At 39.1% G+C, this 144,179-nt stretch overlaps 2 protein-coding genes and 1 non-coding gene across 4 annotated transcripts in view; all 3 read right to left on the bottom strand.

The window, feature by feature from the left end:
- Positions 1–4,832: 4,832 nt before the first annotated feature.
- On the bottom strand, positions 4,833–4,908 carry TRNAP-GGG (transfer RNA proline (anticodon GGG)). The gene has a single exon. It is a non-coding gene; the product is annotated as a tRNA-Pro (tRNA).
- A 41,662-nt stretch (positions 4,909–46,570) lies between these two features.
- Positions 46,571–111,063, bottom strand: LOC136395331 (arylacetamide deacetylase-like). The gene is given in 7 exon segments (XM_066369890.1): positions 46,571–47,025; positions 47,028–47,166; positions 48,827–48,998; positions 51,493–51,562; positions 96,783–96,989; positions 108,735–108,765; positions 110,935–111,063. Coding segments are annotated over 7 exon segments (1,203 nt in total).
- A 16,229-nt stretch (positions 111,064–127,292) lies between these two features.
- LOC136395330 (arylacetamide deacetylase-like) overlaps positions 127,293–144,179 on the bottom strand; it is a 16,901-nt gene continuing 14 nt past the window's right edge. Inside the window, exons 1-5 of one of the 2 annotated variants that reach the window (XM_066369889.1) lie at positions 144,000–144,179; positions 140,435–140,612; positions 138,112–138,181; positions 136,756–136,927; positions 127,293–130,757 (exon numbers count right to left, since the gene is read on the bottom strand). The exon at positions 144,000–144,179 is cut by the window's right edge and continues 14 nt beyond it. In XM_066369889.1, the coding sequence (XP_066225986.1) occupies positions 130,161–130,757; positions 136,756–136,927; positions 138,112–138,181; positions 140,435–140,612; positions 144,000–144,137 (1,155 nt within the window). In that variant the 5' untranslated portion in view covers positions 144,138–144,179 and the 3' untranslated portion in view covers positions 127,293–130,160. Of the gene's footprint in view, positions 130,758–136,755; positions 136,928–138,111; positions 138,182–140,389; positions 140,613–143,999 lie in introns of both variants that reach the window. The other variant, XM_066369888.1, reaches the window with a different exon arrangement.

The following is a 144,179-nucleotide window of genomic DNA, read 5'->3' as shown; positions in this document are numbered from 1 at the left end:
TACAGGCAAACAAAAATAACGATACAACATATCAGAATCTGGGATGCAGCAAAAGCAGTAGTAAGAGAAATGTTCATATCACTACAGGCCAATATGAACAAAGAAGAGAGAGCTCAAGTAAACTACTTAATTTCACATCTTAAGAATCTAGAAAGAGAAGAATAAAGACAACCCAAAACCAGCAGAAGAAAAAAATAATAAAAATCAGAGCAGAAAAAAACAAAATAGAGACAAAAAACTCAAGAAAAAATTAATAAAACAAGGAGCTGGTTCTTTGAAAAGATCAATAAAATCGACAAACCCTTGGCAAGACTCACCAAGGAAAAAAGAGAAAGGACTCATATAAACAAAATTCAAAATGAAAGAGGAGAAATCACCACAGATATTATAGATATACAAAGAATCATTGTAGAATACCATGAAAAACCATATGCCACCAAATTTAACAATAGCACAGAAATGGATAAATTCCTAGAACATTACAATCTTCCTAAACTGAGTCATGAAGAAGCAGAAAGCCAAAACAGTCCCATATGCAGGGAGGAAATAGAAACAGCTATTCAAAACCTCCCCTAAAACAAAACTCTAGGGCCAGATGGCTATACTAGTAAATTCTATCAAACACTCAAAGAAGACTTGGTTCCTATTCTACTCAAAGTGTTCAAAAAAAATTGAAGAAGAAACAGTATTATCAAACACATTTTATGAGGCCAACATAACCCTCATACCAAAACCTGGCAAGGACAACACAAAAAAAAGGAAACTACAGACAAATATCTCTAATGAATACAGATGCTAAAATACTAAACAAAATACTAGCAAATCGAATACAACAACACATTAAAAAAATAATTCACCATGATCAAGTGAGATTCATCCCAGAATCACAAAGGTGGTTCAACATATGTAAAACAGTTAATGTAATACACCATATCAACAAAACAAAGAATAAGAACCTATGACTATATCAATAAAAGCAGAAAATGCATTTTATAAAATACAACATCATTTTATGTTTAAAGCAGTTAACAAAATGGGTATAGAAGAAAAATATCTCAACATAATAAAAGCATCTATGATAAATCATCAGCTAACATCATATTAAATGGAATAAAACTGAGGACTTTTTCTCTAAAATCAGGAACAAGACAAGGTTGTCCATTCTCTCCACTCATATTCACTGTAGTGCTGGAAATTCTAGCCAGAGCAATCAGACAAGAGAAAGAAATAAAAGGCATTCATATTGGGAAAGAAAAAGTAAATGTTTCACTTTTTGCAGATGATATGATCCTGTACATCGAAAATCCCAAGGACTCCACAAAAAAACTACTAGAAACAATAAACCAATACAGTAAGGTCACAGGATACAAAATTAATAGAAAAACGTCCATTGCAACAAAAAAAAAGTCCATTGCCTTCCTATATGCCAACAATGAAACATCAGAGAATGAGCTGAAAAAAACAATCCCCTTCATGGCTGCAACATAAAAAACAAAATACCTAGAAATAAACATAACAAAGAATGTAAAGGACCTATATAATAAAAACTACAAGTCATTGTTAAGGAAAATTGAAAGAGATATAATGAGATGGAAAAATATTTTTTGTTCTTGGATAGGAAGAATAAATATAGTCAAAATGACTATATTACCCAAAGCAATATACAAATTTAATGCAGTTCCCATCAAAATTCCAATGTCTTTTTTTAAAGAAATGAAACAAAAAATTATCAGGTTTATATGGAACTATAAAAAAACCCAAATAGCCAGAACAATCCTAAGGAAAAAGAATGAAGCTGGGGGCATTACAATACCTGGCTTCAAATTATATTATAGAGCCATGACAATCAAAACACATGGTATTGGCAGAAGAATAGACACTCAGACCAATGGAACAGAATAGAAAGCCCAGAAATAAAACCACATGGATATGGTCAAATAATTTTTGATATAGGGGCCAACAATACACAATAGAGAAAAGAAAGCCTCTTCATCAAATGGTGCTTGGAAAACTGGAAAGCCACATGCAAAAGAAATTCGACTACAGTTTCTCCCCTTGTACTAAAATTAATTCAAAATGGATCAAAGACCTAAATATAAGACCTGAAACAATAAATTACATAGAAGACATAGGTACTAAACTCATGGACCTTGGTTACAAAGAACACTTTATTAATTTGACTCCAAAGGCAAGTGAAGTGAAAGCAAAGATAAATGAATGGGACTATGTCAGACTGAGAAGCTTTTGCATATCAAAAGAAACTGACAGCAATAAAAACAGACAGCCAACTAAATAGACATGATATTTTCAAACAACAGCTCAGATAAGGGCCTAATATCCAAAATATACAAAGAACTCATAAAACTCAACAAACAAGCAAACAATCCAATAAAAAAAATGAAAAGAGGACATATACAGACACTTCTCCCAGGAAGAAATACAAATGGACAACAGATATATTAACAGATGCTCATCTTCACTAGTTATTAGAGAAATGCAAATCAAAACTACAATGAAATACCACCTCACACCTGTTAGATTAGCTATTATCAACAAGACAGGTAATAACAAGTGTTGGATAGGCTGTGGAGAAAAAGGAACCCTCATTTACAGTTGGTGGGAATGTAAAGTAGTGCAACCACTATGGAAGAAAGTATGGTGTTCCCTCAAAAAATTAAGAATAGAAGTACCATATGACCCAGCAATCTCTCTACTGAGAATATACCCTCATAACTCAAAAACACTGGTACATAAAGATACATGCAGCCCCATGTTCATTGCAGCATTGTTCACAGTGGCCAAGACACGGAAACAACCAAACAACCCTTCAATAAATGATTGGATAAAGAATAAGTGATACATATATAGTATTAAATTGTATTCAGCCATAAAAAATGATGACATTGGGTCATTTACAACAACATGGATGAACCTTGATAACATTATACTGAGTGAAATAAGTAAATCAGAAAAAACTAAGAACTATATAATTTCATACATAAGTAGGACATAAAAATAAGACTCATGGACATGGACGAACGTGTGGTAGTTACTGGGGGTGGAGAGGGAAAAGGAGGTGGTGGGGAGAGAGGAGGGGCACAAAGAAAACTAAATAGAAGGTGAGGGAAGACTATTTGACTTTGGGTGATGGATATGCAACCTAATCAAATGTCAAAATAACCTGGAGATGTTTTCTCTAAACCTATGTACCCTGATTGATTAATGTCACCCCATTAAAAAAAAAAAAAAAGTGTCATTCCAGAGCTGGTATTCACTTCTTTATGTTTCTTTTTGTGTTTTTTTTTTTTTTTTTCAGGAGAAAACTACTTTTAATTGAATAATGAAGCAATACAGCTCAAATACGACTTTTTCTGACAATATATATTGTAATTTGTTGAATAAAATCACCTTCCTAAGTGGTATTGTGAAATTGAGGTATCAGAGGAACAATAGTTTCCCTCCTTTATTCTGATTCAGCAATAAGCATATTAAAAATAAGAATTTCCTCATGAATTTAAATTGTAAATCTGTAAAGCCTATTCCTATTTCTAACTACTGACAAGAGGAGATTTTTTATATTAATTTTAATTTATTGTGTTTACATGGATTCAAGTGTCTCACGGAATACAACTCCCTCACCCCTCACCTCCATGTCCACCCCACACCACCCTTGTCCCCCTCTGCTGAACACCCTCCCCCCTTTCCTCTAGAATTTGCCATCTTGCTATCTATATCTCTGTATTATATAGATAGATAGATAAATAGATAGATAGATAGATAGATAGATAAATAGATATAATTTCATGAATCCCTTTACCCTCTCTGACCCCATCCCCTAGTCCCCCTTCTCTCCAACCACTGCCCCTCTGGTTCCTGTGATCCTGCCTCTGCCTCTATTCCATTCCTCAGTCCACATTTTTAATTAGATTCTACATATAAGTGAGATCATATGATATTTGTCTTTCTCTGCTTGGCTTATTTCACTTAGCATAATAGTCACCAGGTCCATTCATGACATTGCAAAAGGTAAGATTTCCTTCTTTTTCATGGCCCTATAGTATGTACTCTATTGTGTATATGTACCAAAGCTTTCTAATCCACTCATCCACTGATGGACAATTGGGCTGTTTCCAGATCATGGCTATTGTAAACAATGCTTTAATAAATATGAGGGTGCATATCTTCTTTTGAATCAGTGACTTGGTATTCTTAAGATATATTCCTAAAAGTGGGATAGCTGGGTCAAAAGGCAGTTCCATTTTTAGTTTTTTGAGGAAACCCCATACAGTTCTCCACAGTTGCTACCCAAGTCTGCATTCCCACCAGCATTGCATGATGGTTCCCTTTTCTCCACACCCTCACCAGCACTTGTGTATTGTTTTGTTAATGAGTGCCATTCTGACAGGTGTGAGGTGGTATCTCATTGTGGCTTTAATTTGTATTTCTTTAATGATTATTGATGTTGAACATTTTTTCACATGCCTATTGGCCATCTGTATTTCCTTTTTATATATATATATATATATATTTTTCTGAAGCTGGAAATGGGGAGAGACAGTCAGACAGACTCCCGCATGCGCCCGACCGGGATCCACCTGGCACACCCACCAGGAGGCGACGCTCTTCCCAGCAGGGGGCGATGCTCTGCCCCTCCGGAGCATCGCTCTGTTGCGACCAGAGCCACTCTAGCACCTGGGGCAGAGGCCAAGGAGCCATCCCCAGCGCCCGGGCCATCTTTGCTCCAATGGAGCCTTGGCTGCAGGAGGGAAAGAGAGAGACAGAAAGGAAGGAGAGGGGGAGGGGTGGAGAAGCAGATAGGCGCTTCTCCTGTGTGCCCTGGCTGGGAATCGAACCCGGGACTTCTGCACCCCAGGCCGACGCTCTACCACTGAGCCAACCGGCCAGGGCCTATGTATTTCCTTTTTGAAGAAGTGTCTGTTCAGTTTTTTTATCCCATTTTTTAATTAGATTGTTTACCTTCCTGTTGTTGAGTTTTAGAAGTTCTTTATAAATTTTGGTTATTAAACCTCTATCAGCTATATTAGCACATATATGTTCTCTCATTGTGTGGTGTTTTTTTTTATTTTATTTATATTGTCTTTTGCTGTGAAAAAGCTTTTTAGCTTGATATAGCCCCATTTGTTCATCTTGTCCTTTCTTTTACTTGCTTGTGGAGATAAATTAGCAAAGATGTTGCTACGAGAGATATCGGAGAGTTTACTTCCTATGTTTTCTTCCAAGATGTTTATAATTTCATGACTTACATTTAGGTCTTTTTTGTATTCACTTCTTTTGATTAGGGCCAGAATTATGTTTAATGACATTTCTAAAATTCTCAGCTCTTTTCTTTTTACTAAACTGTAGCCTAAGGCATCATTATAAAATGAAAATATAGCTAATTTTGAAAGACCTAAGTTCCCTTAAAACTCAACTGCCTTATGAATTTTGAAAGGAGACTAAGGGAGGGCTTTTTACTCATTTGCAAGTTTCTTAAAACCAGAAGTTTTTTTGTTTTGTTTTGTTTTTACGTGTGCATTTAAGGCTCCAAATAAGTTGAGGTGTCTGCATAAGATGATCTTTTATTCTAGTGATGAGTTCCTTTAATGAAAATTCATTGAATTTATTGAAGGGCGTATCTGAGTGAGAAATCACTCTCACTAATAGAGCCCTAAATGAGTGACTTGATCACACAAACATACATATCACTCAACACTTCCATTCTGAGACCTCAGATTCTCAAAAGGCTAGACTTCCCATGAGTTCTCCAGAGATAACTCACTCTTTAGTGAGCCCCACCCCACTATATGTCAATGATAGGACTCAGCAAAACTGCTCCTGGAGAGACATGTTCTGACTACTTCTGGATAAACAAGAAATACTAGAGGGGGTGTATGTCATTCAAAGTAAAACTTAATATTCTTTTTAACTCTAAGCTACCAAAGCTTAAAATCACATTCTTCATATCCTGGCAGTTTCTAAAATTATGCTATCTGGTCATTAAATTCCCTTCTTTCTCCCAAAGTGGCTGATCCTATGCCATGATCATTATTCATCAACTTTTGTCTTGGGCTTTAAATTCTTTGCCTATAAAAGACCTGAAATTTAGAGAATGTATTTCATTTAAAAAGCCTTCTCCCTAACTTGTCATTTGTGGATCAGTTCAACAAGGTGACATATGAATTGGCTTTTCAGCTATGATCAGTTTAAATTTTACTAATTATCTGTTCTTTATACTCTTTATCTCTACAATAAGATGCAACATGTCTATTTAGAAATCTAACTACAATTTTATAACTTTTAAACCCTTTTCAATGAATTAAGTACCAAATTTAAACATATAGTAAATCTCAAACAAAAAAATTGGCAGTGAGATTAATTGTGACTACTTAGAATGTAGGAAACATCATATCTCGGTTACAGCTTAATCAATATTTTGGAATTGGAGATGGGTATGAATTGGAAACTTTATACTTTATAATAATTTAAGTGAAACATCTTACTTGAATATATATATTTAAGCATGTAGGCTGTTAGAAAATTTTAACATAATGCCTAAAGTTGATTTATTTATAGTAGAACAAAAGGTTTACTCATCTTCATTAAAGATCTTTTTGAACATTTCTTTAATTATTAAGGCTTAATGCAAATGTGATCTTTTTTTTCTTTTGCCAAAAAATTTTTTTGAATGGTTTAGTCCCATACTTGTTCACAATATTTATCAATTCTAGATGGATGAGCACACACACACATAATAAATCCCTGAAAAAACAGTTCTTGTTAGAAAGTGTTTTTCCAAACTAATTTAATAATTTTCAAGTATATGTAAAGAGATGTTTAAAAGTTTTAATCAAACTATGAGGCCACAACAAGAAGATAAGAAGTACAATAGAACTAAAACTATTTATTGTTAAAATACTGATCTATATAATTGGTATGAAAACAATAAGACATTAGTTGTGATTAATATCATTTCAATTTTCTTTTAAAAATAAACTATTAGAAGAAAAATCAACTAGTGGAAAATAATGAAGTAGAAAGTATGAAAACTATATACCTCCAGAGTTAAGGTATGACTTCAATATAGTTATTCTAGCTCTGTAAGAAAAGAAGAGCAAATATTAGCAAATAATTCAGATGTTTACCGCTCAATCAACTTTCTAATATTATTCAAAGAAACTGAAATTTCTTTCGCAGTCAGAAAAAAGCAAGATAAAATTCAGTAAAAAAGAAAATAAGTAAAACTAAAATCATTCATTTGAAATGCAACTCTTCACCAGAATAAAAGAGGCGACATTGAGGATTTTTTTTCTTTCATTTGTTCTAACTCTGTGGTCACCACAAATCTGTTACCTAGCATAAGCTCAAATGGTAAAGTTATATAATAATCTTGTTATATATATCCAACAAAATCAAGTTTTGATGTCTTTTTTAAAATGGTTTAGAAAAATGTCTCCACCTACTTCAGTTGGGCATGCAAAAATATTTAAAACTGGAAATATATGCCTCAACATCAACATCTTTAAACACATAGAAAATAGTTTCTTTAATTCTAAAATTAAAAATGAAAATATTATTTAAATATATTTATTTTTAAGAATTTCAATATTTTTATTTTTATGAAATTTATAAAATTTGGATCTCTGAGAAAACTGTCAATAAACACTATAGGAAACCATTTGGTTTAGGGTTTTTCTGCGTTCATTCACATGAATAGATTTTTTTATTTTTTTTATTTTAATTTATTGTGTTTACATAGATTCTAGTGTTCCCATGAATGCGTTCCTGCTCCCCCGTGTTCACCACAATATCCTCCTCCCCCCCTTCCTGCAACAACCTTCTACTTTCCCTCCAGAATTAGCTTTTCTTCTCTCTATAAAGCTGTGTTATGTGTATATAATTTCGCCAATCTCTTTCCCTTTTCTGATCCCATCCTCTCATCCTCTTTCCCTCTGTCCGCTTTCCCTCTGGACCCACATATCCCACCTCTGTCTCTACTCCATTCCTCAGTTCATATTGTTCATTGGATTCCTCAAATGAGAGGTCATATAATATTTTTTATTTTCTGCCTGGCTTATTTCATTTAACATATATGAACAAATAAAAAGACAAACCACACAATGAAAGAATATATTCAACAATATATCTGATAAGGAGTTAATACCCAAAATTTATAAAGAACTTGTAAAACTCAACACCAGGAAGATAAACAGTCCAATCAAAAATGGGCTAGGAGCTGTCACAGGGAGCAGGAATTCAGGAAAGTTCCCCACAGGAAAAGTCCGCATGGCACTGGAATTGTTGTCACCATTCTATATTTTGCAGCTCATGTCCAAGTCCCAATGACCACTGCTTCTAGCTGGTAATGATTCAGGTAGACTGGAAAAAGCCATTTGCAGCATGCGTGGATATGAAGCTTCTGTTCTCCTCTGCCTGGAGAGTTGAGACCAGGTAGCTTTTTCCTGGAGCTCTGTGACTGTGGCCTGGTAAAGAGAACCTTGGGATACACTAAGCTGGGTGGCAAAGGTAAATTCATAATACAAGTTGGCTAAAGGAGGAAAGAGAGCTCTAAATTAGGAGTAGGTCCCAGCCTGAAATATGAGTGGGGCATTGAGGTAGGAGGGATAAAGGAAACACTATATATTAAGCAAAGCAGCAGAAAATAGGACTATCAACACCCACAACAGAGATCTTTGAGGGAAGAATAAAAAACCTGACTATTCAGGCAAAACATAGTTAAGTGGCCCTTGTGCGAATGAGATCAGTTTACCTGCTTCTTGGAAGAAATACCCTAGGCTCGTCCACAGTGTTGTAGATGGGGCCGACGGCCCTGGGCACCTTCAGCCTTCAGTGGCAAACCCCAGCTTTCTGGGCAAGGTTAGGTCATAGGTGGCTGGAGCAGGACTGGAAGAGACTGAACCCTCCCTTAGAGGAGCGAGGGGGAAGCCTACCTTCCAGTGTCCCTGTTTCCTCACAGCAGAGGCGTGTAAGCCTGGCAAGCTTTAGCTCAATGACCTTCCTTTCCACTATTGAAGCAGGACCCAGATGGCATCCTATGAGACCCCTTTGGGGCGTTGGAGCCTTTAAGGGTGTATCCTAAAAGCTGGTAGTTCCCCTGATCTCTATTGGGCTTTTTCTGCCTCTAGGTATCTTAAAAGCCATTCTCAGAAGATCTCGCTGAGGGGTTTGAGGATCCCCATCCGCCTATATAAATCTTTTCCATATATCTGGAGCTGTTTGGAAAAAAGACAGAACAGTGTTATTATCTAGATCTAATAAAGAGGGTAGTAGTTTGCAGGCGAAAAAGATTTGGTGTCTTCTGTTCATCAGCATTCAAAAGAAATGTAAATTTTTTTTTTTTTTAAGTAAAAAGCATGATATAGTAGACCCGTCGGAGTCATTGGCCTGGTGTGCAGGATTCCCGGGTTCGATTCCTGGCCAGAGCACACAGGAGAAATGCCCATCTACCTCTCCACTCCTCCCTCTCTCCTTCCTCTTCGTTTCTCTCCTCCCGCCCGCAGCCAAGGCTCCACCGGAGCAAATCCACCCTGGGCACTAAAGATGGCCCCACAGTCTCCGCCCCAGTTGCTAGAATGGCTCGGGTTGTAACAGAGCAACACCCCAGATGGGCAGAGCATTCCCCCCGGTAGCTGTGGTTGGGTTGCATTTTTCAGGGATTCGGCATGGTGAGGGGGCCAACTTGGACTTGGGGAACATGTTAAGAACACTACTCTTTTAGGGATTCTTGCTGTATTGGCCAAGAGTTTGCTTAAAGGATTTTAATCACTGTAAAAAAAAAAAATAGAGGACTGGATGAAGAAGATGGGGCACATATACACCATGGTATACTATTCAGCTAGGAGAAATGGTGACATTGGATCACTTATAGAGAAATGGTGGAGTCTTGGTAGCATTGTGCAGGGTGAAATAAGCGAATCAGAAAAAAACAGGAACTGCAGGATTCCATACATTGGTGGGACATAAAAGCGAGACTAAGAGGCATGGACAGGAGTGTGGTGGCTATGGGGAGGTGTGGGGAGGGAAGGAGGGAGAGGGGGAGGGGGAGGGGTACAGAGAGAACTGGATGGAGGGTGGCGGAGGATGATCTCGCTTCGGGTGATGGGTATGCAACAGAACTAAATGACAAGATAACCTGGAAATGTTTTCTTTGAATGTATGTACACTGATTTATTAATGTCACCCCATTAAAATAAAAATTTATTTAAAAAAATAAAAAAAATAAAAAAATGGGCTAAAGAAATGAATAGACACTTCTCCAAAGAGGACATACAGATGGCCAATAGACAGATGAAAAAATGTTCAACATCACTAATCATTAGAGGAATGCAAATTAAAACCACACAATGAGATATCACCTCACACCAATCAGAATGGTGCTCATTAACAAAACAACACAAGATAAGTGCTGGTGAGGGTGTTAAGAAAGAGGAGCCCTACTGCCCTGCTGGTGGGAATGCAGACTGGTCCAGCCACTGTGGAGAACAGTATGGAGATTCCTCAACAAATTAAAAATGAAACTGCCTTTTGATGCAACCAACCCCCGTGTAGGAATATATCTCAAGAACACCACATTAATGATTCAAAAGATGAATAAATTTTGAAGGCATTTCCTTTTCACTTTCCTACAGAATGAACTGGGTAATTATTACCTGCAAGAAGACACTAACTATTACTGTAGCTTATTGTCCTTAGAAATTGATCTGATGGAAAGATGGCAAGCTGGTTGTGAGCTCTATTGCTAATGCTATCATGATTCCTCTGTTTGCTTAAATATTAAATGCCAATGTTTGTAGGCTGTAAAAGGTGTCTTGTGGTAAGGATATCTTTCTTGGCATATTCTTCTTTTCCTGCTGTTTTAGTTTTTATTTATTTATTTATTTATTTATTTATTTATTTATTTATTTATTTATTTATTTAATATTGATTTTAATCTACTGTGCTAACATAGATTCAAGTGTCCCACCCAATATATATCCCTCTCTGTCAACCTCGTGTTCCCTTTGATACCCCCTTTGACCCCTGCCCCCAACATGCTCCCCCTTTCCTTAAGAATTTGCTGTCCTGCTCTCACTGTGTTATGTGTATATAATTTCACTAATCTCTTTCCCTTTTCTGATCTCATCCTTTCTTCCTCTTTCCCTCTAACCACTTTCTTTCTGGTACCGTTGATCTCACCTCTACCTCTCTTCTGTTCCTTAGTTCACATTGTTCATTAAATTTCTCATATGAATGAGGTCATATGAGATTTTTCTTTTTCTGCCTGGATTATCCCACTTAACATAAATAATATGCTACAGGTCCATCCATGTTGTCACAAAAGGTAGGATTTCCTTCTTTTTCACAGTCATGTAGTATTCCATTTTGTATTATGTACCACATCCTTTTCATCTACTCATCCACTGATGGACACTTGGGCTGTTTCTAGATCTTGGCTATTGTATACAATGCTGCAATAAACATGGGGATGCATTTCTTTTTTTGTATCAGTGATTTGGTATTCTTTTTTTTTTTTTTTTCTTCTTTAATAATTTTATTTTTTTAATGGGGTGACATCAATACATCAGGATACATATATACAAAGATAACAAGTCCAGGTTATCTTGTCGTTCAATTATGTTGCATACCCACCACCCAAAGTAGGATTGTCCTCTGTCACCTTCTATCTTGCTTTCTTTGTGCTCCTCCCCACACCCTTTCCCTCTCCCTTTCCCCCCTCCCCCCCGTAACTACCACACTCTTATCAATGTCTCTTAGTTTCACTTTTATGTCCCACCTACATATGGAATAATGCAGTTCCTGTTTTTTTCTGATTTACTTATTTCGCTTCGTATCATGTTATCAAGATCACACCATTTTGCTGTAAATGTTCCAATGTCATCATTTCTTATGGCTGAGTAGTATTCCATAGTGTATATGTGCCACATCTTCTTTATCCAGTCATCTATTGATGGGCTTTTTGGTTGTTTCCATGTCCTGGCCACTGTGAACAATGCTGCAATAAACATGGGGCTGCATGTGTCTTTACGTATCAATGTTTCTGAGATTTTGGGATATATACCCAGTAGAAGGATTGCTGGGTCATAAGGTAGTTCTATTTTCAGTTTTTTGAGGAACCACCATACTTTCTTCCATAATGGTTGTACTACTTTACATTCCCACCAACAGTGTATGAGGGTTCCTTTTTCTCCACAGCCTCTCCAACATTTGCTATTACCTGTCTTGCTAATAATAGCTAATCGAACAGGTGTGAGGTGGTATCTCATTGCCGTTTTGATTTGCATTTCTCTAATAGCTAAAGAAGATGAGCATCTTTTCATATATCTGTTGGCCATTTGTATTTCTTCCTGGGAGAAGTGTCTGTTCATGTCCTCTTCCCATTTTTTTATTGGATTGTTTGTTTGTTTGTTGTTGAGTTTTATGAGTTCTTTCTATATTTTGGATATTAGGCCCTTATCTGAGCTGTTGTTTGAAAATATCATTTCCCATTTAGTTGGCTTTCTGTATATTTTGTTATCAGTTTCTCTTGCTGAGCAAAAACTTCTTAGTCTGATGTAGTCCCATTCATTAATTTTTGCCTTCACTTCTCTTGCCTCTGGAGTCAAATTCATAAAATGCTCTTTAAAACCCAGGTCCCTGAGTTGAGTACCTATGTCTTCTTCTATGTACTTAATTGTTTTAGGTCTTATGTTTAGATCTTTGATCCATTTTGATTTATTTTTGTACAGGGGGAGAGACTATAGTCCAGTTTCATTCTTTTGCATGTGGCTTTCCAGTTTTCCAAGCACCATTTATTGAAGAGGCTTTCTTTTCTCCATTGTGTGTTGTTGGCCCCTTTATCAAAAATTATTTGACTATATATATGTGGTTTTATTTCTGGACTTTCTATTCTGTTCCATTGGTCTGAGTGTCTATTTTTCTGCCAATACCATGTGTTTTGATTGTCGTGGCCCTATAATATAGTTTGAAGTCAGGTATTGTAATGCCCCCAGCTTCATTCTTTTTCTTTAGGATTGCTTTGGCTATTCAGGGTTTTTGAAAGTTCCATATAAATCTGATGATTTTTTGCTCTATTTCTTTAAAAAACGATATTGGAAGTTTGATGGGAATTGCATTAAATTTGTATATTGCTTTGGGCAATATAGCCATCTTGATTATATTTATTCTTCCTAGCCAAGAACAAGGTATATTCTTCCATCTCATTATATCTTTTTCGATTTCCCTTAACAATGGTTTATAGTTTTCATTATATAAGTCCTTTACATTCTTTGTTATGTTTATTTCTAAGTATTTTATTTTTTTTGTTGCAATCATGAAGGGGATTATTCTTTTCAGTTCGTTCTCAATTGTTTCATTGTTGGCATATAGAAAGGCTATTGACTTTTGTATGTTAATTTTGTATCCTGCGACCTTTCTGTGTTGGCTTATTGTTTCTAGTAGTCTTTTTGTGGATTCTTTGGGGTTTTCGATGTATAGGATCATATCATCTGCAAAAAGTGATAACTTTACTTCTTCTTTTCCGATATGGATGCCTTTTATTTCTTTGTCTTGTCTGATTGCTCTGGCTTGAACCTCTAGTACCACATTAAATAAGAGAGAAGAGAGTGGACAACCCTGTCTTCTTCCTGATTTAAGGGGGAAAGCCTTCAGTTTACTGCCATTTAATATGATGTTAGCTGATGGTTTATCATATATGGCCTTTATCATGTTGAGATATTTTCCTTCTATACCCATTTTGTTGAGAGTCTTAAACATAAAATTGTGTTGTGTTTTATCGAAAGCCTTTTCTGCGTCTATTGATAAGATCATGTGGTTTTTGTTCTTTGTTTTGTTGATATGGTGTATTACGTTAACCGTTTTACGTATGTTGAACCATCCTTGAGATTCTGGGATGAATCCCACTTGATCATGATGTATTATTTTTTTAATATGTTGTTGTATTCAATTTGCTAGTATTTTGTTTAGTATTTTAGCATCTGTATTCATTAGAGATATTGGTCTGTAGTTTTCTTTTTTTGTGCCATCCTTGCCTGGTTTTGGTATGAGGGTTATGTTGGCCTCATAAAATGTGTTTGGAAGTATTGCTTCTTCTTCAACTGTTTGGAAGACTTTCAGTAGAATAGGAACCAAGTCTTCTTTGAATGTTTGATAAAATTCGCTGGTATAGCCGTCAGGGCCTGGACTTTTATTTTTGGGGAGGTTTTTAATGGTTTTTTCTATTTCTTCTCTACTGATAGGTCTGTTTAGGCTTTCTGCTTCTTCTTGACTCAGTCTAGGAAGGTTGTATTGTTCTAGGAATTTATCCATTTCTTCTAGGTTGTTGAATTTAGTGGCATAAAGTTTTTTGTAGTATTCTACAATACTTCTTTGTATATCTATGGTGTCCGTGGTGATTTCTCCCCTTTCATTTTGGATTTTGTTTATATGAGTTCTTTCTCTTTTTTCCTTGGTAGATCTTGCCAAGGGTTTGTCAATTTTGTTGATCTTTTCAAAGAACCAGTTCCTTGTTCTATTAATTTTTTCTATAGTTTTTCTGTTCTCTAATTCATTTATTTCTGCTCTGATTTTTATTATCTCCTTTCTTTGGCTGGTTTTGGGTTGTCTTTGTTCTTCTTTCTCTTGTTCCTTAAGGTGGGAAGTTAAGTGGTTCACTTGGGCTCTCTCTTGTTTGTTCATATATGCCTGAAGTGATATGAACTTCCCTCTTATAACTGCTTTTGCTGCATCCCATAGATTCTGATATGTCGTATTGTCATTTTCATTAGTCTGTATATATCTTTTGATCTCTGCACTTATTTCTTCTTTGACCCATTCATTTTTTAAAAGTATGTTGTTTAGTTTCCACATTTTTGTGGGATTTTTTCCCTCTTTTTTGCAGTTGAATTCTAGTTTCAAGGCTTTATGATCAGAAAATATGCTTGGTACAACTTCAATTTTTCTGAATTTGCTGATGTTGTTTTTGTGGCCCAACATATGGTCAATTCTTGAGAATGATCCATGTACACTGGAGAAAAATGTATACTCAGTCACTTTGGGATGAAATGTCCTGTAGATGTCTATCATATCCAGGTGCTCTAGTGTTTTGTTTAAGGCCAATATATCTTTGTTGATTCTCTGTTTGGATGACTGATCTACAGCCGTCAGCGTTGTATTGAGTCTCCAAGTATGATTGTATTTTTGTCAGTTTTTGTTTTAAGATCAATAAGTAGCTGTCTTATATATTTTGGTACTCCTTGGTTTGGTGCATATATATTAAGAATTGTTATGTCTTCTTGATTCAGTGTCCCCTTAGCCATTATGAAATGGCCATTTTTGTCTCTGAGTACTTTTCCTGTCTTGTAGTCAGCATTATCCGATATGAGTATTGCTACACCTGCTTTTTTTGGATGTTATTTGCTTGGAGTATTGTTTTCCAGCTTTTCACTTTGAATTTGTTTTTATACTTGTTACTTAGATGAGTTTCCTGTAGGCAGCATACAGTTGGATTTTCTTTTTTAATCCATTCTGCTACTCTGTGCCTTTTTATTGGTGAGTTTAATCTGTTTACATTTAGTGTAATTATTGACACTTGTGAGTTCCCTATTGCCATTTTATATCTTGCTTTCTGTTAGTTTTGTGTCTTGTTTGATCCTTCTCTTTCATTTTTCTATCTTTTGTTTTTATTTGGTTGTATTCCATACATCTTTCCTCTGTTGCTATCTTTTTTATCTCATGTGCTTCTGTGGTGGTTTTTTCAATGGTGGTTACCTTTGAGTAATGAAAAGGGTCCCTACCCTGTTCATTGTAGCGAACTATTTTGTGAGTACTTTTGCACTCCATCGTCCTTTACTACTGTGAATCTCCATCTTCTCCCCCTCTTTATTTTTGTTGTTGTCACAGTTTAAATTTGGTTTTATTGTGTTCTTCTTGGAGCTTTTACTTGTGGCTCTGTTTTTTTTTGTTCTTTGTATCTGATTGGAGAACCCCCTTTAGTAATTCCTGGAGTGGGGGTTTTCTGATGATAAATTCCCTCATCTTTTCTGTATCTGTGAATGTTTTTATTTCTCCTTCATATTTGAAGGATAGCTTTGATGGGTATAGTATTCATGGCTGAAAGTTCCTCTCTTTCAGGACTTTAAATATTGGGGTCCACTCTCTTCTAGCTTGTAGAGTTTCTGCTGAGAAATCTGATGATAATCTAATGGGCCTTCCTTTATATGTTGTATTCTTCTTTTCCCTGGCTGCCTTGAGAATTTTTTCTTTGCTGTTGGTTTGCGTCAATTTCATTATGATATGCCTTGGAGTAGGTTTGTTGGGGTTAAGAAAACTCAGAACTTGCTTCTTGAACTTGAGGCTTTAGTTCTTTCCTCAGGCTTGGGAAGTTCTCATATATTATTTGTTTGAGTTTGTTCTCCATTCCATTTTCTCTCTCTTCTCCCTGTGATATACCTATTATTCTTATGTTATTCTTTTTGATGGAGTTAGATAATTCTTGTAGGGCTATCTCATTTATTTAAATATTTGAGTCTCTTTCTTCTTCTCTTTGTTGTGCCTCAAGTTGCTTGTCTTCTATTTCACTAATCCTCTCGTCTATCTGACCTGTTCTATTAGCTAAGCTTGTTACTTCGTTTTTTAGCTCGTGAATTGAGTTTTTCATCTCTGTTTGATTTGTTTTTATAGTTTCAATTTCCTTGGACATATATTCTTTGTGTTCATTGAGTTATTTTCTGAGCTCCCTAAATTGCCTTTCTGTGTTTTCTTGTATATCTCAGAGGATTTTTAGGATTTCTATCTTGAATTCTCTGTCATTTAGCTCCAAGGTTTCCAATATATTAAGTTTTTTCTCCATAGATTTTTCCTCATCTAGCTGTGTTACCTCTCTTTCTTTTGTATCCATGATATTCAATTTTCTCTTCCTTAATGGCATCTGAGGGTGGTTTTGTTGATAGTATTAATGAGATTTAATAAAGAATAAAAAGTTAAAAAAAAATAAAAAAATTATAAAAAAACCAAAAAATCGAAAAGAGTTTTTTTAAAAAAAATTAATAATGAAATAAAGAAAAATAAAATAAAATAAAAATTTTAAAAAAAGAAAATTATTCCCCCCCCCTCCTTTTTTCCTCTCCTCTCCTCTCCCCTCTTTCTTGAGAAAATCTTGTGGTGAACTGTGAATTATAACAAACAATGCCTGTGATGGAGGGCCTGAATTTGGGAAAAGTAATAAAGGGGCAAAAAAAAAAAAAAAAAGAAAAAAAAAGAGGGTATGGACCCACAAAAAGCAAATAAGGAAAAAATTTGGGTCAAGAATAAAATGATTTGCTTTTAGGTGTTGGTTGTCTAAGAGTTATGATGAGAGGAATAAGAGGAAAACAGAAAAATGGGGGGACAAATTAAAAAATTACTATTGTATTTAGTGGAACAAAAACTAGATAAAATGGAGAGCCAGGGATGGGAGCACTGCTAGTGAGTTAAAAAGGTGAAGTAAAAACCCCCCAAAATGCCACAAACATAAGTTTGAGTCCCAGATAAGATAATTTGTTTGTTATTGAGGTTTGAATGAGAGGAGATGTAAAGGAGAAAGGAAGAAACTAATATACAGGGAGAAAAGAAAGAGAGAGAGAGAAAAAAAGAGGGAACCACTAAAAGAAGAAAAAAGAAAGGAGAGAGAGAGAGTTAAGGGTTTTGGAGTGCAACCCTGATAGAGAGAAAGGAAGAGGAGAGAAAAGATAATGGGAGATGTAACACTTATGGGTAGTGTAGTTCAAGGAGAGGAGAGAGTAAGACCGGCCGAGAGTTAATCGGCCAAATTGGAGGAGGAAAAAAAGTATCAAAAATGAAGATAAGAGAAACAAATGAACAAGTATAATAAAATGGGATAGGTTATAGAGTCTGCAGATTATTCTTGATTTTGAGAGGTTATCTTCTTGCTTTTTCTTTTCTCTCCCTCTTCCTGGTCGGTGACTCTGTGCCTCGGGTTCTGCCTCTTTGGCATGCTCAGGTAGAGGTTTGCAGTTCATAAGTCTCTATGGCAATGTCATGTATTATGCTTTAGTCTCGTTGGCAGTCGAGGCTCATTAGCATTTATAGTCTCTGACAGTGAGAGAGTCCGTGTTCCTGGAGCCTTTCTCCTAGTCTTTCCTTCCTCAATTAGTAGCCTGATAATCCAGCTATGGGGTTGCTGCTGCCTCTGCCTGGTTAGTAAGAGGCTCAAAGAGCTGGCAACTCCCCACTCTGTTTCCACTCAGCACAGGGCTCTGGGTAAGGCTCAGTCAGTCAGAGCTGCTAGCATAATCAGGCGGGCTTTCCGCCCACTCAAAGACCTCTGGCTCTGCCACTCTGTCCGGTAACACAGGCGGGGCGCCCACTTCCAGGGCGCTTGGAGGAAACTCTCATTCACTTTCTGCGTGCACAGACCAGGATATCCGGCCAGCAGTCTCACGCTCTGAGTGAAACCCACAACCGCATGGAAAATTTGCAGTGTTGGAATTGAGTCTCGCTCCGTCCCCGTGCGCGGCTTTTGCAAGGTGCTGGGGTGGCCCGAGATTCCGCTTTGCCCCACACAAAGGGCCCTGACTCTGCCCCTCTGTGCTATAACATGGGCGTGCACTGCCGAGGCACTCGGAGGAATCTCTCATTCACTATCTGCACGCGCAGACCAGGATATGAGGCCAGCCTTGTTTCCCTCTGAGTGAAACCCCCGCCCACACAGAAAATTTCCGCCGTTGGAATTAGTTCTCGCTCCCGTGCACGGCTTTCCCAGAGCAGTGGGACTGCCCAGAGATTCTGCTTTCGGCCCACAGAAAGGCCTCTGACTCTGCCTCTCTGTGGGGTAACACGGGCACCCACTTCCAGGGCTTAGGAAGAAATCTCTCGCCCACTAACTGTGCACCGACCAGGGTAAAATGGCTGCCCCGCTTGTCTTTCTTTGTTTGGGTTTGGCGCGAGTGTTAGCTTGTATTGTCCGGGTTGCCACAGGATCGGTTTTTCCTTGGCTTGGATCTCCGTGACACAGCCTGGTTCGGCCGTTTGTGCCGCGGCCTGGATCTATTCACCCCCTTTGCCCGCCTCAGTTTCTATATTCACAGTTACCAGAGAAAGCCGCCCTGTTTAGGTTAGTGAGGAAGGCGGAGCATTTCTTACTCCCTATTTCCTTCGGGGTTTGGTTATATATTTAGCCAATTTTCACTCGACCATACCTTTGAGTGTATTGTGAAGCATCTGGAGGCTCCAAGTATAGGTTTTCTGTTTCTGTTTGAAGATCTTGTTGAGTTTTGGGGGAGATTTATCGGTATCGCTTCCTACCCCGCCATTACTCTGACATCATCTCCGATTTGGTATTCTTAAGATATATTTCTAAAAGTGAGATAGTTGGGTCAAAGGCAGTTCCATTTTTAATTTTTTGAGGAATCTCCATATTGTTTATCACAGTGACTGCACCAGTATGCATTCCAACCAGCATTGAAGGTGGATTCCCTTCTCTCTAGACCCTTTCCAGCTCTTATGATGTGTTGTTTTGTTGAAGAAAGCCATTCAGACAGGTGTGAGGTGGTATCTCATTGTGGTTTTAATTTGCATTTCTCTAATGATTAGTGTCATTGAACATTTTTTCATCTGTCTATTGGCCATCTGTATGTCCTCTTTGGAGAAGTGTCTATTCATTTCTCTTGCCCATTTTTTTATTGCATTGTTTATTTTCCTGCTGTTGAGTTTTACAACTTCTTTATAAATTTTGATTATTAACCCCATATCAGAGTTATTGTTAAATATGTTCTACCATTGTGTGGTTTGCCTTTTTATTCTGTTCATATTGTCTTTAGCTGTGTAAAAGCTTTTTAGTTTGATACAGTCCCATTTGTTTATCTGGTCTTTTATTTTACTTGCTCATGGAGATAAATTAGCAAATATATTGCTGCGAGAGATGTTGAAGATCTTACTGTCTATGTTTTCTTCTAAGATGCTTATGATTTCATGACTTACATTTAAGTCTTTTATCCATTTAGAGTTTACTTTTGTGTATAGTATAAGTTGCTGTTCTAGTTTTATTTTATTTTTTTGCAGGAAGCTGTTTAATTTTCCCAGCACCATTTGTTAAAGAGGTTGTCATTTTTCCATTGTGTGCTTTTACCTCCTTTATCAAATATTAATTGTCCATAAAGGTGTGGGTTTTATCTAAATTCTCTGTTCAGTTACATTGATCTATTTGCTTGTTCTTATGGCAGTACCAAGCTGTTTTGAGTACAATGGCCTTGTAGTATAACTCGATATCAGAAAGTGTTATACAACCTACTTTTTTTTTTTTTTTCAAGATTGATGAGGCTATTCATGTTCTTTTTTGGTTTCATATAAACTTTTGGAATATTTGTTCTATATCTTTGAAGCATGTCATTGGTATTTTAAATGGAATCACATTGAATTTATAAATTTCTTTATATCTTTCTTGATTTTTTATTAATGTTTTATAATTTTGCAAATACCGCCTTTAATTTACTTCTAGGTACATTATTTTGTTGTTGTTGTTGCAATAGCGAAGGGGATTGTTTTCTTAATTTCTATTTTTGACAGTTCATTGTTGGTGTATAAAAATGCCTCTGATTTCTCAGTATTAATTTTATATCTGGCCACTTTGCTGAGTTTATTTATTAGGTCCAGTATTTTTTTTGACTAAGACTTTAAGGTTTTCTATATACAGTATCATATTATCTGCAAATAATGATAGTTTTACTTTTTTTTCCATTTTGGATGGCTTTTATTTCTTCTTCTTGTCTGATTGCTGTGGCTAGGACTTCCAAAACTATGTTGAATAAGAGTGCTTAAAGTGGACACCCCTGCCTTGTTCCTGATCTTAAGGAGATTGCTTTTAATTTTTGCCCATTGAGTATGATGTTGGGTGTGGGTTTGTCATAGATGGCCTTTATTAAGTTGAGATATTTTTCTTGTGTTGTCACTTTGCTGAGAGTTTTGATAATAAATGGATGCTGGATTTTATCAAATGCTTTTTCTGCATCTCTTGATACCATGTGAATTTTCTCCTTCTATTTGTTCATGTGATGAATCATGTTAACTGATTTGTGAAATTGAACCAGCCTTGCCTCCCAGAATAAATCCCACTTGATCATCATGTATAATTGTTTTCATATATTGCTTGATCTGGTGTGCTAATAGTTTGTTAAGCATTTTAGTATCTAAATTCATCAAGGATATTAGCCTATAATTTTCTTTTTTTGTGTTATCTTTGCCTGGTTTTGGAATCAGAATTATGCTTACCTCATAAAAGAAGCATGGATGTCTTCCCTCCTCTTGAATTTTTTGAAATAGCTTGAGAAGAATAAGTGTTAGTTCTTCTTTGAATATTTGCTAAAATTCACCTGTGAATCCATCTGGCAAAGGCTTTTGTTTGTTGCTTGTTTTTTTAAAACTGTTTTGATCCCATTTGTTGTAATCGGTTTGTTTAGGTTTTCTGATTCTTCCAGATTAATTTTTGAAAGATTATATGTTTTAAGAAATTTATCTATTTCATGTAGATTGTTTAATTTTTTGTCATTCAGTTCTTCATAGTATTTTCTTACAATCCTTTGTATTTCTGTTGTGTCAGTTTTTATTTCTCCATTGTCATTTCTAATTTATTTATTTGAGTCATCTCTCTCTTTTTCTTGGTGAGTCTGGTTAAAGGTTCATTGATCTTGTTTACTTTTTCAAAGAACCAGCTCCTGGTTTCATTGATCCTCTGTATCTATTTTTTAGGCTCTATGTCATTTATTTCCACTCTGATCTTTATTATTTTCTTCCTTCTGTTTCTTCTGGGCTTTACTTGCTGTTCTTTTTTTTGTTCCTTTAGATACAGGGTTAAGTTGTTTATTTGAATGTTTTCTAACTTCTTATGGTATTCCTGTAATGCTACAAACTTCCCAGTCAGGACTGCTTTTGCTGTGTCCCATAAATGTTGAGTTGTTGTATGTTTATTATCATTCCTTTCTAGAAAATTTTTTAAATTTTTTCTTTGATCTCATTGTTAACCCATTCATTAGTTAATACTATGCTATTTAGTTTCCAAGTGTTTGAGTATTTTTCAGTTTTTCTGTTATGATTCATTTCTAGTTTCTTGTTGTTGTGATCAGAGAAGTTAGTTTATACAATTTCAATCTTTTTAAGTTTACTGAAACACCTTTTGTGCCATAATATGTTGTCTATCTTGGAAAATGTACCATGAGCCATTGAAAAGAATGTATATTCTGCTGCTTTAGGTTGAAAGGTTTTGAAGGTATCTATTAAATCCAGTTGAGGCCTCACTTGTGGTGGTGCAGTGGATAAAATGTCCACCTGGAATGCTGAGGTCGCCGGCTCAAAATTCTGGGCTTGCCTGGTCAAGGTACATATGGGAATTGATGCTTCCTGCTCCTCCTCCTGTTCTCTCTCTTTCCTCTCTCTCTCCCCTCTCTAATAAAAATGAATAAATAAAATCTAAAAAAGTAAATAAATAAAAATTTTTTAAAAATTCAGTTGATCTATGATAGTTTGTCCTTTAAATCTGCTGCTTCTTTGTTAATTTTCTTTTTTGAGGCTGTATCTAGTGATGTTAGTGAGGTACTGAAATCCCCTACTTTTATAGTATTGTTGTTGATCTCACCCTTTATGTACATCAACGTCTGCTTTATATATTTAAGTGCTCCTGTATTAGGTGTGTAGATATTTATAACAGTTATATCTTCCTGTTGGATTGCTCCCTTTATCATTATGTAGTGACCTTTTTATTCCCTACTATAGCCTTTGTTTTAAAGTCTATTTTGTCAGATATGATTATTGCTACCCCAGCTTTTTTTAATTTTATTTCCATGACATATTTTTTCCAACCTTTTACTTTCAGTCTATTTGTATCTTTTGTTTTGAGGTGTGTCTCTTGTAGACAGCATATGTATGGGTCCTGTTTTCTTATCCATGCAACTACCCTATGTCTTTTGATTGGATCATTTAATTCACTTACATTTAAGGTTATTATTAATATGTAGTATTTATTGCCATTTTATTCTTAAAAGCTACATTCCTCTTTTACTACATTTTCCCACTTTGTTTTGTTAACAACAGGCCCCTTAACATGCCTTGCAGCATTGGTTTGATTGTAATAAATTTCATGAGTTGTGGGTTTTTTTTTTAGTCTTCTTCTATGTACTTTATTGTTTCAGGTCTTATATGTTAATCTTTGATCTATTTTGAATTAATTTTAGTACAAGGGAACAAACTGTAGTCCAGTTTCATTCTTTTGCATGTGGCTTTCCAGTTTTCCGAGCACCATTTGTTGAAGAGGCTTTCTTTTCTTCATTGTGTATTGTTGGCCCCTTTATCAAAAATTATTTGACCATATACATGTGGTTTTATTTCTGGGCTTTCTATTCTGTTCCATTGGTCTGAGTGTCTATTCTTCTGCCAATACCATGCTGTTTTGATTATCATGGCTCTGTAATATAATTTGAAGTCAGGTATTGTAATGCCCCCAGCTTCATTCTTTTTCCTTAGGATTGTTCTGGCTATTTGGGGGGTTTTATAATTCCATATAAATCTGATAATTTTTTGTCCCATTTTTTTTTTAAAAAAAAGACATTGGGATTTTGATGGGAACTGCATTAAATTTGTATATTGCTTTGGGTAATATAGTCATTTTGACTATATTTATTCTTCCTATCTAAGAACAAGAAATGTTTTTCCATTTCATTATATCCATTTCAATATATAAAAAATTCCCTTAACAATGCTTTGTACTTTTCATTATATAGATCCTTTACATTCTTTGTTATGTTTATTCCTAGGTATTTTATTTTTTTTATTGCAACCATAAAGGGGATTATTGTTTTGAGCTCGTTCTCTGATGTTTCATTGTTGGCATATAGGAAGGTAATAAACTTTTGTCTATTAATTTTGTATCATGTGACCTTACTGTATTGGTTTATTGTTTCTAGTAGTCTTTTTGTGGTGTTCTTGGGGTTTTCTATGTACAGGATTATATCATCTGCCAGAAGTGAAACCTTTACTTCTTCTTTCCCAATATGAATGCCTTTTATTTCTTTCTCTTCGCTGATTGCTTTGGTAGAACTTCCAGCACTACAGTGAATATGAGTGGAGAGAGTGGACAATTTTGCTTGTTCCTAATTTTAGGGGAAAGTTCTCAGTTTTATGCCATTTAATATGATGTTAGCTGATGGTTTATCATAGATGGCCTTTATCATGTTGAGATATTTTCCTTCTATCCCCATTTTGTTGAGTGTTTTAAACATAACATGATATTGTATTTTATCAAAGCCTTTTCTAAACCTATTGATAAGATTATATGAATTTTCTTTTTTGTTTTGTTGATATGGTATATTACGTTAACCGTTTTACGTATGTTAAACCATCCTTGTGATTCTGTGATGAATCCCACTTGATCATGAGGAATTATTTTTTTAATGTGTTGTTGTATTCAATTTGCTAGTATTTTTTTTAGTATTTTAGCATCTGTATTCATTAGAGATATTGGTTTGTAGGTTTGTGTGTGTGTGTGTGTGTGTGTGTGTGTGTGTGTGTGTGTATGTGTGTGTAGTCCTTGCCAGGTTTTGGTATGAGGATTATGTTGGCCTAATAAAATGTATTGGGCAGTATTGCTCCTTTTTCAATTTTTTGGAATAATTTGAGTAGAATTAGAACCAAGTCTACTTTGAATGTTTGATAGAATTCACTACTATGCCATCTGGCTTTGGACTTTTGTTTTGGGGGAGGTTTTTAATAGCTGTTTCTATTTCCTCCCTGCTTATGGGTCAGTTTAGGCTTTCTGCTTTTTTATGACTCAGTCTAGAAAGACTGTAATGTTCTAGGAATTTATTCATTTCTGCTATATTGTTAAATTTGGTGGCATATAGTTTTTTATAGTATTCCACAATATTTTTTTGTATATCTATAATATCTGTGAATATTTCTCCTCTTTTATTTTGGATTTTGTTTAAACGAGTCATTTCTCTTTTTTCTTTGTGAGTCTTGCCAAGGGTTTGTCAATTTTGTTGATCTTTCAAAGCACCAGTTCCTTGTTTTATTAATTTTTTTTAGAGTTATTTTGTTCTCTATTTCATTTATTTCTGCTCTGATTTCTATTATTTTCTTTCTTCTGCTGGTTTTGGGTTGTCTTTTTTTTTCTTTTTCTAGTTCCTTAAGATGTGAAATTAAGTGGTTTAATTGGGCTCTCTCTTCTTTGTTCATATAGTCCTGTAGTGATATGAACTTTCCTTTTATTACTGCTTTTGCTGCATCCGAGATTCTGATATGTTGTGTCATTATTTTTGTTTGCTTGTATACATCCTTTGATATCTGTGTTTATTTCTTCTTTGACCCACTCATTTTTTAAAAGTGTGTTGTTTAGTTTCCACATTTTTGTGGGTTTGCTTACCTCTTTTTTGCAGTTGAATTCTAGTTTCAAGGCTTTATGATCAGAAAATATGCTTGGTATAATTTCAATCTTTCTGAATTTGTTGACATTATTTTTGTGGCCCAACATATGATCAATTCTTAAGAATATTCCATGTATACTAGAGAAAAATGTATGCTGTGGCACTTTGGGATGAAATGTCCTGTAGATGTCTATCATATCGAATTGTTCTATTGTTTCATTTAAGGCCAATATTTCTTTATTGATTTTCTGTTTGGATGAACGATCTAGAGCTGTCAGTGGTGTATTCAAGTTTCCAAATATGATGTATTTTTGTTGGTTTTTGTTTTTAGGTCAGTCAGTAGCTGTCTTTCATATATTGGTGATCCTTGGTTTGTGCATATATATTAAGAAGTGTTATGTGTTCTTGATTTAATGTCCCCTTAATCATTATGAAATGACCGTTTTAGTCTCTGATTACCTTTGCTATCTTGTAGTCAACATTGTTAGATATGACTATTGCTACACCTGCATTTTTTGGATGTTGTTTGCTTGGAGTATTGTTTTTCAGCCTTTCACTTTGAATTTGTTTTTATCCTTATAGCTTAGATGTGTTTTTTTGTTGGCAGCATACAATTAGATTTTTTTTTAATCCATTCTGCTGGTGTTTTCAAACCATTTACATTTAGTGTAATTATTGACATTTGAGGGTTTTATAATGCCATTTTAAATATTGCTTTCTGATAGTTTTGTACCTTGTTTTGTCCTTCTCTTTTATTTCTCCATCATTTTTTTTTGTTTGGTTGTAATCCATACTTCTTTTCTCTGTTACTGCTTTTGTCAAACCATGTATTTCTGTGTTGATTTTTTCAGGGACAGTTATCATTAAGTAATGGAAAGCATACATATCATGTTCATTGTAGTACATTATCATGAGTGCCTTTGTACTCCATCTTCCTTTGTTACTGTTAATCTTTGTCCTCTCCCCTTTTTTGTTTCTTTGTCACAGATTAATCTTGTTTTTATTGCAATCTTGATGGAGCTTTTACTTGTAGTTTTGTTTTGTTCTTTGTGTCTAGTTGGAAAACCCCCTTTAGTATTTCCTGAAGTGGGGGTTTTCTGGTGATAAATTCCCTCATCTTTGCTGTATCTGTGAATGTTTTTATGTCTCCTTCATATTTGAAGTATAGCTTTGATGGGTATAGTATTCTTTTTAATATTTTTATTTATTTATTTATTTTTTCACAGAGACAGAGAGAGTGTCAGAAAGAGGGATAGACAGGGACAGACAGAGAGGAACGGAGAGATGAGAAGCATCAATCATTAGTTTTTTATTTTTTCATTTCGCATTGCAACACCTTATTTGTTCATTGATTGCCTTCTCATATATTTCTTAACCATGGGTCTTCAGCGGACTGAGTATCCCCTTGCTTGGGTAAGTGACCTTGGGTTCAAGCTGGTGAGCTTATTTTGCTCAAACCAGATGATCCCTTGCTTAAGCTGGTGACCTCGGGGTCTCGAACCTGGGTCTTCCGCATCCCAGTCTGATGCTCTATCCACTGTGCCATCGCTCTGTCAGGCGGGTGTAGTATTTTTGAGTAGAAGTTTCTCTCTTTCAGAAGTTTAAAAATGGGGGTCTACTCTCTTCTAGCTTGTAGAGTTTCTGCTGAGAAATCTGTTGATAATCTAATTGGCCTTTCTTTATATGTTGTATTCCTATTTTTCCTGGGTGCCTTGATAATTTTTTTTCTTTGTCCTTCATTTGTGCCAATTTCATTATGATGTACCTTGGAGTTGGTTTGTTAGGGTTAAGATAACTGGGTGTTCTGTTTGCTTCTTGAATTCGAGGCTTTAGTTCTTTCCACAGGCTTGGGAAGTTCTTGTCTATTGTTTGTTTGAATATGTTTGCTATTCCATTTTCTTTCTTTTCTCCTTTTGCTATACCCATTATTCTTATGTTGCTTTTTCTGATGGAGTCAAACAATTCTTGTAGGGCTATCTCATTTTTCTTAATTCATGAGTCTCTCTCTTCTTCTCTCTGTAGTGCCTCCAGTTGCCTATCTTCCTTTTTTTTTTTTTTTTTTTTGTATTTTTCTGAAGCTGGAAATGGGGAGAGACAGTCAGACAGACTCCCGCATGTACCCAACTGGGATCCACCCTATACACCCACCAGGGGCCAATGCTCTGCCCCTCTGGGGCATTGCTTTGCTGTGACCAGAGCCACTCTAGCACCTGGGGCAGAGGCCAAGGAGCCATCCCCAGCTCCTGGGCCATCCCTGCTCCGATGGAGCCTCACTGCGGGAGGGGAAGAGAGAGACAGAGAGGAAGGAGAGGGGGAGGGGTGGAGAAGCAGATGGGCGCCTCTCCTGTGTGCCCTGGCCTGGAACCGAACCCAAGACTTCTGCATGCCAGGCTGACGCTCCACCACTGAGCCAACCAGCTAGGGCCTGCCTGTCTTCTATGTCACTAATTCTCTCCTTTATCTGGCCTGTTCTATTGCCTAAGCCTGCTACCTTGTTTTTTAGTTCATTAATTGAGTTTTTTACTTCTGTTTGATTTGTTTTCACAGTTTTAATTTCCTTGATAAAGTTTTCTTTCTGTTCATTGAATTGTTTTTTGAACTCTCTAAATTGCCCTTTTATGCTCTCTTGTATATCCCTGAGTATTTTTAGAACTTCAGTTGTAAATTCTCTGTCATTTAATTCCAAGGTTTCTAAGGTATTGAAATTTTATTCTATAAATTTTTTTTTCATCTATCTGAGCTACATCATTGTCTTTTGTATCCATAATATTTTATTTCTTTATCTATAATGACATTTGAGAGTGGTATTGTTAATAACACTTATAAGAGTGAATAAAAATCTCATCTCTCTCCCTTTCTGTCTGTCTGTCCCTATTTGTCCTTCTCTCTGTCTCTGTCACAGAAAAAAGAAAATAAAGTAAAAAAAAAAGAGTGGTTAAAAATATTTTTAAAAAATGCAGTGAAAATCAAAATTCTATTTTGCTAATTGGAACAAGAATACATAGAACAGAGGGCCTGGGTTTTGGGGGATTGACATAAAAGCAAATAATGAGGCAAAAACCCAGAAAAATGCCACAAATAAATTTGAGTCAAGAATAAAATAATTTGTTTATAAATGATGGTTGAATGAGAGAAATAGTGTATTAGAAAAGAAAAAATGAAAAGAAAAAATACAATAAAAAATAAAAATTCTATTGTATTAAGTGGCACAAAAGTTATAGAATGGAGAGTCAGAGTTGGGGGAAATGCTAAAGAGATAAAAAGCAAACTAGAAAGCACACAAAATGCCACAAAGAAAAAATTTGAATCCAGAATAAAATAATTTGTTTGTGGGTGAGATTCAAATGAGAGAAAAAGTGAAAGAGAAAAGAAAACAAAGAGAGAGAGAGAAAAACTTGAGTTAAGTTTTTTGGAATTTAACACTCATGAAAAAAAAAAAGAATGGAAAATGTAACACTTGTGGGTAATAACGTTCAAAATGAAATGAAAAGAATAAAATGAAAAGAGGATAAAATGACCAAGGTGGAAGGAAGAAAAGAAAATATACAAGAAAAAAATGGAAAAAGTTATAAAGACTGTAGTTTTTTTTCTTCTGATTTTGAGAAGTTATCTTCTTCCTTTTTCTTTCTTCTCTCTCTTTTTGACCAGTGGTGATGTACCCCAGGTTCTGCCCTGGTGGCACTCTTAGGCAGAGATTTGCTGTTGTGTCACTATGGTGATGACATAAACTAGGCCTCAGTCCCGTTGGTAAGTGGGGTTTGTTAGCATTTTCAGGCTCCAACAATGGGAGAGTCTGTGTTCCCTGAGCCTCTCCCCAAATCTCTCCTTCCTGAACCAGCAGCCTGGGGACCCAGCTGTGAAATTGCCCCAGCCACTGCCTGGAGATCAAGAGGTTCTAAGAGCTTCCAAATCCCCCCTCTATCTCCAGTCAATGTAGGGTTCTGGGTAAGGCTTTGCCAGCCAGAACCGCCAGCATAATCAGGCTGGGCTGGGTGCCGATTGCCTTTCAAGTGTATTTCTATGACCTTCTAGGCATGTCTAGTGTGCCATAACACTCTGCAGGTCTGCTCTCCAGAGGCTATCTGCAAGGTGCCTGCAAGCCCTTCCCCCTACCACTTCCACAGTTGTCTTCCTCAGGAGTGTGCTTTGTTAGCCTGTATGATTGGCAGAAGTGCTGTGCCCAGATAGGTCCAGGTGTATGGAAGCTGGCTTTCATGTACTGCCCGCATGCTGTTGTTTGGGAAGTGGATTATTCAGAAACTCTGATCATAGCCCATACAGAGGGTCACTACTGACAGTCTCTCACCCGGCCCTTCCATCCAGGAATGTGGGCACCCATGCCTGAAGCTCCAGTGGATCTATTCGTTCACTGACCGAGATACTGGGAATAAACAAGGCAACTGCTCACCCACCTCTGCCAGGGTCTGCCGCTGGTGTTAGCTCCATGTGGGATGAGCCCCAGGCACACTCTCTCCTCAGCTTGAAAGTCTCTGCCCTAGCCCAGCTTTCTTCATGCCCCCAGTCCTCACTTTCTCTCAGTTTCAAGTGAAAGCAGCCCTTCCTCAGATCAGTAAGAAAAGCAAAATACTTCATTCTGTCTTATTTCCTTCAGAGTGGATTATATATTCAGCCACCTTTTGCCCAATCTTACCTTTGTTTGATGTATGTGTATTTCAGATGCTTCTGAGATTGTTTTTCTGTCTCTAGTTGTTGAATTTGTTGAAGTTTCAGGGAGAGGTATCGGGAGCACTCCTTACTGTGCCATTTCTCTAACGTCACTCCCAATATTTCTGTCTATGTTTACCAATATTAGACTCCACTTTCAACAATAATATTTAAAAAATAAAGAAAAACTTGAAAAAGCATGCCAAAATATAAAAAAGTTTAAAGACTAGAAGATAGTTATAAACTGTGAAGCACAATCAACAATATTGGGTGAGTTCTTGGCATTTGGTAGCAACAAGCTGCCAGGAGTAAATAAAACGTTTTCAGTTCACCAGTCACCATTTAATGGCTTTCCTCCTACTATTTTCCTAAGGTTTCTAGGCCGATTTTTCTCAAGACCTAGTTAAAATGTTCAGAGCACAGAGGAAATTTAAATTCTTTCATCTTGCTCCTGTGCCTTAGGCCTTCTCTGGAGTTTATATATACTTGAGCACATTCTTAGTATATCAGGTATTTGTACAGCTCAAACAGTCCCCTGTACTCTTGTGCCTCCCTCCCACTGCACACCACCCCTGCCACCCCAGCCATATGCACTTAGAGCTAGACCCAGCTTGATCCTAGTTGGTCTATTAGAAAGAATACATACTACTATTTGCAGTGGTTATTTTTCAGAGTGTTAAATGTTGTTTACACTATTGAGGCACATCAGAAATATGTTCTGGGTGAAGGTTTATATGATTGAATAAGTAAGCATAATTAACCTTTAATGACCTATATGATCTATACACTAGTCACAATAAAACTGTGGAGCTTTGGGGCAGACTCAGGAACCTTGAGACTTTCCCGAGGTTACCTAGGTAATGAATTGTTTTATACTTATTCCTCCTCTCCCTAGAATCCTCCTTAAGGAAGGGAAGAGTAGCTTCCAATATCACTAAAGAATTGATAAGACAGACTTCAAAACTGGCCTATCTGGTGTTTAATTTCCATCTTTGCCACTTTCTAGCCATGTGATCCTGGGAACCCCCTGGGAACCCCAATAACCCATTTCATTGGTTTTCTTCTTTGCAAAATACAAGTTAATATTACTATATACTTCATAATGTTGTAAGAAATATATATACTTATTCATACACATATGTGCAGACATATACTTGTATATATTTATATTTCTATACATATACTCTTATTTCTGTGATATACATCTAAGATAAAATAAGGTCTGACACATTTTAAGAACTCTATAAGTAGTACTCATTATTACTGGAAAATTGAATCATTTAAGTAGTGTTGGGGTTCTATCTGTAAACAAAAAATATTCTTCATTCTCTAAGAGAGTGTTTCTTAAACCTTATGCACATTGAAATCTCTTGAAGAAATACAGGTTATCTCTATTTTCCCTTTAGCAATATAGAATCAATTTTCTCTGTTCCTTCCAAAATGTTAAAACGTATAAGTGCACTAAGGGAGTAGCATATGGTGCCTCAAATTCTCTGCATAAAGTTTTATTGTTTAAAAATGTCCTTGCTTCTTCTTTTGCAATAGATAAGAGAACCAATGGGCACTGGTTTTTATGAATGAAAATCACAATAACAGAGTATATTGTGACTGACTACCAGGGTTTCATTTCAAATACTTATCCCAACCTTTGCCAGTATTATAATAACAACTCAGTCACTATTTAAAATTTTCCCCTTATTATAGCCCATTTGTGAAAAAAATCTAAGGAAAATTTTTAGCAATAATATATTTATTAATAATTTTTTTGTTTATTAGTTGAATTACTTGTTTGGTTTTTCACTTATAAAAGGTAATATTGGTAAGAAAACATAGATTAGCCATAGATATGACACTCTCTTTTTTCAATTACAGACTAATTAAAGAAGAATAGATACAACTATGTTTTAGTTATTTTTTGTAAAGAAATGTCAAGGTATAAAAATAATTTAAAAAAGCCAATGACTCTAATATGAGTGAATAAAGGGACAAGATAATCTCAAAGAATAATAGATACAATGAAGCAATCAAACAGTTGGGATTAAGTTTGATTTATTTGAAGAACAGAATAATTCAGGAACTGTGATAGGTACAGGACAGGGGGGGTATAATTTTAAATAGAGTGATGATGTAAATCTTTTATGAGAAAGTCATGTTTGAGGAGGTGAATATCTGAGGGGGCAAGGTGGGAAAGGGTTATTGAAGACAAAGGAACCGCAAAGGCCCTGTGATTGAAATTTGAGAAATATCCAAGAGTTCTGAGTAGTTGGAATATAGAAGCAAACAAAATATAGACTAACAATAGAGATAAATAGTCTCCCAGATAATGTGTATAACATAGTGTTGCAGGAGAGCATAACCTCAGAGGATGGACAATCAGACAACTTATAGGAGGAAAAAGAGAATTTATTAAGTCGGTGGAGCACATGAGATTATAGCTCCAAAGATATGTGCTCCTCAAATTAAATTTCTTACATCTTATATACCCTTTATAGAACATAAGTTTACATTCATGGGTTTTGTAATTTCTTTGTCATTAATTACATGATTTCAGGATGGGAGGGGGCTTATAGGATGCCAGAGGATAATCATTTGTAAATCGCCCATTAAGGAGAAAGAAAGGGGAAGAGAAAAGGGCTACTCAAGTCTCCCTTCCCTCTCCTTTATTCTGGCTGTTTTACCTTTTTTCACCCAGGTGTATAGAAGGTAGGGGGTCCAAGCCTCCTTCCTCCTTTTATTCAATACTTTCTAAGTATGAAAACCTCTTTATTTACTATATAACAGCACTTTCTAAGCAGGAATACGATCGGCCATCTTGAGATTTTGTAAATTACACAAAAATTATATTTACAAACTCTCTCTGAATGCTTGACCTAAATTATAAAAATATTCTTATTTAAAGGTGAGTCTCCTTCTGCAGTAGTAGGCTGTTGTAAGAACTAGCTTGCAGTCACTCTAAGGTTTTGTTTTATAATCTGTCTGAGATGAGAAGACTTTAAAGAATTTTGAGCAAGAGTGATGTTTTTTTTTCATTTTAAATAAAGATCATCTTGTTTGTTGTGTTAATGTAGTATCTAAGGGGATAGAGTAAAGCCAGAGAGAACAGTTAAGGTGTCATGGGAGCCTGACTAGGTGGTAGTACAGTGGATAGAGCGTCAGACTGGGACATGGAGGATCCAGGTTCAAAACACCAAGGTTGCCAGATTGAGCATGGGCTCACCAGCTTGAGCAAGGGGTCACTGGCTTGAGCATGCTATCATAGACATGACCCCATTATTTCTGGCTTGAGCCCAAAAGTCACAGATGTGTGATAGATATGTGTATTTCAAACTGCCCTCTTGATGTTCCGCTTATCTGTCAGACCTCACCCTTATGGGACTATCGCCCCTGAGACAGAGAAAATTCCAAAAAGCTGACAAGCCACCCCATGGAGGGGCTCCGGACATACCAGGACTTTTGATTCAACACCCACATGCTTGAAGCCCCCCAAGGAGGAGCATTCTGGACATACCAGGACCTTTGCCTCAGTGTCCCCTCAGGCTCTATATAATTCGCCCCTAGTCTGTAACCTGGTGCACTTCTCCTGGAGGAGTGCCCCAGCAGGTCTTTCTCCTCTAATAAAGCCTGCACATCTGGTGATCAAGTGCCGTCTCATTCTTACATCTGGTGCCAAAACTCAGGACAGGGTACTAACTGCCTGGATGATCCCTCTTTGCCGTCCAAACTTACAACCAGGGAAGCAATGGGCAGTGGCAGCTCGTCCCGGGCTTACTCCCTGATTCTGTTTGGATGTGTAATTGTGGGTTGATTGGCCGGCAGTCTAATCCTGTCCTGAACCCCTGCTGGACCAGAAAGGTAAGGAGTTTTTCCCTTCCCCTTCCCTGGTTGGCCTCTAAATTTCTCTCTAAAAACACCCTTTTCTGGTCGGATGGTTTTCTCTGACACACCTCACATTTTGAGGGGTTTGACTTTCAGTCTCAGTGGACTGCACGGAAGACTAGGTGCCTAGCCAAACCTCTCTACTCTCTCGGACTTCTTGTCCTTGGAGCTCCTTGACAGGTGGTAATGACCTCTTTCAGGGATGACTCCCCCACATAGAGATTCTCACCTCTTGGGACAGTGACAAAAGGTGGGGATGCCCCCTCTTGCTCATCTGTCTCCATTATGGGCTCTTCAGGGTCTAAGCCTTCTGACCAGACCCCTCTAGGATGTCTCATAAAAAACCTCACTAAGTTAGGCCTCTCTGCCCTTAAGTCAAAAAAACTCATTTTCTTCTGTAATACAGCATGGCCTCAGTACAAATTAGACAATTACTCCCATTGGTCTGAAAATGGGACATTTGATTAAAATATCCTAACAGATCTTGACAACTTCTGCCACCAGACAGGGAAGGCAACAGAAATCCTTTACATGCAGGCCTTCTTCTATCTCCGATCTAGACCTTCTCTTTGCTCTTCATGCTCTACCTATCAAGTTCTGCTGGCCAGAACTTCTACCTCATATTCTACCCACTCTCCTCTCCCTGACCCTCCATCTGATAATTTTGACCCTCAAGACCACTCTGCTGTCCCTTTCGCTCCTGCTCCTCCATCTCCTTCTTTTACTGCTCCACCTCCCTATCAATCACAATCAACTGAAAACACCCCATTACCTCCTTCTAATTCTTCTCCTCCAATTTCTCCCCCTCACCTGCGCCCATGTAAGCCACCCCAGCCAGGCATGTACCCTCTCCGGGAAGTTGCGGGAGCTGAGGGAATTGTTAGGGTCGCTATCCCTTTCTCCCTCTCTGACCTTGCCCAAATTGAGTGCCACCTAGGGTCATTCTCCTCAGACCCAGACACTTACATGTCTGGCACGATTTAAGTATTATTCTCACCTCCTCTCTGTTGGCCAGCAACAAGGACTGCATATGGACCACTGCTCAACAAATTGCAGATGAGGCAAACAGTAGGAACAACAACCTCCTTATGGGTTGTGTAACTATTCCTTCAGACGATCCCAATTGGAATTACCAGCTCAATTATGCTGATCGAAAACTCAGAGATCAAATGATTGATTACCTACAACAGGCCCTCAACAAACTTGCCAATAAGGTTGTCAATTATGATAAAATTAAGGAAATCATTCAAAGGCCCCAAGAGAACCCTGGGGAAATTCTGGAATGCCTTTCACAGGCTTTTCAAAGGTACACTTACCTAGACCCAACAACTCCAGCAGGGACCACCCTCTTACACTCACACTTTATTTCCCAATCTGCTCCAGACATCAGGCACAAGCTTAAGAAATTTGAGAATGGGCCTGAGACTTCCCAAAGAGACCTCTTAAATCTAGCCTTTAAGGTCTTCAATAATCGGGAGGACATGGAGAAGGAGGAACAACAAAAGAGGAATCAGGAGAATTACCTAATGCTAGCAAAGGCCCTAAAAGGGAACCCTGCTATGGACTCAAAGACCCAACCCTTCCAGGGTCAGCCTTTTAAATCCCAGCCATGGGATCCTCCAGGTCCTTGTTACTGTTGCAAGCAGCCAGGCCACTGGGCTAAGAAATGCCCTAAGCCTTGTCCACCACCAGGGCCTTGCCCACATTGTCACCAGGAGGGTCATTGGAGGATCGATTGCCCCAGTCGCCAGAGAGGGATCGGGTCAAACCTCCCCACTAATACCCAGTCAGTGACTGATTTTCTAGGCCTGGCAATGGAGGACTGAGGAAGCCCTGGGACACTGGCCCTGGTACGAATCACCAACAGTGAGCCTAGGGTAAAACTACACTCCAATTATTTCCATTTACTTCTACTCCATCATCACAACAACACACTTCCAATATTGTTGGTCACAAAACCACTTTTGTTGGCAAGTGGTTCATCACCCCACATGCCGACTCCCAACTTCTCTCCCCTCCCCTTCCTTCCTCTTTAGTAGACCCTCGGTTTGGGACATTCAACATCCATCCAAAGCTAGACATCATACCCTTGTTCAAATTTCCCTTAAAAATCCCTCCTTCTTTCCTAACGTACCCCAATATCCCATTTCCCACAAACACCTCCTAGGACTGAAACCACTTATCACTAAATTCCTTAATGCAGGACTTCTTATCCCTACCAGTTCGCCATACAACACTCCTATCCTTCCTGTAGTCAAACCCAACGGCACTTATAGGCTTGTGCAGGACCTGCGAGCCATTAACTCGGCAGTTCTTCCCATTACTCTTGTAGTTCCTAACCCCTACACTATCCTATCTACCATACCCACCAATACTACACACTTTACTGTACTGGATCTTAAGTATGCCTTCTTTACTATTCCCTTACATCCCGACTGTCAAAACCTGTTCGCATTTACTTTGACCGATCCTAACACTTTACATTCACAACAGCTAACCTGGACGGTCCTATCTCAGGGCTTCCAGGATAGCTCCCACTTTTTTGGATAGGCATTAGCTAATGACCTCAAATCACTAACTTTGTCCCAGCACACCATCTTACAGTACGTTGATGATCTCCTTCTCTGCAGTCCATCCTTAGAAATTTCTAAATCAGACACCATTCAACTACTCAATTTCCTAGCTCACATAGGCTACTGGGTAGCTCCTGCTAAGGTACAGCTCTCCCTATCACAGGTCACATATTAAGGGTTACAGTTTACCCCAGGACAGAAGGCCATCACCACTGATAGAAAACATTTAATATCCTCCATACCAACATCCTCTACCAAAGAGGAGCTTCTCTCCTTCCTGGGAATTGTGGGTTTTCTCAGATCATGGATCTCTAACTTCAGTCTGTTAGTGAAACCTCTCTATGAAGCCACTAAAGGGGTCCTCACCGAACCCCTAGATCCTAAATTCCCAATACAAACACCCTTCACCAAACTCAAACAGGCTCTCCTTCAAGCCCCTGCCCTACAGCTTCCAGACTTAAACTCAGAATTCATACTCTATGTTACAGAAAAACAAGGGCTTGCCCTGGGTGTCCTTGGACATCAAAAGGGACCCTCCTTTGCACCAGTTGCCTATCCCTCTAAACAGCTTGTCCCCACTTGTAAGGGATGGGCACCCTGCCTCAGAGCTCTGGCAGCCACCACCCTGCTAGCCCTTGAGAGCAAAAAGCTTTCACTAGGACAAAAGGTCATCATTAAATCTCCTCACAATCTACAGGACCTGGTTACTCATAAGACCTTAGCCCATTTACCACCCTCTCGATTACAACAAGTTCATATCATCTAACTTGAAAATCCTGAGTTTTCCTTCCAGCCCTGTTCAAGTCTAAATCCAGCCACATTTCTTCCTACCTCCTCTTTACCTCCAGCCCACTGTTGTATTGAAACTCTCACATGTTTTGCTACCCCCTTCCCTCACCTTTCTTTACACCCCTTTCCTCTTCAGACCTCACTCTCTTCATTGATGGGAGCGCACTTATGACCAGACAACAGTCCACTCAGGTAGACTATGCAATTATCACTGACCAACACCTCATCCTCGAGGCTCAGCCCCTACCACAGGGTACTACCTCACAACAGGCTGAGCTTATAGCCTTACAAGAGCACTAACTCTCAGCTCTGGCAAAATGGCTAATATTTACACAGACTCAAAATATTGCTATCATATTCTTCACTCAGCTGCAGCCATTTGGAAAGAGCGTGGATTCCTTACTACCAAAGGCAATCCCCTCCAAAACCACATGTACATACAAAGTCTTTTAAATGCATCCCTACTTCCCAAGCAAGTAGCCATTATTCATTGCAAGGGACATCAAAGAAGCAACTCTCCTATAGGAAGATCCTGGAAAGAAAACTCAGGATTTTCAAGAAAGATGATATGAACTTGTTGTAATCGAGAGGGTGGTAAATGGGCTAAGGTCTTATGAGTAACCAGGTCCTGTAGATTGTGAGGAGATTTAATGATGACCTTTTGTCCTAGTGAAAGCTTTTTGCTCTCAAGGGCTAGCAGGGTGGTGGCTGCCAGAGCTCTGAGGCAGGGTGCCCATCCCTTACAAGTGGGGACAAGCTGTTTAGAGGGATAGGCAACTGGTGCAAAGGAGGGTCCCTTTTGATGTCCAAGGACACCCAGGGCAAGCCCTTGTTTTTCTGTAACATAGAGTATGAATTCTGAGTTTAAGTCTGGAAGCTCTCTTATACCCATCGGAAATAATTTAGCCAATTAAGTAGCCATGAAAGTTGCAATTCAGCCTCCTTTCTCACTTCACTTACTCCACAGTATTCCACTAAGGAGAAAACTTTCTACTCCTCTCTCCCACAAAAGGAGGAATGGTTTCTCAAGGATGGTAAACTCCTCCTTCTGCAATCCCAGACTGAGACCCTCTTATAGTCCATACACGAGTCTTTCCACGTAGGCTATCAACCTCTTCTAATCTAGATCTCCTCCTTCCTCACGGGCAACAATATTTCTGCCACCCTTAAATGCATAACCTTGTCCTGTCATATCTGTACCTCTTGCATGTCACCGGGAGGAATACATCCCAAATCTTTCCCCGCCCACCAGGCTCGGGGACAACTACCAGCCCAAAATTGGCAAATAGACTTTACACATATGCCTAAATATAAGGGACTCAAATACCTCCTCACCATAGTAGATACCTTTTCAGGATGGATTGAGGCATTCCCCACAAAACGGGAAGATGCTGGCATTGTTGCCACCATCCTAACTGAACACATTATTCCCCGATTTGGTCTCTCTTCTGCACTCCAATCTGAAAATGGCCCTGCCTTCATTTCTCATATTACCCAATCTCTCTCCTCCTACCTAGGACTCAAGTGGCAGTTATACATTTCATACCATCCTCAGTCCTCAGGGAAGGTCAAATGAGCAAACCAGGTCCTCAAAAATCATCTCACAAAACTCATCCTAGAACTATACCTACCATGGCCCCAGCTTCTTCCCTTAGCCCTCATGAAAATTTGAGCTATGCCCAGGAAACCCTTAAATTTAAGCCCCTTTGAAATTATATATGGTAAGTCCCCTTGCACCCTCAGATCCCACCATGGGGTCCTACTTTCCTGCTCTGGCCCACATGTGAGCCAACCTACATGCGGAGGTCAACAAGCTGTTACCCAGACCTTTTTCAGCAACTAAGACACATTTTTCCTTTCTACCCAGAGACCAGGTATACAAGAAGACCCGAGGAAAGACACCTCTCCAACCAGTTTGGACAGGACCCCACACAGCTATTTTTACAGCTGAGTACTCCAACAGCTGTAAAAATAGAGGGAGATACCCATTGGACTCACCTCTCTCACATCAAACCCTATATCAGCAAACCTCCTAAATCCTATCTTTCAACCCCTACAGGTCCCCTAACCCTAAAGCTCTCCTGTATCCCTGAAGAACTAGAGGAATGAATAACATTCACCTCCTAATGCTTCTCAGTCTTTTTACCCTTCACATAGTAAGGGGACAAGATCGCTGGGTCTTCTTGGCTGAAGAAGAGCCTACAAATGGACATGAAATATTTCTTTTAGCCCAAGCTAACTGCCCTCTCCAGGGCTGCCAGGAAAGAATATCTCTAACTTTACCATGGAAGAACTTTCACCCCCTGCTCTACAGCCCGCCTTATCTCTGCATTCCTGATCTCCAAACTAAATCCAGTTGTAAAGATAAGTGCACTGATGGTCAGTTCTTTAAAAATTGTGTCTCTCTTCAGTTTACCACCTCTGCTAATCCTTGGATCTTTGATATCTGGGATCCCTGGGATAATAAGTGGGTAAAGCCATCTTTAATATATCTCTATTTGTCAAACTTTGGTCTTCCAGACAGAAAACTCAAAATATATCGAAAATGGGTGAGGAAAAAAAAAACCCTCTAAGGTTCTCGAAGAATTAACCAATTCTATCCTTACCTATGAAGATGAACTTAAAAATCAAGTATCTAATTCCTACTCTCAACCTTTTTCATGGCTAGGACCTATCAAGCAGGGCTCCCAAGTTTTCAACCTCACTTCTGTATATAACATTTCTCACTGCTTTCTCTGTGCCTTCCTTAATAAGCCTCCCATCACTGCAGTTCTTTACCCTATCCACTCAACATTACCAAAAATCCAGACCCTTTTTCTCTTTCTGGAGTTCCTTTCTTCCAAGAAGACCCCACCTTAACCCTCTCAATTTGCTACATCAATCGGCCTAACCCATTATGCAATAAGACTATCCCAATCAAAACTTCTCTAACCAGCCCTAATGGAACTCATTTCTGGTGCAATGGAACCATTCTAAAAACTTTATATACCTCTTTCCCCCTCCCTTGTGTCCCGGTAATAGTTGCACCACAACTAACCTATTATGGAGAGAAAGAATTTTCAAACCAGCTGAGAACAAGCAGGAATAAATGGGCTGCCTTCCTCTCGGTCCTCCTTGGTCTTACCCTTGCCACCTCTACAGTGGCTATAGGGATAGGCGGGGCTGGCTTAGGCCATAGTATATAAACTACTAACCAACTAAAGGCAGACCTGGAATAGGCCCTTGATAATTCAGCCACCTCTCTAGCCTCTCTCCAAAGACAACTGACCTCCCTAGCTCAAGTCGCCCAACAAAACCAAAGGGTTTTAGATCTACTAACAGCCGAGAAAGGCGGTACTTGTCTCTTTTTACAGAAATAGTGTTGCTATTATATCAACGAGTCTGGCCTGGTTGAGAAAAATATCAACTCTCTCTGAAAACTTCAGGAATGAATCTGCAGTGATCAGGCTGGTACCAGCCCCTACTCTGAATAATGGTGGAAAAATCCTGTGTTCTCCATGCTAGCACCAATTATAGGACCAATCCTAATTCTGTGCCTAATTTTAATACTTGCCCCCTTCTTTATCAAGTCCCTATAGGCCTGGATGAAAGAAATCTTTAGGATTACCTATAATCAAATGCTCCTACAACTCCTATTCCCCAATACCCCAAGGAGAACTTCACTAGGGAAATATCAAATAGGTAGGAATGACAGCAGGAAGAAGCTGTCCCTCAGCCCAAGAAGTTCCCTCCTGAATGTTCTCCAAACCCTCTTCCTTTTTACCACACATATTCAATCCTTCTAAAAAACCTACACCAACAGGTTTCCTGTATCTTAAAATCTCCACATGTCCTCTCACTTGAGGGGAACCAGACCAGCACGTCTCATGAGGCTCTTCCAGGAGACCATGCATCACCATGTCACTCTGTCCACTTGGCACTTGTAGCAAGCAATTCACAATTACTGGCTCACAAGATTTTTCTACTTCTTCACTCAGGTGTTCGAGGACATTACCTGGTTCAGACCTCACAGCACAGAAATTGACGACCTTCTTAAATGGATGGGGGACTTGGCTTGGCAAGGTTCCCTTCTCGAGTTCTCTTCAGAAGAAGCAATAATTTTCCAATTTTTTCTCCTTTTTCTCCTCATCACCCCTTACCATATATTATAAAATTAATAACTGCGTTTCTTTTATATGTAACCACAGAGTTGAGAAATGATAAATATGTGTATTCCAAACTGCCCTCTTGATGTTTTGCTTATCTGTCAGACCTCACCCTTACTGGACTATCACCCCTGAGACAGAGGAAATTCCAAAAAGCTGACAAGCCACCCCACAGAGGGGATCCGGACATACCAGGACTATTGATTCAACACCACATGCTTGAAGCCTCCCAAGGAGGAGCGTTTCAAACATACCAGGAATTTTGCCTCAGTATCCTCTCAGGCTCTATATAACTCGCCCCTAGTCTGTAACCCGGTGCACTTCTCCTGGAGGAGTGCCCCGGCAGGTCTTTCTCCTCTAATAAAGCCTGCAAATCTGGTGATTGAGTGCCGTCTCATTTTTACAATGTGAAGCCCAAGGTCACTGGCTTGAGCCCATGGTCACTGGCTTGAGCAAGGGGTCACTTGCTTTGCTGAGAAAGCAATTACTGAACAACTAAGGAGCAGCAACAAAGAACTGATGCTTCTCATCTCTCTTTCTTCTTGTCTGTCTGTTCCTATCTGTGCCTCTCTTTATCTGTCAAAAAATAAAAATTAAAAAAAATGTCATGGGAATAACAAAAGTGAAAAAATGATGTATCATAAGGTTATTAACAGCAGAGGTGTTAAGAAATGGTTGAATTTTTCAAATATTTTGAAGATACAACCCAAAAGATTTAATAATGCATTGATACATGACAGCAAGAAAACAATCAAGTTTAATTGTAATGTTCTTTTCACCTGAGCCAACAGGAAAAGTTTTGGAGTTTCCATTTACTAAAATGAGATTACCTATGATTAGTGATTATTTCAGGTAAAAAAAAAATCGGAAATTTAAATTTCAGATGCCTTTATACATCCCAATGTTGTCAAGTGGGCAATTGAATAGATACTGTACTAATCTGGAATTGAGGAAATCTAAGGTGGAGATGTGAGTTGAGGTTTTTAGCATATGGGCTATGTAAAGCCTTAGTACTAAGGGCCATCACCAGAGAAGTGAGTTTGAACAGAGAAGTCCAAGTCATAAGACTGGAAGCACTCCAATAAGAAGAGTTCAGAGCTAAACACATCCACTCAGCTTTAGAACAAGTTGCTTAAGAGTGAGGAGTCTAGGATTATTTAATGTCTTGAAGCCAAGTGAATAAAGTATTTTAAGGAAGAGAGAATGACTGACTGAATTTAACCATGTAGAGATCATTATTAACCTTGACAAGACAATATTGATAATTTATGAACAAAAATGGACTAATTGGAGTAAGTAGAAAAGAGAATGGAGTGAGAGGCAATAGAGGCAGCAAATACAAAACAACACTAGGGTGTAAACTGAAAGAAAAATGATGTCAAGAAAATTTTGTTGATTTTTGCTTGCTATTTGTTTTTTAAGATGTGTGAAGAGGAACGTATTTGTATGCTAATAAGAATGATCCAGTAGAAAGGAAAAAAATTGATGATGCAGGGCTGAAAGGAAGGAAGGAAAGCCCTTGAAAATCCACAAGAAGATAAAACCAAGGGCACAAATAGAGGAAAACAATACTTACAAGAGAATGCAAATTTTTCATTCATATAACAGTAACAGAAAGAGAGATAGAGTATGTGGGTGAGGCTAGCAGTGCATGGGTCAGCATGGGGTGTTTATTTGTAGAACTATACTTGAATTGTTTCTATTTTCTTAGTGAAATAAAAAGCAAACTCATCAGCTGAGATAAAGCCTGGTAGAGGAGGTAGAGAAGAGTTGAGTAGTTAAGAAAATAAAAAGACCCAATTGATGGAAAAACTGTGGTATAATTACTGGAAATCATTAAGAGGACATGTAAAGTTTGTAGTCTCGATTAAAGGGGGGAATTTCAGAATTTGTTTTTTTCCCATCAACCAGGTTTATCTTCACAGATAGATGTACAGAATAGGCAGAAAGATGGATTTTTTCAAATTGGGATTATGGTAAACAAGTAGGGATTTAAGGGAATTGATGATGTACACAAAAGAGTGGTTACTCTCACTAATCATAGAACATATTTCAGGTGAGAAGGATAAGACATATAAGAGAAGTGAGAAAGAATGAAATGTTGCTATAATCAATTACTTTTAAATCTCATGTTTCAAATAAAATTTCAAATCTTATTGAATTTAGGGACAGAATGGGAATGAGTGGTATTGAGAATATAGAGAGATCACAGTTGTTGGTCATGATGTATTATTCTAGGGCAAGACACTGAGAATATCTTATTCAGTGAGAGAACAATATTATTGGAAGAGAACATGCTTAACAGTTGAAAATCCAAGGTGCTTAAAGGATTTTCTAAATAAGTGCTGAGTTCACCAATGCAATCATGAGATATTTTCAGTGAACTTCAAGTTAAAAATCTTTTGAGACATGAGGTGGAATGACCCAGGGCTCTGCAGATGACTGCAAAGAGAAATAAAGGTTGTGGTGGTGTGGTCTGTTGCAATCTTTTTCTGTAAAGAGTCAGACAATTAATATTTTAGGCTTTGACAGGTGAGTAAGTCCTTCTGCAAATTCTTTTTTCTCTCCCATAGTGTTTTATCATGTATAAATCACTCTTAGTTCAGGGTTGTACAAAAACAGGCAACAAAGGGATTTGGCTCACAGGCTGACCTGTGACCTGTAAACAAGGCTGGAGTTGGAGGGAATGAGCTGTAAGGAGCAATAAGTGAAGCCCTACCTCACCTCCAGCTCTTGTTGTATCAGGGAAATTAAGGGAAGCAGTGTCCTCAAGTTCTATATCTCAGTTAAGGCATTTAGCTATGTATGACATTAACTATATAGATAGCATTTAAGAAAGGGAAAGATAAAAATTTAAGGAATTCTCTCCCTTCCCTCCCCAGTTCTTTGCTGATATGATTAAAATTCAGATAAAAATACCTACACACACTTGGTTGTTTTAATAAATGCATGTTTTATTTTATTTTGAGAAAATCCAGAAAAAACATTTTTTAGGTTTAATTTTTTTATTCTCCCTAAAAGGACTGCCCTGTTTTAAAATTACATCACTTCCATTAAATTTTACTAAAAATTAAACTAATCTGAAATTTTTATTTTTAACAAGATATAACAAAACTCTCAGAATGTTACTTTCACAAATTTCAATAAATAAACTCTCTGGCTCACTCCTCTTGTCTTTTTATGACCCTGTGATTTTAGTTGTCAAAGACAGTATTTGTTTAATGTGAAAATATAAAAAGTGATATTCAGCTCTCTGATCAATAAGATATTTGTTTGTAAGCATTCACTTTAGCATCATTGCCTCCCACTTTTGAAAAGGGATCAGATGAAGCAGTAGCAAGTACCAGTAAGAGATAAATTCAAGAGCTCATTTTAAAGAAATCAGCACATTCCTTTGTTTGTACATGGTACAGCGATGAGTGATTTGAGATAACAGATCAACTATATCTATTCATTACATTTAATATGAACCCTCAACTCCTTTTGTTATCCTACAATTGCTTAACAGTTTATTGCTATTTCTCTGTGCGTGTGTCTGCGTAGCATGTTCTTCCAGTTGCTTGTTATTTTCTTAGTCCTCAACCTAAAATAATGTAATTTGCCCAACTATAAAACTATCATTTTTTAAAAATTTTTTGCTGACATAGTCCTACAAAATAAAACATTAGTCTACTGGTTGAAGTTTCTGAGATAGCTACTGGTTTCCTGATATAATGGAATAGCCTCCAATGTAACTCATCTTTTGCCATAATGTATTTTTGCTTAGATAGAATATTCAGGTGAATAGTTATAATAAAATGACATCGTATTGAAGCAATCACTTTAAACTTTTTAAAAATGTTATTTTATTGATTTTAGATAGAAGAGAGAGAGAAGTAGAGACAGGAACATTAATCTCCTCCTGTATGTGCTCTGACTAGGATCTAACCAGCAACCTCCGTGCTTTGGGATGATGCTCCAACCCAGGGGTAGTCAACCTTTTTATACCTACTGCCCACTTTTGTATCTCTGTTAGTAGTAAAATTTTCTAATCACCCACTGGTTCCACAGTAATGGTGATTTATAAAGTAGGGAAGTAACCTTACTTTATAAAATTTATAACGTAAAATTTGCAGCAAGTTAAAGCATATAATAATAATTACTTACCAAGTACTTTATGTTGGATTTTCATTGTTTGGCAGAATAAATCTTTATAAACCAAGTTATTATAGTTAAATCTATCTTTTTATTTATAGTTTGGTTGCTCCACTACCACCCACCATGAAAGCTGGAATACTCACTAGTGGGCGGTAGGGACCAGGTTGACTATCACTGCTCTAACCAACCAAGCTATCTGACCAGCGCTGAAACAATCACTTTTGAAAACAGTTGGCAATTAAATCAGTAATTAGAAGTATTTCAGACATAAATGTGTATTGATTAAAATCTTGACATTTCTTATTTAAGCAATATTTGTTTACAGTTATTCTCCTGCAATTGTAAATAATAACCAACTAAAAAAAGAGAAAATAAACAAGAAAATAAGATATTTTAAGAAGATTAACAACATTAAGATAAAAAATCATACAGAACTAGCAGATACATAGTGTGGAAAATTGAATAAAATTTCTCACAGTAAAAAAGAAAAACAGAGAAATGACCAATATAGTAAGAATTATGAATTATATATGACCCTTACATAAACTATTCCATGGCAGGCCAACTTTTTTATTTTTTACAGAGAGAGAGTCAGAGAGAAGGATAGACAGAGACAGACAGACAGGAACGGAGAGATGAGAAGCATCAATCATTAGTTTTTCGTTGCACATTGCAACACCTTAATTGTTCATTGATTGCTTTCTAATACGTGCCTTGACCACGGGCCTTCAGCAGACCAAGTAACTTCTTGCTTGAGCCAGCGAGCTTGGGCTCAAAATGGTGAGCTTTTTGCTCAAACCAGATGAACCCTTGCTCAAGCTGGCGACCTCGGGGTCTCTAACCTGGGTTTTTCACATGCCAGTCTGATGCTCTATCCCCTGCACCACCGCCCAGTCAGGCTAAGGCAGGCCAATTTTTAACATCCAGGTTTTCTGATGTCTTGAGATGTACTTCATTTTTAAAATAGATCATTGTATATATTTTACTATAAATTTTCACTCAGCCAACTTATATACTGGTTTATCATTTTGTGACAAACTTGAAATTGCTGAAGGAGAAATAATCCATGAAATCCATCCTCAATGTGACTATGGGTTACCCTAACTCCAGTGTTCCAAAGTCGGGTGATGTAAATGATTCCATCATCTCTTAAGACATCATATTGACAGGTGATGATATGGGTTCAAGATAAACCATGCAATTTGTTGTCATCAGCCAACAGGGGAGCTGCTCTCACATCCAGGAAACCTGGATATTTTTTGGATAGGTCAGAGCTTCCATTAGTTGGATTATTATAAACATGTCCTTTTCTAAACCTCTCAGGAAGCAAGGAACTCCAATTAACAATTGTGAATAGATGACTTGATTCCACTGGTACATGTTGATGGGCAAGTATGGCTTTCTCAAGTGATCTATCTGTTGTAAAATATTCACTCCATGCCTGACCATGACCGACTTGTACAGAAGTAGAAAATGTGAATTATCTTGATATGATGGTGTTTTTACATCAAGTATCTGAAGGACAAGATAAATTAAGCACTGGGTCTTGACTTGGGTCTTGACATCTGGATCATCTAAAAGCTGAGAAATAATTAAAATTACTTGCACAAAATATTGTCATTTTAAAACAATAAGATAAGCTATAAATAAATTCATAATCTCAGAAAGACTTCAGTACTAATTAAAATACATCATCTCAACAAACTTTCAAATATTCAAAATGGGCATCTTGAACTAAAAAATCTTTCATTCAAAATACTTTTTAAAATAAAAATATAGTTTACATACCACATTATATGAGTTTCAGGTGTACAACATAGTCATCAACATTTATAGACTTCATGATCACCATAATAATTCTAACAAAAATATGTCATTGTACAGGGTTATAATACTATTGGCTATATTTCCTATGCTGTACATGCTGTACATTACATCTCTATGACTATAACTGTAGGTTTGTACTACTTATTCCTCTTCACCCACCCACATATACCCTTTCCTTTGGCAATGATTAATTTGTTCTCTATTACTATGAGTTTATTTCTATTGTGTTTTTTTGTTTTTAATTCCACATGTAAGCAAAACTCATATTATTTGTTTTTCTTTGTCTAACCTATTTAACTTTGTATAATACTATCTAGAACCATTTGTGTCATTATAAATGACAATATTTTATTATTTTTTATGGCTAAGTAATAATTCATATACATACACACATACATATATACACAAATAAAATATATACATATATGTCTACACACACAACACACACACACACACACACACCACATCTTCTTTATTCACACATCTTGGCTATTGTAAAAAATGTTGCAATATACCTTTTTTGAATTAGTACTTTTGTTTTCTTAACATAAATATCCAAAAACTGAATTTCTGAGACATACGGTAGTTTTACTTTTAGTTTTTTGAGAAAAAGGATACTTCTAATTTAAGGGAAATCATCTATCTTATACTTCTCATGTGATTTTTTTTTTTTTTTCTGAAGCTGGAAATGGGGAGAGACAGTCAGACAGACTCCCGCACGTGCCCTACCAGGATCCACCTGGCACGCCCACCAGGGTGACGCTCTGCCGTGACCAGAGCCACTCTAGCGCCTGGGGCAGAGGCCAAGGAGCCATCCCCAGTGCCCGGGCCATCTTTGCTCCAATGGAGCCTTGGCTGCAGGAGGGGAAGAGAGAGACAGAGAGAAAGGAGGGGGGGAGTAGAGAAGCAGATGGGTGCCTCTCCTGTGTGCCCTGGCCGGGAATCAAACCTGGGTCCCCCGCACGCCAGGCTGACGCTCTACCGCTGAGCCAACTGGCCAGGGCTCTCATGTAATTTTTATAGCAATAGAATAATACTTTGCTGAAGATTATTAAATCTATCTAAACTTTTAACAGCATGGTAAAATTATTGTATGGTTTTGCAAGTATATAACATTATTCATTTAACTAGTATATTTTTCTAACACATAAAATTTTAAGTCAAGAATCTATTATCATTTTACTAAAAAGAAAAATAGTCATGACAGGAGCACAGATTGGCATTTTTGATGTTTGAGGCATTTCTTCTCAACAGTTTCTTTAATATTTCCAAAAAATATTATATTTATATTTTTATATATTTATAAATTTTATATAGTTATATATTTACATATACATTTCAGCATATGTATAAAACTACTGTTTATTATTAGACAATTTAAAAAACAACAACATAGAAATGATGAGCAACATACCTGTTGCACTACTGCTGCAGCTAAGTTTCCTCCTGAACTACTTCCAGTAACATCAATTCTCTCAGGGTTCATGTCATATTTTGAAAGAACATCTTTACATAAGAACCATTTTAAGCTAGTATATACATCTTCAAATTGAATTGGAAAATGATACTTAGGTGCTAATTTGTAGCTGTAGAGAGAAAACATGGTTTTTATGTCACTTATATTTTTACTTTTCATTAAAGCATAATATACATGTCAGATACACACATATCTTGAGTGTACAGCATTTGGACCATGAAACGAAACACTGCCAGTACCCCAGACCCTCATATAAAAGCTCTTTTATCTAATGTTCTTAACTCTTGAGTATCCACTAACCTAACTGGTTTTGTCCTATACATAAATGTACTCCTATGTATCTGGCTTCCACTGTAAAACATTGTGTTTTTGAGTTTCATCCTCTTTGCAGTATGCTTCTGTCTTTTAATAAAGAATTTTGTTGTGTGACTATACCACACTTTGTTTATCCATTAAAAAGTTGATGAGAATTTGAGTGGACTGCAATCTTTGGCTTTCACAAGTGTGTTGATATAATTATTTTAGTATGCAGTTTTCTTGACCCTATATATTTCTGTTGCTGTATATCTGTAAGTGTTATTGATGGTCACAGAATTATGCATATATGCTTAGCTTTACTTAATATTATTAAAGAGTTTTGCCAAGTACTTGTACCAATTTATATGTACTTGAACCAGAAGCTTATAGAAGTACCTGTTGATGCATATCCTCACCAATACAGTGTTTTATGTCTTTCTGCTTTTAGCATAATATTGGGTATATAGAATTATCACCTTGTCATTTTAATTTATACTTTCTTGTTGTATATTAACTTCTCACATGTTTACTGGTGATTTGTATATCCTTTGCTATATATTGTCTCCTTTAGCCTTTTCCTCATACTTCCATTAGTTGTTTATAGAGATTGGATTAAAAAATCTCTATAGCCTGATCAGGCAGTGGTGCAGTAGACAGAGCATTGGACTGGGAAGCAGAGAACCCAGGTTAGAGACTCCGAGGTTGCCAGCTTGAGTGCATGCAGGCTCATCTGGGTTGAGCACAGCTCACCAGCTTAGACCCAAGGTTGCTGGCTTGAGCAAGGGGTTACTCAGTCTTCTGTAGCCCCACAGTCAAGGCACATATGAGAAAGCAATCAATGAACAACTAAAGTTCACAACAAAAAACTAATGATTGATGCTTCTCATCTCTCTCTATTCCTGTCTGTCTGTCTCTATCTATCCCTCTCTGACTCTCTCTGTCTATGTAAAAAAAATTAAAAAAAAATTTGTGTATATGTAGATATACATATACCTTTTGACATACATCAATTTTTAATTTTTAATGTAGCCACTTCATTGAAATATACATAATTTACACACCAAAAAATTCTTTCATTTAGAGAGTGCAATTCAAAGATTTTTGGTGTATTCAGAGTTGTATTTTTTATATTACTATGTGTTGGGAAGATAAAATATATTATGCTCACTTTGTTAAAGATGGTGCTGCCCATGTGGAAGCCCATCTGCCAGGTGATAATATTAATTGCTCTTTCTGCTTGGGATGAGTGTGATTATGTTAATATATGTTGGGGGAGGGCTTTCATGCCAAAAGGTTTTTAAAAAAAGAGAGAGCACATTGTTCCAGGAGAAGAGTGATTACATTCTAGGAGGAGCCCTTGCTGTAGGAGAGCAGAGTAAGGCCACATGGAGGAGAGGAGAGGCAGCCAAGATGGAGGAATGCTGAAGAAGCCAGTTTGTGCAGAGTTTGTGTAGAGAGAAGGAGACATGGAACAGAGGTGAAAAAGGCTAGTGAGCTAGAAACCTTTGATTCTAGGAAACCTTGATAGCTTTGTGAGCACTGAATGAGTGGGTTTTGGAGCAAAGTGTGTTTTTACTTGAATTCTGGGTGCAAGCTAGTATTAAAACTAATGGCCCACCAGTTCTTGGCTCCATTGTTTCATTACCGACTGTCTGAATCAAATGCAAGCCTGCATGGGCCAGGCGGTTGTGATGGTGGTCCTGGCTCCTGGCTTAACACTATATGACTATGTTTTAACTTTATAATAATGATTTAACTTGATGAATACTCATGAATTTTTAAACTTTTACTTTTCTAAAGTGTAAATTTGAATAGATATATGTGGCTGTGACGTAGTCTCCATAGCAATTTCACCTCAAATTTTAGTATTCTGAGTGTCCTAAGTGTGTTCTTTTCAAGTACAGATCACTGATCCAAAATGTTACTTTACACTTCCCATTATCAGTGTTTGTTTATTTTAATATGATAATATCTTTATATTTTAGACTCAAATACTTGACACTGAGTTAAATTTTTTTCAGGAATGTTATTGCTTTTTCTTCATAATGACTCTCTAAAGTAGAAAGTATATGTGATACACTTTTATAGATGATCCTCTGACTCCAAGTACTCATTACAGAAGAATGTCAATAAAACACTGAGAGGATATTTAGTCTAATCAGGTCCATCCAGACTTCATTTTCTATCACCTTAAATAATATAAGAATAAAATTTATTTCTGGCATAATCATATATCAGACAATAAAGCTGAGGGAATCATGGTATGAAAGGCACCTGGTCTGAAAACAAACTAAAACAGCTCTTACTTTGTTGATATGACAACAGCATCTAGTCTGTTTGCTGTCTGTCTTGACGGGAAGTCATAACCTTGTGAAGCTGAAATAAAAGGAATAAAAACAGGATTTTGGTGAGAATGAGCAAATGAAGTGGAGGATGTTTCCTTCACACAAAACCCTACTGTGCTTGTGTTGGGCAGATAAAATACATTATGCTCACTTTGTTAAAGATGGCACTGCCCATGTGGAGGCTTATTGCCCAGGTGATATTAAAGTGTGTTGGGGGTGGGCTGTGGGCAGGCAGGATACTTGTAGCCTGGGGCTTGGTTTTAGGACTAAGCCTTTCCCACCCTTTCTGATGTGGGGTGGACTTTGTATCAGAGACTTTCCTATTTTGTGAATTGGATTAAAGGTTTTGATTTTTGCACTATAAAGTGGAGTAGATTAGGACCTTGCTCTCTCTCTAACCGAGACTATTAGCATTAGAGAGGAGAGCAGAGAGGAGAGAGCAGAGAGAGGCCACATGGAGGAGGCTAGGAGAAGCAGCCAAGATGGGGGAGCGTTGAGTGGAAGCCAGTCTGTGCAGAGTTTGTGCAGGGAGAAGGAAGGAGATGGGGAACAGAGGTGAATAAGGTTGGTGAGCTAGAAACCTTTGATTCTAGGAAACATGGATAACTCAGTAGTTTGTGAGCACTGAATGTGAGTGGGTTTTGGAGCCCAGTGTGTGTTTTTACTTGCCTGCCACGTGCAAGCTAAGATTAAAAATGATGGCCCACCAGTTCTCTCCTACTCTAATGCAAGCCTGCATGGGCCAGGCAGCTGTGATGGTGACTGCGGTCACTGGTCTTACAGCTTGTCTCAAATTCTGGCAATTCACCTGCTGCTCAACATTGAAATATTAGGAGGACACATCTGCTTCTGGACTGAGTCATAAGAAACCACCCAACCATAACTCAGTAGAACTCAGTGTTTCTCAGTGAACTTCCTGTAAGGCCAGGAGCCGCCATCGTGGCCATTCACATGCAGGTTCGCATTGGATTCGGACAGTCGGTAAAGAAACCATGGAGCCAAAAACTGGTGGGCCATAGCCTTTAATCTAGCTTGTACCTGGCGGGCAAGTAAAAATACACACTGGGCTCCAAAACCCAGTCACACTCAGTGCTCACAAAGCTACTGACTTATCCGAGTTTCCTAGAATCAAAGGTTTCTAGCTCACCAGCCTTCCTCTCCTCAGTTCCCCATCTCACTCAGCACTCCGCCATCTTGGCTGCTTCTCCTGGCCTCCTCCACGTGGCCTCCTTTAGCTGCTGGCTCTACTCTCTCCGCTCTCTCATGCTAACCTCAGGAACCAAGAGCCAAACTCCCGCTCCGTTCCCATTTTATAGTATAGAAATCCAAACCCTTAATCCAATATACATAATAGGGAAGTCTCTTAATACAAAGTCACTTCTCTGAGGCATGATAGGATTGTACCACCTTACACCAAAAAGGGTAGGAAAGGCTTAATCCCAAAACCAAGCCCCAGGCTACAAGGATTCTGCCTGCCTTTAGCCCACCCCAACACACATTAATATCACCTGGGCAACGGCCTCTTTAACAAAGTGAGCATAATACATTTTATCTGCCCAACACTTCCCAACTGCTCTTTGTCACTTTTATCTTGTGTCCTGCACATTTGGATTAACTTCTTTTAAGCCAGTTTAATTCTCTAGAAGACTAACCTCAAGTCCCTAATTGGAAGAGATATTGATTTGGTTTTGTTTTAGATGATGGGTATTTAAAAATAAAAAGTTGAGTCACTGATTTTGAAGGAGAAACCAGAATAATGCAGAGGAGAGTGGGGCCTGCAATGCCTGGGGTCTTACAACCCAGCCTATGACCGCAGTGTTCAGGACTGAGGGAACAAGTTTAGACAGAAAAGTTTGAAAAATAACAAACCAGGGTGTGGACCTTGCTGGTTATCAGTTCTTTGAAATGAACTGCAGCTCCAGTAAGAAGAATGAGTGATAAGATTGTGAATGATAGGATTATCAAGGACAGACCCTCTGGCTACCTCTCCCCTTCCCCTCCCTAAGACATAAAATTAGGCCTGCAAAGAAAGAAGTCATAGAAATCAGACATTTGTCACCTGAAAGCTAAAGGTATAAAGGTATATAAGGTGTAAAAAAATTTAACTTCTGGGAGCATGTATTTGGTTCCCTCTTTTGGGGGTCACGCTGCTCCATTGGTTAAGTAAATTCTACTTCCTTTACCAAGTTGTCTGGGTGTTTTTATTCTCCTTTGCCTTCTACAATATATGGTGGATTGGCCAGGAACCAAGAAGGAAAGATGCCCATAATTGGCAGCCTTCAGGCACCCTGTGGGGAGTCTCTGAGCTGCCCTGCAGACATGCCTACTGAGCTTACATTGGGGATTTCCCAGTGTGGGTGCCTCTGTAGCACCAGTTGTAAGGCCAGTTGCCACCACCACCATCACTGCTGCCTGGCTCATGCAGGTTTGCATTTGATTCAGACAAACAGTAATGAAATAATGGAGCCAAGAACTGGTGGGCCATTGGCTTTAATTCTAGCTTGCACCTAGTGGGCAAGAAGTACACACAGTGGTAAAACACTTCCCTTCCAATTCAGGGCTCCCAAAGCCACTGACTTATCTGAGTTTCCTAGAATTAAAGGTTTGTACCTCACCAGCCTTATTCACCTGTGTTCCTGTAGGTCAAATGAGTTTGTCAATTGGTATATATATTTGCTCACTTATATTTTGCATTGTGTGTGAAGGACAGGCTGTAAGTAGGCCAGGTCTTATAACCTGAGGCTTAGTTTTAAGAATAAGCTTTTCCCCACACCCTTGACCATTGCATGATGTGGGTGGTGCACTGTTGGGCAGATAAAACATATTATGCTCACTTTGTTAAAAATAAAGCTGCCCACGTGGAGGCCATTGCCCAGGTGATATTAATGTGTGTTGGGGGTAGGCTCAGGGCAGGCAGGATCCTTGTAGCCTAGAGCTTGATTTTAGAACTAAGCCTTTCCCACTCTTTTTGATGTGGGGTGGTGCAATCCCATCATGCCCCAGATAAGTGACTTTGTATTAGAGACTTCCCTATTTTGTATATTGGATTAAAGGTTTTGATTTCTACACTACAAAATGGGGGCAGAATGTCAGCTTGCTCTCTCGGTTCCTGAGATTAGCATTAGAGAGCAGAACACAGAAAGGCCACATGGAAGAGGCCAGGCGAAGCAGCCAAGATGGTGGAGTGCTGAGGGAGAAGTCAGTTTGTGCAGAGTTTGTGCATTGAGAAGGAAGGAGGTGGGGAACAGAGGTGAATAAGGTTGATGAGCTAGAAACCTTTGATTCTAGGAAACTCGGATAAGTCAGTAGCTTTGTGAGCATGAATGAGTGGGTTTTGGAGCCCAGTGTGTGTTTTTACTTGCCCACCGGGTGCAAGCTAGGATTAAAGATGATGGACCATTAGCTTTTGGCTCCATGTTTTCTTTACCAACTGTTCAAATCTAATGCAAACCCACATGGGCCAGGCTTCTGTGCTGGTGGCCACGCCTACTGGCTTCACATGCACTCTTATGAGGAATCCCATTATGCCTCAGATAAGTGACTTTGTATCAGAGACTTCCTTGTTTGCATATTGAATAAAAGGTTTTGATTTCTACACTATAAAATGGGGCAGAAGACCCCATGCTAGAGGAGAGCAGAGAAAGGCCATGTGGCGGAGAGGAGAAGCAGCCAAGATGGTGGAGTGCTGAAGGAGAAGCCGGTTTGGGCAGTTTGTACAGAGAGAAGAAGATGGGGAACAGATGTGAATAAGGCAGGTAAGGTAGAAAACTTTGATTCTAGGAAACTCAGATAAGTCATTGGCTTTGGGAGCCCTGAATGGAAAAGGAAGTGTTTTGCCACTGTGTGTATTTCTTGCCTGCCGGGTGCAAGCTAGGATTAAAGCCAATGGTCCACCAGTTTTTGGCTCCATTGTTTTATTACCATCTGTCCAAATCTAATGTGAACCTGCACTGGCCAAGCGGCTGTGATGGTGGCTGTGGCTATTGGCTTTACAGGGCCAAAGTGAGTGTTGGGTCCCCTCCAAATTTCCCCTACTGTTTCCCAATTCCTTCATGTGGTATAATTGTTGCATGTTGTGGAAGGCATAGGAGGTTCATGAGAAAAACCCTTTCTTTTAGCCATGATGGTCAAGAATTTTAAGAAAGTATTCTCAGAGGATTACGGGGTTACTATGTCCCCGAGAGAATTGAAGACCTTGTGTGAACTAGAATAGCCCACTGTTGAACAAATGAGTTTGTAAAATTAGTCTTTTTTTTTCTTTTTTGCATTTTTCCGAAGCTGGAAACGGGGAGGCAGTCAGACAGACTCCCGCATGTGCCTGACCGGGATCCACCCAGCATGCCCACCAGGGGGTGATGCTCTGCCCCTCTGGCGCATTGCTCTGTTGCATCCAGAGCCATTCTAGTGTCTGAGGCAGAGGCCACAGAGCCATCCTCAGTGCCCGGGCCATCTTTGCTCCAATGGAGCCTCAGCTGCAGGAGGGGAAGAGAGAGACAGAGAGGAAGGAGAGGGGGAAGGGTGGAGAAGCAGATGGGCGCCTCTCCTGTGTGACCTGGCTGGGAATTGAACCCAGGACTCCTGAACACCAGGCCAATGCTCTACCACTGAGCCAACCAGCCAGGGCAAAATTAGTATTTTTTGAGTTTTTCACTTTTATTGTTAAAAATGGCACTGGGCAGTCACGTGTGTACTTGCCCTCAGAGCAGGGCTGTTGATTGAAAATTGTGGATTGCATTTCTGCTTGGGAGGGGCCACTATTTTGCTAATGCTTGCTGGAAAAGAGGCAGATAAAGAAGTCTTGTTGGCAGGGAAAGAGAAGGCGTAGAAGGTAGTCACTAGCGATCTAGGCCACCCTGATCAGTTTCCCTATACAGACACTTGGCTTAGACTAGTTTTGCACCCTCCTCCTTGTCTTAGAGGTCAAGTATTAATAGCAAAGGCAGGGAAGCATTCCACCAATCCTGGAGAGTCACTGCTGCAGGCCAGGAATTTTAACCCCTAGTGAGCCAGAAGAAGCAGAAACTTTGACTCCCTCATCATGCATACCAGCAAGGCTTTACTCTTCTACACCTGGCTCCTCTTCCACCTTAAAAACTGCTACTGACTGAGGCCCATTATTGCCATGTCTATCAAGCCCCAGCATAAGCTCTCCTGGGTGGGAGGCACCTCTCACTGCCTCTCTGGAACAGGTGCAGGCTCCCCCCCACCCTTAGCTGGGAGGCTGTGCTCAAAGAACAGGACATCAAGTGGAGATGCCTTTGAGAGGAGTGAGAAACATAGTAAAATAGCCAACAAGATTTATGTCAACAGAGAGGTTGCAAAGAGGCAGGAAGATAAGTGACAAGTGAAGAAAAAGGTCGAGTTCATAGCTATGGCCTTTCTCAACAAGGGCAAAGAAAAGACTCCCCCTGTTTGAAAATGGAAAGAAGACAGACAAGGGAAAAAATGGACAGTCAGGCAGGGTACCTTGCAATATGATCGGTGTGCCATCTGCCAGGAAAACAGGTCATTGGAAAAGTAACTGTCCCAGGTGGGACAAGGAGGAGGTGTGCTGGCTGGCCACCTCCAAAGGGGAAGGCACACTTGTAAAGCCAGTATCCATGGCCACCATCACAGCCGCCTGGCCCATGTAGGTTTGCATTGGATTCGGACAGATGGTAATGAAACAATGGAGCCAAGAAAAGGTAGGCCATTACCTTTAATCCTAGCTTTCACCCAGCAGGCAAGTAAAAACACACACTGGCCTCCAAAACCCACTCATTCAGTGCTCACAAAGCTACTGACTTATCCGAGTTTCCTAGAATCAAAGGTTTCTAGCTCACTAACCATATTCACTTTTGTTCCCTGTCTACTTCTCTCTGCACAAACTCTGCACAAACTTCTCTCTCCTTCAGCACGTCACCATTTTGGCTACTTTTCCTGGCCTCCTCCATGTGGCCTTACTCTGCTCTCCTACAGCATGGGCTCCTCCTAGAACATAATCATTCTTCACCTGGAACAACATGATCTCTCTTCCTTTTAAAACCTTTTGGCGTGAAAGCCCTCCCCCAACACATATTAAGATAATCATGCCTATCCCAAGCAAGATGGACAATTAATATTATCACCTGGGTTATGGGCTTCCACGTGGGCAGTGCCATCTTTAACAAAGTGAGCATAATATATTTTATCTGCTCAACAACACTGTTCAACGTAGCTGGGCAATCCCTCTTGAATTGAGGGCGACTAAACTAAGGAACCCCTGATGAGTCTATAGTCCACATGGTGGTAGGGGGCCAACAGATGGACTTCCTGACTGATACAGGGGCTGAGCACTCAGTGGTGACTTGACCAATAGTGCCACCCTCCAACCATAAGGTAGACATTGTAGGAGCCACAGGAAAACAGACAGAACAGACATTCTGCCTGCCCCGTAAATATACAATCTGAGGTTATGCATCAGTTTTTTACATGCCTGACTGTCCAGTGCCGCTGCTGCAATGTGATCTGCTAAGCAAACTGAGGACTACTATCTCTTTTGCTGACAATGGCCAGCTGGACTTGCAGGGCCTAAGCTTAGGCTTGTTTTACTGAGCCTGGGAAGCCACCGAGTCAGGCTAACCCAGAAATGGTTGGGGTTGTAGGATAATCCCCCCTGGACTGGCAATAAAATAAGTGCCAGTGCAGATAAAGTTAAAGCCTGTAACACTGCCTGTTAGCCAAAGACAACACCCAATTCCTAAAGAAGCCTTGGAAGGAATCCAGGTGTTTTTACAGAGGATAAGGAGCATGGCAATATTATCCCATGTCATTCACCCTGGAACTCCTTTGCTTCCCACTAGAAAACTTGGACCAATGATTACTGGCCAGAACAGGACTTGAGGATGTAAATTAGGCAGCAGTGACTCTGCACCCAACAGTGCCAAATCCATACACACTCCTAAGCCTCCTCCCTGCTCAAGTCTCATGGTTCACTTGCTTGGACTTAAAAAATGCCTTCTTTTAGTACAAGACTGGCTCCTGGAGGCCGGGAGCTGTTTGCCTTTCGCTGGGAGGACCTGGCCACAGGGGCAAAGGCACAGTACACTTGGACTAGGCTCCTGCAAGGGTTCAAAAACCCCCCTGTCATCTTTAGGGAGGACCTCGCTCACAATCTCCAGAGGTTTCTTGTATAGGGCATCAGATGTGTCCTCCTTCAGTATGTGGATGACCTGTTGCTGGGTCACGAGACTCTACAAAGATGTGCTCGAGGAATGTGTTCTATGTCATCTAGAGCAAAATGAATACAAGGTCTTGAAAAAGAAGGCCAGATCTTCCAAAGGCAAGTAAAATATTTGGGATTTATTCTCTAACAGGGGGAGAGGAGGGTGAAGTAGGATTCTGTCATTTGTAGATCCCCAACTTTGCAGTACTGGCCAAACCCCTCTATGAAGTCACAAAGGGGGGAGAAAAAGAGTCCATGGACTGGGGTCCAGAATAGGACTGTGCTTTTCAGACTCTTGAAAAGGAATCACAAGTTGCCCCAGCACTAGGTCTTCCTAACCCAGTGAAACCCTTTGTGCTGTACATCTCGAAGAGGAGCAAGACAGCAGTAAGTGTATTAACCCAGGACTTAGAGTCGTAGTCTGGACCGGTGACTTGCCTCTCCAGTCAGTTGAACAAAGTTGCGGGGAACTGGCAGCCATGCTTGGGGGCCTTGGCAACTGTAGCGGTGTTGGCACAGGAGACATACAATTTGGGACAGGGCTTGGAGATGTGGGTGCCTCATTCAGCGGTAGCTATGTTGAGTACAAGAGGGCATCGTTGGCTCACAAATGTCTGTATCACCAAATACCAGAGTTTACTCTGTGAAAACCCAAGGCTGGCAATAGAGGTGTGTACCACTTTAAACCCAGCAACACTGTTCCCAGTAGAGGAGGGAGAGCAGCAGCACAACTTCCAGCTGACCAAACCTGTTAGATCAACCCATAAGAGACCCAGATTAGGAGCTGTATGCAGACAGAAGCAGCTCTGTCAACTCACGAGGGAAAGGCAAGCAGGGTATACAGTAGTGACTTTAACAGAGATTTATGGCATCTGCCCCAAGGCACTTCTGCTCAATGGACAGAACTGCTTGCTTTGACTCGGGCCCTATAGCTCAGTAAAGTAATAAAGTGAATGTTTTCACTAATTTTTACTTTGCCTTTCTTACTCTGCAAGTCCATGAGATCATATATAAGAAAAGAGTGCTCCTGACACCCAGGGTCAAGAACCTAAAATATTCAGGAAAAATTCTTCAGCTGCTGGAAGCAGTCTGGAAGCCAAAAGAGATAACAGTAATCCACTGCCAAGGACACCAGAAGGCAGAATAGGTAAAAGCCTGTCCCACCCAGACTAAAAAGGCACTACCCAGAGAAGTCATTCCAAGGTTTGAACAGTCACTTGAGGTAGGCTCTGACAGCAGCCTGGCCTCTGTGGCTAAGGTAGTACAAGGAACACCTCAAGCATTGAACATCACCTGGAAGCTTCAAGTGGCAGACAGACCTCAGAGCTCCGGAAAAGTAAAATGAATGAATAAATGACCCGTCCCGCAGGTCGAGCAACAGAGACTCTAAGTGGGGAGTGAGGATTCTATGAGGCAAGAGGCACAAAGAATGGAGACAAGACAGGATTCTGATCAAGTCTCATTTTATTACAGACAGGTTACAGATTATATAGGGGAAAATACGTGAGAATAGCAAACTGAGGAATGAGGATGTGATTTCATGAAAGCTGAAAAGACAAAGCCTATTCATAGAGAGGAGTATCCTGCACAAACAGGCAGTGAGAACTACCTGCAGGTATGCTTCTGTGAATCACCTGAGGGCGTAATGACCTCAGGGCGTAATGAGGCTTGAACTGCAGGCAAGTAAACAGCCAAGTTTCACTTAGGCAAGCTGTTCCTTTTACAGCTCCTCGGGGTATCCGCTGACCCCAACAGGTCCCCCTTTTTTATTTTATTTAGTGAGCCTGGGGTTGCGTCTGTCTTAGGTCGGAGAGATCGCACTAGTGTCTACGAATGCTCTTACCCGTCATCGATCATCAAGATCTGTCTTAGGTGAGTTCGGACTTTCTAGTGTCTCTCAGTTGCCCGTCATTGACTGCCAACCCAGCTATGGCTTTAGGCCATTATATGGAATGCCTTGATCGGCCTGATCCAGACGATGATAATGGACCTGTATCTGTTGTGCCTTAGAAACGGCTTCCACTTGCTGCTTAATGAAAGCCATGATTTTATTAAATATCATGGGCCTGAGGGATATAAAAAGAAGCAATCCTAACAGAGGACCTAATAAGGGGAGGAGGTAGGGGAGTATGCCATTGAGTCCACTCCAAAGAGGATTGTTGAACAATTCTCTTCGTCTCTTCTCCAAGTCTTCTTGGAGCCGCTTGATCTTATCACGTACCACACCAGATTTGTTCGTGTAGAAGCATTTTTCCTGTAAAGCTAAACAAATTCCTCCCTGCTCTGCAGTAAGTAAATCTAATCCTCTTCTATTCTGGAGGACTACCTCCGCAAGAGAATCTATCTGATCTTGTAGGTCTTGGATAGTGCTAGAAAGCGCTTGAACATCATCTATTAATTGACGGGATAACTTCATAGACATTCCTAATCCTGCTGTTCCAGCGGCAAGTGCGCCAGATATCCCTAATCCTACTAAGAAGGGAATAAATTGTACAGCTCTTTTTGAGCGCCCTGCTAAATTGTCAAAACTAGGAATAGGAACTGGTTCGTCTCCAGAGATGACATCAATATCTGGTAATAAGGTGGCCAAAACACAGATGCCTGTCCAATTCTGAGGCAAAGTTGGATAAGCTAAATTTCTACCACAGACAAAAACCGCTCCTCTGGTAGGACATATAGATACATTATAGGTTATAAATCTACTGCAATTATTAAATGTTATAAAACCTACATCTATATCATAACTATTGTTTTGAAAATTACCCTTAAAGCATGTATGATTAGAAAAGCCTACAGGTTGCACTCCAAATGGTAAACTATAGCTACAGTTATTATTAACTTTTGATATAGATTGATTAGTAGGTAAGGCTAGGGGCATAGGAGTCCCTATAGTCATACATAACCAGCAATCAGCAGCTAAAGTGGGATTAGAAATATTTAAAGCTTTATGCGTGGCATCTAAGATATCAATAGTTTGAGTATCTAAATCTACTCCTCTTGACTTTGGCAAAGCTAAAGGATGATAATTAAGTTTTGGATATAATTGTTCCATAATCTGTTCAATTCTCTTCCGAGCTATTAATTCTTTTATTTTATCTTGGGGGCCTCCTCCATCAGAGACATGAATAGGAGCCCTTTTTGACCAACATACTGCTTGTCATATTGTGCCAGAGCAGGATGCTTGAGCATACTGACTATGAGATCCCCCTGGCTGAATTGGTCCCCAATCACCCCCTATGGAACTTCCCCAAGTTTTTTGCAGTATAGCAGTAAAATAGGATCTGTTATTATAGGTGCATTCTTGAACTGATGTATAACATGATGAATGCATCTGATCTAAATAAGAGGTGCAGGGACATTGTCCTGGTATACCCTTAATACTGGGTATGATGCATGGTTTATTTACACATTGCCACTTTGGACTCTTCAAGCCCCCTAGCTGACTAGAATCTGCTGCTAAATAAGCAGTCTTTGTGCCACAATCAACTGTCTTGTATTGATTGTTGGGTAATATATAATCAGTGGCAGTTCCACCCTTGCAGTCACAAGGTTTCCCAAACATAGAGTCATATAAATCTCTCTTACTTACCGGTGCTTGTAAGCCCACTTCTCCTGGAGCAATGTTGATGTAAATTATGGTCATGAACAGCAATCCTGAGGAGTTTTTCATGTCTGTAAGGAATTAGGCTACTTTTGGGTTACAGCAGAGTCTATTTGTTTTATTAATCTTTCTGGCAACCATCGAGCAGAGTGTGATTCTCTAGAATACACGCATACTGAACCACACCTCCATATAAGGACTGAATCAGGACCGTGCCAGGAATTGTCTAAAGGATCTTTCCACAGAACGGAGGCGTACTTTGTTTGAGTGGATGATTGCCAAAACCTCTGAGCTGCAGAAAGTCCCTATCTAAAGTTAAAAAATTTAAAATGAATAAAGTATGAGATAACAAATTACGGGGTGTTCCTTTTGTGTGGTACCATTCCCCCTTTTTTATTTTATTTAGAGTGCATTTTATGGTCTGATTAGCTCTTTCTACTATGCCTTGGCCTTGAGGATTATAGGGTATTCCTGTGATATGTTTAATGTGTAGTTTTGTACAGAAATCTGCAAAACGAGAACTGGTGTACCCAGGTCCATTATCTGTCTTTAAAGAATCTGGTTTTCCCATAAAGGAAAGGGCCGCTAACATGTGGGATATAACATGTTTAGTAGCTTCTCCTGTTTGTAATGAAGCAAAGATATAGCCACTGAATGTATCTATTGATACATGGATATACTTTAAGTTTCCAAATTCAGGGAAATGTGTAACATCCATTTGCCATAATGCATTAGGTAATAGTCCTTTGGGGTTAACCCCCAAGTGTGGTGTAGGTGCTGTTTGCAAGCACTGAGGACAATTTTTTTACTATTTGTATAGACTGTTCTTTAGTTAGTTTGTGTATGAGTCTTAAAGTTTTTGCATTAAGGTGATGTAGCTGGTGAGTCTCTTGAGCTGCAGGAACACCAGCCTGTGCTATAAGGACAAGGAACAAATTTTGTGTGCCAGCATCAGCCATTGCATTGCCTTTAGATAAAGGGCCAGGAAGACCAGTATGAGCTCTTAAATGTCCTATATAGAATGGTTGTGTTCTCTGATGGATTAAAGTTTGTAATTGTCTAAATAAATCGCTGGCAGTGGAGGCAGTTTTGATTTGTCCTACTGTTTCAAGTAATGGAACTGAGTGTGCAATATAAGCACTATCTGTATAGATGTTTAAGGCCTGATTAGGAAATGTAGCAAATACAGCGATGACTGCATGTAGTTCAATGAGCTGAGCAGAAGAACACTGTGTATGAAATTGTGTTACTGAATTATTGACCACATAGACAGCTATTCCATTGGAAGATCCATCAGTAAACACCAACAAGGCATTGTCTAGGGGTTTGTGAGAAGTCTTAATAGGGAAAATAAATTCATGTCTATTTGCAAAATCTAGTAATTTATCAGGAGGATAGTGATTATCAATATGGCCACTATAAGAAGCTAGAGCAATGGGCCATGCCTCAGTGTTTTGCATTAGCCAGTCAATTTGTTGACTAGTGTAGGGTAAAATTAATTCATCAGGTTCCTTCCCAAAATAACATTTTCCTTGATTTCTGCCTATCATTATTAATTGGGATGTAGCCATGTAATATGGTTCCAGAACCTTTTTTGGTGATGCAGGTAAATGAAGCCATAACAAAGGAGATTTTTGCCAAAACACAGCTGTGGGAGATTGTTTAGTTGTACAGATTATTAATTTTAAAGGCTGTTCATAATCAATGAACGTAGTGCCTTGATTTTGTATAGCTTGTTCTATTAGTTTCAATGATTGTCGTGCCTCTGGTGTGAGTTGCCTAGGAGAATTGGGATTTGCATTGCCTTGCAAGATGTCATATAGAGGTTTTAGTTCATATTTGCTGAGTTTTAAATAAGGAACTAACCAATTAATATCTCCAAGTAGTTTTTGAAAATCATTGAGTGTTTGTAATTTATCTAGCCTTAGTTCTACCTTTTGTGATACAATATGTGTTCCTTGCAATTGAAATCCTAAATATGTATAAGGGTCTGTTAATTGGACTTTATCAGGGGCAATGACTAGCTCATGATTCTGCAGAGCAGCTTTCATGTCTGCATAGCATTGCAAGACTTGAGACTCATTTTTTCCTGCTATAAGAATGTCATCCATATAGTGAATAATATACATTTGAGTCTATGAGTTTCTAACTTGTTGGAGAGCAGTGGCAACATAAGATTGACATAAAGTAGGGCTATTGGCCATACCTTGAGGAAGAACCTTCCATTGATATCGTTTCATAGGTTCTTTAAAGTTAATGGATGGCAAACTGAAGGCAAATCTTTTTTGGTCCTCTGGGTGTAAAGGAATAGTGAAAAAACAATCCTTCAAATCTACTATTATTTTATAATATCCCAGAGGGATGGCGGCTGGAGAAGGGAGGCCTGGTTGTAAAGCTCCCATTAAAACCATAGTTTTATTAACCGCTCGCAAGTCCTGTAATAGTCTCCATTTTCCTGATTTTTTCTTTATAACAAATATAGGAGTGTTCCAAGGAGAGTTGCTTTCTATAATATGTCCAGCTGCCAATTGCTCCTGTACCAATTGATGTGCAGCCTGTAATTTTTCAGAAGTCAGAGGCCACTGATCAACCCACACAGGAATGTCAGCTAGCCAACTTATCTTATCTGCATGAGCTACAGGATAATCAGCAGCCCCTAGGAGAAATACCCTAAACCTGTTCTTTGAGAATTCCCCAAAGGGGTTAAAGGCTCAATTATGCCCTGGTTATCTTTGCCTAAACCTTTCCTAGAGATGTGTCCTTGATTAAGCATTTGAGCTGTAACAATGGTATTTGGACTGCCCATAATCATTCCCATTTGAGATAAAAGGTCACGTCCCCAAAGATTAATAGGAAGTCCTGCAATTACAAAGGATTGAGTAGTTCCTTCATGATTTTCCGAATCTTTCCATGTCAAGAGTTTAGAACTTCTTTCAGGGTTAGTGCTCTGTCCAATACCTTTCAAATGAGTAAAAGTTTCCTCTAATGGCCAAGAAGATGGCCAGCACTCCTTTTTTATTATAGTCACATCAACCCCAGTATCGATGAGTCCCGAAAATTCTTTTCCATCTAACCATAGTGTCATAATTGGCTTTTGTGGGGTAATGGTTTCAGCCCAATATACATTAGGTGAACCAAACCCTCCGGACCCTCTTTGTCCCCCGACAACTTTATTGCTAGTAGATAACATAGGCAACAACAGTAGTTGTGCAAAGCGTTGGCCAGAATTAATAGTATTAATATTGCGAGGAGAGGCAACCATAACTTTAATTTCTCCAATATAATTATTGTCAATTACCCCTGGGAAGACTTGTAAACCTTGTAGGGTGACACTACTTCGTCCCATAATGAGTCCAAATGTGTTTTCAGGTAGAGGCCCATAAATCCCAGTAGGGAGAGCTTGCACTCCCATCTCCGGAGTTAATACTGTGTAGGTGGAGGAACAGAGGTCCAATCCTGCGCTCCCTGGCGTGGCTCTGCAGAGGTCTGAAATGGATTGTTGTGGGTTGGAGGAACAAAACTCATTGCCCCATAGATTTGCTTGTTTTTCGGGGCCTGGGGCTGGCCCCGCTTCCCGTTTCCCTGAATCTAAGGCAGTGGATTGCCTTGGGCATCTGTTTTGGACTTACATTCATTTGCCCAGTGATACCCATGCTTGCAGCGAGGACATAACCCAGGAGCTTGTTTGCCTTTAGTTGAAAAGTCTCTCTTGCCCTTACAGTTTCTAGCAAAATGCCCTGTCTCACCACAATTATAGCACTTATTATTTCCCTGTTGTGCTAAAAACTGTTTAACTGTGAAACCTTGTAATGCTGCAGCCATGGCTAATCCTTGCTGATAGGCTGAGCCTATATCCAAACACAGGCAGATATATCCACTTAAATCAGTCTTTTTCTTATAGGGTCTTATGGCGGCCTGACAAGCAGCGTTAGCATTCTCAAATGCAAGTTGTTTTACAAAGTCAGTCCCAGCATCAGCGCTGCCAAAGATTCTACCAGCTGCTGTAATCAATCTATGCACAAAATCAGCAAAAGGTTCATCAGGACCTTGTTTGATATTAGTCAGAGAGGCGCTCATGTCTCCTTTAGTAGGGAGTTTCCTCCATGCTCTAGTGCCTGTGGACTGTATTTGAGCAAACAACCCAGGATCATATTGCATTTGATTATCACTAATGGCAAAATTTCCTTATCCTATTAACATATCAAAAGTCCAACCATTATTGGCCTGAGCATTTCTTCTAGCTGTGTCTCTGCAAACTTCTACATATTCTGATTTCCACAGTAGATAATCGCCACCTGCTAAAGTGGCGAGAGCTAATGTTTGCCAGTCACTGGGAGTAAGCCAATGTTCTGCTATTGATTCTAAAATAGCCATGTGTAAGGGGCAGTAGCTCCATATTGAGCTACGGCAAGCTTTAACTCTTTAATAACTGTAAAGCCAGTAATCAGGGCCAGGGCCACTATCACAGAAGCCCGGCCCATGCAGGTTCGCATTGGATTCGGACAGTCGGTAAAGAAACAGCGGAGCCAAAAACTGATGGGCCATAGCCTTTAATCCTACCTTGCACCCGGCGGGCAAGTAAAAACATACACTGGGCTCCAAAACCCAGTCACACTCAGTGCTCACAAAGCCACTGACTTATCCGAGTTTCCTAGAATCAAAGGTTTCTAGCTCACCAGCCTTCTTCTCCTCAGTTCCCCATCTCCTTCCTTATCCTAGATACAAACTCTACACAAACTGGCATCTCACTCAGCACTCCGCCATCTTGGCTGCTTCTCCTGGCCTCCTCCACATGGCCTCCTTTAGCTGCTGGCTCTACTCTCTCCGCTCTCTCATGCTAACCTCAGGAACCAAGAGCCGAGTCCCGTTCTGCCTCCCTTTTATAGTGTAGAAATCCAAACCCTTAATCCAATATACATAATAGGGAAGTCTCTTAATACAAAGTCACTTCTCTGAGGCATGATAGGATTGTACCACCCTACACCCGAAAGGGTAGGAAAGGCTTAATCCCAAAACCAAGCCCCAGGCTACAAGGATTCTGCCTGCCTTTAGCCCACCCCAACACACATTAATATCACCTGGGCAATGGCCTCTTTAACAAAGTGAGCATAACACATTTTATCTGCCCAACAATAACTTTAAAATCAAAACCTGCATGATGCCTCCAAGCTTGTCCTTGAGCATCAGTAGTTTCAGTGACTGGATATGCCTCTGGTCCCTCAGTTATTGCTACAAGAGGAGCAGAAGGAGAATTAAGAGGCCTTTGTTTCTCATTTCCCTTAGTGGGAGGATGATTCTTATTGGTAGAAGGAGGCTTTCCAGTTTTAAGTCTTTCAAGCTGATTTATTAAGTCCTGATGTTCTTTTTCTAATTTAATCTGTTCTTTTAAATATTCTATTTTATCTTTTAACTGCTTTTGAGGATCTATGATAGGGAAAGCACTGGGAGCCAAAGGCCGTGGTGCTGTGTAAGGGGGTGGCCGAAAATCATCATCGTGATATTTAGCTGCTTGTTCTGCTATCTCATCCCAATCAACTTCCCCAGGGTCTGCTTTAGACGACTCCTCCTCACTTTGATCTTCCTCATTAGTACTAGATTCATTAGAATTTTCTTTATCTACTTCTAATTCAGTTAATTTTGGATAAATTTTTGAGATTTCAGTTTTCTTACCATGAGTTTTCTTTTTCTTATCTAATTTTTTACATTTAGCCTTAGGGGGAAGGGCAGTGGCCCCTTCTTCACTCTCTAAGGATATGAGATCTTCCTGATTCTTTTTCAGTTCTGGAGTTTTTTGGATTAGATCTAACTTCTTGTAAAATAGCTTGTCCTTTTTCTACTACATTAGCTACTACAGGATCAGATTGTCTTTGTGACAATAATTCATTTATAAGATTCCAATAAGAAAAGGCTGTTACAGGAACCTTTTCAGGTCCGAAAGTATTATAATAATCCTGCATAGCATCACCTACTCGTTTCCATCTTTTTGGGTCAATAGTACCTTCAATAGGAAACCAGGGACAAAGATATTTTATATAATCAAAATACTTGCATAACTGTTTAACTTTAACCTTTACTCCTCGTGCCTTTAAAGCTTGTCCTAACTGTTCCACAAATAACTCATGCTGACTTATTTCTTGCCCCATGATCATCGCATTTACTCACCGGCCCTGATTTTCTCAGCAGGCTCCCGAGAAATGTCCAGATTTGGGTGTACCTGATGTGACGTCCTTCACTGGATCCCCTATCTTCAAGCCCCACGTTGGGTGCCACTTGACCCGTCCCGCAGGTTGAGCAACGGAGACTCTAAGTGGGGAGTGAGGATTCTATGAGGCAAGAGGCACAAAGAATGGAGACAAGACAGGATTCTGATCAAGTCTCATTTTATTACAGACAGGTTACAGATTATATAGGGGAAAATACATGAGAATAGCAAACTGAGGAATGAGGATGTGATTTCATGAAAGCTGAAAAGACAAAGCCTATTCATAGAGAGGAGTATCCTGCACAAACAGGCAGTGAGAACTACCTGCAGGTATGCTTCTGTGAATCACCTGAGGGCGTAATGACCTCAGGGCGTAATGAGGCTTGAACTGCAGGCAAGTAAACAGCCAAGTTTCACTTAGGCAAGCTGTTCCTTTTACAGCTCCTCGGGGTATCCACTGACCCCAACAAATAAAACTGGGAAGTTAGGGCTTAGCAAGTTATATCAGGAAACAGGTCTTAAATGGGTGCAAGTTTTACTTTTAATTCTATTTAAAATTTAGTGCACCCCTTCCAAGAACACCAAGTATTCACCTTATGAGGTATTATTATACAATAGGCCTCCCCCAGTATTACATAGCTTGCCAGGGACTCCCCAAGAATTAGAACAGAATTATGTAGACAATTAGAAGCTTCAGACAAGGTGGCCAGTGCCATATCCAAGTGGGTGCTAGATAGAGCTATGATTAGTTTGTTTGCTCCTGTCCATTCTTTTTTCCCCAAGAGACCAGGTGTGGGTCAAGAATTGGAATCCAGGTTCTCTCTGACCCAGGTGGAAAGGACCCTATACTGAGATCCTGACCACTCCCACTGCAGCCAAGGTAGAAGGATTTACCACAATCGGCTGAAGCCTGCAGCCCCAGTGGAGACACCCTTGTGGACAGCAGAGACTGACCCTACCAATACTTGTAAGTTGACCCTGAGAAGGACAAAAGAAGCCCTGCTCAACCACAAACTGGAAGCTGACTGGTCCATGCACAACTGAAGCCTAAGAAACCTCACCATGGGGCTTCTTATTATTGGACTCTGGGGTGGGAGGGGAACTAAGGTCAAAGAAAAGCCAGAATAAGTCATCTTAAGGTTTTATGCATGTACCACTATAAGTCATTCAGAAAGGGAGTGTAGGTCCCTTGGCTGGGAGAGAAGCTACATGATAAATAAAAAGTATATATGTGTTCATATATATTATACCTTTATATATGAATAACCCTGTAGAATAACCTGTAAATATTGATCAAATGTCTAATAGGCTACTTGAAAAAAAAGACACCTCCAAAAAGTAAGTTATTTTGAAAGCTGGTTATATATAAATAGTAAAGAAAGTTCATAAAAGTTAAAGGTTTGTATAAGTTGTAGAAAGTTTGTACAGGTTATAGAAGGTTTGTTCAAAAAAATAATAATAAGGTGAAACTCCAGTATTATTGCAGGAATCAGAGGAGGACAAAAATGCCCAGACAACTTGATGAAGAAAATAGGGTTTATTAAAGCAGGCAGAGCACATGGGATTTGTAGATCCAAAACATGAGCTCCCCAAAGTTGACTTTCTTACAGGTTATATACCTTTACAGTATCTAAGCAATGAGCATGTTATTTCTTTGTTTAAGGTTTCCCAGGACTCAAGGAGAGAAGAGAAAAGGCTTTGGTGGAGTAAATAAGGGGAAAGGGATTTCAAGATCACTGGCCATAGTTACATACAGATCCTGCTGTTCTTGCTTTATACTGTAACTTTTGGTTATACATAATTTATCACTGGCTGAGTTGGTTACCCCAGCTGGCTCCTTTCCCTTGTATTCTTCTTGTTCCTTCCTTCTAAGCCAAGAGGGGGCCTGCCCCTCCTTCCACACTCCCCCTTTGAGAGTTCAAAATTTTTAATACTGGATTCTCACATTCTTTATCTGATCCTAAGGGGAGGTCTGATAGTGGTGGGTAAAGTATAAATGGGCCATTGTTCATTGCTGTTCTGTGACCTCTATCATGTTCCTTATGCTGTTTAATAGTGGTAACACATATGGACCTATTAAGCAAATTTCTAGGAGAAATAAGACTGCTCGGTTATAAACCTACTAAAAGGGCTGAGAATTATCCCCTAAAAAGGCTTCTGGAGTTTCCTTTAGCTTTGCTCTGGACTATTGTTGGCCCTTCTATCTATTTCCTCTATTCTCCTGCTGCTATTTTTACTTTAAATATTGTAGTTGGAGGATTTGTAGGATCATAACATACATAGGGCTTGTTACTCCCTGAGTCACACACTGAATATTGAGTCTGATATAGGTACAGGTCCCTTTCTGAGTTCCCTTATACTCATGAAGCTATAGAAAAGCAGGTGGTGGAGACCTTTTGGCCTTCCTTGGTTACATGGATACACAGTTCATAGTCCTCTGCCCTAGTTCTCCTCCCTCCCCAGAGTCTAATTACAAGGATCCTCACAGTGAGATGCCTCAGGCTTCAGTCATACATTGACCAGCCAACTCCTGGTTGTCCTTCTCAGGGTCAACTAACAAGGGTTGGCAAGAATAGTCACTGTGGTCTATTATGGTGTCTCCACTGGGGCTTCAGGCTTCAGGTGGCTATGCTGAATCCAGGCGGGTATGTCTTCTACCTTGGCAGCAGCAGGAGTAATCAGGATCATGGTGTAGGGTCCTTTGTACCTGGGTCAGAGGGGAGCTGGATTCCAATTTTTGACCTACACCCAGCCTCTTGGGGAAAAAATGGGCAGGGGCAAACAAACTGATCAGAGCCTTGTTTAGCACCCACTTGAATAGGGTACCAACCACTTTCCCTAAAGTTTTTAATTGTCTATGTAGTCCTGTTTCTCCTAATTCTCAGGGAGTCCTTGGCAAGCTACATAATATTGGGGAAGCCTATTGTAATACCCAGTGTTCTTGAAGGGAGTGCACCAAACCTTAAACAATATTAGAGGCAAAGCTTGTATTTGTTTACGACCTGTTTCCTGACATAATTTGCTAAGCCCTAACTTCAGAGTGCTATTCATGCATTCCACTTCCCTGAGCTCTGAGGTCTGTATGCTGCATGAAGCTTCCAGGTGATGTCTAATGCTTGAGCTGTTTCTTGTACTACCTTAGCCACAAAGGCCAGGCTGTGGTCAGAGCCTATCTGAAGTGGCAGTTTAAACCTTGGAATTACTTCTCTGAGAAATGCCCTTCTCTGCCTTTCCAGTCCAGATGTGATAGACTTCTACCTTTCCTGCCTTCTGGTGTCCTTGACAGTGCATTACTGCTATCTGTTTTGGCTTCTAGACTGCTTCCAGCAGCTGAAGAATTTCTCCTAGATATTTAAGTTCTTTGTCACTGGGAGTTAAGAGTCCTCTCTTTTTGTAAATTGCCACATGTACTTGGAGAGTGAGAAAGGCAAAATGGGAATCTGTAAAGATATTTACTCTTTTCCTTTCACAGAGCTCTAAGGCTCCAGTCAGGGCAATCAGTTCTGCCCACTGAGCAGAAGTGCCTTGGGGTAGAGGCCTTGCCTTTATGCCTCTATAGTCTCTGTTAGAGTTACTACTGCACACCCCACCTGCCTTTATCACCTTGAGTTGATGGAGCTTCTTTCTTCTACATACAGCTCCCAACTGGGCTTCCTTAGGGGTTGATCTAGCAAGTCCAGCCAGCTGGAGTATACTGCATCAAGTACTTCCAAGCAATTGTGATGCAGCTTTTTCTCATTCACTGGAAGCAGTGTTGCTGGATTTAAAGTGGTACACACCTCCACTACTAGTCTTGGGTTTTTACATAATAAACTCTGGTACTTAGTGAGTTGGGTATTTGTGATCCAGTGATGTCCTCTGACATTCATCAGAGTCACTACTGCATGTAGCACCTGCACCTTTAAGTCTTGTCCTAAAGTTAGTTTGTCTGCCTCTTGTACCAGCATGGCAGTGGCTTCTAGAGCTCTTAAGCATGGTGACCAGCCCCTTGCAACCCCATCTAGGTGCTTGGAGAAGTAGGCTACCAGTCTAGGCCATGACCCTAAATCCTGGGTTAATACACCCACTGCTGTCTTGCTCCTCTCTGAGACATATAGCACGAAAGGTTTTGCTAGGTTAGGAAGACCTAGCACTGGGGCAACTTGTAATTCCTTTTTAAGAGTCTAAAAGGCACTGAAAGGCTCTTTTTTCCCCCTTTCGTGACTTCATAGAGAGGCTTGGCCAGTACTGCAAAGTTGGGGATCCACAAATGGCAGAATCCTACTGCATCCAGGAATTCTCTAACTTGTCTCCTCATGGTGGGGGTTGGGATGTTCTGAATGACCTGTTTTTATTCTACCCTTAGCCTCCTTTCCCCCTGCTGAAGAATAAATCCCAAATATTTTACTTGCCTTTAACAGATCTGGGCCTTCTTATTTTCTAGATGACATAGAATCTATTCCTTTCTTCAAGCACATCCTTGGAAAGTCTAATGATCTAGCAACAGGTCATCCAGATACTGAAGGAGAACACATCCTATGTCCTGTGCTGGAAACCTCTGGATGTCCCAAGTGAGGGCCTCCCTAAAGATGGTGGGGGAGTTCTTGAACCCTTGCAGGAGCCTAGTCCAGAGATACTACACCTTTGCCTCTGTATGCAGGTTCTCCCATTGGAAGGCAAACAACTTCCGGCTTTCAGGAGCCAGTCTTAAACTAAAGAAGGCATTTTTTAAGTTCAAGCTAGTGAACCATGAGACTTGAGCATGGAGGAGGCTTAAGAGTGTATAAGGACTTGGTAGTGTTGGGTGTAGTCACTGCTGCTTCATTTACGACCCTCAAATCCTATACTGGCCAATAATCAATGATCCCCGGTTTTCTGACAGAGGGCAACAGAGTATTCCAGGGTGACTGGCACAGCTCCTTGAGCCTTTGTAAATGCACCTGGATTCCTTCCTAGGCCTCCTTAGGAATTGTATTGTTTCTGCCCAACAGGCGGTGCCCTAGGTTTTAACTCTATCTGCACTGGCACTTGGTTTATTGCCAGCCCAGGTGGGTTTTTTCAGCCCAGACTTCAGGGTATTTTTGGATTAGTTTTTGGCTTGGAGGCTTCCCAGATGTTGGCAGCAATAATCCTCCACTCCTTCTCTCTGGAACAGTTAGAGTTAGAACAAGTCTGGGCTGAGGCACCTGTTGTAACCTCCCAGCTAGGGAAGCCTGGGCCGGATTCTGGTGATGCAGTGGGAGTCACCTCCGGCTCGGGCTCAGGCAAGCTTATGCTGGGACTTGATAAATCTGATGATAATGAGCCTGAGTCAGTGGCAGTCTCTGGAGTGGACAGAGAGTCAGGTATGAACAGGTAGAGCCTCACCGCATGTAAGGTGGAGGAGCCAATGTTTCTGCTTCTTCTGGTTCACTAAGGGTTAAAATTTCTGGCTTTATCTGCTGCAGTGGCTCACTGGGTCTGTTGGAATGCTTCCCTGCCTTAGCTACTAATACTGTAGAAGCCTGACCTGTAGACCAAATGTTTTTGTAGGAAAACTGGTCGGGGTGGCCTTGATCTCTAGTGACTACCTGCCACACCTTCTGTACAACAGACTTACCTAAGCTTTCTTCTGATGGCTACCCTATCCCAGAAGTGGGCCATTCTAATTTTCACAAGGTCCTCAATTTTCCTGGGGACATAATAACCCTGTAATCCCCTGAGAAACCTTTCTTAAAATTTTTGACCATTGTGGCTAAAGGAGTGGGTTTTCCCTGTGAAGCTCCTATACCCCCCACAACAGACAACAGTCACGCCACAAGAAGGAATGGGAGAAGGAAAAGAAAAACTTGGAGGGAACACCACTCACTTCAGTCTGTCACTGGCTGCTCCCCTCATGGGAATGGCGGGCCCTCTTGGCTTATGGCAGGCTGATATAAACCATCAGCATGCAATTCTGCCTCTTAGTCATATGAGGTGCCCTGCAGAACCACGGTTTGGGATCCAGCACTTGCTTTGTCCTGTAGAAGAGAGTCAGAACCCTCTCCCAGTATCCCTCTTGTTCACTCCGCACTCACTTCTTTCACACCACCTCCCACACACCAGTGGAGGGTGATGATTCACAACTCCTAACCCCATGGGGGACTGTTTCACACAACCTGTGGAGGGTGACGAATCACCACTCCTGTGAGGACCCCTCCCCACACCTGGGAAGAGTGCAGTCACTGTGCCTAATTTATGGAGGGTGATTAGTGATTCTCCAGAGAGTGATCAGGCCTCCCTTTTACCCAGTGGGGCAGGACCCCAGCTAGATTCCCTTGCATGGTGTTAGTCAAATAAGTTTATAAATATGATATATATGTTTGCTTGCTTATAGTTTGCATTGGCTGTAGGAGACAGGCTGTAAACTGGTAAGGTCTTTATAGCCTAAGACTTAGGTTTAAGACTAAGCCTTTCCCACCCTTTTAATACTAAGATCTTTTCAACATCCTTCAGCGGTAGCTATGTTGAGTACAAGAGGGCATCGTTGGCTCACAAATGTCTGTATCACCAAATACCAGAGTTTACTCTGTGAAAACCCAAGGCTGGCAATAGAGGTGTGTACCACTTTAAACCCAGGTGTGTACCACTCCTCCCAGTAGAGGAGGGAGAGCAGCAGCACAACTTCCAGCTGACCAAACCTGTTAGATCAACCCATAAAAGACCCAGATTAGGAGCTGTATGCAGACAGAAGCAGCTCTGTCAACTCATGAGGGAAGCTTTTCCCCACACCCTTGACTGTTGCATGATGTGGGGTGGTGCACTCTTATGAGGAATCCCATTTATGCCTCAGATAAGTGGCTTTGTATCAGACATTCCCTTATTTGTATATTGGCTTAAAGGCTTTAATTTCTACACTATAAAATAAGGTTGACCCGGGGCTCTCTCGCTCAGATTCTGCCATCAGCATTGCAAGGAGAGGCAGCCAAGATGGTGAAGTGCTGTAAAAAAAGCCAGTTAGTGCAGAGTTTGTGCACAGTGAAGGAGATGGGAAGCAGAGGTGAATAAGGATTGTGGAACCTTTGATTGTAGGAATACTCAGATGAGTCAGTGGCTTTGGGAACCCTGAAAGAAAAGGAAAGTGTTTTCCCACTGTGTATATTTTCTCACCCACCAGTTATGAGCTAGGATTAAAGGTAATAGCCCACCAATTCTTGGCTCCGTTGTTTTATTACCATCTGTCTGAATTCAATGTGAACCTGCATGGGTCAGTGTAAAGCCAGTAGCCATGGCCACCATCATCACAGCCACCTGGCCCATGCAGGTTCACATTGGATTTGGACAGATGGTAAAGAAACAATGGAGCCAAAAGCTGGTGGGCCATCATCTTTAATCCTAGCTTGCACCTGGCAGGCAAATAAAAACACACACTGGCCTCCAAAACCCACTCATTCAGTGTTCACAAAGCTACTGACTTATCTGAGTTTCCTAGAATCAAAGGTTTCTAGCTCACCAACCTTATTCACCTCTGTTCCCCATCTCCTTCCTTCTCCCTGCACAAACTCTGCACAAACTGGCTTCTCACTCAACACTCTGACATCTTGGCTGCTTCTCCTGGCCTCCTCCACATGGCCTTTCTCTGCTCTGCTCTCTAATGCTAACTTCAGGAACTGAGAGTGCAAGCTCCTGTTCTGCCCCCATTTTACACTGCAGAAATCAAAACCTTTTAATCCAATATACAAAATAGGGAAGTTTCTAATACAAAGTCACTTATCTGAGGCATGATGAGATTGTACCACCCCACACCAAAAAGGGTGGGAAAGGCTTAGTCCTAAAACCAAGCCCCAGGCTACAAGGATCCTGCCTGCCCACAATTTGCCCCCAACACACTTTAATATCACCTGGGCAATGGCTTCCATGTGGGCAGCACCATCTTTAACAAAGTGAGCATAATATATTTTATCTGCTCAACAGGCAGCTATGATTGTGGCCGTGGATACTGGCTTTGCAGCACTGTACCTCATTTCATTGAGTTTACATAGAGACACCTAGTCCAGTTGAATTTGAAGAGTTTTATTAGAGGAGGAGATTTATTAATATGCCGGCTGCATATGGCTGACATGGGGCATCTGCAAGCCCAAATCATGCAGTCCAAAAATAGTTCTGCTTATATACGCTTGATCACACATGGGTGGGGGAGAGCATGACATCATGGTATGAGCTGGCAACATTTGTTTAGGGGATACACAGAAACATTAAGATTTTTAAGGTAACCCAATCAAAGATGTTTACAAATCTTTCAGGGTTCCTCTTTCTTCACTAGCCTAGAAGTATTTTACTCTCAAGATTCCAGGAAGGGGGAAGAACTACAGTCAATGCAAGGTGGTATGTAAATTCTGCCTACTTTTGAAAGAGAAGAAGTTTCTAGGTTAACTTTTATTTTAGAATTAAAACTGAATGACCTATTGTTCTTGCAAGCCAGAAACATCTACATTTTTCTCCCTCCTCTCCCTAAATGAGGGATGGAACAGGGAAGCCTGACCTTTCCTCCCAGAATATTAATATCAATTTTCAGGTTTCTGGTACCTTACAACAATATATCTGTAACATCAGGAGCCACCATCATGGCCATTCACATGCAGGTTCCCATTGGATTCGGGCAAATGGTAGAAAAATGGCAGAGTCGGAGGATGGTGGGCCATCCTATTTATTGGTGTCTCACCAAGACAGGCAAACCACAAAAGAAGACAAGGGAAAAGCAGAAAACCAGCTTTTTCCATGAAGGGTAAGGGATCAGGGAAGCCCCTGCAATCGTGATAGCAGGAACTGTGTGAGCAAGCTCCTGGTCTGTCCCACTTTATAGAGTAGAAAACCAAAAACCCTTAATCCAATATACAAACAAGGAAGTCTCTGATACAAAGGCACTTATCTGAGGCATAATTGGACTCCTCATGAGAGTGCACCACCCAGATCATACAATCAGTCAAGGGTGTGAGGAAAAGCTCAGTCTTAAAACCAAACCTTAGGCTACAACGACCTGGCCTGCTTACAGCCTGTCCCCCACACTCAACACAAATCAGAAGCGAGTAAACACATATATCATATCCACAAACTTATTTGATCAACATTCCACCCCTTTTGCTCGCTTTACAATCTAAACCACAGGCATCTTCCATGATGGTCACTGTGCAAGGAGTGAGATACATTGCATAAACAGAAACAGTACCAACTATAGTAATAAAATTAACAAATCAAAAGCTATGGGTGAAATGAGAGAGCTGCACCTTTCCACAATTGGGACCAAAACCCAATAGGTTGCTGTAGGCTCTCTGTCCACTTCCATAAGCCCCATTCAAACCCCTCTGAGTTTACATGAACATCCAGCTCACAGGTCCTGGCAGGATCAAACATATTCAAGGCCTGTGCCACCCTGACAGCTCTCTTAGCAGCTACAAATGAACCTTGTGCTTGCTCAGTCCAATTCCAATGAAACCCCTTTCAAATAAGGTTGTACAAGGCGAGTAGTAACTGAGCCAAATGGGGTATAAATACTTGCCAATACCCCAACAAACCTAAGAATTCCTGTAACTGTTTTACCGTAGTGGGCACAGGGTATGCTTGAATCTTATCTATAACTGCATCAGGGATAACTTTTGTCTTACCGGACCAGACAACTCCCAAGAATTTAACAGATAACCCAGGTCCTTGTAATTTGTTCTCGTTGATTGCCCAGCCACATGCTTTCACATGGGATAGCAGGGTAGAGACTGCTTGCTCCAATTCTGGAAGAGAATCACTAGTTAGCATAATATCATCAATATAATGGTACATGCAAACTGCCTCTGGCTGTTTCCATTTAGCCAGATCAGCAGCCACCAGCCCATGGCACAAGGAGGGACTATGGAAATAGCCCTGGAGTAACACTGTAAAGGTCCATTGTCTCCCTTCCCAAATGAAGGCAAATTGGTCTTGACTCTCTGCAGCTATATCAATAGAGAAAAAAGCATTGGCCATGTCTGCCACAAAGCGGTATATCCCCAACTCATGGCTTAGCCGATTCCTGTTAGCTATTGAGGAAACAGCAGCATGCAAAGGGGGAACAATCTACTGTCATTCTCCAGGTTCCATCTGCTTTGCACACAGGCTATACCAGAGAGTTCTAAGGACTGTGCTGGCCAGATGATCCCCACCTTTTCTAGTTCAAGGATGGTCCCTGCGATTTCTTCATAACCACCGGACAGGCAGTACTGCTTGGTGTTAGTCATACGCCGAGGGATGGGTAATTGCAAAGGGGAATGTGATGCGTGTTCCTGCAATATGGCCTTCACAACCCAGATTCACAGCCGAAACTCCCCAGCTGTAGTTTCCAACCACAGTTCTTGCAAGACATCTACCCCCCAAATATATTCAGGAATAGGAGATACATACAACTTATATGGCTTAGGAGGCAGTCTTCCTATCCCCAGTGGAACAGTTATTGGCTTCACTTGAACAGTTTGGCCTCCATAACCGTCAATGGCCACTGGGGTCCCAACAAACCGCTCTGGGTTCCCATAGAAGAGGGAGCATTCTGCACCTATATCCACCAAGGCCAACACCCGTTGTACATTGGAAGGGGACCAGTGGATAGCCAGTTCCACGTGTGGCCTCCGGTACTCGCCCATCCTCGTTAGACAGGTCCCTCGGCCCTTTTCCTATTCAAACTGGTACAATGGGTCTTGGGAGTTCTCTCTCTCTCGGCTGTCTCTATCATATAATCTTGTAACCAAGCTGCGTGTGCACCAAACGTTTTATTGGTAGCTGCTGGGGCCTTTCATCTCAGTGGCTGTGTTGGGCAGATAAAATATATTATGCTCACTTTGTTAAAGGTGGCTCTGCTGCCCACGTGAGGCCATCGCCCAGGTGATATTAATGTGTGTTGGGGATCGTTGTAACCTGGGGCTTGGTTTTAGGATTAAGCCTTTCCCATCCTTTTTGATGTGGGGTGGTACAATCCAATCATGCCTCGGAGAAGTGACTTTGTATTGGAGACTTCCCTATTTTGTATATTGGATTAGAGGTTGTGAAGCTACAATATAAAGTGTGGGCGGAACAAGAGTTTGCGCTCTTGGTTCCTGAGGTTAGCATGAGATAGCAGAGAGAGTAGAGCCAGCAGCAGGAGGAGGCCACATGGAGGAGGCCAGGAGAAGCAGCCAAGATGGCGGAGTGCTGAGTGAGATGCCAGTTTGTGCAGTTTGACGCTGGAGAAGGAAGGAGATGGGGAACTGAGGAGAATAAGTCTGGTGAGCTAGAAACCTTTGATTCTAGGAAACTTGGATAAATAAGTAGCTTTGTGAGCACTGAATGTGATTGGGTTTTGGAGCCCAGTGTGTGTTTTTACTTGCCCGCCGGGTGCAAGCTAGGATTAAAGACTATGGCCCATCAGTTTGTGGCTCCGTTGTTTCTTTACCGACTGTCCGAATCCAATGCGAACCTGCATGGGCCGGGCTTCTGTGATAGTGGCCCTGGCCCTGCCTTCTGGCTTTACATTTGGCGTAGTCAGCAGGATTCGATACAAATCGGCAAGTAGCCTTTGAGCAGTGGAGTAGAGGACTGGCTAGTGTTAGGGTTCCCCATGGCTCTCCTCTTGGGGACCATAGGCTGGCTGACTTTTACAGCCATGCACGAGGAAACTGAGAGCTCTGTGGAAGAGGCTGCCTGGGACCTGCAAACCGAGCAGCGGAAGGAGCTGGAGCAAACGTGGGAGAAAGAGATGCTGACCCTGGAGCTGGAGGAAGCGCTGGAGGAGGAGGCCGACCAGGTTTGCGAGATTCGCCTGGAAATGGAGCAGCAGCTGGAGGAGGATTCACAGGTCCGTGAGTTGCAGATTGCCCTGGATGTTGTGGAGAGCCAGCAGTGGCAGGAGGCTGGGACTGAGGCTGAGGCTGAGGCTGAAGCTGAGATCGGATCCAGAGCTGCAAGGTCTGCAGAGCAGAAGGCGGCAGCGGACGGAGGCTCAAGCCAGGCAGCCAGAGCTGGTGTTTTCAGTTCCTCTTTGGAAGATGAGGAGAATTGGGCTGGAATTGTGATCTGCAGTCTCCAGAGGATGGAAGCCCAGCTGGAAGGAGCACCTACTACGGCCCTGGTAGGTCTGCGATTTGGGGACATAGGGCTGGGCATGTTCCCCCGAGCAGAGATGGAAATGCTGACTACAATTGCCATGTGCTCCTCTTTGGGACAGTGTAAGACCTGCCAGGATGGCAGGAATGAGGGGGTGGCTGAGGTCTCATGTGCACGAACTGATTTCCTGGACTACGACCGGAGTGGGCATTGGCTCCTTTGTTGGATGGATTTACGGATTATGGATTTTGGACAATGTGAAATACCCTGATGGGGTGGGGGATGGCTTTGCTGGAAGCACTCCCCTGCCCCGGGAAGTTTTTCCCATGGCTATAAAGAAGGCTGAGGACATTTTGCGCTAAATGCTGAGAGACTGGTGAAATGTACCTTTGTAATTGTTGAAACTGTATGATTTTTGCTGTTGTAATCTGTGTAATGTTCTAATTTCCTTGCACGGGGATGCTGGTGATGTAAATTGTGGGTAGTAAAGTGAGCATAGGGGTGGATTGTTGGGCAGATAAAATATATTATGCTCACTTTGTTAAAGGTGGCTCCACTGCCCACGTGAGGCCGTCGCCCACTTGATATTAATGTGTGTTAGGGATTGTTGTAACCTGGGGCTTGGTTTTGGGATTAAGCCTTTCCCACCCTTTTTGATGTGGGGTGGTACAATCCAATCATGCTCGGAGAAGTGACTTTGTATTGGAGACTTTCCTATTTTGTATATTGGATTAGAGGTTGTGAAGCTACAATATAAAGTGCGGGCGGAATGAGAGTTTGCGCTCTTGGTTCTTGAGGTTAGCATGAGAGAGTAGAGCCAGCAGCGGGAGGAGGCCATGTGGAGGAGGCCAGGGGAAGCAGCCAAGATGGCGGAGTGCTGAGTGAGATGCCAGTTTGTGCAGTTTGACGTTGGAGAAGGAAGGAGATGGGGAACTGAGGAGAATAAGTCTGGTGAGCTAGAAACCTTTGATTCTAGGAAACTCAGATAAATAAGTAGCTTTGTGAGCACTGAATGTGATTGGGTTTTGGAGCCCAGTGTGTGTTTTTACTTGCCCGCTGGGTGCAAGCTAGGATTAAAGACTATGGCCCACCAGTTTGTGGTTCCATTGTTTCTTTACCGACTGTCCGAATCCAATGCAAACCTGCATGGGCCAGAAGGCTGCTGTGATGCTGGCCCTGGCAATGGCTTTTGGCTTTACAGGCTGGAACTTCTGTTCTGGTTTAAGCTGCCGCCAAATCACCAAAAGAATTTTATTAGACTGGCCATCCAATTTCCCCTTATCTGCTCCAGCTGCAATCAAGTCTACCCACATCTGCGTTTCGGTAACCTTTATAGGCCCGTTTCCCTTGTTAGTTGGGGAGGGCAACATAGGCAGCAGCCCTCACTGATTTACGATCCCGAGCGGCCTTCAGCTCTCCCAAATCTGCTACCATCTGTGTAACTGCACTGATGAGCTGCCCCACATAGTGGCAAAAATAACCACAAGTGACCCAAAAAGAGCTGACAGGGCGCTAGCAAGGAAAAATTTCCTCATTTTTGCATAAACACTCCTCATCTGGCCCACGGGACCCAGGGTTGAAAACAGCATTCTTTATACCTATTTTCCAAAGGACCTTTACTAACTCAATGTAGCACTGCCACCGACTCATTGCCCCCAGCAATTCTCCAGCATTCTGCCAGACCATACGAATGGCAGCCATCACCCATTCTAATAGGGTATGGTCTCCTGGGTTGCCATGGCAGTTCTGAAGACGCTGCCTCAAGGAAGAGTGTGTGATAATGGCAGCCAATTTCTCTATCTCTGTTCTGGAGAGCATGATGTCATCCACCCCTATATCCCATAATCGTAGTAAGCAGGTTACCAGGGATTCAGTAGGTTTCTGCCTAAATTGTGCCCCCAACTCCATCAGCTCTGCCTCGGTATAGGGCCGGACCACAGAGTGTTCCATTATCTGTGCAGGAGGCTGTGGCTGCCCCTGAGGGACTCTTTGTTGCTGGGTTTTTACCTTCTTGATGACCACTGGTCGGCCTCTCAGTGAGCCTATAGCAGCTTCAGCCTGAGCCTTCTCATCCTCAGAAGAGGAGTTGCAAGCGTCGGCTCCCACTGACTCAAAGCCAATCCACCGGCATGGATGCTGCTGCTCCTTTGGTGACCATTTAGGCTCCTGTGGCTGCTGGCTTTTGGCTGGAAGCTGAGACTCGAGCTCTTGAATCTGCAGTTGTTTCTCCAACAACTGCCAGTGAAAACGTTCAGCTTCCAGGGTAAACTTTAACTCACAAACCCATAATTTCTTCTCCAGTGCTCGCTCCAATAGCCTTTTCTGCCATTCTATTTGCAATTCATACTGAAGCTTTTGACCTCAGGCAGCTTCTTGCATAGAACTCCTGGTTTCCTCTTGAGTAAAATACACATAGCCCATGGCCCCTAAAAGGACAGCCATGGGGAGCCAGAGCAGTAACCAGTACTCTACCCTATCCATCAAGGGTGGCAGCCCCATACCAATCTCTAAATCCTGCTGACTATGCCAGTTGTAAGGCCAGGAGCCACCATCATGGCCATTCACATGCAGGTTCCCATTGGATTCAGGCAGACAGTAAAGAAATGGCAGAGTCGGAGGATGGTGGGCCATCCTATTTATTGGTGTCTCACCAAGACAGGCAAACCACAAAAGAAGACAAGGGAAAAGCAGAAAACCAGCTTTTTCCATGAAGGGTAAGGGATCAGGGAAGCCCCTGCAATCCAGGAACTGTGTGAGCAAACTCCTCGTCTGTCCCACTTTATAGAGTAGAAAACCAAAAACCCTTAATCCAATATACAAACAAGGAAGTCTCTGATACAAAGGCACTTATCTGAGGCATAATTGGACTCCTCATGAGAGTGCACCACCCAGATCATACAATCAGTCAAGGGTGTGGGGAAAAGCTCAGTCTTAAAACCAAACCTTAGGCTACAAATACCTGGCCTGCTTATAGCCTGTCTCCCACACCCAACACAAATCACAAGTGAGCAAACACATATATCGTATCCACAAACTTATTTGACCAACAATATCATATTTACAAACTTATTGACCAACATTATCTAAGTAATGAGCATGTGATTTCTTTGTTTCAGGTTTCCTAGAACTCAAGGAGAGGAGAGGGAAAGCTTTGGTGGGGTAAGCAATGGGGAAGGGGTTTCCAGATCACTGGCCATAGTTACATACAGATCTTGCTGTTCTTGTTTTGTATTGTAATTATGAGATATAGTGTTGGGCAGATAAAATGTATTATGCTCACTTTGTTAAAGATAACAGGAGGAGGCCGTCGCTCAGGTGATATTAATGTGTGTTGGGGTGGGCTAAAGGCAGGCAGAATCCTTTAGCCTGGGGCTTGGTTTTGGGATTAAGCCTTTCCTACCCTTTTTGATGTAGGGCGGTACAATCCTATCATGCCTCAGAGGGTGACTTTGTATTAGAGACTTCCCTATTATGTATATTGGATTAAGGGTTTGGATTTCTACACTATAAAATGGAGGCAGAACGGGACTTGGCTCTGGGTTCCTGAGGTTAGCATGAGAGAGCGGAGAGAGTAGAGCCAGCAGCTAAAGGAGGCCATGTGGAGGAGGCCAGGAGAAGCAGCCAAGATGGCGGAGTGCTGAGTGAGATGCAGATGGGGAACTGAGGAGAAGAAGGCTGGTGAGCTAGAAACCTTTGATTCTAGGAAACTCGGATAAGTCAGTGGCTTTGTGAGCACTGAGTGTGACTGGGTTTTGGAGCCCAGTGTGTATTTTTACTTGCCCGCCGGGTGCAAGGTAGGATTAAAGGCTATGGCCCATCAGTTTTTGGCTCCGCTGTTTCTTTACCAACTGTCCGAATCCAATGCGAACCTGCATGGGCCAGGCGGCTGTGATAGTGGCGCTGGCCCTGGTTGCTGGCTTTACATATAGATAAAAATTATCAATGGTTGACTCCGTTACCCTAGCTGGCTCCTTTCCCTTGTATTCTGTTTCTTCCTTCTAAGCCAAGAGGGGGCCTGCCCCTCTTCCACAGTATAATAAAAAGTTCTAGAGGTCTCAAAAGGAGAATGAAGAAGGATAAACCAGAAGAATACAGAGAAGAAGGGGGCATGCAGTGTTTGGGATCTTACACTTCAGCCTGTGACCTCAGTGTTCTTGACTGAGGGAACAAGGCCAGACAGAAATGTTTTAAAAATTACAAGCCATGGTGTGAACCTTGCTGGTTATCAGTTCCTTGAAATGAACTGCAGCTCCAGTAAGAAGAATGAGTGATAAGATTGTGAATGATAGGATTATCAAAGGACAGACCCTCTGGCTACCTCTCTGCTTCTCCTCCTTAAGACATAAAATTAGGCCTGCAAACAAAAAAGTCATAGAAATCAGACACTTGTCACATGAAAGCTAAAGCTATGAAGGTATATAAGATGTAAAAAATCTAATTTCAGGAAGCACCTGCTCGGATGCCTCTTTTGTGGGTCACAATGCTCCGCTGGCTAAATAAATTGTACTTTCTTCAACAAGTTGTTTGAGCATTTTTGTCCTCCTTTGATTCCTGCAATAATTTGACCAATGTGCTGTCACATGTTTGAACCTAAGAGATAGAATTAGAATTGTTGTAACACGGAAGGATGTAAAGCCAGTAGCCATGTCCAGGGCCACCAGCACAGCTGCCTGGCCTATGCAGGTTTGCATTGGATTCGGACAGTCGGTAAAGAAACAATGGAGCCACGAACTGGTGGGCCATAGTCTTTAATTCTAGCTTGCATCCAGCGGGCAAGTAAAAAACACACATTGGGCTCCAAAACCCACTCACGTTCAGTGCTCACAAAGCTACTGACTTATCAGAGTTTCCTAGAATCAAAGGTTTCTAGCTCACCAGCCTCATTCTCCTTAGTTCCTCATCTCCTTCCTTATCCCAGATACAAACTCTGCACAAACTGGCATCTCACTCAGCACTCCACCATCTTGGCTGCTTCTCCTGGCCTACTCCATGTGGCCTCCTTCTGCTCTCTGCTCTGCTCTCTCCTCTAATGATAATCTCAGGAACCAAGAGCGCAAGCTCCCGCTCCGTCCCCATTTTATAGTGTAGAAATCCAAACCTTTAATCCAATATACAAAATAGGAAAGTCTCTAATACAAAGTCACTTTCTGAGGCATGATTGGATTGTACCACCCCACATCAAAAAGGGTAGGAAAGGCTTAATCCCCAAACCAAGCCCCAGGCTACAAGGATTCTGCCTGCCTTTAGCCCACCCCAACACACATTAATATCACCTGGGCGATGCCTCCTCCTGTTATCTTTAACAAAGTGAGCATAATACATTTTATCTGCCCAACAAAGGACAACCTAAATTTGCATGGGACAATAGAAAAACATCTAAAACTAAATCGGAAAGAACAACATTACCTTGAAACATGAAACTGTAACTCCCTCATTTTTTTCTTGCATCTGCTCTGCTGTCCTAAAAATGTATCTAGCTAAGGCCTGACTTTGTCTTTTTTCTTTTGTCTGGAAGGAAGCCTTGTGCTCTTCTTATTCATCTCTGATCTTCCTATCTATATCCAGTTCTTTCTCCAGTGCTCTGAATTTCTTCCCTCTTCTTTCCTTTGGTGTGTTCCTACATCAGTCAAAACTTTTAGCCTGTTGGTCAAATGGGTTTGTAAATTGATATATATGTTTGCTTGCTTATAGTTTGCATTGTGTGTGGAGGACAAGCTGTAAGCAGGCTGGGTCATTATAGCCTGAGGCTTAGTTTTAAGAATAAGCTTTCCCCACACCCTTGACTATTGCATGATGTGGGTGGTGCACTCTTATGAGGAATCCCATTTATGCCTCAGATAAGTGATTTTGTATCAGAAACTTCCTTGTTTGTATATTGGATTAAAAGGTTTGATTTCTATACTATAAAGTGGGGCAGAACGGGAGCTTGCTCTCTTGGTTCCTGCTATCACAATTGCAGGGGCCTCCCTGATCCCTTGCCCTTGTCTTCTTTTGTGATTTGCCTGTCTTGGTGAGACACCAATAAACAGAATGGCACACCATCCTCTGACTCCACCATTTCTTTACTGTCTTCCCGAATCCAGTGGGAACCTGCATGTGAATGGCCACGATGGTGGCTGCTGGCCATACAACTGGCATAGTTTGTGGCAGGATTTGGAAATGGGTATGGGGCCCATCACCCTTGAGAGGTGGTGTAGAGAAATGTTTGCTGCTCTGGCTCCCCATGGCTGTCCTTTTAGGGGCCATGGGATGGGTGTTCCTTACTCAAGAGGAAAACCAGAAGTTCTGTGTGATAAGCTGCCCAAGGTAGAAAGCTTCAGTATGAATTGCAAATCAAATGGCAGAAAAGGCTGAAATTGGAGCAAGCATTGGAGAACAAATTATGGGTTTGTGAGTTGCAATTTTTTCCTGGAAACTGAACAATTGTACCAGCAGTTGTTGGAGAAACAACTGAGGATTCAAGAGCTCGAGTCTCAGCTTCTGGCCAAAAGCCAGCAGCCACAGGAGCCTAAATGGTCACCAAATGAGCAACAACATACATGCTGGTGGATTGGCTTTGAGTCAGCGGGACCCAACGCTTGCAACTCCTCTGCTGAGGATGAGAAGGCTCAGGCTGAAGCTCCCATATGCACACTGAGCGCCCGACCAGTGCTTGTAAAAAGAAGGTAAAAACCCAGCAGCAAAGAATCCCTCAAGGGCAGCCACAGCGTCCTGCCCAGGTAATTGAACACTCTGTGGTCCGACCCTTATGCCCAGGCAGAGCTGATGGGGTTGGGGGCACAATTTAGGCAGAAACCTACTGAATCCCTGGTATCCTGCTTACTACAATTATGGGACATAGGGGTGGATGGTATCATACTCTCCGGAACAGAGCTGGAGAAATTGGCTGCCATTACCACACACTCTTCCTTGAGGCAGCATCTTCAAAACTGCCATGGCAACTCAGGAGACCACACCCTATTAGAATGGGTGATGGCTGCCATTCGTATGGTCTGTCAGAATGCTGGAGAATTGCCAGGGGCAATGAGTTGGTGGCATTACTACAGTGTTAGTAAAGGTCCTTCGGGAACTAGGTAAGAAGAGTGCTGTTTTCAACCCTGAGTCCCGTGGGCCAGACAAGGAAGTGTTTACGGCAAAAATGAAGAAATTTATTTTTCTAGTGCCCCATCAACCCTTCTTGGGTCACTTGTGGCTATCTTAGGCCCCTCAATGTGGGGCAGCTCATCAATGCAGTTACACAGATGGTAGCAGATTTGGGAGAACTGGAGGCTACTTGAGATCATAAAGCAGTGAGGGTTGCTGCCTATGTTGCCCTCCCCAACTAACAAGGGAAATGGGCCTATAAAGGTTTCCCAAAAACAGATGTGGGTAGATTTTATTTTGGCTGGAGCAGATAAGGGGAAATTGGATGGACAATCTAATAAAATTCTTTTGGAGCTTTGGCGGCAGCTTAAAACAAAACAGAAGTTCCAGCCACTGAGACGAAAGGCCCCAGCAGCTACCAATAAAACATTTGGTGCGCGGGCAGCACGGTTACAAGATTATATAATAGAGACAGCTGAGGGAGAGGAGAACTCCCAAGACCCATTGTACCAGTTCAAATAGGAAAAGAGAACCATCTAACAGGGATGAGCAGTGACCGGAGGCCACATGTGGAACTGGGTATCCACTGGTCCCCTTCCAATGTACAATGGGTATTGGCCTTGGTGTTACAGGTGCAGAATGTTCCCTCCTCTGTGAAAACCCAGAGCCGTTTGCTGGGACCCCAATGGCTATTGACAGTTATGGAGGCCAAATCATTCAAGTGAATCCAATAAGTATTCCATTGGGGATAGGAAGAATGCCTCCTAAGCCATATAAGATGTATGTATCTCCTATTCCTGAATATATTTTGGGGGTAGATGTCTTGTAAGGACTGTGGTTGGAAACTACAGCTGGGGAGTTCCGTCTGCAGATCAGGGTTGTGAAGGCAGTGTTGTGGGAACACGCATCACATTCTCCTTTGCAATTACCCATCCCTCAGCATGTGACTAACACCAAGCAGTACCGCCTGTCCAGTGGTTATGAAGAAGTCACAGGGACAATTCTCAAACTAGAAATGGTGGGAATCATCCAGCCAACACACAGTCCTTACAACTCCCCAGTATGGCCTGTGCACAAACCAGACAGAACCTGGAGAATGACAGTAGGTTACAGAGAACTTAATAAAGCTGTTCCCCCTTTGCACGCTGCTGTTCCCTCGATAGTTAACATGATGGATCAGCTAAGCCATGAGTTAGGGACATATCACTTTGTGGCAGACGTGGCCAATGCTTTTTTCTCTATTGATATAGCTGCAGAGAGTCAAGACCAATTTGCCTTCAGTTGGGAAGAAAGACAATATACCTTTACAGTTTCATCCCAGGGTTATTTCCATAGCCCCACCTGTGCCTTGGGCTGGTGGCTGCTGATCTGGCTAAATGGAAACAGCCAGAGGCAGTTTGCATGTACCATTATATTGATGATATTATGCTAACTAGTGATTCTCTTCCAGAATTGGAGCAAGCAGTCTCTACCCTGCTATCCCATGTGAAAGCATGTGGCTGGTCAATCAACGAGAACAAATTACAAGGACCTGGGTCCTGGGTTATCTGTTAAATTCTTGGGAGTTGTCTGGTAGGGTAAGACAAAAGTTAACCCTGACGCAGTTATAGATAAGATCCAAGCATACCCCGTGCCCACTACAGTAAAACAGTTACAGGAATTCTTAGGTTTGTTGGGGTATTGGCAAGCATTTATACCCCATTTGACTTAGTTACTACACCTCTTGTACAACTTTATTCGGAAAGGGTTCGGTGGTCTTGGACTAAGCAGGCACAAGGTTTATCTGCAGAAGCTAAGAGAGCTGTCAAGGTGGCACAGGCCTTGAATGTGTTTGATCCCGCCAGGCCCTGTGAGATGGATGTTCATGTAACCTTGGAGGGGTTTGGATGGGGCTTGTAGCAACGGACAGAGTGCTTACGGCAATGTATTGGGTTTTGGTCCCAGTTATGGAAAGGTGCTGAAGTTTGTTACTCATTAGTGGAGAAGCAGCTGGCAGATGTGTATGCTGCTCTCCTGGCTACTGAGAGCATTACAACCACAACACCAGCTACAGTCAAGACAACATACCCTATTGCAGGATGGGTGAGAGATTGGGCTACCAAACCACGTAGTGGTATGGCCCAAATGTCCAGCCTGGCCAAGTGGGGTGCCTACCTGCAACAGCGCTGTGCTATTAGCACCAGCTCATTAAGGGCAGAACTTCAGGAAGTCTTGGGTCCAGTCACCTATGAGATCTTAGAGTCAGGTGCAGCTGGGGCTCAGGAGGAAGAACCTGAAGTCAATCCCTTCCAGGAGGGGCAGGTGCCCATCTCTGAGGATGCCTGGGATACTGATGGTTCCAGCAGGGGCTAACCTGCCAAGTGGACGGCCATAGCCTTCCATCATCTACTGAGACTATTTGGATGGACATGGGTACAGACAAAGCAGCCAATGGGCAGAATTAAGAGCTGTTTGGCTAGTTGCCCATAATGAAACTTCACCTCTGGTGATCTCTACTGACAGCTGGGCTGTCTATCGTGGACTGACCCTTTGCATTACTACTTGGCACATTAACCAGTGGATGGTAATGCACTGTCCACTATGGGGTCAGGCCATGTGGCAGAACTTATGGGAAATTGTATACCAGAAGCAGGTGACAGTATATCATGTCACAGGGCATGCCCCTTTACCCATCCTGGGAATGATGAGGCAGATATGTTGGCAAGGGTGCGATGATTGGAGACTGCACCTGCAGGTGATGTGACGCAGTGGCTCCACCAGTGCCGGCTCCATGCGGGACAGAAAACTATGTGGGCTATAGTTAAGGCATAGAACTTTCCTGTGTTCTATGCAGAGATACTTGCAGCCTGTGAGCAATGTGCAGTATGTTCCAAGGAGCACCCTCGGAGACCACTGGTATCATCTGGACAGGTTCAGATGAGTTATGTTCCACTGACACAATGGCAGATAGACATCATTAAACCCTTACCAAAGTCAGAAGGGTACCAGTATGCAGTCACTTGTATAGATACTGCCACCAGTCTGCCTGCTGCTCACCCTGCCCGTAACCCTGACCAGAGGGCAGTCTTACAGGCTCTGGACTGCTTGAGTGCTGCATATGTGCGACCGCTGGTCCTTGAAAGTGACAGTGGTACTCATTTTACTGGTTCAGTGGGCTGAAAAACTGGAGGTGGACTGGAAGTACCATGTTCCCTACCACACCCAGGCTGCTGGTATCATTGAGCAGTATAATGAACTCTTAAAGCAGGGTCTGCAAAAGGAGGGGGACACCAGCTCCCTTACTGTATGGACACGCCACTTGTGGACAGTACTCCAGATTTTGATGGGTACCCAGCTCCAGTAGAGGCCCTCCTGCATCGTGCAAGTGCCCCCATTCAGTTGCAGGTACACACCAAGGACGTTTTACTCAAGCCAGGTTTTGAACAGCAGGGAAACGTGCCTTGTCTGCCCCAATAGCCCTTCTTAAAGGCCAACGGCTTTGATGGACTTGGCCCTGGACTGTACAGGCCCCCCATCTGAGATGGGTGGCCTTGTTGGTACCATGGGGAAAGGGGCTAGAGGTGGACCTCCAGTTAACTCCTTGGGAAACCAGCACCTGGTCATCTAAGGTAGAAGTATATTATCCCTTGAGTGCTCAGGGGGATAGCATTATGAAGGGCACCTTCACAATTTCTTTATGGCCAATAATGATGTTGGGCAGATAAAATATATTATTCTCACTTTGTTAAAGATGGCGCTGCCCATGTGGATGTTCATCACCCAGGTGATATTAATGTCTGTTGGGGGTGGGCTGTGAGCAGGTAGGATACTTGTAGCCTGGGGCTTGGTTTTAGGACTAAGCCTTTCCCACCCTTTTTGATGTAGGGTGGTGCACTCTCATGAGGAATTCCATTATGCCTCAGCTAAGTGACTTTGTATCAGAGACTTCCCTATTTTGTATATTGGATTAAAGGGGTTTTGATTTCTGCACTATAAAGTGGGGCAGACCGGGAGCCTGTTCTCTTGGTTCCTGAGATTAGCATTAGAAGAGAGAGCAGAGAGGAGAGCAGAGAAAGGCCATGTGGATGAGGCCAGGGGAAGCATCCAAGATGGTGGAGTGCTGAGTGAGAAGCGAGTTTGTGCAGGGAGATGGAAGGAGATGGGGAACAGAGGTGAATAAGTCTGGTGAGCTAAAAAACTTTAATTCTAAAAAACTCGGATAAAGTCAGTAGCTTTGTGAGCATGAATGAGTGGATTTTGGAGCCCAGTGTGTGTTTTTACTTACCCACTGGGTACAAGCTATGATTAAAGATGATGGCCCACCAGTTCTTGGCTCCGTTGTTTCTTTACCAACTGTCTGAATCCAATGCAAACCTTTATGGGCCAGGCAGCTGTGATGGTGGCCTTGCCTATTGGCTTCACAAATGAGTTCTATTTTACTACACATAGAACCAGTAGATGCTGGTGTATTTGCCAAAAAGGTTTGGTATGCCCTCTCAGGGCAGCCTCTGGTACTAGCTACAGTGCTGTCTACAGACAAAACTCTGGCTTCTATTCTACCAGAGAGAAGAGATTTGCCTTGCTTGGTGCCGCTGACAGCTCTTTCATTTCACCCATAGCTTTTGATTTGTTAATCCTATTGCTGTAGTTGGTACTGTTTCTATTTATGCAATGTACCCCACTCCTTGCACAGTGACCATCATGGAAGATACCTGTGATTTAGATTATAATGCAAGCAAAAAGGGGTGAAATGTTGGTCAAATGGGTTTGTAAATTGATATATATGTTTCCTTGCTTATAGTTTGCATTGTGTGTGGGGGACAGGCTGTAAGCAGGCAGGGCTGTTATAGCCTGAGGCTTAGTTTTAAGACTAAGCTTTTCCCCACACCCTTGACTGTTGCATGATGTGGGTGGTACACTCTTATGAGGAATCTCATTTATGCCTCAGATAAGTGACTTTGTATCAGAGACTTTCTTGTTTGTCTATTGGATTAAAATGTTTTAATTTCTATACTATAAAGTGGGGCAGACCAGGAGCTTGCTCTCTTGGTTCCTGCTATCACAATTGCAGGGGCCTCCCTGATCCCTTGCCCTTCATGGGAAAAGAAGGTTGTTGGACAGATAAAATATATTATGCTCACTTTGTTAAGGATGGTGCTGCCCACATGGAAGCCCATTGCCAAGGTGATGGTATTGGTTGCCCTTCTTGCTTGGGATGGCGTGATTATATTAATGTGTGTTGGGGCTGGGCTATGGGCAGGCAGGATCTTTGTAATCTGGGGATTGGTTTTAAGACTAAGCCTTTTCCACCCTTTTTGATATGGGGTGGTGCACTCTGATGAGGAATCCCATTATGCCTCAGCTAAGTGACTTTGTATCAGAGACTTCCCTATTTTGTATATTGGATTAAAGGTTTTGGTTTCTGCACTATAAAGTGGGGCAGACCAGGAGCTTGCTCTTTCTTGGTTCCTGAGATTAGCATTAGAGAGGAGAGTAGAGAAAGGCCATGTGGAGGAGGCCAGGAGAAGCAGCCAAGATGGTGGCGTGTTGAGGAAGAAGCCAGTTTGTGCAGTTTGTTCAGGGAGAAGGAAGGAGATGGGGAACAGAGGTGAATAAGTCTGGTGAGCTAGAAACATTTGATTCTAGGAAACTTGGTAAAGTCACTGTCTTTGGGAGCCCTGAATGAAAAGGGAAGTATTTTCCCACTGTGTGTATTGCTTGCCCGCTAGGTACAAGCTAGGATTAAGGCTAATGGCCTGCCAGTTATTGGCTCCATTGTTTAATTTCATTACTGTCTGTTTGAATGTAATGCAAACCTGTGTGAGCCAGGTGGCTGTGATTGTGGCCGTGGCTACTGGCTTTACACAGGTTTTCTGCTTTTCCCTTGTCTTCTGTTGTGGCTTGCCTGTCTTAGTGAGACACTAAAAAACAGAATGGCCCACCATCCTCTGACTCCACCATTTTTTTACCATCTGCCTGAATCCAAGGGGAACCTGCATGTGAATGGCTATGATGGTGGCTCCTGGCCATACACAGCCCATCTAATTCTCTAATATATTTATATTAATTACCTTCCTTTCTTTTAGTTGTATAAAATCATTTATGTCTCTCTCATATAAAAAATTGATGTTAAATGCTCTTACATAATTCACATCTTATCATTCACTTGATTATTCTTTTTATAACTGAATCCTATTAAGCCCAGCTACTATTCTTATCATTTTCTCACCTCTCACTTTATGGTATCTTTACACCATTTGGCACTTTTTTTGTTTTTTAATTTTTTATTTATTCATTTTAGAGAGGAGAGGGAGAGACAGAGAGAGAGAGAGAGAGAGAGACAGAGAGAGAGGAGAGACAGAGAGAGAGAAGGGGGAGGAGCTGGAAGCATCAAATCCCATATGTGCCTTGACCAGAAAAGCCCAGGGATTTCAAACCAGTGACCTCAGCATTTCCAGGTCGATGTTTTATACACTGCACCACCACAGGTCAGGCCCATTTGGCACTTTTTGTTAATCTCTCTTCATTGAGAATTTTACCTTTTTTCTTTTTTTTTTACCTCTTTGACAATTTCTGTAGTACTTCAGCTTGCTGGAAACTACCAGTGTAGCATGGAAAATAAATTACTCAAGACATAAACTTATGTCAAGAGAGAGATGGGGAGGCCTGCTAAGGGCCTCCTGAATCTCCTTCTCCCTTAGCTTTTATCATCAGAAGCAGAACAGAGGTAACAGGATTACAGGGAGGGAGATCGGGTGACAAGGAAAGAATGATTAATGGCCTTTTACTCACATGGAGAAATGATTAATTTGATCAGAACATTCTTTTCTTTTGCTAATTAATAAACACAAAGGAAGGGGCAATCTAGAACCTTCAGGCTAATTTTCTAAAGCTTGTTCACATGCATTCCTTTGTGTCTGCAGGAAGGTCACTCACTCACACAGCTTCTTGGTGTTTGCATCCAAGAGACATTCACTCAAGGCTTTTTTTTTTTCACAGAAACAGAAAGAGAGTCAGAGAGAGGGTTAGACAGACAGGAATGGAGAGATGAGAAGCATCAATCATGAGTTTTTTGTTGCACATTGCAACACCTTAGTTATTCATTGATTGCTTTCTCATATATGCCTTGACCATGGGCTTTCAACAAACCAAGTAACCCCTTGCTCAAGTGTAAAGCCAAAACCCAGGGCCACTACTACAGCTGCCCGGCCCATGCAGGTTCACAATGGATTCGGACAGTTGGTAAAGAAACAATGGAGCCATAAACTGGTGGGCCATCATATTTAATCCTAGCTTGCACCCAGCAGGCAAGTAAAAACACACACTGGGCTCCAAAACCCACTCACATTCAGTGCTCACAAAGCTACTGACTTATCCGAGTTTCCTAGAATCAAAGGTATTTAGCTCACAAGACTTTATTCACCTCTGTTCCCCATCTCCTTCCTTCTCCCTGCACAAACTTTGCACAAACTGGCTTCTCACTCAACACTCCGCCATCTTGACTGCTTCTCCTGGCCTGCTCCATGTGGCCTTTCTCTGCTCTCTGCTCTCTGCTCTCTCCTCTAATAATAATCTCAGGAACCAAGAGAGAAAGCTCCCATTCTGCCCTTATTTTATAGTGTAGAAATCCAAACCTTTAATCCAATATACAAAATAGGGAAGTCTCTAATACAAAGTCACTTATCTGGGGCATGATGGGATTGTACCACCCCACATCAAAAAGGGTGGGAAAGGCTTAATCCCAAAACCAAGCACCAGGCTACAAGGATTCTGCCTGCCCACAGTCCACAGAGACACACATTAAGATCACCTGGGCAACAAACTCCACGTGGGCAGCACCATCTTTAACAAAGTGAGCATAATACATTTTATCTGCCCAACATCAAGTCAGCAACCTTGGGTCCAAGCTGGTGAGCTTTTTGCTCAAACCAGATGATCCTGCACTCAAGCTGGTGACCTCGAGGTCTTGAACCTGGGTCCTCGGCATCCCAGTTCAATGCTCTATCCACTGTGCCACCATTTAGTCAGGCCACTCAGGGCTTTTAACTAAAGTTTCTCAATCCAAGGCATAGAGTATTCAAGGTTAAATGGGTGATTCTCTACAAACTTCCAGTGCTTGCTGATTATTTATTCTCTCACACAACACTATGTCTCTCTTCAAAAAGGATCTGTTCTTACCTATTTATTCAATCTATTAGAAGGAAAGCAATCATCTTAGATTCTCTCTCTTGCTTTCTCTTTCTCTAACTACCCATATCAACTGAAAATCTTGCTTATTTTCCAGACTGTAACATTTTTTGTTTAGAGTAGTTTATTCTTCTCAGGAATTCAGAGTTCTTAAATTAGATTACAGCCCAATCTCTACTCCCTTAGTTGACCTGTATACCATTCATCTGAAAGTAAATAAATATTAAGCAATCTTAGACAAAGGGCAGTTAGGTGATTTTTCTCAAAATCACACAATTGGGACCTGTATGGCCAGGGGCCACCATTGTGGCCTTTCACATGCAGGTTCTCATTGAATTCAAGAAGACAATAAAGAAATGGTGCAGTTGGAGGATGGTGGGCCATTCTATTTATTGGTGTCTCACCAAGACAGGCAAGCCAACAGGACCTTTATCCAAGTATTCCACTTCTAAATATATTTCTTTTTCTACTATAATTCTCTATTTCAAGAAATTTGCAACCTAAATACTCAATCTTGATGACCCTGATTACCCTGCTCTACTATTTTCTACATTTATCACTTTGTAACACACTGTATAATTTATATGTTTTTTAACTGATTAGAGATTGTTTCCATTAGAATGTAAGCTCCAAGCATTTTTTCAGGAATGCAGTAAATATATGAGTAAATGAGTTAACACATTAGAATGTCACTAATGTCAAAGTGGGAAAAATAGCAAAGCATGCTCTCTTAAAGTATTGGCAACACATATGAAAACTTTTGTCTTCTTAGTTCCAATTGATGAGAAAAACATATGCAGAAGAGAATTTTTCAAAGCTTCAAGGAAGTGTGAAATTTTCCAAGAGAACAAAACAAGAGAAAACAAAAGAGACTGTAGTATCCAAACAGAACTGCATTGTACATGTACTAGAGATATTATTTTCTAATAAAAATTTTGTACACTACCCCAGTGAAAAAATTGTTCAAAGTATTCACTTACCAACACTTCTGTAACACCAGCCACCACCATGGATATAAAACACACGTCTTCTTAGTGCTTTTGACTTCCTTGTTGGCACATATACACAGACAACAATGTGGTTGAAAGTTGTCTCAGTCACAGTGAGATTTTCATCTGAGGTTGGTGGAACTTGATTATCACCCAAAAGAATCATAAGGAAATCCACAAAAGAGTAAAGTCCAGCGTCTCAACAAATTCAGCCTAAAAATTAAATTCACAAACATTTTAGAATTCAATTTCCAAATGTCAGAGATCAATGGACATATAAGTATACTTTGGGGGCTAAAATCATACCAATGCTTCCCTCCCACCTTCTAAATTAGACTGGACTGATAAGCAAATTAACAGAGACATGTTAACAGAAAAAAAATCAAAGTTTAATACAGTGAGAATTCACATAGGCATGGAAATTCCAGACAGTGGGGCAACATTGAGTATATAGGTGATGTTTTGAAAAAAGGGAGAGGGCACAGGGTATCAAATTTCAGAAGTGAGAGTAGATAATTAATAGGTAGGTGAAAAACACTAGAACATACCTGGCAGAAAAACTCTTGCTGGAAATTCATAAACAATGGGACAAGGGTTATCAAGCTAACATGCACCTGCTGAAATCCTCCTGTTTGCCATATTGAATTCAAATTCAGTTAAGTGGAACTTCCTCAGATTTTTCTGAAGCAGGTTTCTCTGTCTGAATCTCTTGAGCAGGGAAGGGGGGTGTCAAAAATTCTTCCTGAATCTCTTACTTCTTAATAAACAGATTAAAATGACTCTCCCCCCCCCCCAAAAAAAAGCTTCAGGGTGGCAGAATTTTGATCCCTTCAATACTTTACCTTTTAATAAGCTCAAATCTAAGGGAAGTAGGGTTGTAAATCTGAGTGCACATGGGAATGGGAGAGAGGGTTAGGGGTGAAGTAATGTGTAAGTGTAGGGTATTTTCCACTGAGGAAGAAAGAATGGTGTAGCCACCAAGTGTGGACTAGCAAAAGCTTTATTCAGAGAGCATCCCGGGTGAGGTTCACTGGTCTGCAAGAGAGGGGCCAGAGAGGTTGTGCAGCCTCCCCCAGCATGCGGGGGTAATTTATAGCATTAGTATGGTGGTGGTGCATTGATATGAGGTGGCAAAATTTCATTGGCTGACAGACAGTTGTTCTTTTTCAACATGCTCCTGGGCCATTTCTTTTGGCGGGCGTGGATGTGAGTGGTTCCAGCCAAAGTTCTCGGACCTGGTTTCTCATGTGACCTCCCCCCATTGCCAGCTGACCTCACAGTAAGGTCTGCTTGCAAAATAGTACAAAAGTCAGAAAATTCCTTGGCAAGTAGTATGGGGAATCTGAGACAGATTGCTGATTCAAACTGGCCCCATCCAGCACCCTGACCACCTACTCCCTTCTCCCTTGCAGAACCACTCCCTTAAGCATTAAGCCTTCAGGACAATGAGGTTCTGATCAGAACAAAGCCTCAGGTCTGTTAACCACAGAGACAGAGTTTTGGTCACGCTAGAAATAACATCTAGGCTTCAGTTGTGTTTCAGCTCCAGGCCTGGAAAATCAGCAAAACCCAATGAAGTAATGCCATGGCTGACCTCAGGACCAGAAGCAGTGACTAATGTCTTCTTACCTAGGCATTGACCAATTGATAGAGCCCCAACCCTGAAAAGACGCACCTGGGAAATTGATGAATATTCTTTGGAGATATTCTCCTGAGACCTCCCCTAAAATTCCTGCCTTTAGAAAACAGATCAAAACCCTCAAGACAAGGAACCCAGTGCTCTCCTTCTGGAGCATGCCCATGCTTTTCTCCCACTTCTTTGTTTAGGCACATGTTCTTTGATTTCTCTTTTCTAAGCTTTAAGGGCCCTTTTTTTTGCCTTGTAACTTGTTTCCTGAGTCCATGCAGCCCAGCTGGCTCATTTTTTCTACCTCTGTGGCTTTCTTTCTAAAAGGCTAAGTAAACTTCTTACACTAGAGTTCTTGGCTCTGAATTCTGTCTTTGCAAAACTCAAGAACCAAGATCTAACACTTCTGATAACATTTTCACCCTCAAATAAGTCAATGTCTTAAGCAAATTATATGTATTCATCTTGATAATATTAATGATTCACAGATGTATAAGATTGGTAACACTATCATATTCAGAGATGAAGAAAATAAGCCCAAGGAGGTTAAATAAGTAGTCCAGAGTCACACAGCTTAGGAAGTAATATTTATCAGGATTAAAAATCTAGTATTTACTGGGTATATTATATTCCTTTAAGAAAATGTATGAACAAATACTCAAAAATTACCAGAGAAGAAAACCAGTCAAACTAGATAGGAAAAACAAGATGAAACAAGAGAACAATTGATCACAAAAAATATAGATTTTTCAGTATAAAAAAAAGATATTAAAGAATTTTGAAATGTGTATTCTCTGACAGTTTTAAAAATGCATTACTCTCAAAAATGTCGGATAAGCTAAAAATAAATAAATAAATAAATAAATAAATAAATAAATATAAAGGCTATCAGAGAAGAAAAGTTAAAATATATACATAATTTTTAAAATAAATTTATTGGGGGTTTTTTGTTTTTTTATTAATTTTACTAGGGTGACATCAATAAATCAGGGTACATAGGTTCAAAAAAAACATGTCCAGGTTATCTTGTCAATCAATCATGTTGCTTACCCATCACCCAAAGTCAGATTGTCCTCTGTCACCTTCTATCTAGTTTTCTTTGTGCCCCTCCCCTCCCCCTTTTCCTCTCCCTCTCCCCCCACCCCCCGTAACCACCACACTCTCATCAATGTCTCTTAGTCTCGCTTTTATATCCCACCTATGTATGGAATAATGCAGTTCCTGGTTTTTTCTGATTTACTTATTTTACTTCGTATAATGTTATCAAGATCCCACCATTTTGTTGTAAATGATCCGATGTCACCATTTCTTATGGCTGAGTAGTATTCCATAGTGTATATGTGCCACATCTTCTTAATCCAGTCATCTATTGATGGGCTTTTTGGTTGCTTCCATGTCCTGGCCATTGTGAACATGCTGCAATGAACATGGGGCTGCATGTGTCTTTACATATCAATGTTTCTGAGTTTTGGGGGTATATACCCAGTAGAGGGATTGCTGGGTCATAAGGTAGTTCTATTTTCAGTTTTTTGAGGAACCACCATACTTTCTTCCATGATGGTTGTACTACTTTACATTCCCACCAACAGTGAATGAGGGTTCCTTTTTCTTCACAGCCTCTCCAACACTTGCTATTACCTGTCTTGTTAATAATAGCTAATCTAACAGGTGTGAGGTGGTATTTCATTGCAGTTTTGATTTGCACTTCTCTAATAACTAATGAAGATGAGCATCTTTTCATATATCTGTTGGACATTTCTATTTCTTCCTGGGAGAAGTGTTTGTTCATATACTCTTCCCATTTTTTTATTGGATTGTTTGTTTGTTTGTTGTTGAGTTTTATGAGTTCTTTGTATATTTTGGATATTAGGCCCTTATCTGAGCAGTTGTTTGAAAATATCATTTCTCATTTAGTTGCTGTCTGTTTATTTTGATATCAGTTTCTCTTGCTGAGCAAAACCTTCTTAGTCTCATGTAGTCCCATTCATAAATTTTTGCCTTCACTTCTCTTGCCTTTGGAGTCAAATTCATAAAATGCTTTTTAAAATCAAGTTTCATGGCCCTGGCCGGTTGGCTCAGCGGTAGAGCGTCGGCCTGGTGTGCAGGAGTACCGATTCGATTCCCAGCCAGGGCACACAGGAGAAGCGCCCATTTGCTTCTCCACCCCTCCCTCTCTCCTTTCTCTCTGTCTCTCTCTTCCCCTCCCACAGCCAAGGCTCCACTGGAGCAAAGATGGCCCAGGCATTGGGGATGGCTCTGTGGCCTCTGCCTCAGGCACTAGAATGGCTCTGGATGCAACAGAGCGATGCCCCAGAGGGGCATAACATCGCTCCCTGGTGGGCATGCGGGGTGGATCCTGGTCGGGCACATGCGGGAGTCTGTCTGACTGCCTCCCTGTTTCAAGCTTTGGAAAAATGAAATAAATAAATAAATAAATAAATAAATAAATAAATAAATAAATAAATAAATAAAATCAAGGTTCATGAGTTTAGAACCTATGTCTTCTTCTATGTACTTGATTGTTTCAGGTCTTATATTTAGATCTTTGATCCATTTTGAATTAATTTTACTACAAGGAAACAAACTGTAGTCCAGTTTCATTCTTTTGCATGTGGCTTTCCAGTTTTCCCAGCACCATTTGTTGAAAAGACTTTCTTTTCTCCATTGTGTGTTGTTGGCCCCTTTATCAAAAACTATTTGACCATATATATGTGGTTTTATTTCTGGACTTTCTATTCTGTTCCATTGGTCTGAGTGTCTATCTTTCTGCCAATACCATGCTGTTTTGATTGTCGTGGCCCTATAATATAGTTTGAAGCCAGGTATTGTAATGCCCCAGCTTCATTCTTTGTCTTTAGAATTGCTTTGGCTAATCGGGTTTTTTATAGTTCCATATAAATCTGATGATTTTTTGTTCCATTTCTTTAAAAAATGTCATTGGAATTTTGATGGGAATTGCATTAAATTTGTATATTGCTTTGGGTAATATGGACATCTTGATTATATTTATTCTTTCTAACCAAGTACAAGGAATATTCTTCCATCTCATTGTTTCTTTTTCGATTTCCCTTAACAATGCTTTGTAGTTTTCATTATATAAGTTGCCGGGGTCCAGCCCCAGGGGGGATCCAGGGGTCCCACAGGAGGAGACGGCATCGGCGAAATTCGAGTGAGAGAGCCGAATTCTTTTCTTTCTCTTTATTCTCTAGTTAGCATTTACTGACAGGCATCTCTGCCAAATGCTAGTACAGCTTCTTTTTTATACACACACACCAAGTTACAATTACATGGTATTAATCATTGCTTCTGTTTCACTATGTTTACATGTTTCAAGATAACAGTTAATTTATATCTATAAACTACAAATCAGGTGGCAATTCACTCAAAGTACAACTAAAAAATAACTTGAATAGCGATAACAACATCGGTAAAAGCTTTAAAGGATTAGTACTAACTAATAACTCAACTTTACTGTTGTTGTGAGTCAAGGGGCAGAGAGAGATTAACAGACAAAATCATTAGGGATTAGCAAAGGACCACCGCTTGCTCAGGCAAATGGACACTGTTTATGCAGTGTCCTAACTTTTCTCACAAGATAACCAAAGGCTTGCCCATTAAGAAATTGACATAACATTAAGAGTAACTTTTACTTAAAGATATATAGAGTGCACTTGCAAGATAGCTTAGTAGCAACATAATTTCAGAAGACATTTATTGCTATTGCTTCTGTGGATCCCCCCACATTCCTCTCATTATCTGAAGAAAGAATCTTGGGAAGTATACAAACCTCATGAGACTGTCTCACTGAGAAAGCCCAGCAACTGCCTTCAGTCATAAAACAAGTCTCTTAGCAAAACATTCTTTTCTTGCTGACTGCATTCCCATCCCAGGCCATGCAACAGGCCATTCCATTACTCCTTTCCTAAGATTCTATTGTCTAGTCAAATTTTATTTATTTACTATATTCACACACTAGTTAAGTTCTAACTATATTCTTCTCAGAGTGTTCCACCATCTGCAGGTCAGGTAAGCAAGAAGAAAGGAAAGTTTCTCTACTCTATCACATGAAAAGGCTAGGGAGGAAAAATGTTGAATTAAGTGAAGACCGAAAGGTGCTCTGTGCACAGCCACTGCCTTCTACCCATACACAAGTCACAATCTTTTCTTTCTAACATGATTAAGAAGAAATTCTCCTACAAACTTAACCCTTTACAAGGGATATCATAGCCAGCCTCTTATGTTTATGAGCCCAGTTCAAGGGGCTTACAGGCTCCTCTGTGGAACTCACACCCTCTGTCTCATTTCCAAAGAAATTACTACAAATCTACAGGGAAAGCACGGTACTATTATCCCTGTGCCATAAATAATAGTACACACCCAGAAAAGGGGGGATATAAGGCCAGATTAATTCAAAAAGTCAAAAGGGGAAGTATCGTTGTGCCTTTCCTTTGCAGTGACTTTGTCAACCCGCAGCCATTGGTCTTCACTGCGGTGACTCTGTCAACCAGCAGCTGTTGGTCTTCTCTGCTGTGACTTTGTCAATCAGCAGTTTTTGATCTTCTTCTGCTGTGACTTTGTCAGCCAGAAGTTGTGGGTCTTCTCCTGCTGTGACCTTGTCAGCCAGCGTTGTGGTCTTCTCCTGCTGTGACCTTGTCAGCCAGCAGTCCTTGATCGGCTCCCGACAATAAGTCCTTTACATTCTTTGTTATGTTTATTCCTAGGTATTTTATTTATTTATTTTTGTTGTTGCAATAGTGAAGGGAATTATTTTTTTGAGTTTGTTCTCAAATGTTTCATTGTTGGCATATAGAAAGGCTATGGACTTTTGTATGTTAATTTTGTATCCTGCGACCTTACTGTATTGGCTTATTGTTTCTAGTAGTCTTTTTGTAAATTCTTTGGGGTTGTCGATGTATAGGATCATGTCATTTGCAAAAAGTGATACCTTTACGTCTTCTTTTCCAATATGGATGCCTTTTATTTCTTTGTCTTGTCTGATTGCTCTGGCTAGAACCTCTAGTACCACATTAAATAAGAGTGAAGGGAGTGGACAACCCTGTCTTGTTCCTGATTTAAGGAGGAAAGCCTTCAACTTTGTGCCATTTAATATGATGTTAGCTGATGGTTTATCATATATGGCCTTTATCATGTTGCAATATTTTCCTTTTATACCCATTTTGTTGAGAGTCTTAAATATAAAATTGTGTTGAATTTTATCGAATGCCTTTTCTGCATCTTTTGATAAGATCATGTGGTTTTTGTTCTTTGTTTCGTTGATATTGTGTATTACATTAACCGTTTTACTTATGTTGAACCATCCTTGAGATTCTGGGATGAATCCCACTTGATTATGGTGTATTATTTTTTTAATATGTTGTTGTATTTGATTTGCTAGTATTTTGTTTAGTATTTTAGCATTTGTATTCATTAGCAATATTGGTCTGTAGTTTTCTTTCTTTGTGCTGTCCTTGCCAAGTTTCAGTATGAGGGTTATGTTGTCCTCATAAAATGTGTTTGGAAGTATTCTTTCTTCTTCAATTTTTTGGAAGACTTTCAGTAGAATAGGAACCAAGTCTTCTTTGAATGTTTGATAAAATTCATGGGTATAGCCGTCTGGGCCTAAACTTTTATTTTTGGGGAGGTTTTTAATGGTTTTTTCTATTTCTTCTCTACTAATAGGTCTGTTTAAGCTTTCTGCTTCTTCATGAATCAGTCCAGGAAGGTTGTATTGTTCTAGGAATTTATTCATTTCTTCTAGGTTGTTGAATGTAGTGGCATAAAGTTTTTCATAGTATTCTACCATAATTCTTTGTATATCTACGATGTCTGTGGTGATTTCTCCTCTTTCATGTTGGATTTTGTTTATATGAGTTCTTTCTCTTTTTTCCTTGGTAAGTCTTGCCAAGGGTTTGTCAATTTTGTTGATCTTTTCAAAGAACCAGCTCCTTGTTCTATTAATTTTTTATATACTTTTCTGTTCTCTATTTCATTTATTTCTGCTCTGATTTTTATTATCTCCTTTCTTTGGTTGGTTTTGGGTTGTCTTTGTTCTTCTTTTTCCAGTTCCTTAAGGTGTGAATTTAAGTGGTTCACTTGAGCTCCTTCTTGTTTTTTCATTATGCCTCAAGTGATATGAACTTCCTTCTTATCACTGCTTTTGCTGCATCCCAGAGATTCTGATATGTCATATTGTAATTTTCATTTGTCTGTATATATCTTTTGATCTCTGTGCTTATTTCTTCTTTGACCCATTCATTTTTTAAAAGTATGTTGTTTAGTTTCCACGTTTTTGTGGGATTTTTTCCCTCTTTTTTGCAGTTGAATTCTAGTTTCAAGGCTTTATGATCAGAAAATATGCTTGGTACAACTTCAATTTTTCTGAATTTGCTGATGTTATTTTTGTGGCCCAACATATGGTCAATTCTTGAGAATGATCCATGTACACTGGAGAAAAATGTATACTCTGTCACTGTGAAATGAAATGTCCTGTAGATGTCTATCATAATCATATCCAGGTGTTCTAGTGTTTTGTTTAAGGCCAATATATCTTCATTGATCCTCAGTTTGGATAACCGACCTAGAGCCGTCAGTGGTGTATTGAGGTCTCCAAGTATGATTGTATATTTGTCAGTTTTTGTTTTAAGGTCAATAAGTAGCTGTCTTATATATTTTGGTGCTCCTTGGTTTGGTGCATACATATTAAGAATTGTTATGTCTTCTTGATTCAGTGTCCACTTAACCATTATTAAATGGCTATTTTTGTATCTGAGTACTTTTGTTGTCCTGTAGTCAGCATTATCAGATATAAGTATTGCTATGCCTGCTTTTTTTGGATGTTATTTGCTTGGAGTATTATTTTCCAGCCTTTCACTTTGAATTTGTGTTTATCCTTGTTGCTTAGATGAGTTTCTTGTAGGCAGCATACAGTTGGATTTTCTTTTTTAATCCATTCTGCTACTCTGTGCCTTTTTATTGGTGAGTTTAATCTATTTACACTTAGTGTAATTATTGACCCTTTTGAGTTTCGTATTGCCATTTTATAGATTGCTTTCTGTTAGGTTTGTGTCTTGTTTGATCCTTCTCTTTCGTTTTTTTATCTTTTGTTCTTATTTGGTTGTATTCCATCTATCTTTCCTCTGTTGCTATCTTTGTTTAATCATGTGCTTCTGTGGTGGTTTTTTCAATGGTTGTTACCATAAGTAATGAAAAGGGTTCCTACCCTGTTCATTGTAGTGCACTATCTTTTGAGTACTTTTGCACTCCATAGTCCTTTGCTACTGTTAATCTCCATCCTCTCTTCCCCTTTCTTTTTTTGTTGTCACATTTTAAATTTGGTTTTATTGTGTTTTTCTTGGAGCTTTTACTTGTGGCTTTGTTTTTTGTTGTTGTTGTTCTTTGTATCTGATTGGAGAACCCCCTTTAGTAATTCCTGGAGTGGGGGTTTTCTGATGATAAATTCCCTCATCTTTTCTGTATCTGTGAATGTTTTTATTTCTCCTTTGTATTTGAAGGATAGCTTTGATGGGTATAATATTCGTGGCTGAAAGTTCTTCTCTTTCAGGACTTTAAATATTGGGGTCTACTCTCTTCTAGCTTGTAGAGTTTCTGTTGAGAAATCAGATGATAATCTAATGGGCCTTCTTTATATGTTGTATTCTTCTTTTCCCTGGCTGCCTTGAGAATCTTTTCTTTGTCATTGGTTTGTGCCAATTTCATTATGATGTGCCTTGGAGTAGGTTTGTTGGGGTTAAGAAAACTCGGAGTTCTGTTTGCTTCTTGAATTTGAGGCTTTAGTTCTTTCCACAGGCTTGGGAAGTTCTCATCTATTAGTTTGAATATGTTCTCCATTCCATTTTCTCTCTCTTCTCCCTCTGATATACCTATTATTCTTATGTTATTCTTTTTGATGAAGTTAGATAATTCCTATAGGGCTATCTCATTTTTTTAAATTTTTGAGATTCTTTCTTCTTCTCTCTGTTGTGCCTCAACTTGCTTGTCTTCTATTTCACTAATCTTACCTTCTCTCTGGCCTGTTCTATTAGCTAAGCTTGTTACCTCATTTTTCAGCTCGTGAATTGAGTTTTTCATCTCTATTTGATTTGTTTTTATAGTTTTAATTTCCTTGGTAATATATTCTTTGTGTTCACTGAGTTGTTTTCTGAGCTTCCTAAATTGCCTTTCTGTGTTTTCTTGTATATCTCTGAGTATTTTTAGGATTTCTCTTTTAAATTCTCTGTCGTTTAACTCCAAGGTTTCCAATATATTATTTTTTCTCCATAGAGTTTTCCTCATCTATCTGTGTTACCTCTCTTTCTTTTGTATTCATGATATTCGATTTTCTCTTCCTTAGTGGCATCTGAGGGTGGTTTTGTTGATAGTATTAATGAGATTTAATAAAGAATAAAAAGTTAAAAAAATAAATAAAAATAGAAAAAATTAAGAAAAATTAAAATTAAAAAAAAAGAAAGAAAATTATTTCCCCCCTCCTTTTTTACTTTCCTCTCCTCTCCCCTCATTATTAAGAAAATCTTGTGGTGTACTGTGAATTATATTGTGCGGAAAAGAACAAACAATGCCTATAATGGAGGGCCTGATTTGGAGAGAATTATTAAAGGGGCAAAAGAAGGGGATATAGACCCAAAAAATGCATATAAGAAAAAAATTTGCGTCAAGAATTAAATGATTTGCTTTTAGGTGTTGGCTGACTAAGGGATATGATGAGAGGAATAAGAGGAAAACAGGAAAATGGGGATAAAAAATTAAAAAATTACTATTGTATTTAGTGGAACAAGAACTAGATAAAATGGAAAGCCAGGGTTGGGAGCACTGCTAGTGAGTTAAAAAAGCGAAGTAAACCCCCCCCAACATTCCACAAACATAAGTTTGAGTCCCAGATAAGATAATTTGTTTTTTATTGAGGATTGAATGAGAGAAGGCGTAAAGGAGAAAGGAAGAAACTAATATAGAGGGAGAAAAGAAGGAGAGAGAGAGAGAAAAAAAAGAGGGAACCACTAAAGAAGAGAAAAGAAAAAAAAGGAAAGAGAGAGAGAGTTAAGGGTTTTGGAATGCAACACTCATAGAGAGAAAGGAAGAAGAAAGAAAAGATAATGGGAGATGTAACACTTATGGCTAGTGTAGTTCAAGGAGAGGAGAGAGTAAGACCGGCAGAGAGTTAATTGGCCAAATTGGAAGAGGAAAAAAATAATCATGACATGAATATAAGAGAAACAAACGAACAAATATAATAAAATGGGATAGGTTATAAAGTCTGTGGATTATTCTTAATTTTGAGAGGTTATCATCTTGCTTTTTTTTTTTCTTCCTCTTCCTGGTCAGTGACTCTGTACCCTGGGTTCTGTCCCTGTGGCACGCTCAAGTAGAGGTTTTCATTTGATAAGTCTCTATGGCGATGTCATATATTGGGCTCCAGTCTCATTGGCCGTTGAGGCTCATTAGCATTTGTAGGCTCCAACAGTGTTCCTGAAGCCTTTCTCATAGTCTTTCCTTCCTCCATTAGTAGCCTGATAATCCAGCTATGGGGTTGCTGCTGCCTCTGCCTGGATAGTAAGAGGCTCAAAGAGCTGGCAAATCCCTACTCTATTCCCACTCAGCACAGGGCTCTGGGTACGGCTCAATCATTCAGAGCTGCTAGCATAGTCAGGCAGGGCTTCCACCCACAAAAAGACCTATGACTCTGCCACTCTGTCTCGTAACATGGGCAGGCGCCCACTCCCAGGGTGCTTGGAGGAATCTCTCACTCATTATCTGCAAGTGCAGCCCGAGATATGGAGCAGGTCGTCTCTTACTCCAAATGAGATCCCCACCCACATAAAAAAGTTCCAGCGTTCAATTAGCTCTCATTCCCTCCCCGTGCGTGGCTTTTTCAGGACACTGGGGTGGCCCAAGATTCCACTTTCGGCCCACACAAAGGCCCATGACTGTTCTCCTCTGTCCAGGAACACAGGTGCCCACTCCTGAGGTGCTCGGAAGAATCTCTTGCCCACTCTCCATGCACGCCAACCAGGATATCAGGCTGGCTGTCTCATGCTCCGAGGGAGACCCCCTTCCGCATAAAAAAGTTCCAACTCTGGAATTAGCTCTCACTCCCTCCCCGTGTGCAGCTTTTTCAGGGTGCTGGGGTGGCCCAGAGATTCTGCTTTCAGCCCACACAAAGGCCCCTGACTCTGCCTCTCTGTGAGGTAACATGGGCGCCCACTCCCAGGGCTCTAGGGGGAATCTCTTGCCCACTCTCTGTGTGCACTGACCAGGATATCAGGCCGGCCATCTCACACTCCAAGTGAGCCCCACGCCCGCACGGAGAAGTTCCAGTGTTGGAATTAGCTCTTGCTCCCTCCCCGCACACGGCTTTTTCAGAGCACTGGGGCGGTCCCAAGATTCTGCTTTTGGCCCACAAAAAGGCCTCTGACTCTGCCTCTCTATGGGGTAACATGGGCACCCACTCCCGGGGCACTTGGAGGAATATCTCGCCCACTATCTGAGCGCGTCAACCAGGAGATCGAGATCAGGGTGAATGGCTGCCCCACTTGTCTTTCTTTGTGTGGGTTTGGCATGAGTGCTAGCTTGTATTGGCTGGGTTGACACAGGCACAGTTTTTCCTCGGCTTGGATCTCGGTGCCACAGCCTGGGTCAGCTATTTTTGCCGTGGCCTCAATCTATTCACTCCCTTTGCCCGCCTTAGTTTCTATACTCTCAGTTCCCAGTGAAAGCAACCCTATTTAGGTTAGTGAGGAAAGTGGAATATTTCTTACTCCCTATTTCCTTCGGGGTTTGATTATATATTTAGCCAATTTTTTGCTCGACCATACCTTCGGGTATATTGCGGAACATCTGGAGGCTCCAAGGATAGATTTTTCTGTTTCTGGTTGAAGATCTTGTTGAGTTTTGGGGAAGATTTATTGGTATCGCTCCCTATAGTGCCATTACTCTGACGTCATCCTCTAAATAAATTTTTAAACAGTGATTAATAGTAAGACTCAAAAGAAAATTATCAAGGATCTCTCATAAATTATAAGCAAAGAGAGCAAATATGCGAAAAACTTGTTCTGTTTCTTAAAACTCTGATAATTCTACATTGCACATAGAATTAAATCAAAACTTGAGACCATTGCTTGTAGAGCACTGTGTAATATGATATGTGAGCTTTCCTAACTAAATGATAACATTTTACCAATGAATCCCAAATGTCTCACATGATTTCTTGAATGTATCAATATTTTGTTGTTGGGGCCTTTGCATTTGTTGCTAACACTGTGAGGAAACTTTTTCTCAATAGCTAGTGTGGCATGTTTCTTTTTAAAACCTGGTCTCTAAGCAAATGTTTCCCCTTCAACAATGCTTTCTCTGACCATACAAATAGCCACCCCACCCCTGTCATCTTCCCAAATTACTTTCTTTCCCTCCTGCTTATTTCTTCAAGCCATTTCTCATTATCTGAAATCATCCATTTAATTCTAATTTGATATTTTCTCCACCACTAGAATATAAGCTCTATGGAGATAGACTCTTTCTTTGTCAATAGGATTTGATAGAGAGGTCAAATGTTAAAAAACGAGCAATAAAAGATCAACCTGGAAGTTACAGCAACCATCTAGTTTAAGTTCTAGAAAGAAATTTTGTTTGTTTTTGTTTTTAAATAAATGGAAACTAACAATCAAAGAAGAAACAGAAAACACCCCAAGAAGCCAGAGAGAGTCACTTTTTTTTCTTTTTTTTTTGGGGGGGGGGCAGCAGCAGAGCCAAAGGCAGGCAGGCAGGCAGGCAGTTCCCATGACACTCCAGGTCTCCCACTTGTCCATACATGATGCTGTCATCATTAACCCTGGGCACCTGACAGCCAGCTGGCTCAGAGAGTATTTTCTTGAGAACTTACATGTTTTTAGTCTATCCTCTGGATCCCAAAATTTTTGTGTAAAAGTCTATAACAAAGTGCTCTATTCAGATGCTGATTTGTTAATGAATTATATACTGATTATCTAAGATAACAACATTTAATTTCAAACAATGTTGCCCTCATGACATTAATGTTATCTAAACAAAGCATTTATTTTATTTTATTTTATTGGTTTTAGAGAGAAAAGAAGGGAGAGAGGGAGAGAGAGAGAGAGAGAGAGAGAGAGAGATCTATCTGTTCTTATATGTGCCCTGACCAGGGATTTAACTGGCAACCTCTCCACTTCAGGTTGATGCTCTAACCAACCGAACTATCAGGCCAGGGCTAAACAAAGCATTTTTTAATAAAAGCTACTCAAATGCCTCCTTGTTTATTTTAACATGGTTTTGATATAGAAACTAGAAATCAATCAAAAAAGGCAGCAATGTATCTAAATAATAGTAGACAAAGGACTCGGCATTTATTTTTGAAAGATAAAGACATCAATCAAACAATAAATCATTCAAAAAACCAAAAGAACAAATCCAGGAAAAAGTTACTTCTCCAGATCAAATGGTAGCATATGAACAGATAAAGTCATAAAATTCCAAACTTACCAAATATACTATAGTTTTCATATGTGTGTTCATCCATATTATTCTCCATGGCTTCTCAAAATTATCTGGCACAGGTAAATAAACATAGTATGCTAAAAGCACCCCTATAATCAGAAGGTACAGGGATTTTCTTCCCATGATGGAGTTCTTATGCTCCTCTCATTTTAGAAACACAGACAGTAAACTTACCCAATATATCAATATCTGGTGTGTTTGTTTTAGCCCCACCTAGAAGCTTTATCTAATTTTTGAACATAGAGTTGCTTAGTAGTTTTTCTAAAATATTTTGAAGTAATTATTTTTAAATTCAGAAATTATATTTAATAGGGTCACATTGATCAATAAGAATACATCAGTTTCAGTTAAACACCTCTATTGCATTTGAACTTAGTATTTTTAGGCTTGGAATAACAAGGTTTAAATTTCACTGCCTACCCAGAAGTAATCATGTGAATACAAGTTCAAGGTTAAATAAATAATAGGAAACTGATGCAAGTTCTGTCTATTTGCATTTCAGCAACATGACTGGATGATTTTTCTACTTGTTCACATTCTGGATTATGCCTGTTTGAACATTTTGTTATTTCTTGTTTGCTCCACTCCCCTATGATGTTTTATTCACCTGAAATGGTTTGAATCTGTAAAAATATTTATAGCATCAAAAAGTTACCCAGAATAAGTAAAATTTTAAAAAAATATTTTCTACTTTAAATTCTTCTAATGAGTCAAGTACTCAATAAAGTTACTTAGAAATTCATTCTTTGTGTAATATTACCAATGTGACATATAGTTAGGTTCCTTTGTTTCAATTTGTGTTGTTTGATTGAATTGAATACAATGATTATCCATGTAGAAAATTATTAATCATACATAAAAAGCTATTAGAATTAAGAAGTTAATTAAGCAAGTCCCAGGATAAAAGATCAGAATATAAAAATCAACTGTGCTTCTATACTTCAGAAATCAACAACTAGAAAATGAAATTACAAAAAAAATACTATTTGCACAAACTCAAACATAAAATACACAGGTATAAATGTAATAAAATACATGTAAGTACAGTTACATAAATTGTGTCTCTGGACTTTTGTTTGTTTGTTTGTTTATTTGTGTGTTTTTAGGTGAGAAGAAGGGAAATAGTGAGAAAGACTCCTGTGTGGGTCCCTACCAGGATCCACCCAGCAACCACATCTAAGGCTGATGATCAAGTACTGAGCTAGTTTTAGCACCTGAGGCTGACACACTCAGACCAATCAAGCCATCCTCAGCTGCTGGGCATAGGGCCTTGCTTATACCAGTTGAGCCACTGACTGTGGGAAGGGAAGAGAAAGAGAAGGAGTAGAGGGAGGGGTAGAGAAACAGATGATCACTTCTCTTGTGTGCCCTGACTGGGATTCAAACCAGAGACATTCATATGCAGGGCAATTGCTCTATCCACTGAGCCACTGGCCAGGGCCAATTCTGTTTCTGTTTAATTTATATCCATTCATTTATTTGGAAATAATTTTGCTTGTTTTTTTATGTAAAGTTATCATATATCACAATACAGTGGTTCAATTAAGCAAATATTTTTAGTACACTAAACTTTGATTAACATTGGCACTAGCTTTAAATGCTAATATTTTTCTCTTGCAGCTTCATGTCCTCCTTTAAGGTGGGCAGAGGATGAATAAATGTCCAGCACCAGTCATGGATGGATACATCATAAGACTTTTTAAAGCTTTTTGTTTCAAATTATTGAGTTCATAATATTTCAGAGAGGTTTCATGTATAGGTATACATAGATTAAAAAAATTCATATTAAACATTCTCAAATTTAGTTCTTTGCTCAATTCATTTTCCACAATTATTTTTAAATACATATTGTTATGAGATTTGATTTATGTATGTGAACATGTATAACAGAGTATGTTCATACATATATGCAGACATATATATATATATGCACACATGTATCATTTTGGACTTGTAATTTTTTTCTCTCTCTCTCTCTCTCTTTTTAAAGTGAGAGGAGACAAAATATAGAGACAAAATCCCACAGCACCCCAACCTGGATTCACCTAGAAATACCCATTTAGGGCTGATGCTCAATCAACCAAGCTATCTTCAGCTCCTGAGGCTGAGGGTCAGAACAATGGAGTTATCCTTAGCACCTGGGGCTGTCACTTGAACCAATCAAGCCATTGGTTGTGAAAGAGAAAGAGAGGGAGAAGGGAGAAAGAAACAAGAAGCAGATAGTCACTTCTCATGTGTGCCCTGACTGGGAAGCGAACCAGGACATCTGCATGCAGAGCCAATGTTCTATACACTGAGCCAACCAGCAAGGATGGACTTGTGCTTTTCAACATAACATATTCATATTTAAAGCTATTTTCTCATATTAACTCTTTGACAACCTCAAGGACCCAATAAAAACTTTTTATTTTTTATTTGTTTTTATGTTATATTAGCTGTACCCAGCCACACATTGCTGTGGCTCAGTCTGGTTAAATGAAAAAGAAAGAAAAGAGAAAGCACACATTTCTAATATGTTTAATTTCACAATGCTTGTGGGTATACAATATTTTTTGTTGTTCCATTGTCTGTGCAGATATAGAGATTGTCTGTTTTGCCAACTCTAGAACACACAACATATAATTGTCCATGTGAGAAGCAATCCGTGTCTAGATCTAAACCACACAATTCTAAAGACTGGCCCTGAGCTTTGTTGATGGTGATTGCAAATGCTAATCAAATTGGGAATTGCAATCTCTTAAATTGAAATGGCATATCTGTTGGAATTATAGGAATGTGAGGAATGAGGACATCTTCACCTTTGAAAGGTCCTGTCAGGATTGTTGCTTCTATGATGTTGCTCATTAATTTTTTACTGCAAGCCATATGCTGTTGCAAAGCTTTGGCTGGTTGATATTTTGCAACATGATAATTGGCATGCTGATTTTCAATTGCAGTACATGTGGTGGCATCCCTGGCAGATCAAGTGAATTCAAAAATTCTGTTGGATAATTAACTGCTTCATCTGCTTCCACAACAGTGTCGACGGACTTTTATGTGACTGCCTTGTTTTGAATGTTAAACTGAATAATATTGTTAAGTTCATAGATGTCTTTGATCTTGGCTGCAAGAATAGCTCACTTACTCAGCCAATCGTGATTCTTATATAATAATTGGTTTGAACATTAGGAGATACGTTTTCAATGAATTCTTCTTTTGACATCACTAAATTGCAGAAGTTATGAAGCAATGAAATTCATCCTGAGATCAGATCAACTGGCACCTTTCCGTTTCCAATTTCCAGCAATTGATGTGAGAATATCTCAGCTGATTAATCATTTTGTAGCTGGACATGCATATTTATAGTTAATTTTAATGTAGGTATATAAAAACACTTGCATATTTGAATGCAACATTGTATCAAAATTTCAAAACAATTGGTGAAGCACTTTCTGAGATTTAAGATTTTGAACAAACATTTACATTTTTATTTATATAGATTGAAGCAAAACTGACATATAGCATTATATTAATTAATTTCAGTATACTGCATATTGATTCAACATTTCTATATATTTTGAAATGATTACATGTTAATCAAACTTAATTATTTTTGTCTGGCTAAAATAAGCTGTCACTATCCACTAGTCAAACCCTCATAAGATACACAGGTATCTTTAATATAGAATTGTTTAAATTTTGTTGTCCTGGACTGAGGAGTTGGGTTGTGCATTAAGAAACATGTTTTAGAATGACATACTGGTAATACCAAACTGGGAATAAAACATGTAGGAAGGTTGACCACTTTCTTCATTCTGTGGTAAATAAAACTTCTCCAAGAAAGAATGAAACCATTCTGAGTAGAGCTTTGTTATTAAACAAGCAGACATTTCTTCTGAGGTAAAATTCATCAAGTAAGAAAAGGGAATGTAAAAAAATAGGTATTTTAACATAACAATAACAGAAAAATAAAATCTAATATATTTTTAGGAACAAAAGTGAGTGAATTCCCTCAAACTAATCTATAAAAATCATACACTGACAGTAACAACTATTATGTATATGTGGATGTACATCATACATCCACTTAAGGAAGACTGTTGTAAACATGTGTTCCTAACATTAGTTCATTGAGTCTCTTTTCTTTTTCCTGAAATACTGGGGTTTGCACTTTTTCATATTGATCCAATTTTACTATAGGTTTTTATATAGTAAACTATCATACTGACTGGTTTTTCTATAGCTGGTTTTCATAAGCTGAAGAAAAATTGTTCCATGGAATGTACCTTCGATGTGGTTATAGATCACCTGAACTCCAGAATTCCAAAGTCGAGAAACATATATGAGTGCATCATCACTTAAGGCATCATACTGATTAGTAATGATATAGGTCAGGGGTAAACCACGGATTTGTCTTCAATCACCAAAGGTGAAGCTCACATTTAGGACCCTGGATATTTTTTAACCAGTTCTGGACACCCTAAGTTGGATTTTTATAAATGTGGCCTTTCTTAAACTCCTCAGGGAACAAAGACCTCACACAACTCTAGTCCATTCTGAGCCATCCTATTTCTGCTGCAACCCAGGGTGAGTAATTATAAATGAGATTTTGTGCATTGGTCCTTTAAGAGAGTGCTGGGTTCTGTGGCAGAATCCTATCCCTCCCTGACAGACAGAATCCCCACTGATTTTTCACAGCCAAATGTTATGTCGGCTCTACTTCCTGCTTCTGGTGCTCTGGCCTGAGACACTGGGCATGTGGTTGAGATCTCAGCCCCTTAGGGAAGAACTTTGCAGTGAGATATTTCTATGGATTTTCAGCCATCATATGTGAATACAGGGCCAGCCCTTTTCATGTCTCTGCCTTTCTTACTAGTTGCTACATAGTTTCTTTTGTAAATCTTTAGTAATATAACTTCTGTTCAACTTGTTTTAGTTGGTTATTTAGACATAATTAAGTTGTAATTCCAATTCGGTCTTGAAAGTAGGTGAGTGTAACTTCCACCTACTCTGTTGCATTTTAGATTCCCCCTGACTCCGTATTTCTAATTTTTTTTCTCTCAATAAAGCCTCTAGAAAGATTAGATATAACCACTGTTTTTTTTGTTTTGTTTTGTTTTTTACAGAGACAGAGAGAGGGATAGACAGGGACAGACAGACAGGAACAGAGAGATGAGAAGCATCAATCATTAGTTTTTCGTTGCGCATTACAACACCTTAATTGTTCATTGATTGTCTTCTCATACGGTGCCTTGACTGCGTGCCTTTAGCAGACCGAGTAACCCCTTGCTTGAGCCAGCGACCTTGGGCTCAAGCTGGTGAGCTTTTGCTCAAACCAGATGAGCCCTTGCTCAAGCTGGCAACCTCAGGGTCTCAAACCTGGGTCTTCCACATCCCAGTCTGACACTCTATCCACTGCGCCACCACCCGGTCAGGTCAGGCTGTTTTAATATCTTCATCAACTCCTTTGCTAGTCACACATCATAACTGAGTTTACATCCTACCATTCTATAATTTCTGCCCTTATAAATCAATAGAAATGTCCATGAGCCATTCTTTTAATATTTCAGGATTCCTCCATTATTTGATACAGATAACTCTATAATTTTTCTTGAAATACTTTTCTCTCTTGGTTTCCCTTATATCTCTCAGGATTTTTAACTACTTAGAATTACTAAGTTACCTCTACCTTTACCATTTGAAAATAGTTTTCATTTTAGCACTGTCTAAATCACCCAATTTAGAAAGTGGAAATCAGAACCCCACTTAGATTCAGCCAACTGGGGCACCTTCTGTAAGCCTCACACTTAGAAGGAGTATTTGAACTTCCTCTGACTGCCTACTTTACCATCTACAGCCAGCATAGCAAATTTACTTGCCTTTTCCTTGTAGGTCACACTCTTGGTACTCTAAACTTTGAGACTTGAAAAGAGTTTTTCAACTTTTAATTGATTATCTTGTCCCTTGTAATACCTCACATAAAAAAATGTATTTGCCCTGGCCAGTTGGCTCAGTGGTAGAGCATCTGCCTGGCGTGTGGTTGTCCAGGGTTTGATTCCTGGTCAGGGCACACAGGAGAAGTGATCATCTGCTTCTCCACCTTTCCCTGTCTCTATTCTCTCTCTCTCTCTCTCTTCCCCTCCTGCAGTTAAGGCTCCATTGAAGCAAGCTGGCTAAAGCGCTGAGGATGGCACCATGGCCTCCACATCAGGTGCTCAAATAGCTCCAGTTGCAACAAGCAACAGCCCCAAATGGGCAGGCACAGCATCACCCCCTGGTGGGCATGCCAGGTGGATCCCAGTCAGGTGCATGTCGGAGTCTGTCTCTCTGCCTCCTTGTTTCTCATTTAAGAAAAAGAAAATGGAAAATGTACTAACTGTTTTATATCAGCATAAAAACTGAAGTACTTTTCTAGATTACATTTTGACCTGGGAAAGGAATAGAAATGTTATTGGAGAAAAAAATGAAAAGAAAAAGAGAACCTGTTATTCAGTTTATACTGTTATGTATAAGACTATTTGAATAAAGTACATTATACCTTACTTACTTTTAGTAAATAAAAATTTATAGTATTTTCACCTCTATCTAGGGACATTAGAAAAGCAGCCAAGAAAAGAATTATCTGAGTCTTGAAGGAAAAATAAGACATTTTTAGTAATACATTGGCAAGTTTAAAATACGAAGAGGCTTTTATGTTTGCTAAGGGGTTTAATCTTTATTCTATAAAATGTGTAAGGTTTTTCAGTGGGTAAGTTTAGACATTTTTTATAACAAAAATGTTATAAATTCCAAATGTTAATAAATTTTATTTACAATAAGATTTTAAAAACTTCAGTAATTCATGTTGCTTTAGTAAAATAAATTTCAGAAGCAAAAACATAATATTTAATTTGTAGATTATGATGTACAAATAGTCATTTATTATGTACTGTGAAATAAATTTTCTAACATATCATACTTGCCATTACTATATAAACACATACCACCACCATCGATATAAAATAAGACCTTTTCCAATAATTCTGGCTTTCATTTTAGCACCTATATTCAAAAAGGAATGTCATTAAATGTTGTATCTCTCATGGTTACATTTTCATCTGATGTTGACAGATCATTTTCTAAACTTGTAAAAAATTCATGGATTTCAAATATTATAGTAGTATATTCCCAACTTTTCAGCAAGTTGGGTCTGAAATAAAGCACATACACACATACAGCCTAAGTGTAAAAAAATGTTTTTGAACAAAGAAATGCACATTAATATTTAATATTCTTAATTAGAGTCTCTAAAAAATCAGCCATGATAGAACAAGAAGATATAGAAATTCAGATACTCATGGTGAATTATCATGAGATTATCCATATTTATTTCTTCTCCTAATAAGAATATTATACAACAGATAATTCTGTGCTAAATACTTAAATACCCAAGAGAAACAGGCAAACTCCTCATCTTTAAAAAAATTAGAGCTAAATGAAAGTTGTAAATTATAAAATGATGCCCTGTAAAAAAAGGGCAAAACTTCTTGGAGATAGCTATAAAGATATTGAGGGAATAACAGGGTTCTTAACTTGAGTTGAACTGAGACTAGAAGGGAAAATAGAATTTGGAAGATCAACTGAACAGCAAGCCTTTCAGGCAGATTAAATGAGTTTAGCTTGGAGAAAAACAAAAATGTTATCTGTACTTCCAGAGTCCATGAGGATGAATGAAAAGAAAGAGTATTTAAGAAGAATTTAATAAAACACACAGGATCATTTGAAAAAAATCCAAAACATAATTTATGAGAGAATTATTGATAATTCAGTTTGGTTAATATTAAGAATTTACATTCACATACTCTTTACAACTCTACTCATCAAAATATCTTATAAAGTGATTGAAAAGACAGCCACGATGTGGATAATATTTGCAATACATTTAAATAAAAAAATACTAGTAACTAACATGCATAACAAACTCATAAAAATAAAGAAATCAAAAACAATTCAATGAAAAAAGTGGACAAAGACTTTACGACTTCACACTTCTTTCATGAAATGCTGTAAAGCCAGTAGCCGCAGCCATTATCATAGCTGCCTGGCCCATGCAGGTTCGCATTTGATTCGAACAGACGATAATGAAACAACAGAGCCAAGAACTGGTGGCCCATTAGCTTTAATCCTAGCTTGCACCTGGCGGGCAAAAAATACACACAGTGGCAAAACACTTCCCTTTCTACTCAGGGCTCCCAAAGCCACTGACTCATCCAAGTTTTCCTAGAATCAAAGGTTTCTGCCTGACCAGGCGGTGGCACAGTGGATAGAGCATTGGACTGGGATGCGGAAGGCCCAGGTCCGAGACCCCAAGGTTGCCAGCTTGAGCAAGGGCTCATCTGGTTTGAGCAAAAGCTCACCAGCTTGAGCCCAAGGTTGCTGGCTTGAGCAAGGGGTTACTCAGTCTGCTGGAGGCCTGCAGTCAAGGCACATATGAGAAAGCAATCAATGAACAACTAAGGTGTTGCAACGTGCAACGAAAAACTAATGATTGATGCTTCTCATCTCTCTGTTCCTGTCTGTCTGTCCCTGTCTATCCTTCTCTCTGACTCTCTCTCTATGTAAAAAAAAAAAAGTTTAAAGGTTTCCACCTCACCAGCCTTATTCACTTCTGTTCCCTATCTCCTTCTCTGCACAAACTCTGCACAATCTGACTTCTCCTTCAGCACTCAGCTATTTTGGCTGCTTCTCCTCTCCTCCACGTGGCCTTTCTCTGCTCTCCTCCAGCATGGGCTCCTCTGCCCCATTTTATAGTATAGAAATCAAAACCTTTAATTTAATATACAAACAAGGAAGTCTCTGATACAGTCACTTATCTGAGGCATAAATGGGATTCCTCATAAGAGTGCACCACCCCACATTATGGAACAGTCAAGGGTGTAGGGAAAAACTTAGTGTTGAAAAGATTTTAGGATTAAAAGATTAGAAGATCTTAGGCTATAACAACCCTGCCTGCTTATAGCCTGTCCCTCACACCAATGCAAACTATAAGCAAGCAAGCATATATATAATATTTACAAACTTATTTGACCAACAAATACCTAAGAACGATTGAGGTCCCAAGGAACAAAAATAGTTATTTTTCACACATATAATTAAAAAGGAATGGATATAAGACAAGATGGTGAAATAAGCACTGTTTTAATCTCTCATTTTTTCATGTTTTGTTAATATGATGGTAAAAGAGATATCTTCTGACAATAATGTTAAGAAAGAAAAATATTCATATAAGCTTCTGGAAAAGTGCATGTAACCAAGAAAAATATATATCAGTTTTCTAATAAAACATAGCCATCTTATGGCCCGGGCGCTGGGCATGGCTCTGTGGCCTCTGCCTCAGGCGCTAGAGTGGCTCTGGTCGCAATATGGCGACGCCCAGGATGGGCAGAGCATCGCCCCCTGGGGGGCAGAGCACCGCCCCGGGTGGATCCCGGTCGGGCGCATGCGGGAGTCTGTCTGACTGTCACTCCCTGTTTCCAGCTTCAGAAAAAAATGAAAAAGAAAAAAAAAAAAAAAAAAAAAAAAAAAAAAAAAAAAAAAAAAAAAAAAAACATAGCCATCTTAAATGTGTGTGCATATAGTAATAAAGCTTCAAAATACAAAAAGTGAGACATGAAAATACTAAAAGGAGAGATAGAAACATCCAAAACTGTTAGCAGGGAGATTGATACTTCAATTCATTAATTGTATAGCAAGTAAAGAGAAAAACAGTAAGCACACAGGAAATTTGAAAAACACTATTAACCTAACAGATTTAAGGGAAAAAATCTCTAGTTAAAAAAGGATTGAAATCATGCAGAGTATGTTTTCTGTTCATAATATAATTAAAATAAAAACCAGAATCATAATGATTTATGGAAAATTTCCAAATATGTTGAAATTAAACAACCCATTGGTCAGAGAGAGATTACTGAAAAATTTTTTGAATCAAATAAAAATAAAAGTATAGCATATCAAAATTTGTAGAATGGAGATAAAGCATTTATTGGAGGGACATTTTGCATCGATTAAAATCACACAAAATCTAGGTTTCTTTTTGGTTCCTTCTTAGAGGCTTGACTTGTATGAATATAGGAACTTTCAATGAAATGGTACTAGGATAGCAAGCAGGAAAAAGTAAAGTTCAATCTATGTCTCTCCTTTTCTTATTTATTAAAATAATTTCCAACTAGAAGAAAGTCTTAAGTGTAAAAAGGCAAACATGGAACTACTGAAAGAGATTATAGGTGAATTCTCCCATAATCCTGGAGAAGACCTTTGTAATGATTTATGGAAGTCTAAAAGATTTAAACAGTGATACATTATAATCTTTAAAAAATAAAGAATAGCCCTGGCAGGTTGGCTCAGTGGTAAAGCGTCGGCCTGGCGTGCAGGAGTCCCCGGTTCGATTCCCGGCCAGGGCACACAGGAGAGGCACCCATCTGCTTCTCCACCCCTCCCCCTCTTTGTCTCTCTCTTCCCATCCCGCAGCCAAGGCTCCATTGGAGCAAAGTTTGCCCGGGTGCTGAGGATGGCTCTGTGGCCTCTGCCTCAGGTGCTAGAATGGCTCTGATTGTGGCAGAGCAACACCCCAAGATGGGCAGAGCATTGCTCCCTGGTGGGTGTGCCGGGTGGATCCTGGTCGGTGCATGTGGGAGTCTGTCTGACTGCCTCCCCGTTTTTCAACTTCGGAAAAATACAAAAAAAAAAAAAAAAAGAATAAAAAATAGTTTATTATGGCCAATTGATATTAAAGACAATAAACAAACTGGGAACAAATTTTATACTTTTTTTCACAAAGGCCTAATCTTCCTAGTAGAAAAAAATAGAACAAAAACCCAGTTTAAAATCAAAACAGGCCCTGGCCGGTTGGCTCAGCGGTAGAGCGTCGGCCTAGCGTGCGGAGGACCCGGGTTCAATTCCCGGCCAGGGCACACAGGAGAAGCGCCCATTTGCTTCTCCACCCCTCCGCCGCGCTTTCCTCTCTGTCTCTCTCTTCCCCTCCTGCAGCCAAGGCTCCATTGGAGCAAAGATGGCCCGGGCGCTGGGGATGGCTCTGTGGCCTCTGCCTCAGGCGCTAGAGTGGCTCTGGTCGCAATATGGCGACGCCCAGGATGGGCAGAGCATCGCCCCCCTGGTGGGCAGAGCATCGCCCCTGGTGGGCGTGCCGGGTGGATCCCGGTCGGGTGCATGCGGGAGTCTGTCTGACTGTCTCTCCCTGTTTCCAGCTTCAGAAAAAGAAAAAAAAAAAAAAAAAAAAATCAAAACAGTCTTTCAGATAGTTCAAAGAAAAGAAATACAAATGGCTCTTACACATAGAAGATTCTAAAACTTTTAATACAAGAAACAAAATAATGTAATATGACACAATTTAAATCACTTAAATGAGAAAAACAAAATCCAGAAAACTAACGATGCACTTTACTGAAAAGCTGAGAAGATTAATATTGTCTTGCCCTGTTGGTAGGAGTAGAAAATTGTTACAGGGCAATTTTTGCAATAATTAGTAGAATTACAATTGGCCCAATAATTTTACTTCATGGATTTATCACAGACAAAATATAGCCTCTAAATGTTATTCATGTTTTATTACCTGGGGGAAAAAAAAGATTCCACCTAACTAGGCCTGAATAAATTGTGGCTTACACGCAAAATGAATCCTATGCAGTTTGTAAAAGAATAAGGGAGATTGGCATGTGATATGGAAACATCTATAGGCTATGCAATTAAAAGAAAACTATAAATACCACAATAAATATTTGTTATGCTGTTTTTATGTAAAAATGAAAGTAGGATAAGAATATATATGTCTTTCATTACTTGTATTTGTTATTATTGGTATTAGTTTTCTGAAGACTCGCTAGGATGGATCACAAGAAGCTGTAGTTTTCTACAGAGAACTGGGTTAAGAACAAGATGGATAAAGACATAAATAAGAGCAACAGTGTATACCTTTTCCCTACTGTTTTTATTGTTTTTGAACTATATGAATGTACTACTATTCAAAATAAAATTTATTTAGACTTATTTTGAAAAAATAAACTGGTTTACATAAAAAGGTAGTGAGAACTCCTTTCATGGGAACAGTAAGTTCAGATCAAAGATTTCTTCCTTTCAGAGTTCTACTAGTTTCCAGTTTCTGGAATCCACTAAACACACGGCTGATTACAGTTAAAAGTTTGCATATATAAATGATAGAATGATTGAACAATCAATTCATGAATAGATAGATAAATGGAGGGAGAGAGGAGTACAAAGGGAGAGAGAGAAGCAGAGTGAATGAGAGATGGAGGGAAGGAAAAACAGAGAGAGAAAAAGAAATAGAGAGTGTAGGGGCAGTAGCGCGGACACCAACACAGCCTCCTGGCCCATGCAGGTTCCCTTCGGACAGATGGTAAAGAAACAGTAGAGTCAAAATCTGGTAAGCCATCCTCTTTATTCCTGCTTGCAACTGGTGGGTGAGAAAATACACAGAGCACAAAAACACTTCCCTTTCCATTCAGGGCTTCCAAAGCCACTGACTTTTTCCTCCGGTTCCACAACCAGGAGAATCTTTCTGTTTTTTCCCTAGAATCAAAAGCCCTCACCAGTCTTATTCACCTCTGTTCCCCATCTCCTTCTCCTGCACAAACTGGCTTCTCCTTCAGCATTCCGCCATTTTTGCGGCCTCCTCTTCTCTACATGGCCTCTCTCTCTGCTACGACATGGGCTCCTACTCCCTACAACAACCGTGATCTTCTCTCTCTCAAAATGGCATCCTAGCTCCTCCTTTAAACTTTTCCCTGGGACAACCCCTTCCTGCAGCACATATTAGCATAAACAAACCCCTTCCCAAGCATGAAAGGCAATCAGCTGTAAGAGCATCATCACGTGAGCAGTGGCCATCTTTAACAAATAAGAGTGAGCATAAAAATCACATTAAACTTATTTGCCCAACAGAGAGGTTAATCTGGTGGTGAGAGAGTTAGAGAAAATATACTGAGTCAGCTTATCCAGGAAGTAACTGTAATAGAGACCATAGACAGGCATTCTTTCATTGCTACACAGCCATTCCTCTCATATTTTTTATTAAACATTTTTCAGTCATCTAATCTATAGTATACTTCCATGAAAACCTACTTGTATGTCTATAGTACATAAGCCGATCCAATATTAATGCTAATTGTTATAGTTCACTACAGTGTAGCTCAAACATGACTTCTAAATTTTGTAAAAAATTTTAAAATCATGCATAGTAGGAAATGTAAAACAGTCTTTTTTTTTCTTCTTTTTAACACTACTGTTACTATAATGAATCACTTTAGGAATATAACTCAAATGCCAGCCTGATCATTTTTTGGTAGTCTGCTTTGAGATCATTTAGAGATATAATAAAGAAGTAAGCAAAATTTGATAATAAGAAGTCAAAGGCATATAGAATTTGAAAAAAAAACACCCAAAACCAAAACTAAAATTCTAGAAAACTTGCCTCTTGTTTAACAAATGGTTTCAATTACCAAATATGGTGCCATTTTTATAACAGCATTACAAAGCATTTTTTTATTGTTATTCAATGTTATCTACAAGTGCTATATAAATATAATATGCTGTGAGAACTCCCAATATCAGCTTCTCTCCCACAGTCAGGATTTTCAGTTGTCATACTGCAACCTCTCTGTGCCAAGACTGCATGCTTGCATAAGGTTAAAGAAATAGCCTTTGTCATCGCTTTTCTTTGTAATTTCTTCAGTATGGCAAGCTTTGTAGGAAAACATTGTAAGTGCAATGGAGCTTATGGTATGAATTAACATTCCTGCCTCACTGAAGAAAGCGTCTTACAGATATATTTCTATTAAAGCTTGTCATGTTTTAATTTATTGTTCTGTTTTTTCTCTATTAACAGAGACTTTACATTGAGAATTTATCTCATGGCTATATGCTCAATCCCAAACTCAGGGGCTGATGCCCCATAGCCTTTCCATACAACTTTGTTTAATAAATAAATTTTTCTTTAACTGTAAGCAAATTATGATTCCTCTCTCACAAAAAAATTAAATCTCTTTTTAAATGTTTGTTTTTTAAATATCTCTTCTAATAAAGAGTTGTAACTACACACATAATAAAACATTCAAATAGAAACAAGACAGTAAAATATATATCAGGATATTTCTAAATATATGTTAACATTTAAAATATATCTCCAAAAGTCTTTCTCTAGCCAAAAATAACTTATTTGAAACTCCCACATACCTTCCAACAAAGTGAACACATATTTATAATTAGTTTAAAAAAATGTGTTAAACTTTCTTCTTCTTTTTTGTATTTTTCTGAAGTTGGAAACAGGAAGGCAGTCAGACAGACTGCCTGCGAAGCAGCCCTGGGACTATCTCTATTAGTTATAGTATCCAACACCTATGGCGTTGATCACGTACAAAACCTAAACTTATTACAATGCTAAAAATTATTATACCAACAGTTATACAACAATGCATAGCCTATTAATTAGCCTATTGTGTCTACCTCTGATCAATCAGTTCAGTGACAATACCCTAAACCTCTCCCTAATATTTTTCTCTGACTCCCTGTCAATGCCTCTCCTCCTCCTAACAACATGACTCCTGACCCTGATAATTATTGCCAGCCAGTTACACTTGACAAAAGAGTCTACAACACGGAAAAAGTTATATATTACTATACTCATTCTATTACAAACATTCTTAATTATAACTTTCACTGCCACAGAACTAATTCTATTTTATATCCTATTTGAGGCCACCCTAGTACCAACCCTCATCATTATTACCCGCTGGGGTGGATATGCGCCCGACTGGGATCCACCCGGCACACCCACCAGGGGGCGATGCTTTGCCCATCTGGGATGTTGCTCTGTTGCAACCATAGCCATTCTAGTGCCTGAGGCAGAGGCCACAGAGCCATCCTCAGCACCTGGGGCCAACTTTGCTCAAATGGAACCTTGGCTATGGGAGGGGAAGAGAGAGACAGAGAGGAAGGAGAGGGGGAGGGGTGGAGCAGCAGATGGGTGCTTCTCCTATGTGCCCTGGCCAGGAATTGAACCCAGGAATCCTGCATGCCAGGCCAACGCTCTACCACTGAGCCAACCAGCCAGGGCCATGTTAAACTTTCTAATAAATTTCACATATAATAAAAACAAGTTAAGAATAATCCATATCACTGCTTTCCATTAGAAATATGTGAGCCACAGCCTGACCAGGCGGTGGCACAGTGGATAAAGCATCAAACTGGGATGCGGAGGACCCAGGTTCAAGACCTCGAGGTCGCCAGCTTGAGTGCGGGCTCATCTGGTTTGAGCAAAGCTCACCAACTTGGAACAAAGGTTACTGGCTTCAGCAAGGGGTCATTCAGTCTGCTGTAGCCCCATGGTCAAGGCACATATGAGAAAGAAATCAATGAACAACTAAAGTGCCACAATGAAAAACTGATGATTGATACTTCTCATCTCTTTCCATTCCTGTCTGTCTGTCCCTATCTATTCCTCTCTCTGATTCTCTCTCTGTCTCTGAAAAAAAAAATATGTGAGCCACAAGTGCAAGCCACATATGTAATTTTAAATTTTCTAGAATAAACATCAATAAAATGTAAAAAATAGTTTAAGTTAACTTTACTAATATAGTAATCAATACAAAAATAAATAAAAATATGTTTTTACTAAGCCTTTATAAAATTTTATTGGATGTATAGAACCACATACCCAAATAGTCTAAAGCACATATAAAAGCTTTCCAATAACTGTTTTGAATATCAAAGAAATCATTTTGCTTTAATATTCATATCCATCTATACTGACAAATTATTTCATCTTTTAAAAAATAATTGATTTGACTTTTAAGCAAAATCATATCAGTTTCAAAACTATGTCTAATGTAAGTAAATCAATAAACTGTGTGTCAACTCAATATGATCAACACTAAAATTAAAAGTAATGACTAAATGGAAAGCAGCTCTAAATTTATATCTATTACATATTCTCCAATGTTTCTTGTTCTTTTTGCAGCCAATTTATATAATGTTGTCAGTTGTATATTAACCTCTACTGTATATTAATTTCTGTTAGGAATGTGTGAAAATCATTATCATTTATTTTTATTATAAAAAGAATAAATTTCAATACAAAATTGTGTACCTGTCTAGCTAGGAAACAGCTTTTTTTACTTGGAGCTTCAGAATTAGTTCATTCATATAAGAAACATAAGTTACACTGCTGTTCTTTATATATGTTAATTATACATTTGGCAAAAATTTCTTTTGTTTCAAGAGAATCTTGAAGTTAACAATGTAAAGAATTTTTGTAAAACTCTTCAATAACTCAATAACAAACATTTTTAAAGAACACAAGATGATTAAAACCATTGTTTTCTATTTATTTCAATAGATTTATAAGTTAGCAATGATTCATAACATTTTCACATATACACTGAACAATTCAAATCCAATATTCATGGTACTTTTCAGTATCCTCTTCAGAAAGCAGAACCAAACTTTCTGTATGTATTACACAGGAGAATGAAGCAAGAATGAAACATTGTCTCTAGTTTTAAAATCCAATTAAGTCTGGAATCTTGACCTAACATACATAACTAGAGCACTTTTTAAAGATAATTATTTTTATAACTACTTAAAATTATTTTTTGATAGATGTAAATTATTCAAATATATCCATGCTATATATCAATATTTTTGGTCACAAGTTGATTAAAAAAATTTTTTTTTGTAAATTTGGAGGTTCTTTTTTTGAGATAGAACATACCCAAAGTATTAATTTGGCAGTATCTCTTAAATCACACAACTCATCTACAGCTAAAAATGCTTGTACTTTTTCAAATTTTTGATAGCTTGATCATTGATATTATTACAAATATTTCATATTTTACATATAATTGTTAGGTAACTTAATTTAAAATATTTCACCCTTTAAACTATTATTTTTAAACTTACAATTTTCTAACACAAACACCTTTTTTTTTATAAATAATTTTTTTATTTTAATGGGGTGACATCAATAAATCAGGGTACATATATTCAAAGAAAACATTTCCAGGTTATCTTGTCATTTAGTACAAACACCTTGACTATAATAAATAATATACATAACATATACAATATATAATTTTACCTTCTCTTCATTTAAAAATGATTTTCCTCTTTGTGAAAGAATACAAACTATTTTATAGTTAGCCAAAGTTATAAGCTCAGATTGCATTAAAATCATTTATAAAAATTTCTTGGACACTTAATTTTGTTTTCAGATAAATAATTGTACTGATTCTTTTTTTAACTTAAGAACTTACTAAAATTATGTATTTGCTGATATGTAGTTCATATTACCTGCTTTATTATTTTTAAAATTTGTTTTATCCAGTTGACAAGTAGCCTTTTGTTTTCTCTGCTCCAGAAAGTTGCAATCGCCACTTGTTATAAAGTTTTTAATACACCTCCTTTTAGTCTCTCTCTCTCTCTCTCCTCCTCTCTCTCTTTTGGTAGCTGTTCCAGGAATTGTATTAGCTTATTCATTTCTGTTTTATTCTGCATCAGTAGTATGCATTCATTTTAGGTGTTAAAATGTGTCCAACTTGTGTTTCAAATTAGAAAAATGACTGGATTGTAAATAAAATAACAATTTCAGTGTAATTTCTGATTAAGATTTACAAAAATATCATTTAGTTTCTTCTTTTTTTAATAAAATATTCAAAAACATTACAATGCTACATCAATGTTTAAAAAAAATCATTTGTACTAAATCAGTCTGTTGACACTGCCTAATTTGTTTGTGGTTTTTTTAAAACAGAACATTGGCAATGATTCACACACTTAACACTACAATACAATGATAGCTTATGCTATGCAACAGTTCAATTAAAATGTGGTCCTATATAAAATAATAAAACGTTTTCTAGAAGTTTAAAATTGAGATTTTTATATTTAGATTAATAATTTTGAATCACTTTTGTCTATAATGTTAAGTAAGTAAAGTTCAGAGTTTATATGAATATTCATATCAAGGTCATATTTTATATGAATACTCAAATGTTCAATCACCATTGAAAATATATTAAATTTTGAAAATTGAATTAATTTGGCAACTTTGTTTAAAAAATTGGCTCTATGGATATGAGTTGATTTCTGGACTCTGTTGTATTATCTATTTGTTTATGTTTATTGAAATACCATACTATTTTGATTATGGTAGCTTTATATTGTCTAAAAATCTGTAAGTCCTCCAAATTTGTTTTGCAAAACAAAATGGTTTTTTTAATATCCATTTTATTTCCATACATATTTTATAATAAACATGACTGTTTCTTTTTGTGTGTGTGTGTGGCAGAGACAGAGAGAGTCAGAGAGAGGGACAGATAGGGACAGACAGATATTGCGGTTCCTTAGTTGTTCATTGATTGATTTCTCATATGTGCCTTGACCAGGGGGTTACAGCAGAGCAAGTGACCCCTTGCTCAAGCCAGCAACCTTGGGTCCAAGCTGGTGAGCTTTGCTCAAACCAGATGAGCCAGCGCTCAAGCTGGCGACCTCAGGGTCTCAAACCTGGGTCCTCCATATCCCAGTCTGATGCTCTATTTACTGAGCCACTGCCTGGTCAGGCAACATAACTGTTTCTTTAGAAAACAAATTGCTACTCATTTCTTATAGCTCTAATCTATAGCATTAGGTTTTGATTGTCTAACAGTATTACTATTGAGAAACGAGTTTTAAACAAACACATCTAGCTTCTGGAATGCCAGAGCTTTTACTGGCTTGGATTTAGAGTCTGAAACAGCTTTGTAGGCAATAATATGAATTATGTGCCAATTGTTTTTTAAAGTATTTCCTTCAATTTAATGTCATTTGACTATTACTATCAAATCCACTTCTTAATGAAAGCAAGCCCATTTTTTGCTAGGATACTAAAATTAACACCAATGATTGTTTAAGCATTTTAATAGCAAAAAAAAAAAACTGTAAGAAAGTAGATATTTCTTAAAGTACAGAAGTGAATAAACAATACTTTAAATAAGGAGTAAAGAAGAATCCACTGAGTTAAAAAAGCAAGAAATCCTAAAGAATGCAAACTACACACAAAAAAACATGGTGGCTCTGAGGACCTTAGAAAAGTCACAGATGATAAACATCAGTTTAAACATAACTTTTTGATTCTCACTAATTTATTTCTTATTCTGAGACTTTTATATTTTTATGAACCACTGCTGAAATATTTACTATAGATTTTTACTTAGCCAACTCAGATATTGATCTTCTATTCTATATGCAATTTTAAATCCATAGTAAGAAAGTGCTCCATGGAATCCATCCTCAATGTGGTTATGGGTCACCCTGACTCCCGCATTCTGAAGTCGACTGACATACATGATTCCATCATCTCGTAAGACATCGTATTGACAGGTGATGACATAGGTCAAGGGTAAACCATGCAACTTGCTGTCATCACTCAACAAGGGGGCTGCCCTTACATCTAGAAACCCTGGATACTTGTTAGCTAGCTCAGAACTACCATGAGTTGGACTGTTATAAAAGTGTCCTTTCTTAAAATTTTCTGGGAGCAAAGAACTCCAATTAACAAATTTGAAGAGATGACTTGATTTCTCTGGTACATGTTGATTGAAGAACATGGTTTCTTCAAGTGTTCTGTCTGTGGTAAAGTATTCACTCCAAAACCTGACCATGAGTGATTTAGGCAGAGTTGGAAAATGTGAGTTTTCCTGAAAGGATGGTAAATTCATATCAAGAGTCTGAAGGGCAGGATAAATTAAAGACTGTGTCTTGAGTTTAATCTTGACATCTGGGTCATTTATGACCTGAAAATAATGTAAAGTAAGTTGTTGAAATAGTTTTCATTAAGAATAGATATTTTCATTTATGAAGTATATACAAGATAAAAGATAATCAGAAACAAATATATCTTAAAGAACTTTTCATTTTTCAATCTTATACTTGACTTGTTATCTACACTTAAGTACTGTAGATGTAAACAAAATGATTTGTACTATTGTCCTCATGGGTAGAGAATAAGATTAAACTGTGATTAAAAAGCAAAATATCTACTCTTATCAAGATTGGTAATCAGTGCAAACTGATGTTTTTAAGTAAAAAAATTATATACATATATAAATACAGTGGTCCCTCATCTATCGTGGGGGTTAGGTTCCAGAACCCCATGTGATAGGAGAAAATTTGAGAAGTAGTGACCTTATATTTATTTTATTATTTATATAAATATTAATTGTTTTACATTTTCCAATATATATATTTACATTGTTTTTAATTTTTTAGGCTAGAAAATGATTATTTTACCAGAAAAATAATTAAAATAGTAAATATATAAATATATATATATGCCGCAAAATCCCACGATATAGCAAAAAATTTGAGATACAAAATTAGATATATACAATTTAAAAATCTGTAATACAGTGATACTGCAAAAAGTGAACCATGATATGGTGAGGGACAACTGTGTATCAACAGGTGTTAACATTTAAGGCAAAGGTTATGTAACCAGGAATTCTAATTTGACTCTCACCTAATCAGATAAATCATGGGTAACAGTCTAATTTATTTTAATATTTATGTGTTTTAAATATTCACATTACACTACTGCATTAAAACTGCATTAATCTATAAATTAATATCCATATATTTGAGTTGTACTAAAAATTTCTTATTCAAAGGTACATGATTAAATATATTTGGAGATCAGTAATATTGAACATTGCAGTTTTGCTGTTTTTATATATATTAACTTGGTCCTGCAAGTTTGAATGGCCTATTGTTTCTCAACAATTAGTTTCTTAAAGTGGATTCTCTAGAACAGTAGCACCTGCATCACCTGAGGATTTGTTAGAAATGTAAATTTTAAGGTATTAGCCCAGACTCACTAATTGGGAAGGGAGAAACCAACAATTTTTGTGGTAACAAGACTCTCATGTGATTTTGATGCATCAAAAATTTGAGGTCCACTGAATATAGATCATAAGCAGTGATTATTGAAATTATATGTGCTCTGTTGCTTCTTAAAGTTTAATGATTACATTGAATTCTATGTCTGAAAACTTTATATAGAGTTGAAAAAATCAGAGCACTTCGACATTTTTTCTTTGGTATAAATCTAATATGACATTTTACACACACACACACCAGCAAAAACAAATGACAGCAATGCTTATTTTATTGCATTTAAAGCATAATTAATAATTATAGCTAGTAAGTAAAATATTTAAAAGTCCATTACCAGGTTGTTTTACATAATTTCTAAATTAAAATAATTAGTTTAGTGTTTTGTTTCAGATAAGATTACTGCATTCCATTTAGTTCAATATCTAGTATGAAGGTTGCTACTTACATTTGTAGAGGTGTGGTAATAATTAAATAGGTGGCTAATGGTGGCTGTTTTAGATTGAGTTAAGAACAAATAGAAAAAATAGTTTATATTTCACCAGGAAATTCAATTTTATAGCTTTGACCCTGCAGACTTTATTCATTAATCCAATATTTATTAAATACATAATTGTTAATCCTGAGATATATTGATAAGTAATGTCATTGTATACACAGAAAGAGCCTACAGCGAAGTGTGAACAAAGTTAAGTAATTATGATTAGTGAGGTAGAGATTTATTCAGTATGCTATTGGCACACTTTACCCAACTGTATTCTTCATGGAAGGTAATGGAGGTCAGTGATGTCCAAGTAGGAACTAACTTGGCAGATGGTCTTAGAAGAGAGTGTTTGATGTTTGTTTGTTTGTTTACAGAGTCGAGAGTCAGAAACAGGGATAGATAGGGACAGACAGACAGGAACGGAGAAAGATAAGAAGCATCAATCATCAGTTTTTTGTTGCGACACCTTAGTTGTTCATTGATTGCTTCCTCATATGTGCCTTGACAGCGAACCTTCAGCCGACCGAGTAACCCCTTGCTCGAGCCAGTGACCTTGGGTCCAAGCTGGTGAGCTTTTGCTCAAACCAGATGAACCCATGCTCAAGCTGGCAACCTCGGGGTCTCGAACCTAGGTCCTCCACATACCAGTCCGATACTCTATCCACTGCACCACTGCCCGGTCAGGTGAGAGAGAGTGTTCCAGTCAAAAGGTGCCATTGATTGACGATGGCTCCCATATTATTTATTTTTACTATTTTCAATTATAGTTGACATGGAATATTACTGTTGTACAACATAATGGTTAGACATTTGTATAACCTAAGAAGTAATCAGTCCAACCAGTCTAGTGCCAGCTTGACACCATTCATAGTTATTGCAATATTATTGCCTATAATCTCCATGCTGTATTTTATATCTTCATGACTGTTTTTATAACTGGTAATTTGCATATCTTACTCTTTTCTCCTTTTTCATCCATTCCTCCAAACCCCTTCCCTTTGGAAACTATCAAAATGTTCTAAATATCTATGAATTTTTTTCTGCCTTTTTATTAATTTATTTTGCTTTTTAGATTTCACATATAAGTAAACTCACATAGCCTTTGTCTTTGTCTGACCTATTTCACTTAGCACAAGATTTTATTATTTTATATGGTTGAGTAATATTTTATTGTATATGTGCACCACATTTCTTTATCTATTCATCTATTGATGGACACTTAGGTTTCTTCCATATCTTGGCCATTGTAAACAAGCTGCAATAAGAATAGGGATGTATATGTCTTTTTGGATTAGTACTTTGGCATTCTTCAGATAAATACCCAGAAATGGAATTGCTTAGTCCTTCTTTGTCTTTTGTTATAGCCTTTGTTTTCTTCTTCTTTTCTTTTATTAAGTGTGAGGCAGGGAGGCAGTGAGACAGACTCCCACATGTGCCCTGACTGGGGTCCACCCAACAATCTCCTAACTGGGTAATGCTCTGACCATCTGGGGCCACTGCTCCATTGCTCAACAATTGAGCTATTTTAGCACCTAAGGCAAGGCCATGGAGCTGTCCACAGCGTCTGGGGCCAACTCACTTAAACCTTTTGAGCCATGGCTGCAGGAGGAGAAGAAAGAGAGAAAGAAAGGAGAAGGGGAGGGGTAGAGAGACAGATGGTCACTTCTCCTGTGTGCCCTGAGAATCAAACCCAGGACTTCTGCAATCTGGGCCAATGCTTTACCACTAAGACAACTGGCCAGGGCCAGGCTTTGTTTTAAAATCTATTTTGTCTGAAATAAGATTGCTATCCCAGCTTTTTGTTGTTGTTATTTGCATGAAATATTTTTTCCATCCCTTTATTTTCATTTTTTGTGTATCTTTTGATCTGAAGTTGGTCTTTTACAGGCAGCATATGAATGGGTCTTGTTTTCTTATCCACAAAGCCATCCTATGTGTTTTGAATAGAGCACATAATCTATTTACATTTAAAATAAATATTAATAGGTATGTAGTTATTGCCATTTTAATATTCATATTTTTTAATCTTCTTTTTAAACAAGTTCCTTCAAAATTGCTTGTAATATTGGTTTGGTGGTGATGCAACCCTTTAACTTTTTCTTGTTTGAGATCTCTTTTTCTGTTCTTTGATTCTAAATTGTAGTCTTGGTGAGTAGAATAATCTTGGTTGTAAGTCCTTGCTTTTCATTCATTTTGACTATTTTGTGCCTTCTGACCTGCAAAGTTTCTGTTGAGAAATCACCTGACAATCTTATTGGAGCTCCTTTGTAGATAACTAACTGCTTTGCTCTTGTTGCTTTTATGATTCCCTTTATTTTTTTACTCTTTTCCATATTAATTATGATGTGTCTTGATGTGGACCTCTTTGGGTTTATCTTTTTAACACTCTTCATTTCTTGGACTTGTCTATTTTCTGCACCAAGTTAGGAAAGTTTTCTGTCTTTATTTATTCAACTAGGTTTTCAACATCAATAAACTTGAGGTTGTCCCAGAGGTCCCTTAAACTATCCTTATTTTTTTTTAATTTTTATTTCATTTTACTGTTATAATTGGGTGTTTTCTGCTACTTTGTTTTCCAATTCACTGACTTGATCCTCTGCTCCATCTAATTCTATATTGATTCTCTGTAATGTAGTCTTCATTTCCATTATTGTATTCTTCATTTCTGACTGGTTATTTTTTATGTTTTTTTTCTCGATTTTTATGTTTCCAATATCTTTGTTAACGTTCTGACTTCATTTCCTCTTCCCCTAAGTTTATTGAGCATTCCTATAACTCGTATTTTGAACTCTACATCTGGTAATTTGCTTGTCTCCATTTTGTTTAGATTTTTTTCCTGGAGGTTTCTCTATTCTTTGATTTGAGACATGTTTCTTTGTCTCTTTATTTTGGCTTTCTCCCTATGTTTGGTTCTATGTATTAAGTAGAGCTTCTATGTCTTTCTTGGTAGAATGGTCTTATATAGTAGGTGTTCTGTGACACCCAGTGGCACAGTCACCCAGGTCACCTCAGCCAGGTGCTCCAGCTGTGTCCCTTGTGTGCACCCTCTTATTGTAGTTGAGCCTTGATTGCTGTTGGCACACATCATTGGCAGGGATTTACTCTTAGGTTGATTGACTATGATGACTACTTATGATAACAACAGAGGAGCTATTGTGTGAGAGCTGTCACCATGAAGCAGGGTTCCCTTTAACAGGGTTGAGGTGCCTGTTGAATTTGTCCTTTGAGTGTGTCATTTATGAAGATGGTTTGGTGGTGTTTGATGTGGTATAAAACTAACCACCTATTATTTAGGTCTGGAGACATCTTAGGAGGGTAGATCTCATTCAGGCCAAGCCCAATCTCTGTCTGTGCCCTATCCAGGGCCACCTGATATGAGCTACAAAGTGATCTGCAGATGGTGACTGCTTGTGCTAGGTTTGGAGGTACCTACTAGAGGGTAATATGCCACTAATGCCAGGGTTTGGACCACTTGGCAAGAGGTGTGAAGCATGCATGATGAGGCCAGACACTGCTTACTTGGGGTTTGTGAACCTTTGAGAGATTTTAGGAAAGTCTGCGGCATGAACAAGACAAGCCAGTTATATGGAAAAGCAACTGGAAGTGTCTTGGATAGGCTCAAAAGTTGGCTGGGGCAAGGTCTCAGGGTGGGGTGGAGTCTCAGGGACTCTCCAGGGTGTGTGGCAAACAGTGTTAGCCAGCATATAAAAATAACAGCAAGTTTTGTTTTATTATACAATAAATATATGTGCAATATTTATGATTATAAACAGTTATTAAATTATAGACATTTATTTGAAAATACATTAGTTATCAGTGCTGAATATATTTCTTAGGTTAGATAAAGCAGTATCAAAAACAGTTTTACTCAATTAGACTAATTATAATTTGTACCACATTAAATGAATAGATAACAGATATCCAGTTTTAGCTATTTGTTATAGAAAAGAATGTAATAATTGTTATCTGAAAATTATAGTTCCTTTTGCAAGTAAATAGCATTTATGAACCTGCTAACATTTTTGTCAATAGGCAATATTGTTATTCTGATAACAGTTTTCTTGTAAATGCTAGCATATTCTACTAAAGAATACTGGAGTCTTCTGATTTTCTAGTTATGGATGATTGGTGTCATTAATTTATTTCACAAATACATCTTCTGATATAACAAAACACTGTGGTACTTACCTGACCATATCAATTATGATCTAGAAAATTTTTATCACTTCATTTTAAAAAATCTGGCAGGAGGTAGAAATATAGTATATATAAGCACTCAGTATATTAATGTTCTCTTATATGATCTTTACATATCTCTAATATATTAATATAACATTTGCATTTATATTTTAATGTTTGAAATAAAGATATTTAAGTGTAGGGTATTTTAAAAAATGCAACAAATCTAAACAACATACCTGTTGAGATACTGCAGCAGCTAAATTCCCTCCAGCACTGTCTCCAGAAATACCAATTCTTTTAGGATCAACACCATATTTTTCAAGAACATCTTGGTGTAAAAACCATTTTAATGAATTATATACATCTTCAAATTGAATTGGAAAGTGATATTTAGGTGCTAGTCTATAGCTATGGGCAGAAAAACAATGTCTTTAAGTTAATATCTTTAATAAAAAATGTGTGTGTGCATGTTTTAAGCTTAAAATCAAAGGGAAAAAAAAAGTTTTAACAAACATATTCTGAATCATAATGAATCCAAAGACAGACTTAATCGTAATGATAATACTTGCTGGGAAAACTTTTATAAATGTCATTTTTGCATTAGTAAAGGCATAAATGCAAAATTTACATTACGCTTAAGAAAAATAAATCCCAGATAATAACTAGCTAAACTTCTAGAATATTATTTTCTTTTTAATACTTATACTTTATTACTAACCAATAAATATAAAACAAATCTTACAAAGTATTTTATTCTATCCTCTAATGATAAAGTTGGCATGCAGTCACTACTACATTTTTTGCTTATTTTTTTATTATTGATTATTGACATAGAACACATTTTTGAATAGATTTTACCAGTATCCCCATGTTATTTAGTGGCTAACTGCTTTTAATGAAGGATTTTACCATGAAATATATTATACTTATTGCTTTAAAAGTATTTGTTACTTAATTCTCAAAACAACCCTATGATATAGAAAATATTATATGACTCCCAGTTTCAATATGAGAAAAATAGAGCTAAAATGAAATTTAACTAGCACAAATTCACTCAGTTAATTCTAGAACTAAACTTTTAACCTGATTCTCTGACTCTGAAGCTCTCCTCCTTATTCATTCTAATTAAAAGGAGGTGAGATGATAGGAAGGAGGGTAGGAGGGGATAGATGGTGATGAAGGGAGACTTAACTAGGGATGGTGAACAAATAATGCAATATACAGATGACATATTATAGAATTGTACATCTGAAATCTGTATACTTTTAATAACCAATGTTACCCTAATAAATTCAATTTTAAAAAAAGAGTAGGCTAGAAATCCAGCAAAGATCATTTGTCAATAAGATTCAATTCTTTAATTTTATTCTAATTTCTTCACTTTCTATTTTTTATTACCACTTGACTCAACTATACAACTCTTTTCTCTCTGGATCTTTTCTGATCATAGCTAAGCTTACTTTTTCTATTCTCACCCTCTCATTTTCATTTGAAACACACCTGGAATAACCAAGGAATGAGCAGGACAGCTGAAAATGTCTTACTATATAAGGTACTTGGCCCAAACCCAAACACACCAACAGTGCTCTTACTTGGTTGAAATGACAACAGCATCAAGTCTATTAGCTGTTCGTCTTGACAGAATGTCAGTATTAAACCAAGCTGAAATAAAAGAAAATAAAATCAGAGACTGACAAATGAATTGATAGGTGTTTCCTTCAGGAAAAAGTCCACAACTATACTCTGTTCCTCATTAAAATATTCCAGGAAAATATTTCCTCATAGTATAAAACATGAATTGTTTTAATCACTGACCCTTTTACATTGCATTATCAGCTTTCTTGCCCTTTCTCACATTTCACACTGTATAATTTAAGCCAACTTCTTTCTCTTTAAGGTTAATGTGTGCTTCCTTCAATCAGCAGGTGTTAAGTGTTGAAAGAACAAATAAAAATATACCTCCCCAACTTTCAGGAAGTCATAGTCTACTGGAGAGAGACAGGAGGGGCAGGCATATTAACTGAAAGCAATAATGTATTATTATGAGTTGTCTAACTGGAGAGGTAGAGAAAGTGCTGTATGGAAATAGTATTAGACTTATAAAGACTGACAGAGGAAGTTAGGGAAGAGTAAAAAGAAAATAGACAGAGCTTAGACCTGATCTATGTATTCTTATTTCCTAGGAAAACAGTAAGGTATGTGGTTTTTAAAGGATATTTATAACCTTTATTTTTATTTTATTTTACTTTTTTTAGACTTTATTTATTTTGGAGAGAGGAGAGAGGGAAAGAGAGAGAGAGAGGAGGTGGGGAGGAGCAGGAAGCATTAACTCCCATATGTCCCTTGACCAAACAACCCAGGATTTCAAACCATCAACCTCAGTGTTCCAGGTTGACACTTTATCTACTGCACCACTACAGGTCAGGAGTAAGTTTTTTCTGGGCTGTTTTTGGCCATGTATATGGAGTGGGATGAGTCACGCATGTTTGCTATCATGCAAGCACGATAGCAAACTATCTTTTGAACATAAGAAAATTTTAAGAAGATAAAATAGAATTTTCCAGTAACAAGAGGAGGAAGAGATCATAAAGTACTAGGGAGGAAATGTCAGGATATAAAGCTGTCACAAATGGTACATCATGTGGGCCATAAAAAGAGACATAGATATTATCTTGTGATATTTCCAAAGTTGGGTGCTGAATATTCTTAAATTGTGCAATATACACTGTTTTAAACTTTTACTTAACATTTGCTGTTAAAAGATCATGCTTATATTTTGAATTAGAACACAAATTTTTATGTTTTTCTTTAATATAAAAAATAAAGCATCAGGCAAATAATATTTCATTTCAGAACTGATTCCTATCTAGTTTCTTTACCTTAGTAAGCCTATGCCTACTCTTCAGGGATACCTTGATGGAAAGATTTTTAGTGAACTACTTTGGGCAACAGAAACTCATGGAAACTAACTGACACATGGCATAGCCAGATATTTCTTAAAAACATAACTTTATTGTCAGCTGATGACTTTATTGCCTGAACTCATAGAAAATGTTAGAATCACACCATTTACTGCTTCAATTTACATTTCTAATCTACAGCAATACTCATCCATATCTCTTTTTCTTCTAAAAATAGAGAAAGAAAATATAACAAAGTTATATTCCTTCTCATGTGTGGTGGCAATGCTTCCTCTTTGTACAGAGTCAAATTCCATCCCACATTCTGTAGGTCAGACAAACTGCATCCCATTTCAAGTGCCCCCTCCCCACATTTCTTCAACATATAAAACTGTTTATAGACCTTCCACAGATAAATATAACATATGTATTTATATATATATGAATAAGTTATAAAAATTCATATTACATAACATATTTTAAATATATTTACAGAAATATAAAAAATACATAAAATAAATTAAATATAAATTCTATATAAAATAAAAATAAAATACACTAACTCAACTCTGTGCTTTTTTTCTCTCTAAAACCCTATCTTTCCTTCATACCCAAATTTATTAACAGACTAGACTCACCATCTCCACTTGCTTATTTCTCATCCACTACGTTGCTCACTTCACTTTGGTTTCTTGCAACATCCCATCATTTTTTTCAATTAGCAAATTGAACAATAAATTTCTATGTTCATGACACAGTTTTTCTTCTTATGTGAGATTTGCTACAGCTTTTACTATTGATTGTTTTCTTTCAGAAAGAAATTTGAAAGAGTTTTTAAACTAAGATAATTTTAAAGAAACAAATTTTAGACCACAAAATGTTACCATGATACTGTTTACCAGCTCTGTAAGTAAATCTTAATGAAATTCATGCTGTATGAAAAGCAAAAATTTGCAACAAGGGCACATACCAGCACTACCCAAACACCAGCCACCACCATGAATATAAAATAAACCCCTTCTTAGTGCCTCTGACTTTCGATTTGGTATATATACACGGACAAGAACATTGTTGAACGTTGTCTCTATTACAGTGACATTTTCATCAGATGTGGGTGGGACTTCTTGAGAACTCATATACAACATTCCAATGTCCATGAAATGGCTGATTCCCAATTGTTCAGCAAATACAGCCTAAAAGGATAGAAAGAAAAAAAAAATGTACCAAGTTACAAACAGCAAATGCCAATTGTTTTTGAACATATATACATTTATATATGCTCCCTGTCGTCCTGTATCTCATCATCACAGGTGAATGTGATTGACACTGAAATACTAAATATTCAGAATCTTTATCATAATAGTTGTCTCAGACCAAAAAAAAGATAATTAAAGAATTCTTGAGATATTACAACTTGACAGATTCTATGCTTTCTATTATGCATACACAGATTAACAGCGTAAGCTCTCTAAATAAGCTCAGAGTCAAGTGAGAGAAATAAACATATAAGCAATGATAAAACAACATAACTGCCTGTCTCACAGACATATAAAAAGGACTTTGATAAAAGGTCATGAGGGAGTTAAACTAGCCTGGACATGAGACCCAGAGGAGAAGTTTTCAAACAGTAGGTGAACTCTGCTATGAGTACAAAGAAGAAAGTACCCAGAGAAATGCAGGTAGTTTAGTAAAGCTATGAAGTCAGGTCCACACAGGGATAGATGAAATGAAAGGGCTCCCTAGAAGTGAGTGTTAGCAAATCATGAAGGACCTATAACATTGGGATTACAAAAATCAAAAGATATACTTTCCAATCTTAATCATGTAGTTGATGGTCCAGGTTCTAGGGGAATGGTATTATTTCCTCAGGCCAGCTGCATGGCCCAACACACTCAAGTTACAACTGTAGATATCCACGTATCCAATCAATACTGCTCCATACTGTTGTTCAGCAGCTGTTCCAAAAGAACTTTAGAAGGGAAACTCACAAAAAGCAGGTACCTTCAAGAAACAACCGTTCTCATGTTACAATTGCCACCAGAGTAGAACTCATGCAGATGGGAGTGAAATGCAAATGTTTAGTCTGCCTGACAAGTTTTGGGAGACTGGCTATTCCAGCTGCAAAGATGTTCTAGATCTTATCCATGTTGTGTGCTGTCACCCCTGCCCCATCTTTCCGAAACACAGCTTCACATCCTGGCTATGTTCCGGCATGATGGGTGTCACCTATCTGTTCCTCTCTGAAATTACAGAAGGGGCAGAAACGTTTACCTCCCAGTGGACCATTTTCTGTCATTTTTATTTCTGCAGTGCTATGTTTCCTCATGGTTCTATTGGGTGTGATTTTCACACAAGCATTCTCAAAAATTAGCAATATAATTTTGAAAAAAATCACATAAATATCGGCCCTACTGATTTTAAATGTTAACACAGAAACATAATATTCAGGTCACAAGATTTATTTATTTAATTTTAACTAATAAATTTAAAACTTCTACAACTTATCACATACAGTAGGTGTCAACATTTTCCCCACAAAAGTAATTTATGCCAATTTAATTGGTCTTATGGCTTTAAATCAAAGTTAAGTGCAAAAAATCTGAGGCCCTCTTTCAAAACATATATCACTGGATTCAAGTATTTTCTCATCAAAGAATGATACTGTTTAGTTTTAAATATTTTTTAAATGATGGGGAAATGGTACTATGTTATACAAATTAAGACAGGAATTTATTTATGAAAACAGAAATTGTAACATGTAAGAAACAACTAAAATATGAAATTTTTAACAAAGTTTATAATTTCACAAACTTTTAGATTTTACTAGGAAGTATAATAAGCATAAAACAAAAGACTAAAAAGTCACCATTGTGATAAAACTATTGACAAGTGTTGCTGCAGTCAGTATTGAATAATCAAGTTGCTTTGACTATCCTCCTTTCAGTGAAATATGGTGGACTAGCTTACTGGGAGGACCATCTCAGATCAGCTAACTCTAAAACTTAAAAGCAATTTTTGATAAAAAAAAATTGAAATGTAAAATGATAAAGAAAAAATGTTGACCAGCTCTGGAATTCATAACCTTCAGTGTATGGAAAAAATAAATGTTTCTTGTATCTTAGTTAAAGAAGAATGCATCAGATAAAAAAACCCAAAAAACTAATAATTGAATTTCTGATAATTCCAATTTGAGAAACAGTGTTTATGCTATTGACTCCACCCAAGTTAGATATTTGCATATAAAGTATGATTATTTGATAACTCAAGTGATCATTGGACTCCAACATGTTCATCTCCTAGAGGCTAACCAGTGTGATGTGAGAAGGCAAGGCAGCAAGAGAACTAAGCAGGGCTAGAAGAATTGATGGAAAAAATGTAGAAATAAGAGAAGAGAAGATGATAAAAGTACAGTGATATTTTAAATAATAGGCTCCAACTTAGAAGTTTCAAAGTGACCGAATGCAATTTAGGAAACTGTACAACCTGGTTTAAGGATGAAAAACACTTTTCACAGATGCATACAATCCCAAACCTGGGATAAGTCTGATAGTGTTATTTGACTGCAGTGTTATTTCCTCCCAAGCTTATATACAACCTCAGAGTCCTTTCAAGATATTGCTGAGCAATCTATCTGCCAGAATTGGCACTGTTGTTATCTACATTTTATATTCCTGGTCTCAGAAATATATAATTGTTCCAGAACAACTTTAAAAACTAAGACTTAAATCCACCTGCCAGTGAAATTGACCCAAATTCAACAACATCTGTGCTAACAAAGTTATGGAAAATTATGAAATCACTAATAAGAAAATGAAAATAAGACATGCATTGCATTTATTCAGAACTACATAAAATGCCAGAAGAGAGTGGTAAAACACCTTTTAAAAAGCCAAAGAGAGTGGTAAAAGGAACAAGTGTTTTAATACTCAGGCTAACTGTCCTTCAATTATTTTATTTTTTCCTACAAAAGTTTGTTACAGAAAAGATTAAAGAAGATAATGGCTGGTTTTATCTCTCAGTACAGTAATTAGCCTTGCTAGAAAAGAACTGTGGGTCTTCTAGGGCCAGCCATGGTCACCTGATGGGCAGGCAGGCAGCCAGACAGGCTGGTGCTGGGTCACCACAGCAGCTCACCTGTCTACTGAAAATCACTGATGTGTTGTTTCCCTGGCCTTACTGGTGATCAGTTTCCAAATATTTCTATAAAAATTTATTTTCATGTCCAAATACAAATTATCACATAGAATACTGTAACTAATCACAGTATTGCTCAACCCTATCATTTCTGTTTATTCTGGCAGGCTTCATGCTGTGAAACTCACAGCAAGACTTTTTATCTCAGCCAGCACATTCTGTCCTTTAATATTTAAATCAAAACTATTTGACTACCTTGCCCATATTTATTCTGTTAGTAGTTGGCATTAAGGAATAGTTAAAACAACATAAAAAGGGTTTGAAAATCAGCATACATTAAAAAACAAAACTTCCAAGACCGTACAAATTGTTAAAAATAATAAAACAGGTATTTTCTTTTAATTAAACTGTTAAATATTGTGTCAGTAAAAAAGTGCTGTACTTACCAAGTTTGTTACAGTTTTTATTTGTGTGGCCATCCACATGAATCTCCATGGCTCCTCAAAACTGTCTGGGATAGGTGTATACACATAATATGCCCCAAGGACGCCCACCAGCAGAAGCAAAACAGTCTTTGTTCCCATGATGTTTCCCTTCTCTGTCCACTTGGCACCACAGCAAATACA

Source organism: Saccopteryx leptura, chromosome 2 (assembly GCF_036850995.1).
Source record: "Saccopteryx leptura isolate mSacLep1 chromosome 2, mSacLep1_pri_phased_curated, whole genome shotgun sequence".
In the NCBI taxonomy this organism is placed as follows: domain Eukaryota; kingdom Metazoa; phylum Chordata; class Mammalia; order Chiroptera; family Emballonuridae; genus Saccopteryx; species Saccopteryx leptura.
This window is presented reverse-complemented; position numbering and strand designations above follow the sequence as displayed.